At 40.0% G+C, this 144,179-nt stretch overlaps 4 protein-coding genes across 4 annotated transcripts; 1 reads left to right on the forward strand and 3 right to left on the reverse strand.

Moving 5' to 3' along the window:
- Positions 1-31,694: 31,694 nt before the first annotated feature.
- exosc9 (exosome component 9) lies at positions 31,695-45,736 on the reverse strand. The gene is made up of 12 exons (XM_030148730.1): positions 45,567-45,736; positions 45,214-45,308; positions 43,912-44,031; positions 43,667-43,769; positions 42,929-43,066; positions 36,037-36,119; positions 35,349-35,481; positions 33,621-33,709; positions 33,355-33,501; positions 33,064-33,221; positions 32,135-32,213; positions 31,695-32,048 (listed from the first exon to the last, which is right to left on the reverse strand). Exons 1-12 carry the CDS (start codon positions 45,630-45,632, stop codon positions 31,994-31,996), a joined length of 1,266 nt encoding a protein of 421 aa, XP_030004590.1. The 5' UTR covers positions 45,633-45,736; the 3' UTR covers positions 31,695-31,993.
- Positions 45,737-46,229: 493 nt separating this feature from the next.
- Positions 46,230-72,369, forward strand: clgn (calmegin). Its single transcript, XM_030146972.1, is given in 16 exon segments — positions 46,230-46,450; positions 49,490-49,771; positions 51,047-51,120; positions 51,294-51,352; positions 51,756-51,897; positions 58,034-58,115; positions 58,200-58,392; positions 58,501-58,592; positions 58,595-58,692; positions 59,404-59,517; positions 60,082-60,238; positions 67,405-67,620; positions 67,769-67,885; positions 68,614-68,758; positions 68,845-68,984; positions 71,008-72,369. Coding segments are annotated over 15 exon segments (1,986 nt in total). The 5' UTR covers positions 46,230-46,450; the 3' UTR covers positions 71,083-72,369.
- Positions 72,370-73,423: 1,054 nt separating this feature from the next.
- On the reverse strand, positions 73,424-86,333 carry LOC115430401 (short coiled-coil protein B-like). The gene is given in 5 exon segments (XM_030150430.1): positions 73,424-75,104; positions 75,107-75,130; positions 76,519-76,599; positions 76,689-76,760; positions 86,115-86,333. Coding segments are annotated over 5 exon segments (357 nt in total). The 5' UTR covers positions 86,179-86,333; the 3' UTR covers positions 73,424-74,988.
- Positions 86,334-140,256: 53,923 nt separating this feature from the next.
- Positions 140,257-141,342, reverse strand: LOC115421082 (uncharacterized). The gene is made up of 2 exons (XM_030136833.1): positions 140,618-141,342; positions 140,257-140,452 (listed from the first exon to the last, which is right to left on the reverse strand). The coding sequence occupies exons 1-2, from the start codon at positions 141,199-141,201 to the stop codon at positions 140,257-140,259; spliced, it is 780 nt and encodes a 259-aa protein (XP_029992693.1). The 5' UTR covers positions 141,202-141,342.
- Between the last annotated feature and the right edge of the window lie 2,837 nt (positions 141,343-144,179).

Raw genomic sequence — 144,179 nt, forward strand, 5'->3', positions numbered from 1 at the left:
TGGCGGGGTGGTGGACCGCGGTGGGGTTCCTGGCAGCTGGTGTTGCCGCTTTGGGCTCCAGTTGGTGCTGGGGTTGTGCTCCGGTGCCACACCTTGGGGGGACTCATGGCGGTGCTGCTCGCTGCCAGGGGGTGACGGCGCTCCAGATACGCATGTTTGGTGCATGCAGGTGTGTGTGCAGGTGGGTGGGAGGGGCTGTTGATGGGTGTGGGGTTTATGTGTGGGTGTGTGTGTACGTGTAGATGTGTGATTGTGGGCATGCATGTGGGTAGGTGGGTGTATGGGCACGGGTGGAAGTGTGTGTATGCGTGTGTGTGTTTGAATGGTCGAACATGTGGGATGGGTGGTGTGTGTGTCTGGGTGTCAGTGGATGTGTGTGCATATGCTTGTGTGGGTGAGTGGGGGACTGGAGGGCGTGTGGTGTTTGGGGGTTGGGCTTGGTGGGACGGGGGGCAGGGATGGGGGGCTGGGCCTCCAGGTCCCCGGGGCGCTTGGCTGTGTGTGTGTAGCTATACAGTCCAACTGTGAAAGGTTGTTATAGATACTAGAAACCGCTCCTTTCTTTCGTGGGTCTTCTAGAAGCATATTATCCAAAACATATTCTGGTGGTTGATTGGGAAAGGATGGAAAGGTCTCCTTAATAAAAGTATGAATTTGCAAGTACTAAAAACAAAATTTTATGATCTATGTTAAATTTGTCTTGAAGTTGCTGAAACGTGGGAAAGATCTGGTTGATAAATAAATCCTTAATTGTGTGTATTCCCTTGAGGGTCCATTTCCATAGTTTGTGTGCCTGGTTGTTTATCAATGGTGTCCGAGTCGAGCTCTGACTCCATTTGAAATGCCTCCTGATCTGGGACCAAATTTTGAGTGAGTGAGATACCACTGGGTTCTTATATTTAATTTTGGCAAGTTCTAAGGTTATATATACTAAGGACTTCAGCGAATTAGGAGAAAAGGTATGATTTTCCAACTGTTCCCAAAAAGGCCCATGTATGTTGTCCCAGAAGGACAGGTAGCGTATGTTACAGGATCAGTAATTGAACCGAAAACAGGGCAATCCCATTCCTCCCATTGATTTGGGTCTTTGTGGGAATGATTTTTAATTCTTGGTGTCTTTCCATTCCAAATAAAATGAGACACTAATGAGTCTAGTGTCTTGAAGAAAGTTTTGTTAATTAAAATAGGAATGCATTGGAATAGAAACAAGAATTTTGGTAGGATGTTCATTTTAATAATGTTGATTTGATCAGCCAATGAGATTGACAGATTTTTCCACTTACTAAAGCATTGCTCACTCCGTTAGTAAAGGCTATTGAAATTCTGCTTAAAAAGGCCAGAGATCTCTTGTGTGATGTTTACACCAAGATACTTGAATTGGTTTGAGATGGTGAAGCATGTTTATGTTTTTTTCACATTAGGACTAATTGGAAATAATATACTTTTAGACAGATTAAGTTTGTATCCTGAAATCTTCCCAAAATCTTTTGGAATAGTCATTATACTTGGTAGTGATAAGGCAGGATTTGAAATATGTAATAATAAATCATCTGCGTACAGAGAAACTTTGTGTTACATTCCCCCCCTATTAATTCCTCTCTATTCCTTTAGGGAGCGCAGTGAGATAGCAAGAGGCTCTATAGCCAGTGCAAACAGTAGTGGTGACAAGGGGCATCCCTGTCTAGTAGAACAATAGAGGGGAAAAGGGCTGGAGCTTACATTATTTGTTTGTAGTGTTACCTGGGGCAGAGCAAAAAGTAGTTTAATTAAAGAGATGTAGTTATGTCCAAATCCAAACTTTTACAGGGCTGAGAAGAGATAATCCCACTCAACCCTGTCAAAGGCCTTTTCAGCGTCTAATGAAAGCAGTACCTCCAATTCTTGTTTGTTTGTGCCATGTGTATAAATAATATTAAGTAGTCTCCTGATGTTAAAAAATAATTGCCTATCTTCAATAAATCCTGTTTGATTCTGAGACACTACTGTTGGAAGGACCCCCTCCAAATGCATTGTCAATATCTTTGCCAATATTTTGTTATCCACATTCAATAAGCTTATTGGTCTGTATGATCTTGGCTCTAATGGGTCTTTTCCTGTTCTATGAATTAGGGAAATACTTGCCTCATATAAAGTTGGTGGTAGGCATCCACCAGATAAAGCCTCTTTAAATATATCTGGAACAGGTGAGATCTGTGCTACAAAGGTTTTATAGAACTTGGCACTGTGTCAGGGTCTGAGATTAATGGAACCCAAGTACGCAAATGAAAAGAATAAAAAGTAATGACTCTTCTTCATCACCATCCTCTGCCTTATGTCAAAACTGTTTCATTTTCTTTTCTTTAATCCTACAAATACAAGTAGATAATTGATTTTATTGATTGTAGTAACAAAGTACAGTCCAAGTTAGACGTATATGAAATCCTAATACACCCACATATATTTTCATAATATTAATGGTGCAGACAACTAGCTTAAGACCTTGTGTCTGTAAAACCACTGGAGTTAAAAGTGAACTTGCATGCACACTTAAAATGTTTTAGCAAGCAAGGACTCATTAATCCTAGGTGACCTAAAACCTCAGTTAGAAACTAGATGACCATGTCAGAATGACATTATTTATGTACTGTTCAAACTTAAATAAAATCTACAGACTTACTTCAGTGCTGTCTCTGCTTCTTTTTTAATATTCTCTTTCATTTGCTTCTAAACTGTTCATATCTCTAGAAGCACTAGATATTATGATTTCCTCTTTGAGGATGCTATCATCTCTATTTTCACACAAATAAAAACAGCACAGGGTGAGCATTACCCACAGCTTTAAATGCATGGACACTGCTGTGACCATTTTGGCTGTACTACTGACACTGAATATTCACCAAGTCATCAAATAACAAGTTCACTCCCATTGCTGTGTGTAATGTAATACAATGGGGGGGGGGCAGCCATGCCGTTGTGCATTGCTCCGATGATGGCAGTACTGAGGGTTGGTGTGCAGTTTTGTTCAGTACTTTTCCACTGACTGCGCTCCCAGGCTGCATGTGTGTGTCAGTATGAGTGTGTGAGTGTGTTTACTTGCTTGCATGAAGAGAGGAAAAAACCTTTGAAGAAGTCCTGGGGCCTCATGTATAAAGGGTGTGCATGCACAAAAACTTGGCCTTTTCCATGCTCATTTTCAGATGTATAAACAGTGAAATGATCGTGGAAATGTGTGGTGCTCCAAGCCAACTTCATGTCTGGTGTATGCACGTTTGTAGAACTTTTGAACCGTTGGCAACACAACCTGATTTACTAAAGATTTGCGCGTGTAAAAACATGCGCAAACTTGACTGCACACGCAAAAACACATTGAAGCTTATCTACTAACAGGGCGCACCAAGGTTTGCGCCTCTCAAATGGGCAAAATAGCTTGCGCAACCCATTTAGTGTGTTTGTCTTGATGAATATACAATATGGGCATTTCTGCCAGAATGCACAAAATTATTGGGAGGAGTAAATGCAAATATTTATTTAGCGTGTGCAATGTGATTTACCAAACCTGAAACTGATTGCGGTGGCTGATTTTGCGTCTATATTTAGCTCATCTGAAAGGCAGGTTCTAACTGGCAAGGCTTTGCGCAAAACTGGCTGCAGGTGTTACAGCGAAGAGGCACATAGGCATAACCAAAGGGAACACACAGAAGCAATCTGTTCTTTTCACATCAACATTTTTGGAATGACGGGAGAAAAAAATAATAATTTGAGATATATGGCCCCCCACTTTATGGGCCTGCCCCCCATGCCCGGTTCCACCAGTGGCACATCACCAATAGACCAGGACCCGACTCCTGAGAGACCTCTCTCTCTCTCTCTCTCTCGCACACGCAAGGGAGACCGAACAGGATGGGTTCTAGTGCTGCACAAGACACACACATACACACATACACACACACACACACAAACAGTGCTGTCCACAGTGTTGTGACTTGACTCCTGAACTGGCTATATAAGCGGATGTTTTGTTTTGTTTTTTTTTTATCAAGCCCACGGACTTAAAAGTTTTCATTCACCATACAGAGCGACATAAAGAGAGAAGGTATTTATTTCGCTAATAACACACTTCACCACTGATAAACAACAACAGAGAAATACCTATTCACCCCTTGGTGTGGAAAAAGAACAACTTCATATTTATGAGTGCTGGGATATCCCAGAGCAATTGATACAGTGCACTGTCTCCATGATGACAACCAGTAGCGCACACAAAATCCTCATTTAATTAGGGTAGTCTCCAAGACTTTGCGCCTGATGTCATTTGCACAGGCAATCTTAGTTGATAAGCCTTGACACACAAATCAATAACACACACATTTTTTAGCGCAAGCAAGCACATTTGCACCTGTTATTTGCGATCTTAGTAAACCAGGCCCTTAGAGGTGAAGCTGGGAAACTGGTATTAATATGAAAAGGGTAATTCCTCAGAGTGATATACACACCAGAGATACAGAGATGAACAGTTAATACATCGGCATGCTATCCCACTGCCAGAGCAGCACATCCCCCCACCAGACCAACCAGATGCTGGACCCATCAATGCCAATCCTGCCTGGGAGGCCATTCGGGCCTGGCAACATGAAATTTCAACCATATAAAGAGACAAGGATACAAACTTCACCTGTTGATAAATGCATTTAATGTAGTAATAATGTCTGTGAGAACTTTTTTAAGTTGGTCCAGGTGCTCATTGATGCTGCTGATTGCCCTCACAAAGTTCTTTTGTGACTCGGGTGAGCACAGGTGAGGACACAGCCTGGACAGGCATCAGCAGCTGGGTGTTGTGGTGGACCGGAGGATCAGCTGATGCCAAGGAGGCTGGAGGAATTCCACGGGTCTGTGAGACAAGGCTGGAACTGCGTCTTACCGTCTTAATTAAACATGAGTCAAAGTCTTTGATTTCCTCTTTGACATCCTGGCATGATTACGTATGAACCTTTATTTTGTTTGGCTGTGAGCAGACTATTGTATGACCCATAGAATGAACAAATGTGTGAGTTACACAAACACAAAATCTATATTTACCTTGGGGGTGATCCGAGTCACCCACGTGCTCCCTCTACCCCTATGAGAGCAGTGTCACCCACAATAGCGGTGACTCTCTGCTCAAACGGGGTGAGTTCATCGTCTTCTGTCCCCCCGCCTGTTTTGGCCTCCACATTACGTCCACCTTGACGTCATCTGATCATGCAGAGAGGAATCCCACCTGCAGGCCCTGATCATTCTAATTTGTATATTTAAATCAGGACGTGGAGAGGGAGGAGTCTGGCACTCTTAACATATGTGGTCAATTCTACACTGATTGTGATGTATAAAGGAAATGTGCTTGGATTCAGGCGTATGCTCAGTTTTATTCATTTGGATTTTTTTTTTTGTGCATATGGAGTTTTCTGGATTTAAGCGTAGGCCAGGTTTCAGTATGTAATCCATGTAACTCTTTATGCATGAGGCCCCTGATCTTTTCTGGAAGACAAGGAGTTGAAGGCAGGATTGCACAATCACACAGGACTGTGGAGAGACAGATTTGATCTTGTTTAATAGCAGTTAGTCATAGATATCTGTCAAAATTAGACAGGTCTGTTACTTATAATGCACTTGACTTTGGTCCCATTAAAATTTTTCAACATGCCAAGCAGAAGGATAGCTGAGGGGTGGAATTTTGTTCACTCACTATGTCCTGAGGCATGGTCAGAATTTTTTACATGGGTATAACGATGAACATGTGAAAGAGCTGGATCTCTGGGTTGTCAGCCACAAATGATGAGAAATTACTACGCGAAAGAGGAATCTGTTAGCAGTGGTGGCACCAAGGGGGGGCATGGGGGGGCAAATGCCCCCCCCAGTCACAACCTTTGCCCCCCCAGTTGCCCCCCCACCCAGATTTGGGCAAATCTTTGGGAAAATTCAGGCAACGAAGAAATCTGAAAAATATGTTAATGAAAGCATACATAACACATTTTGATACACTTATAATACAACCAGGCAGACAGTCTGGCATAAACATGGAAAAGCGAAAATAATGGAAGGCCTGACAGACCTTGCTGAATATAAAGCTACAGTTTTGAACCCATTTAAATGCCACTGGTACTTCCATGATATCAAAGGTTTTTTTTAAAATCCTCTTTTATATGTATTAATTTATCGCATCCATTTTTCTGTTTGAAAATGGGATGATAAATTATACTTGTATCTTGTGATATTGGAAACCTATTTCCTTTTAAATACACCTCATATTATTACTGTATTCTCTTCAAGAAGAGACTGAAGAGCAGGTCTAACATGCAGAGGCTGTTTCTTATGAATAATATAGTTATAGGTTCATAATGATATGTGCGCCTTCACTTCTGGAATGGATTAATACCTCCGCTTGTATTGCATTCATCTTTCTTCTACATAAGAAATGTAAAGCAAAGAATTGGCACGAGTAGCATAAGGACTATTTTTTTATGTTTTGAACCCACCTATTAATTACAAATAGTTTTGTTAACTGTTCAGGTCTGTTTTATCACTCAATTTAAATTTCTGCTAGAAGATTATAGCGGTCAGTATGAAAGTGTACCTTAGCCTACAGATGTTGTCAGTGATTATATGCATGTGCATGTAGTGGCAGCCATTATTACATATGTTTGGTTTGATGAGTTGGTTAGGCTATTAGTTTTATTTTGTTTTCAACATTTATTAACTTGCATACATTGGCATTGCTGTTTGTTTGCTGCATGTTTTTCTGATGTGTTTAGAGAAGTATGTGAAAGTAGATTGTACCTATTAAATAATCATAACAGAAAGTCTGAGTTGTTCATGCTATAGTTTTTAACAAATACCTTTGAATACATTAAGTATTGCCTGATTTTACCTAAACTTGCCCTCTATATAAAGTGTAATGGATAGGATATACATTAATATATATGTATATATATATATATATATATATATATATATATATATATATAGAGAGAGAGAGAGAGAGAGAGAGAGAGAGAGAGAGAGAGATAGATAGATAGATAGATAGATAGATAGATAGATAGATAGATAGATAGATAGATAGATAGATAGATAGATAGATAGATAGATAGATAGATAGATAGATAGATAGATAGATAGATAGATAGATAGATAGATAGACCATATCATATTTACCCATATGAGCTATCAGGAAAGCAAACGTCAAAGAGTGTGTGATTTGCTGAATGCACTCATCACACCAAAGGAGATTTCAAAAATAGTTGGAGTGTCCATAAAGGCTGTCTTCAATGTAAAGAAGAGAATGACTGTGAGCAAAACTATTACGAGAAAGTCTGAAAGATACTATTAAAGAAGAATGTGAGAAGTTGTCACCTGAATATTTGAGGAACACTTGCGCAAGTTTCAGGAAGCGTGTGAAGGCAGTTATTGAGAAAGAAGGAGGACACATAGAATAAAAACATTTTCTATTATGTACATTTTCTTGTGGCAAATAAATTCTCATGACTTTCAATAAACTAATTGGTCATACACTGTCTTTCAATCCCTGCCTCAAAATATTGTAAATTTTGCTTCCCCACCCTGTATGTATGTATACATATACATATACATATATATATATATATATATATATATATATATAGATATAGATATATATAGATATATATATAGATATATATATAGATATATATATATGTATATTGCAGCCACTAAACTGCAAAGCGTTAATTTCGCACTATGCCCCCCCCCTCACATTTTCTTTGCCCTCCAGTTGCCCCCCCACTTTTAAAATCCTGGTGCCGCCACTGTCTGTTTGTTTGTCATTTCAACAGGTTACAACAACCATATGTAGGTGACATTACTAGTGTCAGCTCCCTTTGAACTGAGCATGTCTTGGACTTGTTCGGCCGTACAGTAGTTGGATATCAAATCTTTATCAAATTTTCAGAAAATCAATCCATCCATTGTGTCATGTTATTAAGACCTGGTGTCTCTCATCATCGTGTAGTAAAAATGTATCCATCAGATGTAGGTTTTTTTTCTTTTTTCACAATGACAACATATTACTTGACCTGTTGATCAAGGAGCTGAGAGAAATTTACAGCTTTTGCAATCCAAAGTGAACTGAACATACTGACACATGTAGATATTCACTGAATCTGTTTCTGTTTCCATCTATCTTTTATCAATATGGCATTCATTTCCACTTCTTCCAAGCATAAGCATGAAACTTTTATTTTATTTTTTCAAAGTTTTTGTCTTTTCAACTCAGATTAGTGTCTTGGCATTGCCTGTTTTCCTGGGACCCAAATTTATTTCTTCTCATATACTTTGTTCTTATTTTCACTGATAATAAATTCTTCTTGTGCCCTTCAAAATTAATGCATTTTTGTGTGTATTTAATGTTGTGCAAATACTTGTGTTCTTTTGTATTGTAATAAAAATGACAAGTAAATTATTATATATTCTCATTACATCCCTGCAATAACAACAAAGACCTAAGTCTTTTGCACAGTACTGGACAGTTGCTGGATGAGTCAAGTAGTAAATGCCTCTCACTAGAATTTGGATAGTATTTACACTGTCCTCATGAAAATATAAAACTGGATGTCAAACTTATACAAGGGGGACCCTAGTCATCAAGCAGGAACATTTCTAGCAACTCCTGGTCCCCTGTTGGATCATATCAAGCTTGTTAACTGGAGAGAAACTTGGCACCTGATTTGACAGCTTCAGCAGCACACTATGTAACTTGTGCAATCATGTTTTCAGATAGGTTTCATCTCAGAGATATGTAAAGAATGAAATGTATTTCAATGTAGAAAGAGACACACCTATATGCATCACCTTTGTTATTTCTCTCTCTCTCTCTCTCTCTCTCTCTCTCTCTCTCTCTCTCTATCTATCTATCTATCTATTGTAGAGGAAGTTACATGTATTCTATATATATTTGCATGCATTCTATTTGTCACATAGGCTTTTACATGTATTTCCTTTGTCTTCGCATAGACCACATAAGAGTGGATGACTTTCTTTGTAGTTTATAGCACCTGTAAATTCTTAACCTTTTATGACCTGTCCTATCTGTTGTGTTTAGGCCACAGACCAGTATGACACTTGGGGGGCGGGGGGCGGGGTAAAATTGAGATCTCACAGACTCTCAGAGAGGCCTTATCTCTGAGTTCTGGGTCTCTCTGGCTCTGATATAAGACACAGAAACTCAGATGATTCTTGGGACTCTCAGACAGACAGCCTCAGCCTCTTTCTGATCTGTACCCCTTTACTGGAGCTCCAATAAAGTTTCTTCCTTGAAGACACTGATCACTTGAACTGACCCTTTTTTAATTTTAGACGAATTAGTAGAGTATTATTTTTTTCCATAACCCTATCTATCTACCTACCTATCTATCTATGAAAAAAAAGTGGTTCTTTATGAGCTGCTGTAAAGATATAACAGGAAAACTTGCCAGACTCCATGAAAGATACTCCTTCTGTATTCTAAGGTCATAAAAACAGGACAGTTTCTATTTTTGCAAGACTAGACACTAACACATTCAAAAACATTTTCAGCTCAAGACACAAAATGCAAATTGCATGTCCCCTTCAGGTGTAGACTCAAAAACATAGGTCATGAATGCCATATGTCTAAATTTTTACATACTTTTCTATTTTCAAAAAGTCTTTATCTGGTTTCCTAGGGTGTAGTCACACCTACTTCGTTTGGTCCATTTAAAATGGACCAGAGTTCGTTTCCCCAGAAAGTCCAGCCTTTTTTTTTGAGGTGTGAATACAAACATGCAAACTCTGATTTGAATCAAACAAGTGGACTGAGAGCACTTCTTCTTGGTGGTCTCGGTCCACTTTCATACGGACTCTGGGCTGATTCACTTCTGGTGTGAATATAACTGGCCCCGAGCCAAAACAAACCAAGGAACCATGCGTCTTTTTGAGCTTGATGAGCCACCGTAGCCGCTGGAAGTAGCTGAGCTGCACAGGTCGTCAATGCTGATAGCAGCAGCCATGAGCCATGGACAGACATGGAGCAATGAGGAGATTGATGGTCTCATTGACATTTGGTCAGATGCATGTATTACAAAACTGGCTCCGAATGAGCTGTTCTTGACAGTTAACATTATTTTTGTAAATTTGTGTCTTTAAAAATAGAATACATATTACGAAAATGATAACCAGTGGCGGCACCAGGATTTTAAAAGTGGGGGGGCAACTGGAGGGCAAAGAAAATGTTGGGGGGGCAGACAAAAAAACTTTCGCGCATAGCGCGAAATTAACACTTTGCATTTTAGCGGCTGCAATATATATATATATATATATATATATATATATATATATATATATATATATATATACATATATATATATATATATATATATATATATATATATATATATATATATGTGGCCTGTAACGGTACACAAAATTTTCAGTTCGGTACGTTTTCAGTTTTGAAAACCACGGTTTGTTTTTTTTCGGTTCGGTACGGGAAGCAAGAAAACCCCTCAAAATGTCTTTAATGCATTTATGAATTTTAGAACATTCTTCCACATATTTTTGGAGACAATAGAATATAGAAAAACAGGAATAATATAATTCTGCTGCTATAAATCAAAAAGAAAATAAAATATTACTAAATGTATTTTAAACATTAGTATTGCACTTTTCCCTGAAAGGGAGTTTTGAACAAACAACAAAAATCAAATCACAGTTCTGTCAGTTTACATTCTGCATAAAAATAACAACAAAAAAATTCCATATGAAGTTCAACACTAAGAAGAGGGCAAACTGGTATTCTGTTTTAACAAACTGAAGAGCAACATTGACAAATAAATTAACCTAATTATAAATTTTAGGTCAGCAAAAAAACTGTTAGGGACACTTTGTGTACGTGTGTGTGTGTGTGTGCATGCGTGTGTGTGACTTGTCAAAAACACAGAGGTTTTTTTTTTTTTTTTGTCGGAGGCGCGTGGGGGGGGGGGGGGGGTGGAGGATACGTGGGGGTTTGGTCCATAACTAATGTAACTAACGCTGGCGTGAAACGAAAGTGAAACTTTACATCCTTTCAACTCCTTTCCAACTTCCAACTCCCGGGTTCTATTCATCTATTATACAGTGTGTGTGTGTGTGTGTGAGAGAGAGAGAGAGACAGAGCTAGTGTCAGTGTTTTAGAACTACCGTAGTTCACAGGCGGCAAACAACGTTCGTCTTCTCTTTCCCCGTTGTTGTCTTTCACCTGAACCCGTACTGATCCCAAACGGTACTGTAATGATCGTGGAGGGTCATCAGTCTCTTCCCTTCAGGTTGACATCATATTTGTTGTTTTTTGTTTAACCTTATGGCAGCAGCTATTTCATATTTCGGGTCATTGTGCGCTGGTTCCATATGTCCGTGTGGAACTTGCGCAGATTTAAAGTTCCGCATCGAACGTCTTCCATTCTGTGCTGTTTCGGAAATCGACAGCGACGTCTATCAATTCATGCTACCCCATCAAATCATGCTACCTCCACTGCAGAAAAACACCATTCATTATTCATTCATTCATTATCCTCTACTTTATCCGGGGCCAGGTCGCGGGAGTAACAGTCTAATCAGGGATGCCCAGACTTCCCTCTCCCCAGACACCTCCTCCAGCTCTTCCGGGGGGACCCCGAGGCGTTCCCAGGCCAGCCAAGAGACATAGCCTCTCCAGCGTGTCCTGGGTCTTCCCCGAGGTCTCCTCCCAGCGGGACATGCCCGGAACACCTCCCCAGGGAGGCGTCCGGGAGGCGTCCAGGAGGCATCCGAAACAGATGCCCGAGCCACCTCAGCTGGCCCCTCTCGATGTGGAGGAGCAGCGGCTCTACTCCGAGCTCCTCCCTGGTGGCTGATCTCCTCACCCTATCCCTAAGGGTGCACCCAGCCACCCTATGGAGGAAGCTCTTTTCGACTGCTTGTATCCGGGATCTTGTCCTTTCAGTCATGACCCAAAGCTCATGACCATAGGTGAGGGTAGGAACGTAGATTGACTGGTAAATTGAGAGCTTTGCCTCTTGGCTCAGCTTCTTCTTCACCACAACAGACCAGTACAACAATCGCATCACTGCAGACGTCTGTCAATCTCACGCTCCATCCTTCCCTCACTCGTGAACAAGACCCCGAGATACTTAAACTCCTCCACTTGGGGCAAGGACTCCCCACCAACCCGGAGAGGGCAGACCACCTTTTTCCAGTTGAGAACCATGGCCTCGGATTTGGAGGTGCTGATCTTCATCCCGCTCACTTCACACTCGGCTGCAAACCACCCCAGGGCACGCTGGAGGTCCAGGCTCGATGAAACCAACAGGACAACATCATCTGCAAAAAGCAGAGATGAAATCCTGTGGTTCCCAAACTGGACCCCCTCCGGCTCCTGGCTGCGCCTAGAAATTCTGTCCATAAAAATTATGAACAGAACCGGTGACAAAGGGCAGCCCTGCCAGAGTCCCACATGCACCTGGAACAGGTCTGACTTACTGCCGGCAATGCGAACCAGGCTCTCCTGCTTCGGTCATACAAGGACTGGACTGCCCTTAACAGAGGGCCCCAGACCCCATACTCCCGAAGCACCCCCGACAGGATATCACGAGGGACACGGTCAAATGCCTTCTCCAAATCCACAAAACACATGTGGACTGGTCTGGTGAACTCCCATGAACCCTTGAGCACCCTATGGAGGGTATAAGAGCTGGTCCAGTGTTCCGCGACGAGGACGAAAACTGCATTGTTCCTCCTGGATCCGAGGTTCAACTATTGGTTGGATCCTCCTCTCCAGTACCCTGGAATAGACTTTCCCCGCGAGGCTGAGGAGTGTGAGGCCCCTGTAGTTGGAGCACATCCTCCGGTCCCCCTTCTTAAAAAGGGGGACTACTACCCCGGTCTGCCAATCCAGAGGTACTGTCCCCGGCTGCCGCACGGTGTGACAGAGACGTGTCAGCCAAGACAGTCCCTGCACATCCAGAGACTTAAGGTACTCTGGGCGAATCTCATCCACCCCCCCATTGGATGAGATGTTCCTACCCTTTATTTGATATATACACTCCATACACTATTTTGATCTCTTGAGGGAAATTTGGTCTCCGTATTAATCCCATCCATGATGGCTTCATGTTTCTTTCCACAGACCTCCAACCTGTAGGAGGGCACAGGCTACTTCCCATTGAGCCTTTATAGTCCGGGTGCCAGGATAGCCTACCATGTCCCCCCCCCCCCCCCCCCCCCCCCAACAAAATGTCACCTGATTTTTTTTAACCTTTTGATGTCCTAAATGAGAAATTGAGTGGTAACACTAAAGCAACTCATTCCCAGTGTACTTTTTGATGTCAAGTTTTAGGGTACTCTGAAGTGCAATATTTTCCACTGCTCTTGTGGTTTGTTTTTGCCACAAATTGACATAGGTATTGTAGCCATTTATCCCATGCTACAAATACAATAAAAATGACATATGATATAAGAACAGCATGTCTTAAAGTTAACCTTTTCACAAAAAAAATTCATAGCAGCAAATAAACTTTTAAGAAATATATATCTCTGACAACTGTTCTAGTGATATTTTACATATTCCTGATAGAACACAGTATATATTGCATATTAATGCTAGAATTACATGCATTACGATGTTTTGATGCCTACATGTTTAGATGTTAGACATCTTGACACAGTCTATAATCTGTAGTTACAAGTAAAATAATTTGATTCTTGTAATTATAACATATTAAAATTATAAAATAATGACATGATCAAACATCGCTCTTCCAAATCTTCAGTATTTATAAACGCATTTGACTTGAAATGACTCAAAATATCATACAGATTCCTGTCAATATACAAAACGTAAACCACCAAACTTCCTGTTTAAATCATTAAGTAAATCCTAAAGTGCATATTATTTGTGTGTCTTTACTATAACATATTAAGATTACAAAATAATGACATGATTAAACACTACTCTTCCAAATCTTCAGTATTTATAAACACGTTACTTGAAATGACTCAAAATGTCACACAGATTCCAGTCAATATACAAAATGTAAACTACCAAACTTACTGTTTGAATTATTTATCTTTAAACCTAAAGAGTAAATGTTGCTTATGTACACATTCAGGTCACAATATACAGCTGTATCAGTATTTGTATACTTCATATCATACATGCAGCACTGTCGCAACAAAGTTCATTCATAGTCAATGTCTGTGTCACTGTCTGTGACATGTTTGGCTAACTTCCAAGATCCATGTGTTGATGCCCTGCATTTGTCCTGTCCAATTGATGATACCAGTCGATGAACATGTGATGAAGTAGGAACTTTCTTTCCACAAATGGCAAAAAACAGTAGTGTGATCAGCTCATCAGGCAGGTTTATCACTTCAAGGTCTTGTGGAGTCGGTGGCCACTTCAGAGGTGGAGATTTCTAATATGATTCCTTTATCAAAGTATGCAGTGTTAAGCCAACACTTTCAATGGTATCTTTTGAACCAAGCATGTAAGCATATTTGACAGCTATACTGATGTCCAGGGAAGAACTGAATAGGATTGCAGATTGATATTGTCCAGAGATTCCCATGTCACAAAACGTTATTTGCTTTCCAAACTGCTTGATCAATTTGCTCTTCAGGTTTTCGCTTCGATAGTTCTGGTTGCTGTGAGCTGTTTGTTCCAGAGATGTGATGTAAAGCTGCTGTAGATGAGACAACCTCAAGACTTTCTTCTGATGGAATATTTCTGTGTTTACAACTTGACATACATCTTGGAAAGCTTTTGTTTGTGCTTCTGAAAGGCTCTCCTGTGTTCTTTTTGCCTCTTCATCATGACTCCTCCATTTTTCAGGGGCTTGCATGAAATCTATCATACACTTTTGATTAAACTTTGCTTCACAAGCACACAAGTCATGCTCTCTGATCTGTGTCAAAAGCTTCTCATCATTTTTCTTTTCTGCCATTTCAACTACAGATTTCCAGCCATCACTTTGGAACTGTGACAAGGGTTGAGTAGTCCAGGAACCTTTCACTTTGATGGCCTTTTTTGTGTTAGACCCACAAAAGATACAGTCCGGATTAAAGAGAACATGATCTTTTTCACGAGACAACCGACGTGATGTTCTTTGCCCAGATTCTTGAGAAGCTTCAGGTTTCAGTCTCAGACGATCCAAATTCCCTTTAAATCTGTTGTAACAATTCCAATGGAAACCATGAATGTCGCTGATCTGTTTAGGAATTAGGCTGCATTGTTCTTCCATACGATGGCTAGATGTTATCAGCTCTGCTTCCCACTGCTGCTTGATGTCCCTAAGTTTTTCAATCTTGGCTACTGCATTTTTGTCCTCGTGAAATAATTTCCAAGGCCCATGAGCAATTCCCTCAAAGTGAATCACACAGTAAGGACTGGTCTTTTCTTGTAGTTTTTCCTATTTCCTTTTTGGCAGAGGGCCACTGTCACCTTCTGGATGATCCATATTAGAGATTCATACATTAATCTACACTACTCTGTTGGTTTCTGAAATCACATCAAAAACATAAATATAAATATGTATATTATTGTTACAAGTGTACATACCAAACTAAGTGTAAGCTGTACATCATTTCATTTACCATAATATTAAAATGTAAAACTTATTCATTCATAATCATTAATCATTAGCATAGGTCTGTGGTCATTGTAGTAATGGTGAGACAGTAGCTCCTTGTTCTGTATCTAACACACCTATTTAATGATCCAGCTCTCATTGCTAATTGTATTAATAAGTCAACAGCTCAAATTTGAATTCAAAACAGAAAGTGAAATATAAATGCCAAAGATAACTTACCAAAAATACGAAAAATGTTAATACAAAAAATTCTGTGTTGCAATGTACGTTGTAGTCCTGTTAGAACTCTGAAAACTTGTGAAATCTCTGGGGTCCACCAATAATTGATCCTATCCTTCACTTAAAAGCCTTTGAATCAACATCAGCTCTGTTAGAACATGTTAGAACTTGTAACAGAACAAAGTAACAAGAACAGCAAGAAAACGAAAAGGCACAGAAAATTGTCCCAAAGACAATACAGTATGTCAATATTTGTAATCAACAAAACATCAAAATACATGTAATTCTCGCATGAATATGCAATATATACTGTGTTCTATCAGGAACATATATATCACTTGAATAATTGTCAGAGATATATATTTCTATATAGTCATTGACAGACAAGGATTTTTTCAAAAATTTGATCTATAATTTGTTGCTTAAATCCCAGCAATGTGAGAGTTATGAAGAGTTGTTTGTAGAATTTCTAACATGGCTCCTTATTGAGGAGACGTGGGTGTCTGTGTTAAATTCACTAAGAAACCACCTCTCAAACAAATTGCTGCCAATCTATAACCGTACATGCTATCTTGAAAATCCTTGCAGATGAGACTTGTGGTGAGTCTTCTGAAGGTATCGATGTATAATACGTAAAAATAAGTCAGAACTTAATAAGCAGTCAATGTGGGAACTTGGAGTTTGTCCTTAAAGACCCTTCATCTAATCCAGAATGCTGCTGCTGGTGTACTGACCAGAACCAGTAGAAGAGTCCATATTTCTCCCGTGTTGGTTTCTCTGCACTGGCTCCCTATAAAAGCTAGGATAGACTTTAAAATACTCCTCCTCACTTACAAAGCCCTTCATGGCCAGGCACCTACGTATTTGAATGAGCTTTTAGTTCCATACAATCCATCTAGAGTAATACTGTACACTCTCAACATGCACATGGATGGACGGGGGCTAGAGCCTTCAGGTATCAAGCTCCATGATTGTGGAACCACCACCCTGCCTCAGTCCGGGAGGCAGACACCATTCCTATGTTTAAAAGTAGGTTAAAAACTTTCCTTTATGATGAATCCTATGGCTCAGTCTGCTCTTAGTTATGCTGCTATAGGCTTAGACTGCTGGGAGACTCATCATGATACACTGAGCTTTTCTCTGCTCCTCCTCCTCTCTGACCTTTTCTCTCCTAATTTTTTCTTCTATTTACGCCCCAGCGAATACATGTTACTGACTTGACTTCTTTCCCGGAGTCTCTGTGATTTATCGCCTCACAGGTTTTCCCAGGATCATCACAGGTTTTCCATGGCCCAATTCTGAACCTGCTGCTGTGGTCCTGCCCCTCTCCTGCCTTCATCGTCATCACTCACTTATCCATATAGATGTGACAGAGTTTATCATGTCGTTCCCTAGATGGTAGAGGTTTTTATTATATGTACTAACTGTTGTAGTAGTAGTACATCCACTGTTATACTTGTTATGTAGTAGTGGTATTAACAGTCATGGACCTTTGTTCTGGTTTTTAGTAATTATACTACCACCAGCTGATCTACTTTTTACAGCTCTAGTTCAGTTATCTGTGCATCAATTGTATCCATGTGTTTCCCCCTACTTCCCCCCTTCTCCCCCAGCCTCCCTCTGTCTCTCTTTATTTTTCTCCTCCTTTACCCTCTATCTCTAACCCCAACTGGTCAGGGCAGACAGCCATCCTCCAGGAGTCAGGGTCTGCTCGAGGTCTCTGCCTGTTAAAACAAAGTTTTTCCTTGCCACTGTCAACAGTCACAAGTGTTTGCTCCTGGGGGATTCTGTTGGGTTTCTGTAAATTGGCTTGAGAGTCTGGTTTCAACCAGCTCGATATGTAAAGTGTCATGGGATAACTTTTGTTATGATTTGGCACTATATGAATAAAATTTGATTCAGAAATTTGATTGAGAAATTTAACATGGGAATGAATGAGAGACAAATCGTCACTCTTTGTGCTTGGAGGCCTGTAGATCAAAAAGGAAGCTTTTAAAGATTAACATGTGAATAGTCCTTGAAAGAAAATAGTTTTTCCAACATTTTGTTGCTGAATTCCCAGAAATGTGAGAGTTATGAAGCGTTGTTTGTATAGCCTGTGTAAGTCTTAAGAGCCAGAGCAGATCTAGAGCAGTGTTGGGCAAGCTACTTGGAAAATGTAGTGAGCTAAGCTACCAGTTACTCTGCCATGAATGAAGCTTCACTACACAGAAGCTGCCACCCAGTCAAATGTACCAAGCTAAGTTACACAAATACCACAGAAGTAGCTCACTACATGTGAAGCTACTTTAAGCTGCGCCAACTTAACATGGCGATAAACATAAGAAACTACATGTTTAAATTACCAAATACATGCAAAGTCAATTCCATTGGGTTATCAATATGCCAGAGTAACTATAATTACAGACCAAAGAACAAAAATTACTGGCCAATTACTGACATCTGCAGACCAGGATGTAGTTAACAATGCTCACTACGGTCCAATTGGAGTTCAAAGTCACGTGAAACTCGAGGGCAGTAAACAGAATCCTTTGGATGGCTTTGCAGGCAGGGGACTCACTAAAAACCAGGCGTTTAACCCAGGGGTGGGGCTCTACGTCCTGCCCCACACACATAGTGGACATCATGGACAGTGCACTTTTGAGTTTATCTGATTGGTTTTGATGTGTAGAAGAGAATTATTTATTTAAGGTGAAATATGTACAAGGATGCATTGTCAGATTCAGATTTAAGAATTTTATTTAAACAAATGTTCAAAAATAACTGTAACCCTATGTTTGCCTCATGTTGAACAGATTTACATTCATGCAGCTGCTTGTGTGACCAGTAAAACCTACAAACTGCTCCTGATTGAGTCAGGATCATTTTGTAATAGTGAACAAATATCACAGATGGATTTCTGGGTAAACTAAACGTAGTCTGACATGTCACTCTTTCTAAAAGAGGGTGTAGACTATTTGAAAAAAAGATGGCAAAAATTGAGAGTATACCCACTTCTCCAGGGACCACTCCACCACTGACAAACTGGTTCCTTTAGTGCAGTGTTTGTCAAACTGGGGGTGTGAAGTATTTCCAAGGGGGTCATGTGATCACTCCTGGGTGTTTTTTTGTTCTTCAGGGTAGAACATGTATCAGGTGGAACTAATGTTTTAACATTGGAGCACCCTGGACTCATTTTAGGGATGTACACCAAACCAATCTACTGCCATGGTGATCTGTCACTAGACTTGACAAATAATTTAGGTTTGGAGAATGGACAAGGATTGGACTGGAAAAGAAACATGGGACGTGTTTGTGCAGGTTTGGTCTTCCATGGCATCTGCTGGTGTTGGTCTACTGTGTTTTCTGAAGTCCACAGTCAACACACCCATCTACTAGGACATTTTACAACACTTCATGCTTCCTTCTGCTGACAAACTTTATGAGGATGCTGATTTCATTTTCCAGCAGGACTTGGCACCTGCCCACACTGCCGAAGGTACCCAAAACTGGTTCAATGACCATGGTGTTACTGTGACTGATGGACCACCAAACTCACCTGACCTGAACCCCATAGAGAATCTATGGAGTATTGTCCAGAGGAAGATGAGAGATACCAGATCCAACAATGCAAATGACCTGAAGGACACTATCAAACCAACCTGGGCTTCCATTCCACCTGAGCAGTGCCACAGGCTGATTACCTCCATGGCACGACACACTGATGCAGTTATTCATGTAAAAGTAGAACCAACCAAGTATTGAGTTCATACAAATGAACAGACTTTTAAGAAGAGTGACATTTATGTCTAAAATATCCTTTTTTTTTTAATTGATTTTATGCAGTATTCTAATTCTCTGAGACACGGAATTTTAGGTTTTCATTATCTGTAAGCCATAATCATCAAAATTTAAAGAAAAAAGGCTTGAAATATTTCACTCAATGTCTAATCAGTCTATATAATATATGGGTTTCACTTTCTGAAATGAGTGACAAATAATATTGAACTTTTTCATGATATTCAAATTTTTTGAGATGTACCTGTATTTGCAAATTTCAATTTGTGATCTGCATGATCTGCTCTAGTTTCAGTCATACGTAAAGCTGTCTGAAAAGGTATATTTCACTCAATGTCTAATCAGTCTATATAATATATGGGTTTCACTTTCTGAAATGAGTGACAAATAATATTGAACTTTTTCATGATATTCAAATTTTTTGAGATGTACCTGTATTTGCAAATTTCAATTTGTGATCTGCATGATCTGCTCTAGTTTCAGTCATACGTAAAGCTGTCTGAAAAGGTTTTAGTGATACAGATTACTTGTATCAGTCCCCCAGGGAAATGTCATGAGTTCTGAGCTCTGAAACAAGTGATGCTTTTAGAAATATGTGGTTCTCTCAGGAAAGTAGACAAAATATAACTAGTTAAAATGACCTCAGTCTTCCACATGTACAGCACTAAAATGGATAATAAACATCAATTTGTCAGTATTACAAATTCAGAAAAAGAATTATGAGGGACCGTTTTAAACAGCAGGATTATTTTTAGGGACCGAGCTGAAAGGTAAGGCCCTCTCACACAGTGAGAGGCCTTGCCTGCAAGCAAGGCTCTATTGTTATTTGTTCGCTATGATATTATTATTATTCAGACACCACTTTCACCTGGATTTTGACCCCCTAAACATGCTTGAAAACTCACCAAATTTGGCACACATGTCAGGTCTGGTGAAAAATTTTATAAACTGTAAAAATTAACCCCATAGGTGCCAAAATGAGCTCTCTAGCGCCCCCTAGATACACATAAACGGCCCTAGCGGCCAGTAGGAATGTTGTAGAAACATGAAACCAACGCCAAAATTTTCCTCTCATCAAGCCCGAAAAATCATACACTGATCATCATGACCTAACTCCAACAGGAAGTTCAGAATTTGCCTTTCAAAAATAAATGCTCAAATTGCTAACTTCCAGTAGGAATGTCGTAGACACACGAAACCAACGCCAAAACTTTCGTTTAATCAAGCCCAACAAATGACGCACTGACACCTATGAGCTAGCTCCAACAGGAAGTTCGCAATATGTCTTTCAAAATAAAATTTTAAAAACCAACTCCGATGACACCATTTGTCGTATTGACTTCTAAATAGCACCAAAAGATAGAGTGAACCCTCCTCAAAAAACGGATCTTGTACTTTTTCCATAACTGTCTTAGTTTTTTTTTTTTTAGAAGTCCACAAAGTTGCAATGTGTGGAACTTATTTTTCACTTTGGAGTTTTTCCCCACATGTGACATATCTATCCATTCATGGGACTCAGCACAACTCTCACATGCAAAAATTTTTGAGATACGATGTACAGTTATTGATTTATAACAATTTGTTTATTTTCAAACTTTTTCCACTTTAGACTGCCATTTGACCCCCTTAACATGCTCCAAAACTCACCAAATTTGCCATGTATATCATGGCTGGTGAACACTCTCATTCAATATCAAAATTAACCCCTTGGGTGCCAAAATGGACTCTGTAGCACCACCTTTGTACTAAAAAACACACAAAATCTGCCCTAGCGGCCAGTAGGAATGTCACAGAAACATGAAACAAATGCCAAAATGTTGGTCTGACTGAGCCCGACAAATCATACACTGAAACTCATGAGCTAACTCCAACAGGAAGTTGGCAATCTGCCTTTGAAAGTTACTCTATGTTTCTGCAATTACTGCAGAAATTAATATACCTCATTAAATTCCTACAAGTCTGCAGAATCCAAAAGTGAAAGAATTTTTCAGATCCGACCTACGGTTATGGAATAATCGCGATTTTTTGAAGAGTATGTTTAGTTTCACTTTTCACAATGACAAAATCCCTATATAAGAATTACCAGTGCATTGCATTTTGTCTGACAATAGACCAGTGGTTAGAGCAGTGACCTACTATGTGGGAGGTGTGGGTTCAAACCCAGGACAGTGACTTCTTTTTTTTTTTTTTTTTTTTCTTCTTCTTCTTTCCCCCTTGCATTTTAAAACAGGTTTTGCTGCGTTGTATTGTGGATATTGGACATTTTGTACGCATTACAAAGTACACAGAGTACATTTTTTCAAAATAAAACCCCTATTCAAAATAATACATGATGTCTATTACATAACTTCTTTTCATTTTTATGACCAAACGCTCAACTGTTTGTACAATGTTTCTTCATTCAAAAGTACTCTTTCTCACAGACACACATGCTCACACAATAGGGTTTTTCCAAAATAATAGCCTTAAATTTGATAAATCATCACTTTTATGCTCAGTTATTCATACAATTTCAATTTATTTTTCAAACTGATTCTTTCTATCACATACAAAACAAATGCACATACACACAGTAGGGTTTCCAAAATAAAAGTCTCATTTAAAGGTGATGGTGGTTTCAGCAGAGGGTCGCTGGTGTTCTGTAGAGATGTAAGGAGGACAGACACTAAAGGGTGGGAACTGGTATTGGGATGGAGAGGTGTGAGTGGAGCTGAGGTGTCGACAGTCACGGGAGGCGGATCGCGCAGGAGGCGGATCGCGCAGGAGGCGGAACGCCTGGTGCGAGGTCACGCCCAATGCTGCTTGCAGCTTTAATTTCTTTTTATATTTCAAGTACATTTTTCTGACAATATTACACACTTTTACTGAACCGACAGAACTTCTACTCATAGTGGAGGATTCTCACCATATGGAATTAGTCGTTTTACTTTTACTTTTATTTGTCAATAACCAAAGACAGACTATAAATCTTTGTGGAGCTGCAGGATTGTAATTTGGCTTAAAAATGTCTGATGTTGGCACCAGAAGCACATAAAACAGTTTGAAGCTTCATGGCTGCCAAACCTTAATAAAGCAGCTAGAACTTATTGTGCTTGCGCATGTGTTTTGCCAGTTTTCCACACGTAGTTTTAAGGTAACCAATGAACACAACAATGAATTACATAAGATAGTCAAACACTAACATCATTAGTATTGCATAACATCATGTATTGTTTGTTTCGTTTCTTAATCTATCTGTACCATTTTATTGGGGAAAGGATGTCCTTTGGGAGTTTCCTTTGGGGATTCTCATTGAAATATAGGACAAAAATTGCATGTGTAACACTGCTGAAAGACACATACATGTCAGGGTATGAGACAGGAGTGTGGGAATGTGCTGGCACTTTGTTTTATAAATGTTTTGTAGTCTCACCCATTAATTTCTAATGTGTACTTGTTTTTGACCAGGAACAATACAGGATCACATAAGTTCAAAAAAACATACAAAATGTATTTAATAAATTCTCAAAATGTAGCAAAATGTAATTTAATGGTGGTTTTTTTTTTTTGTTTTTTGTTTTTTTTGAGAGAAAATTTGTTAATCAGATTAAATAAATGCCATACAGTGAAATCTGTTTGTGAGTTTCTGGAGAGCAGTGGATGTGGGACCACAAAACTCCTGACTGCTTTGCCTGGTTCTCCAGGAATGGCTGCTGTGTACCAGGGACGTGCACAGGATTATAGAGGGGCAGGGGCTCAAAGTCACAAAAGGGCAGTATGTGTGCGCCAAATTTTTTTCAGGCCTTAATAACACAATATGTGGCCTAATGTAAAATTAATAAAGTAGCCATAGATAACAACAACAACATAGCTGTGTGCATTGTGTAGCTGCGAGTGATGCAATTGCTGTTTCTCTTGTGTCATCAAATTATTGTCAAAATGTATCATAATACTGAGGTCTGGAGGACACACGATTCAGCTGCAATTCTAAAAAGCAATAAAACATTGGCTTTTTATCAGGCTATATATTGTTGAAGATAAAGATTGTAACACATGAACATTCAACTGTGAAACATTGAACATTGACAAAAATATAGAAATAAGTACTAGAAAAACAGTCCTGTTTAGTCTGTAGTTCAGCCTGCATGCCTACAGGACTGCAGTCAACATGTTGATCTCAGTGATTTGTTGTTGATGTAGCATAGCTAACATAGTCTGAGACCTGAGATTAGCTACACAATAAACTACAACAATTTCCCGACTCCCCAAAACCGAGTCATAACTTCCAAACTGGTAAGCTAAGGCTAATATGATATTTTTCCCAAGGTGCACATTAACGCAGCTTTCATTTAAAAAAAAAAAAAAAAAAAAAGTCCAGGCTCCACATAAAACAGTCCTACTGTCCTGCTGTTGAAGTTTCCTGTTCCTACTGGAGCCACAGCAGCAAAGGCACAAGAAACTCAAGATCTGGAAACAAATGTAAATTGTCAGTAAAATTAAGTGTAGTGAATGATTCCTCCTGTTTCTGCTGTGATTCAATACATTCAAGTAATTTTAGGGGGTGGGGGCTTGATAAGCCACAAAGGTTGAAGTCAATCCACTGTCCTGTCTCATCTGTGCAGGAACTACACAGTGGAGATGTGACCACGGGTTGTACTACTCTCTCTCTCTCTCTCCCTCTCTCTCTCTCTTTCTCCGTACATGCATGTGCGCGTGCAGCATAGGGAAGCCCCGCCCCTCAGTCAGAGACAGCGGACAGAGAAGCGTCATCAGACTCAACACACGTACGCGCTATAACAAGGAAATGCGTACGGTAGATAACCGTGGCGTTTTCATACAGCCGTTTTCTTTTAAAAGTAAAAAAGGGCACTTTTTCTACAATGTAAAAAGGGCAGGGGCTCAAGCCCCCTTTGGGCCCTATGTATGCACGTGCCTGCTGTGTATTATAACATATACCTGTCAGTTTATTTCAATTATAAATGCAAGTTGTTGTTTGCCAGGGGTGTCAAACATATGGCCCAGGGGCCAACACCAGCCTGCAAAAGGGTCTAATCTAGCCCAGGGATGAATTTGGAAAATGCAAAACTTACATTGAAGATATTAACAATCAAGTCATTTTAGTTCAGGTTCCACATACATAGATCAATTTGATCTAAAGTGGATCAGACCAGTGAAATACTATCATAATTAAAGCTGCAAGCAGCATTGGGCGGGACCTCGCAATGGGCGGTCCGCCTCCCCCGCGATCTGCCTCCTGCGCGATCCGCCTCCCGTGACCGTTGACACCTCAGCTCCACTCACACCTCTCCATCCCGATACCAGTTCCCACCCTTTAGTGTCTGTCCTCCTTACATCTCTACAGAACACCAGCGACCCTCTGCTGAAACCACCATCACCTTTAAATGAGACTTTTATTTTGGAAACCCTACTGTGTGTATGTGCATTTGTTTTGTATGTGAGAGAAAGAATCAGTTTGAAAAATAAATTGAAATTGTATGAATAACTGAGCATAAAAGTGATGATTTATCACATTTAAGGCTATTGTTTTGGAAAAACCCTATTGTGTGAGCATGTGTGTCTGTGAGAAAGAGTACTTTTGAATGCAGAAACATTGTACAAACAGTTGAGCGTTTGGTCATAAAAATGAAAAGAAGTTATGTAATAGACATCATGTATTATTTTGAATAGGGGTTTTATTTTGAAAAAATGTACTCTGTGTACTTTGTAATGCGTACAAAATGTCCAATATCCACAATACAACGCAGCAAAACCTGTTTTAAAATGCAAGGGGGAAAGAAGAAGAAGAAAAAAAAAAAAGAAGTCACTTCCCTGGGTTTGAACCCACACCTCCCACATAGTAGGTCACTGCTCTAACCACTGGTCTATTGTCAGACAAAATGCAATGCACTGGTAATTCTTATATAGGGATTTTGTCATTGTGAAAAGTGAAACTAAACATACTCTTCAAAAAATCGCGATTATTCCATAACCGTAGGTCAGATCTGAAAAATTCTTTCACTTTTGGATTCTGCAGACTTGTGGGAACTTAATGAGGTATAACTTTTTTGTCAAATGCCTGAAATGAATAAGCAGTAATTGCAGAAACGTAGAGTAACTTTCAAAGGCAGATTGCCAACTTCCTGTTGGAGTTAGCTCATGAGTGTCAGTGTATGATTTGTCGAGCTCAATCAGACCAACATTTTGGCATTTGTTTCATGTTTCTGTGACATTCCTACTGGCCGCTAGGGCAGATTTTGTGTGTTTTTTGTACAAAGGTGGTGCTACAGAGTCCATTTTGGCACCCAAGGGGTTAATTTTGATATTGAATCAAAGTGTTCACCAGCCATGATATACATGGCAAATTTGGTGAGTTTTGGAGCATGTTAAGGGGGTCAAATGGCAGTCTAAAGTGGAAAAAGTTTGAAAATAAACAAATTGTTATAAATCAATAACCGTACATCGTATCTCAAAAATTTTTGCATGTGAGAGTTGTGCTGAGTCCCATGAATGGATAGATATGTCACATGTGGGGAAAAACTCCAAAGTGAAAAATAAGTTCCACACATCGCAACTTTGTGGACTTCTAAAAAAAAAAAAAACTAAGACAGTTATGGAAAAAGTACAAGATCAGTTTTTTGAGGAGGGTTCACTCTATCTTTTGGTGCTATTTAGAAGTCAATACAACAAACGGTGTCATCTGAGTTAGTTTTTAAAATTTTATTTTGAAAGGCATATTGCGAACTTCCTGTTGGAGCTAGCTCATAGGTGTCAGTGTGTGATTTGTTGGGCTTGATTAAATGAAAGTTTTGGCGATGGTTTCGTGTGTCTACGACATTCCTACTGGAAGTTAGCAATTTGAGCATTTTATTTTGAAAGGCAAATTCTGAACTTCCTGTTGGAGTTAGGTCATGATGATCAGTGTATGATTTTTCAGGCTTGATGAGAGGAAAATTTTGGCGTTGGTTTCATGTTTCTACAACATTCCTACTGGCCGCTAGGGCCGTTTTTGTGTGTCTAGGGGGCGCTAGAGAGCTCATTTTGGCACCTATGGGGTTACTTTTTACATTTTATAAAATTTTTCGCCAGACCTGACATGTGTGCCAAATTTGGTGAGTTTTCGAGCATGTTTAGGGGGTCAAAATCCAGGTGAAAGTGGTGTCTGAATAATAATAATATCATAACGAACAAATAACAATAGGGCCTTGCTTGCAGGCAAGGCCTCTCAACTGTGTGAGAGGGCCTTACCTTTCGGCTCGGTCCCTAATAACATATAATAATGGCAACTCCAAATTATTCTCTTTGTTTTACTGTTAAAAAGGTAAATCACATGAAAATGTTTACATTTACAAACTAACCTTTCACAAAAATGTGAACAATGGCGGAGTGGCTATTTGGAAGATTCAGGAGGATTCCCGATGGGCTGACCCATGTCAATCTGGACTTTGGGCTGGTTGGATGGGAAAAATAATTTTGACACTTCTCTGTGAGTTTTCTAATCTTCTTCTTGCATTCATTCTCCATTCAACTATGCATTCATTCTCCATTCATCTGACAGCACAGCCCCTACATCGCAGTAGATCTGATGGGTTCCACCATCTAATGGAATTCTTCCCTCCCAAATGTTTCAGTTGGTTTGGCCCTCGAGTTGTCTTGTCTGTAGCGGTAGCATACGTAGTTGGTGATGATAGAGGACAGGAAGAGGCCAGGTAGAGTCAAAAAGGCTAGGTTAAAGAAAATGAAGCTACTGAAGAGTTTAGTGTAAACCTGGCGGATTTACCTAGCGGCGTTCTTGGTGCCGCACCCCCCCGTTCAAACCCTGGCCTTCCGTGTTGTAGTCTGAACCTGCTACCTTTTGAGCTAAATCTCCATTGGCCTAAAGCTGACCTGTCTAATTGTCTTGGTACTTTTTGGGCACTGACGTGTATATTTAAGCTTCAGGGTTAATTAAGATTAAAGTGTATATTGTGTTGTGAAATGTGACCGTAGTGCACAGTATGTTCTGTAAACAAAGCAAGCAGTCCAGGAATATGAGGAATATGACAAGTCAGAGAAGGATATCATACATGTATGTATACATTATTGCTCCTGTAAAAAGGGAAATACGTTTTCATCTTTATCATATTTTTTTTTTTACTTTATAAATCTTTATCTGATTTCAATTTGAATTAAACACATTGTTAAAGTGAAGTGTTTTTTGTGTGTGTATGTTTCTGTACCAACATATGCCTGAACTTATAACCAATAAAAAGGCTGCTGTTTCATTTATTGAAATTCCTCCTCAATAGAAAAAGTGGGCCGGTTTTACCATGAAACTCCCAGGCTGAAAAAGGGGCCCACTCTGCCCCTGAATGTGAATAACCTGAACAACAAGAAATATATTAAGTAACGGCAATTTTAACAATAATCTGCCTGTTAATAAATGTTTTGTATATTTGTGGATCCACTGTTATCTTTTAAGTTGTAATGCAAATGTGTGAATGATAAACTGAGGCATAATATTGTTAAAATTATACTTATTTTGAGGTTGTTCTTGTTGTGCACATTTCTTAAGGGATAGTTCATAGATGCAAAAATGTTATTAATGTAATTTCACTTTTTTTTCACTCTAAAGTATAGCAGAAAATTTGGAGTTGACGTTATTTATAAGTTATTATGTTATTTTAGTGTTCCAGCCCACTGGAGATCAGACTGTACTGAAGGTGACCCCTGAACTAAAACAGGGCTCTCAAGTCTGACACATTAGGCGTGAGACACATGCATTTCAACCCGCTTACATGCCACACCTTGTATTTCTCACGTAGAGAAATTACTAGGACAACGCCTAAGTAAACAATATAATAATTATATAACAAATATTTAACAACACAAAGTTGATTCATCAATCAGTAGAAGAGGACTAGAGTCCTATAAAGAGAGTTACGACATGCTTTGACGTCACCGCTCTGGTGATCACGTGGTTCATGTAAGCCTGAATTGTTCCAAACAAACCAAGCGCTTTCATGTTATTCTATGGGACAAACAGCAGTGAGCATGGTAAATCTCAAAATAAACCACACACAACCATTGTGTCACTACTGCATGTATTGTTGTGTGTGTTATACTTTTGAGTAGTGGGGCTGAGCACTGAAAGAAGTGCATTTATTACTTTGAAAACTTACATACTGGGGAGAAAGCTTTGTGTTAGCTTGGGTAGGTATGTGAGTGGAGCTAATTTTACAAGTTCATTCATTATGCAATAGAAGGTATGCACGTGACGTCACCGCTAGCGGAAGTCACCGCAGTTACGCCCACTGAGTGACAGAAAGAGGGAGATGAGAAGCAGTGTTGGCTTCAATACCGTCTAAACTTAAGAACAATATTTAATAAAAAATGGGGAAGAGCTGTTGTGAGATTGATTGTATGAACAGGTTTGAAAAGCAGTTGGAGCTATTGTTTTACAGGCACTGAAAGACAAAGAAATTCGATGGATCCACAAATCCATAAAACCAAACGTAGATTTGAGGATCCCGTTTTGTGTCAGGGAACATTCACTTATGCTGTATTTTTGGGTAAAATCAGACCTTAAATGATGTATTGTTTTGGCTAACGTTACTTCTTATGGTGTATTCACACCAGGAAAGTCCGATAGTCCACTTTGCTTTGGCCCAGACCAAATGTGTTTTTTCTTTTTTTTTTTTTTTTTTTGGTGCGGTTCGCTTTCACATTGTACTAAGTGGACCAAAATCTGTAAACAAAACCACGTGTGCTAAGGTCGTTCAGCCATTGGACAGAAATGAGCAGTGTCGATTAAAGTGCAAGTCCAAAGTGAAAGGAGAGAATCATGGAAATTTTGCATGCTGTTTTTGTTATCGTCATAGCGATATGGTTTTTACAGACGCAGACGTTTGAACAAATGTTTGAGCAGCAAGAGCGTTTGATGCAACGTCAGGTTTACAATTTTGTAGAATTCATTTCTCAACAATGAAGACACAGGGGAAGACGGCTACGCAGGACAGCGCTCATGTGTGCACATCATGTTGTGACTGTTGCTCTTATTCACGCAAGACGTAACAGGTATGTAGTATATCAAAAGACTGTTATCCAAAAGCATTAGTTCTACATACTGCTTACCTATGTGTAGTTATTAGGGTTGGGAATCTTAGTTGTAAGGCCAATACAATACGAATCTCGATACAGCATCTCCGATCTGATATATTAAAGATACGTGTGTGGCATCTCACGATGCGATGCGATACAATACGATTCCCACCCAAATCATGATACAGAGCAGTTAAGCACATTCTGATTGAACACATTCATTCTGGTTAAAAAAAAAAAAAAAAAATATATATATATATATATATATATATATATATATATATATGTGTGTGTGCAGTCTAGTTCAATGAGCTTGATTATTTATTTATCAAATAAGACCATGACTTTTTACAAAGTGGCTTTGGTTACATTTCCAAACACATGCCTCACATTCAGTCAGGTGAAAAAGTTAGGTCTCTGTTTCCAAAGTCGTTTCTCTGGATGTTTCTAACACGCAACTTCTTGCTCCCTCACCGAATCAATTTGTAATGTAATGTATTTGTAATGTAGGTAATACACAAAAAGGTTCTGACACTTTAAGAGACACCTGCGCAGGTATTCTGGGATGCGCTGTTGGATATGTATGACACTGTTTAAGGAAATATCTCCAGTATGTACTGCAGTATCCAGTACAGCTGATATAGTAAGAAGTACACGTTCATAAACCACATGTCATCACCTTCCTTCTAAGTCTGTCAGATTCAGATACAGATGTTACAGTATTCATCCGTGGCGCTTGTGCCACAGTCCATCCAAGGAGCTTAGACTGTGAATCCGCGGCACACGTTAACATGGGTCTGAAGGAAAGAAGAACTTTACCCAAATAAATTGTAACACTTGGAAATGCTGGTAAAAAAAATGTATTCTATTGAACGGATCGAATTTTATCGATACAAACATTCAATAACCAATGCATCGCGATATCATTCCAAACTTTTCATTCACTCGCAGCTTCTCTACCGGTGCACTCGGATCGTGCACGCGCATGTCAGCGTATCGAATAATCTTCCCATCCCCAGTAGCTATCCTATATCACCGTTAAGTTTAGCCAGGGGCAGAATTCCTTAACGCAGGTAAAGCTTGCTGGGGGTGATGAAGTCGTTTATTATTTTTCTTTTCAAGCACAACAGACAAATATAACTGGAGTTCTGAAAACGCATGTTACTGTTTTGCATAAGCACTGAATCCAACCCATACCCACACTGCAGCTCAATTACCGGGAACATTGACATGCATAAAATGCATAAATTTTGCTTCCCCACCCTGTATGTGTGTGTGTGTGTATATATATATATATATATATATATATATATATATATATATATATATATATATATATATAAGTAGGTATATACTATAAGTATATCACTAATTAGCAAAATAAACCCAATATATGCTGATCCACAAGAATGTTATCTGTCAAGTTGTTCTATCTGTAATTACAGCTGCTTAAAATCTGTTAGTATTTATGGATTATGCTAACCTGTGTAATGAATAGATTTATAGCAGTTAGATAAACCTCTGATTTTACAGTTCCACAGTCATTCATGCATTATTTTGACAAAGTAAAAAATATATAAAGAAGCACCATATTTATCATCAGCATACAATAATTGTATTTTACATTTACTGAAAAATTAAAATGATGTAGTTTAGATGGTTCTATGATATAATGGTTAGCACTCTGGACTCTCAATCCAGCAATCAGAGTTCAAATCTCGGTGGAACCTACTTATCATCCGCTGAGGGTTGTGTCACGGAGTGTAATGACATGTGGTTAGTTGTAATACAATTTATGTAGATCCAAAATTGCAGTAAGTGCAATGGTTCGTTTCACATGTGTGCAACTTTATTAGCCTAATTTATGGGCTCATTGCATTTACGGAGAGCTGTCTTATATCCAGTTGTGCAGATAAGAACTGTGTGAAATTCTGGAATGTGTAATAAGATAATAACATACTAGGTATTAGAAACTAATTTACAAAATAATGTTTGCAATAATGCCTGCTAGATTGTCAAGTAACATGTAATAATAAACCGTTTACATGTCTTTCTTTATATTTCACTTGCAGTACATGTCAAGAGATAGTATCTTATCTTACACAACATTCAACAGTGAAATATTTTCTTTAATCACACCATCAATGTTCACATACATATACAATATTTTGCCATTGTAATCGACATAGTAATAAAAGACCCCATTCTTTAAGATCCCAGCTCTCAGCATTAGCAGCTACAAATCCTTTGAGCCGGTCTTTACAATGAGACGACAGGATCTTAGATTTCCAGGGGTGATTATTTCCCTCAAGTCTCTGCCTACAAGTTTATGTCGTCATTTCTTGTGCTTTTTCTTGGACGTTGCTGACCCCTGCTGGTGACAACTGGATCTGGCAAGAAAATGGAATCAAAGGTAGATTTTTCTTTGTTTTCACTTCGAATCAGATTCTACATGTAAGATGACAAATACACTTACTTATGAAGTGTGTCTGGAGTCTCTGGATGAAGTATGATGACTTCCTCCTCTTCACTGTCAGATATCTCAACAATATTTCCTTGAAAAGTAAAACAGCCACTGTAATTATCCTATACATCAGTTTTTCAACTTATCCTGCACTTGTCATTGTTTGCATATTCATATGTATTTTTGTGTCTATGTCTGCAACTATTCATCAGTAAGGTATTTAATAATTGAGCAAATGAGTCATTTCTAAGAAAAAAAAAAATCCCTTTTTCCTGTATGAAAAATTAACATTTTTCACTATTCTCTGATAACAACTAATCGACAGTGATACAAATTATTAATTGCAGTGTTTACTAGTTTTGGGTTCTGTGTATTTTTTTTTCCTATTCTGTGATGGACTGTTGTCATATCTGACCAGAACTTTAAATAGTTTAGTTTCCGGATTCTCTAGTATCAGTCAGCATCAGATATCAAACATCATTTGATTCAAGATCAAGATTAATCTGGTTCATTCAATGTTACAATTTCACACATTTACCAGAAATGTTTTCAAAAACTTGTGCCACAAGTACTGAACCTTTAGGGAGTTTTTTTTGTATTTTTCATTTCCTATTTAAAAAGCCATATGTGGATGTTTTAGGCTTCATTTAGGCTGCGTTTTTGTACACATCTAACCTTCCCTAAGCAAGTTAGAGGAATTTATTGGCTAAAATTAAGAAATTATGATGGATCAATTATTAGTATTTGTACTTGAATGTATAAAGAGGATATAATTGTTAGCACTGGCAAGGTGAAAAACTCCATTTTACCTGACTTTTTAAAGATTATGGGCAGAATAAATACTTAGGAAGTTATTAAACATTTTGGAGAAAAAGCCATTTTAGCCACAGATGGTTCTCAGATCTTGGAGGGTTAAATGATGTTGAAATATCTTTGTGCACCTTTGCTCTCCTCCTCCTTCTGTTGTTCCACTTCCATCACTGCCTCCTCTTCAACACCATCTTCCCTCTCTTCCTCCTCCTCTTCCAGTCCCCAGGTGTTCTGTTGGCCCTGATCTACCTGGCCAACACCTGGAGCCGGTACCAATGGGGATGGCACACTGACATTAACCGGTTAAGGTCCCACAGTGGATATTAAGTACCAGAAAGAAATGAAGACTGTATGTCCTGTCTTATTAGACAAAAAAAAGACATTGTATGGGTTTACATTTGCAGATTCTGTTTGTTGGATACGTCTGAGGGGGTTCTTTGGTTTTTTGGATGATGTCATAGGCTTGTTCTGTCACATCAGTCACCTCCACCGGCATCTCATCCATTTTCAGGGCTGTGATTCTCTCCTGAGGCAAAGACTCCGCAAAACCACATCTGCCACCTGCTTTCCTGGAAAATACAAAAAATATACACCCACTAAAACATCTGACAGACCACGCCACAATGGAAAGTATTAAATACCTAGATTTTACAGTTTATCTGGGAGATAAAGTGATGTCCCTGCTCACCTGGCCTTCTTGTCGTTCTCTAGGGCTTTGCTGATGAGCTCAGTGATTTCAGACACTTTGACGCTAGCTATTTTACTGCACCTCAAAACCTACAACACAACATCAGAACACTGGTGATTAGAGATACACTGGACCCGTTAACTCTAGGAAAATCCAATGACTACTATCGGGCTTCTCAACTGGAAATTATAGTATTTAGTTTTACCAGACTTTTCTCTGGTGTGAACACTCCTTCGACATTAAAATACTTTAATAGAATTAGTAGTAGAATTTACCGAAAAGGTGCAATGAAAAGCGCTGAAAAGTGTTAAAACAGGTATTTTTGCACTTGTTTTAAAGCATATCTGTATTTAAATGATCCAAGGCAATATGATTCACTGAGGTTAGCGGTAGATGTTACTATAATTTATTTAAATTAAAAAATTTCTGCTTCTGCATTAAATTAAGGCAATGGCTACTGCCACAGTACTGTGGCACAAAATATTGGTATGTCTATTGCCACAGACCAATCAAATGTTAGCATTTGTACTAGAGCCAATCAGGGATACTGTTACATGAATTCATTATCCTCTTATTGCCACAGTACTGTGGTAATATATGGTGTATACTTCAGTGCATTCTTTTTTGCATTTTGTTGCCACAGTACTATGGCAATTGATGGAGGAAACGACAAATTGGTGATGGTATATAGTATAGAATAGGAATTATTATTCTAAATACTCTTTATGTTGTTTCATGGTGTTCTTTGCTCTGGAGGCTGGAGAAGGTGGGTGGAGCTACATGTTAGATGTAGCAGTGGGCTGTGTGACTTCTCAGTTCTGTGTTGGCTGAGTGCTGTAATCCTGAGGAATTCTGCATGTTGTCTGATTGGCCCAGTGGCCACCAGAAAGGGAATTTGAGAGCGAATGAATAATAGGTCAATAATGTAAAGCGCTTTAGGTGCCTAGAAAAGCACTGTAGAAATCTAATCCATTATTATTATTATAACAGCTACAGGTCTTGTTGGGTGTTCCTGGTCTGCAGTGGTTAGTACAGACCAAAAATGGACTAAGGAAGGACATCCTAACCTTAAACCACTTAAACAAATTGGGTTTGAGTTTGATCACCTTGAAGTGATTTAATGTGCATATTATTTCAAAGTTTTTAGTTTCATGCTCAGTGTTTATATGTTTATTTTCTGATGCATGGCTGATTCTACATAAATTCATATCAACTTAACCTTTTTTTAAAGGTATATAGAGTTTATATGATTATAGAATTTTTATTACATTTTGTATTTATTTTATACAAGAGAAACAACTGCTGGCAGACTTCCTTATATGTGTTTATGTACTTGGCAAATAAAGCTGATCCTAATAGTACATTTACTGCTATTGTTTCAGACAAAGCTGGATGCTTCTAAATTGGAAACACTGACTTTGAGGGAGAATAAAATCGCCAACTAGAATTTTATTCCAGTTAACTTGATGTTCTTTCCTACATGTACTGCTTAATTGCTTTGAGCCTGGTGTTCATGAATTTGGATTTATTTAGCTGTTTCTTATTCAGACATTGTGCTCAGATTCACCCTGCTTTTAATACCACGAAACTTGTCTATTTCAGACATGCATAATGTGTTTTATCAGATTCTTTGGGGGTGGGATGATATCAAACATCACCAATAATTGTATTGTTATGACGTTGCCCATTTAAAACCCCACTATTAGTCGACTGCAAGACTCCAGTCACCTGCTCTTTCAACAGCATGATCCCTCCGCTGGACTGGACAGAGCAGATTTCTCTGTGTTTGTTCATGGCAATCATCAGCAGGCCGTCCATCACTCGCTCCTCCCGCTCACAGGGGTCCACCAGCAGATAGGTCCTGCATAGCAAACAGGAAGTGTTGAAGAAGACCAGGGTAAATCACAGACCTCTTGTTTTATTTTTTAATCATGCTTCATTTTCTGTTTCTTGAGCTAATGTACATTGAATGTCATCCTGGCAATTAATAAAGCTATCTGGATTTATAGAGGTGATGCTCAATTTAGAACCATAATCCCTTATTTCATATCAAAAGCCTTGTGCAGATTTATGTGATGTGACTTCATAACATTTCATTCCTGCAGAGGCAACATGTATACAGAAACTCTGAAAATTAGGCTCGAGTCAAATATTTGTAAAAGAAAATAGCGATAGATGGACTTTACTCAGTAGTCAGTAGGGTGATTCAGTCATATTGAAAATGACTATTTAATTTTATACTATATAGTTTGTCTTTATGGTGAATTTTGTTTACACTGTCAATAAAATATAGTTGTTTTTTTTAAAATAATGATTCGACATTGATGATCATGATAACTGTCAGTACTGACATCTACATCAATCGCATTTTTGCTCATCCATACAGCAGGCTGTGCTTCTGGAAAGTTCTGCTCACCCTTGTTGGAAGAAGGAGAAGCTGACGCTGATGGGCATGTGGTAGATGCTCAGAGCAATAGGGTCTCTCTCCTCTGGACTGTACTGAGGAAGTACAAGAAAAATACAATTAATGCAGCTTCTGAGAAAGGAAAATTGTTTTCACGGGCTGCCGTATTAGATGTATTTTTCAGGGCATTTATTGCAACATGAAAATATATAGTGATACATATCATCATGATATTCCATTGTTACATTTCAGGTGTCTGCTAAAACAAGCGTTTTCTTGGTTCGTTTAGTTTTTTTTCATAATGTTGATGTTAACTGTGTCTTTTATCATGTTGTCATCTTGCCATCTCTTCGGAACCATTATACCTGGTTTAATGTTTTATGTCATGTTTGTCTTGTTATATCATTTAAGACATTTTCATTTTGCTGTGTTTTTTACATAGCTGTTGCCTTTTAGTCCCCTTTCACATTGCATCTTTTCTGTAATTTCTGAACCTTTTTGTAATACTTTAAAACCACACACAACTGGCTCCTTCAGGTTTCTTCATCTTTCACCAAAAATCTGTCTTTCACCTGGAAAGCAATGTGATGATACGCCATTTAGTGTGTTAATACACTCTGTCTGTGTGTCTGTCTGTGTGTCTGTGTGTCTGTGTGTCTGTGTGTCTGTCTGTGTGTCTGTGTGTCTGTGTGTCTGTGTGTGTGTCTGTGTGTCTGTGTGTCTGTCTGTCTGTCTGTCTGTCTGTCTGGCTGGCTGGCTGGCTGGCTGGCTGGCTGGCTGGCTGGCTGGGCCCAAAACGGAATCTGGCCCGATTCAGAATCGGCCCGGCCCAGAATGGAATTCTATTCTAGGCCGGCCTAGAATGGAATCCTGCTGCTATAATGTTATTTTCATACCATGTTTAATGCAAATGCTCTCAATTATTACAAAAATCAATACATGGAATTTGCAAATATGTGAAAAAAATGAAACAAACAACATTTTAATTGTAAACTATAACACACTTTATTTACAAATACAACCTAGTGGTACTCCCCACCAATATATGTTACAGTGAAATCGACTGAAATTGACAATAGTTACTCAAGGTATGTAAGACTGAAAATGTAAAATTATGACAAATTATGGAATTACGGATCATTTGCATTAAACATGGTATAAAAATAACATTATAGCAGCAGGATTCCATTCTAGGCCGGCCTAGAATAGAATTCAATTCTGGGCCGGCCCGATTCTGAATCGGGCCAGATTCCGTTTTGGGCCTCGACATATATATACATACACTATATTGCCAAAAATATTCACTCACCTGCCTTGACTCACATACGAACTTAAGTGACATCCCATTCTAATCCATAGGGTTTAAAATGACATTGATCCACCCTTTACAGCTATAACAGGTTCAACTCTTCTGGGAAGGCTTTCCTCAAGGTTTAGGAGTGTGTTTATGGGAATTTTTGACCATTCCTCCGGAAGCGCATTTGTGAGATCACACACTGATGTTGGATGAGAAGGCCTGGCTCTCAGTCTCCACTCTTAATTCATCCCAAAGGTGTTCTATCAGGTTGAGGTCTGGACTCTGTGCAGGCCAGTCAAGTTCATCCACACCAAACTCTGCCAACCATGTCTTTATGGACCTTGCTTTGTGCACTGACACATGTTGGAACAGGAGGGGCCATCCCCAAACTGTTCCCACAAAGTTGGGAGCATGGAATTGTCCAAAATCTCTTGCTTCAGCATACCAAGACATTTGGTATTGCTTCAGACCAAGGTTATTATCGTGAACAAAAACTAACGAAATGACGAAAACTAGAATTGTAAAAACATTTTCGTTAATTGAAATAAATAAAAACTATAATTAAAACAAAAAAAACAATAACTAATTGAAACTGTATTTTGTGCTTATTAAACTAACTAAAACGTATAAAAATTATGGATAAAATTCCCTTTGTTTTCGTCTTTGTCAAAGTTAGATTGATATGAAATCAATTTATTTTGCTCTAGCAATTTTAACTGCTGGCACTATACAGAACTTCACGGTCCGTCACTTGTGGTTTAGAGTCATCTTCTGGTCCCCACTCTACCTGGAAACATGGAGACTAAAGTTGGGAGAAAGCAGCAGAGTCCTGCCTGGGATTTATTTGAATATGATGGAGAAGAAGATAAAAAATATGAAAAAAACTAAAACTAAACTAAAACTAAGCATTTAGAAAACAACAAAAACTAAGAAAAACTAGCAAACCTGCTCTAAAAACTAATTAAAACTAACTGAATTAGAGAAAATAAGTCAAAACTAAATAAAACTAAATTATAATGAAAAATCCAGAACTATTATGACCTTGCTTCAGACTTGGTATTGCTTCAGCATACCAAGAGATTTTGGACAATTCCATGCTCCCAACTTTGTGGGAACAGTTTGGGGATGGCCCCTTCCTGTTCCAACATGACTGTGCGTCAGTGCACAAAGCAAGGTCCATAAAGACATGGATGACAGAGTTTGGTGTGGATGAACTTGACTGGCCTGCACAGAGTCCTGACCTCAACCCCATAGAACACCTTTGTGATGAATTAGAGTGGAAACTGAGAGCCAGGCCTTCTCGTCCAACATCAGTGTGTGATCTCACAAATGCGCTTCCGGAGGAATGGTCAAAAATTCCCATAAACACACTCCTAAACCTTGAGGAAAGCCTTCCCAGAAGAGTTGAACCTGTTATAGCTGTAAAGGGTGGATCAATGTCATTTTAAACCCTATGGATTAGAATGGGATGTCACTTCAGTTCGTATGTGAGTCAAGGCAGGTGAGTGAATATTTTTGGCAATATAGAGTGTGTGTGTGTGTGTGTGTGTGTGTGTGTGTGTGTGTGTGTATATATATATATATATATATATATATATATATATATGTATGTTTAATCAGTCCATAACACCTTCCTCCAGTCTTCAGTAGTCCACTGGTGGTGTTTCACGGCCCAGGCAAGCCTCCTTTCCTTATTCTGAAGTCTCAGCAATGGCTTTTTTGCTGCAACTCGACCCATCAAATCTACAACTGGAAGTCTTCTCTTCACAGCTGAAACTGAGACTTGCTTACTACGACTACTACTGAGCTGTGCTTGAAGCTGCTGTCCTGTCAGTCGCCTATCACACAAGCTGTTGACTCTCAGAAACTTGTCTTCTGATTCTGTTGTGGCTTTGGGTCTGCCAGACCTCTTCCTGTCAGCATTTCCCCCAGTTTCTGAACGCCGTTGGATGGTGAAGGAAACTGTACTTACTGACACCTTGACTTTCTTGGCAACTTCTCTGTAGGAAAGACCTACATTTTTAAGTGTTATGATGGTCTGTCTCTCTTCTATCATTAATTGCCTTTTCCTCGCCATTTTTGTAGTAACACACTACTTTCTGCAGTACAATACTGTTCAGATAATGCTCACAGCGGTATGGTACCAAAGTGTGTTCCATCACTACTTTTATGCAGACAGAGGGGGTTGTAAGTAATTGAGAAATGTTGGGATACCTGTAGGAATTGGTCGCACCAACTTTCAAGGTTTGATCAACCTCCATTGCTGCAGAACTGCTTTAAGTTGTTAACCCATTTCTTGTTCGCCTTTTGTGTAATTCTGAAATGTACATTATTTTTCAGCTTTGTTTAACCTTACCTTTTTTTTTTTTTTTTTTACCTCTAGCAGTTCACTGCTTACCTTTGTACCATTTCAAGCTGTTCACTGGACTTGAACTGCTTGAATTTCAATACAAAAAAGGAAAAATTGGGGTGTTCTAAAAGTTTTGACTGGTAGTGTATATATATATATATATATGTACAGTACAGGCCAAAAGTTTGGACACACCTTCTCATTCTTCGCATTTTCTTTATTTTCATGACTATTTACATTGTAGATTCTCACTGAAGGCATCAAAACTATGAATGAACACATGTGGAATTATGTACTTAACAAAAAAGTGTGAAATAACTGAAAACATCTCTTATATTCTAGTTTCTTCAAAGTAGCCACCCTTAGCTCTGATGACTGCCTTGCACACCCTTGGCATTCTCTTGATGAGCATCAAGAGGTAGTCACCTGAAATGGTTTTCACTTCACAGCTGTGCCTTGTCAGGGTTACTTAGTGGAATTTCTTGCCTTATTGATGGGGTTGGGACCATCAGTTGTGTTGTGCAGAAGTCAGGTTGATGCACAGCTGACAGCCCTATTGGACAACTGTTAGAATGCATATTATGGCGAGAACCAGTCAGCTAAGTAAAGACAAACGAGTGGCCATCATTACTTTAAGAAATGAAGGTCAGTCAGTCTAGAAAATTTCAAAAACTTTGAATGTGTCCCCAAGTGCAGTCGCAAAAACCATCAAGCGCTCCAACGAAACTGCCTCACATGAGGACCGCCCCAGGAAAGGAAGACCAAGAGTTACCTCTGATGCTGAAGATAAGTTCATCTGAGTCACCAGCCTCAGAAATCACAAATTAACAGCAGCTCAGATTAGAGACCAGATGAATACCACACAGAGCTCTAGCAGCAGACACATCTCTACAACAACTGTTAAGAGGAGACTGCGTGAATCAGGCCTTCATGGTCAAATAGCTGCTAGGAAACCACTGCTCAGGAGAGGCAACAAACAGAAGAGATTTATTTGGGCCAAGAAACCCAAGGAATGGACATTAGACCAGTGGAAATCTGTGCTTTGGTCTGATGAGTCCAAATCTAAGATCTTTGGATCCAACCGCCGTGTCTTTGTGCGACGCAGAAAAGGTGAACGGATGGATGCTACATGCCTGGTTCCCACCGTGAAGCATGGAGGGGGAAGTGTGATGGTGTGGGGGTGCTTTGCTGGTGATGCTGTTGGGGATTTATTCAAGATTGAAGGCAACCTGAATCAGCATGGCTACCACAGCATCCTGAAGTGACATGCCATTCCATCCGGTTTGCGTTTAGTTGGACCATCATTTATGTTTCAACAGGACAATGACCCCAAACACACCTCCAGGCTGTGAGGGATATTTGACCAAGAAGGAGTGATGGAGTGCTGCGCCAGATGACCTGGCCTCCACAGTCACCGGACCTGAACCCAATCGAGATGGTTTGGGGTGAGCTGGACCGCAGAGTGAAGGCAAAAGGGCCAACAAGTGCTAAGCATCTCTGGGAACTTCTTCAAGACTGTTAGGAAACCATTTCAGGTGACTACCTCTTGAAGCTCATCAAGAGAATGCCAAGAGTGTGCAAAACAGTCATCAGACCTAAGGGTGGCTACTTTGAAGAAACTAGAATATAAGATATGTTTTCAGTTATTTCACACTTTTTTGTTAAGTACATAATTCCACATGTGTTCATTCATAGTTTTGATGCCTTCAGTGAGAATCTACAATGTAAATAGTCATCAAAATAAAGAAAATGCAAAGAATGAGAAGGTGTGTCCAAACTTTTGGCCTGTACTGTATATATATATACACACACACACACACACACACACACACACACACACACACACATATACATATATATGTCACAGTAGAGATTGAAATCTAGTGGGATTCCTAATCCTACTAGGACAGCTAGGAATTGTAGTTTGTCCTAGGACAAACTGAAATCCTACAAGAAATTAGGATCTGAAGATTGGAATTCCAATCTGTCCTAGGAGAATTTACAATCCTACTAGGACAGATTGTAATTTGCAACTATTGTACACTAGTGAGTAGTGTACAACATTTTCTTACATTTCAGTGTAAAGAAAAACCTTTGTAGTATTACTTGTTTGAAATTTTGAAGTTAGCTGTAGACTAACGTTAGTGTCACTATTGAGTAGTATGTAGCACATTTAAGTATTAGAAAAATAACTGACAAAACCTCTGTAGTATTACTTGTTTGAAATTTTGAAGTTAGTACTATAGACTAAGTTCATTGTCACTATTGAGTAGTATGCAGCACATTTAAGTCTTAGAAAAAGTCTTTGAAGCTTAGCTATAGAATATTAGATTCAAAGTCTGTGTAAATTCTGAATAAAATCATGGTTTGTAAGAATATTGTTGTTTCTTTTACTTTTAACCCTACCATCTAGACCAGGGGGCAGCAAAATGCCAATGCCAACTTTAACATCTTACATTTTCTCAATGGCTTGGCAACAATTAGATAATAATAAAATTGTATGTTGCCATGGCAATGGGTTGTTTACAGGTACGTTTTTCAAATTCTACCGATTTCTGAATACAAATGTGTCTCATTTACATACCAATGACAGTTACAAACGGCCATTGAATAAGGTTGGACCAGATAGGACGGCTGGCATCCTGGTTACAATGTATATTGACCTAAGGGCCATATACTGTATCTAAGATATGAAAATAATTCAGCTGGAATAGTGATGGCGAAATCGTAGGACAGACTGAAATTCCAATCTTCAGATCCCACTTCCAAATAGAATTACAATCTGTCCTAGTAGGATTGTAAATTCTCCTAGGACAGATTGGAATTCCAATCTTCAGGTCCTAATTTCTTGTAGAATTTCAGTTTATCCTAGGACCAACTACAATTTCAATCTGTCCTAGTAGGATTAGGAATCCTACTGGATTTCAGTCTCTACTGTGACATATATATATATATATATATATATATATATATATATATATATATATATATTCATTCTATCATTTTTCACATTTAGATAGTTGCAATCTGCAACTCTCACCAGTAGATTATCACTAAATACAACACACCACACCTTCAACACAAAATTAATCTGTATAAATTAATCACCTAATGATAAGGTGATTGTAGACCAAATGCCCTTTCATAGTGTTATGACACAATCCAATCAACAGAACACTTTAGAGTTTAGAGCATCAGATAATTTCCAGTGAGGTGAAAACACCAGCTGCTGCCATTATCTGTTCACGTGAACTCACCACAGTGACCTCCTCTCCTTGGACAGCAATGTCAGGCCGTCTGAAGTGGCACAGAGCGGTGATAGCAGCGATACTGGCAGCATCCATCAGGTTCCCATCATGGTTCAGCATATGGACATCCACTCTGATCTGCCACACCTGATCACACATGGACATATACCATCATCATCATACTAGATGAAGTCCTTCTCTGAGCTTTTCCTTTCTAGTCTCTCAGATTTTCCCAGGATCATCTCTGAACCTGCTGCTGTGGTCCTGCCTCTCTCCTGCCTTCATCGTCATCACTCACTTATCCTCAGCTGCATCCATATGTCTCCCCCTACTCCCCCTCTCCCCCAGTCTCTATCTCTATCGCTCTCTCTTTTTCTCTTTCTTTACCCTCTCTCTTTAACCCCAGCTGGTCAAAGCAGACGGCCATCTTCCAGGAGTCTGGGTCTGCTCGAGGTTTCTGCCTGTTAAAGGGAAGTTCTTCCTCTCCACTGTCACCAGTCACAAGTGTTTGCTCCTGGATGACTCTGTTGGGTTTCTGTAAATTGGCTTAGAGTCTGGTTTTGACCAACTTTACATATAAGTGTCATGAGATAACTTTTGTTGTGATCTGGTGCTAAATAAATAAAATTTGATTGATTGATTGATTGATTTGATTGGTTTCCCCCTGTAAGTTGCTTTGGAAAAAAGCATCTGCCAAATGCATAAATGTAAATGTAAATGTAAATGTAGTCTGTGTGTTTGTTGTACCTTTTCTCCAGACACCACACACAGAGACTCGGTATCAATGCACTTGGAGTTCCTCAAGCATCTCTCCAGCTGCCTATTTAACTTAACGGACAATTCAGACTGTCTGGAGGGAAAGACAAGCCACAGCTAACTTACATTATCCACACACAAAAACTACACATTGACTAAATAGAGAAGAGGAGGACAACGACATTAGAGTGTACAATGTATCCAAATAGTGAGTACAGATGATGATTTACTCTCACCTTCCTTGTTCAAATATTGGTGAGGCCAATGGTGATAGCTCAATGTTGAAGAACATGATCCCCTCGTTTGGTCGATTCTCTTTTGGAGCCACCAGCTCACAGGACACCTGGGCCATGACCCTGTACGGTGCAGAACAAGGATAGCTTACTGACACACACAGCTTACCAAGTAGGTAGAATCAAAAAAGTGGGTGTGCAGTGGTAAAAATGTAAATGGTAAATAATACAGTCATTCTTAAGTAGCAGCAAGGTAGGACGGAAAAGACCTTTTTGTTATATCTTTTCCTGTTATAGAAGTTGGTTATCTTTGTTTTGCTTTAATTGTCGATAAGAGTTTTTTTTTAGTAAATGTGTTTATTTTTGGCTCATCTGTGAAGAAAATTAATCTCTCAAAGCTTTCTTGGAGGGCAAACAGAGTAGAGCATTCCCTTGGTTTCTAAGGCTAGGTTTCCCCTAAACAGGGGACATAACATGTCCCAGAAAGTATTCTAGCTTTACATTATAGAATGTATTATTATTATTATTATTATTATTATTATTATTATTATTATTACTGCTATTATCATTTGCAATGAGCCAGAAGGATATTAAAGAATTAAATGAATAAGAGGGTGGAATAGCTCCTGTCTAAACAAAGGAAGTTATGACAAAAAAAGGAACAGGTTCTTCTTCTTCTTCTTCTTCTTCTTCTTCTTCTTATTATTATTATTATTATTATTATTATTATTATTATGATTAATAATTATTATTATTATTAATAATAATAATAATAATAATAATCTTCATTTGCAATATAACTATGAAATGAATGATGATAAAAATAATGAACTCAGGAAACAGTGAAACCTCAAGAATATAATAATTAAAAATCACAAAAAGGGTTAACAGTAGATCTAGAAAAATACAGTGCCATTGATCTTCGATTAGATCATTTGATTAACAATGTAGAGTTGCTATTCACCGCTGATATATTAGAGATGATATATGACTTTTTCATCATTAAGTGTTTCAAGTTTTGAACATAGCCTACATTTATTCGGTGTCTGCCATGTAACTGGTTGATTAGATGTTTGTGGGAGTGGAACCTGTGATCACCACACATACCAAGAATCACAACAATCATTTAATATGAAAACTAAAAAAGGGCTTGAAGTAGTAAGGACTTTGCAAGTTTTCATTTATACAATACAAGTTCACGTGCATTTTGTAAGAAAATCTAAATGAATTGAAAACTTCTGAATTTTGACTGAGTTGGCGTGTTAAAGCAGCTATTGTAAAAAGAACTTCTGGCATTAAGTTTACCTGGTTTTCCCCAAATCCACATAGCAGCATCCATAGTCAGTTCCAAATGTGATCTTAATCTTTCTGTAGTCATAAGTCTGGCGTCCATCGAGGCGCTGTGGAAAGAGGACACAATGAAAAATACTAAGAGTAAAAGTACAATGTCTTCTGAGGTTTAATAAAACTTCCATTACATTTGCATTGCATTGCATTGTATATAATTTAATAAATTAAGAGCCCGAAATAATAAACACAATGATAATTCTAGGAATTCACGAAATAAACATATTTTCGTAAACTTTCAGAATGTTGGCTGAGGTAAATATGCGTGCTGTGGTCAGTCAGTATGTAAAGACGAACAATCACCAGCTCACCTTTTTCTCCTCGATGGCTTTAAGTAAGAAATCCCGCTCACAGTTGGATAACAGTGTGTCCTTCATTCTGTTGGACGTGATCTAAAATATATATCAGTGATAGGACTGTTTTCTGCGTAGCCACTCATCCGTCAGACATGTGGCCGCCATCAATATTTTGTGAACTCTAACCCGGAAGTGCATTATGTGTTGAAAAAGAGCGGATGCGAGCTATATGGGTTTTTTTCCCCATCGCGTTAGTCGCTACTGTACAGTAGTATTTGTGCTACTTTAACTTTGTTAGTGATTAACAAAACGACAAATTGTTCTACTCCATTTGAACATTCTGTAGTACAATTTACTGAAAATAAACTTCTACTTTGAAGTCCCGATGCAGATCAATTTCTGTAACATTAACGGACCTCTAGAAAGAAGAGAGATAGCGATAAAATGCCGTTTTTCTCAGTTGATTTTTAATAAATATGGTAGCTGCTGTTCATTTGTCATTATATTATTGTGTATGATATATTTGTTATTACAATGGCAACAGAAATTAATCTTAAACTAAATTACTCTTTTACATTTGTGGTTTAGGTCATTTCATAGATTATTTTCTTCTATGCAATTATCAGTGAAGGCACCATACACGGCCCTCGTATTATCGATGTGCGCATGCGCCTTTTGCCGACTTTCACTCGCCATCAACCGCGTCGCTCACCGTTATCCGGGCCGGACTGTCATCTACGGTCAGTCTGGTGCAGCCAACTGTCTTGTTTTTTCAACCGTGTTCGGCTGTTTTCTGCGATATCCGGCGAATCACTCTTTGGTGTGTTTTTCTTTTTCTCAGTTTGGACAAGCTGCATACGTCAAGCGTTTTTGTGCAATACACAGAAGGCAGCAAGAAGGTTTGTTTGCATGGGCTCATTCATTCTCTCCATCCCTCCCTGTGCGACATCTCCGCTAATTTTACAAGCTAACACTTGCTATCTATTAAATTTCTCAGTCTGTTAAGACATTTTCATTCCACTTTATTTTCAGTGTATTCAGGTTTGTTATTACCAAGACATTTTGCATAATATCCTCTTCACAAGACCGTTAGTTTATTAGCTATTAGTTTATTATGGTAAGCTAGCATTGGTTGCTTGTGATTGGCGCGCCGTCCAGCTAGCTAGCAGTAGCTAACGGAGCAGGTGCAGCCAGAGCCGTTCATCTAATAGAGTTTGGACATTGCAGTGTTCGGTGGCAGCCATATTAGCCTTGTCTTGTGACCTTTTCTTTGCAATTCCTACTAATTGGAAATTTCAAGTCTTCCTCCACCATGTAAATGACACAAAAGCTTGCTAGACGACTGTATGAGCCTTATACAGTGACTGTAACACCTGCTTTGTTGAGGACCAGGGGGAAGTTAGACCCTGAGAGGAGTTTGTGGGGTTTTTTTTGTTTTTTTTTTACTGTAGACGTCAAAAGAAGAAAACTTGTATTGAATCCAAACAGAAGAGCTAGTTCTTATAGATTTAGTCGAAGAAAGTGACTTAGATGCACTTCAAATGAGTTCCATAATTTGACCAGTGATGATGTGGGGGGGATGTGGGAGATGAATGCCAGGACTTCATTTTATTAAACACAGGTAAACATTTGACAACCAACCAGCTTTTAACCTTTCACTGATGCTATTATGCTACTCAGTGCTATTAAGTATTATGTATAGTATTAGGTAGTGTGTTACCCTTGAGTTGGACACCTGATATTCCTTAGAAGATGAATCGTGTGTCTTGGACATAGATGATGTAACCACCTAAGGTTTTGACTGCCTTCTGTGCACTGTGCATAGCAGTACCTGGGAAAAATATGTGATTAGTTTTATTGATTTTTATTCTGTCATTGATTTTACCAGCTGCTTAAACAGTCTAACCCCTAACCTACAATATTCAGTGATATTTTTACTCCCGCAAGTGAAATGATCATCTCTTCATTCTCATCCTATGTCAATGGAGAATCCCTTTTATCCCCTCATGTTGTCATGTTAGTGAAGAGAACAGCCCTCGAGTGGGACTCGGAGTTAATTAGTAACTAAGAGAAGTGTGCTGCACCCATGCTTTTCATTTCCTGCTGCTCTGAGCAAGAGTGAGCAGGTGTGCCCTAATCAATAGAAGGTCACTGAGTCTGTTGTTTGATGTAACACACATCTGGGAATGTATCACTATTCAGCTGATTATGTCTAAGGAGGGTGTATTGTGTATTCAAATATGCTGCTTGTGTGAGATGTTTCTGTTTACCATAGAGAGCATGTCTGGATGTGGTGAATACAACAGAAATGTGATCTAGAGTCTAGGAATGTCTGATATTGATACTTGGGTTGATATTTCATAAATAGTTTCTAAATAATTCCAATTAATGACATTACTCCAACTTTGTGCCACTTCTATAATATAATAACAATAATAGTGGAATATTGCTTACTGTTCGACCCATGTAATAACAATAGTTTGGAGCACAACTGACTAATCAGCCAGCCATGTCAATATCACTGACATGTCTAAAATAAGCAATGTTTATTACTGAAATATCCAAACAAGTTACAAAAACAAAATAAAACAGTGTGTTGCTAATTTTTCATAGAACTTGTAGCAGAAAAAGAATAAGGTGTCACATGATGGTGTCATTAAAAGAGTCCTCGTTGGACATTTGACAGTGACAGGAAATGCTGATGAAGACAAGGCAGATGGCAAGGCAAACTTATTTGTAAAGCACAATTCATACACAGGGCAATTCACAGTGCCTTATAAAAATGAAAAAAAGACGAGTTAAAAACACACAATTTAAACATAATCAATAAAACATAAATAATAATCAATTAAAATAATGTAAAAGAGAAGAGTGCAAATAGAACACTTTCATATGAATCGTGGAACAAAGCCATTTTCAGCCTGGACTTAATCATTGTCAGAGCAGAGGCCTGTCTTACATCATCAGGAAGACTATTCCAGAGTTTAGCTGCATGGAACTGAAACGCAGCTTCACCATGTTTAGTCCTGTCTCTGAGCATCAGCAAAAGACCTGTCCCTGAGGTTCTCAGGGTTCAAGATGGTTCATATGGGACCAACATGTCACAGATGTACTTTGGTGCTAGACCATGGAGAGACTTATAGACCAGCAGAGCTGTTTAAAAGTCTGTTCTCTGAGCAACAGGAAGACAGTGCGGAGACCTGAGCACAGGACTAACATGGTCGTACTTCCTGGTTCTAGTCAGGACCCAAGCAGTAGCATTCTGAATGTACTGTAGCTACAGCTCATTTAGAGAGTCCAGTGAGAAGGCCGGTACAACAGTATATTATGCTAGATAAAAAAAATGCATGGATATGCATGGATGAAATGTTATCTTGGTTTCACTCCACTGTTTTTAAACATGTAAATAGAAACAATCATCAATATCACGCAGAATGATTGCAATTATCTGAAATAGTTGTAATTTTACCATTATGTAATAATCGTGACAGGCCTATTCATGTTGGAAGAAGAATGAGATACATTGAGATGCCATTGAAAGAGTCAAATGCTAGTGAAATGATGTGAAAATTACAATTACAAAATATGTGTGACCTAACTATTTAACTACCAGTGAACAGAAATGACTCACAATTATGCAAAATAATCATGATGAGGTGATAATGTAACAACTGTGACAGGGCTACTGAGGTCATATAGCCTTGCATCATCCCTCCATCCTTTTATGCACTCGTTTGCCCTATTTATAACGTTGACACCCCCTGCATGCTCACACCCCATTGCTCTCCATAAATAAAATTTTTCTCACTCACACCTGCTCCACCCTCCCATCCCCCTCTTTCATCTTCATCCTCCCATATCACACCCTCCTCTGCTGCTCAGTCTGGGCCCTCACTGTTATCACCCTCTGTTCATGCATTCCCCCTCCTCTTTTCCAGATGAAGTTGGACAGGGGTTGGATGTGGTGGGTGCTGCTCCTATCCTCCCTGGTTGTGGCAGCAGTGGCAGCCCATGAAAAGCAGCTAGAGGCAGACATATCAGATGTTGAGGAGGATATGGGCTTAGACGAAGAGGAAATGAAGGTTCTGATGGAGGAGGAGGAGGAAGAGGAAGCAACAGTGATGGATGAAGAGCAGTCTGATGACACAGAGGACAAGGTTGCAGCGAGTGGAAAGGGAGCCTCTGGCAAGACTGGCACTGATGCCAACATCTCTTTCCAGGTCAGACCTGGTGCATAGGGCAAGTTAAGGCCATAGGATTTTTAAGAGACTTGTTTGTACTTTAGAACTAGAACAAATAAATGCAAAATCTCTTCTTTTTAATTGGTAGTAAATAGGGCTGGGAATCTCAGGGTACCTCATGATATGATACGATACACAATACATGGCTCATGATAACAGTAATTTCTCAATATGACAACTGTGATTATCAATATATTGCTCTTAATAACCTACGATATATTCGAGTGTTTATGGGGGTGAAACGAAAACAAACAAAAATTAATTTCATAGTTTATATTTTGCAGCATAATTTAAACAGAGTACAAACAGCAATAGTGCAAAATGATCACACTGTTTTAGTGCAACATAACTGTAAACAGGATTTTTTAGGTGTCTGACAAACAGTGACACTATTTTAAACAACATCATGACTCACGTAAATATACATGCCACTTTTAATATGCGTATTATCTGTACACATTATAAGCTTTGCGCGTGTATGTTCTCACCGTTACTAGCCCCCTGTCCAACCTGAATCAATGTATCAAATACCATGCACTAAGGGGTTAGGGATTACGGTTATGTGAACCATAGATCTTGGCGTAGATTGACACATCATCAAATGGCGCTGAATAAAATGCAAAAGGTCGAGAATGCATAGTATAGCACACCAAATGCCGTAAGAATTGGTGTGACATACAATGCCGTTTCATGAGCTCAGTTTCATATTAAAGTCATTCAGAAAACATGACATCTCATGTCTCTCAAGGGTGCATGTTTGTTGTGCTGCCCATGTATCGTATTTTTGTGAGACAGTTCTTACTTACCTACTGCAAAGTCCTTATCCAGCTTTGGCCCATCCGCACTATAAAAACCAAAGCAAGTCCACACTTGATTTAAACGATGCATCTTTCAGTTTAACTTCACGGCTCGAGTCCGCCATATTAGTGCCATTGTTTGTTATTCTTCTTCTGTGACTTCGGCCCAATTTTCAGCCACTTGCATGAGGCGCGCCCCCTGGATGACATGTAAAATGGTGACTCGACTGAGGAGGATGTGAAGTGAAAGTGAAAGTAGTTTATAGAAGCTATATTTTACTAATAATAATAATTAAAAAAAAACGATATGCAGCGAGAGCGGATTGATAATCCATTGTAAGATTAAATATCGTGATAGTTTGCCATATCGATATTTTGTCACACTCCTACTAGTGAACATTTGCATTATGTGAAAATGGCTTTTAAAACAGTTTTGTTTATGTGTTTTGACCCCCAGGTAACATACAAGACTCCTGTCCCCACTGGTGATGTCTATTTTGCAGAGACTTTTGATGATGGATCTCTGGACAGGTACAGCAGATTTACCACCTGATGCCGCCAAAAATCAAGCATCAGTTTTTGGTGCATGCAGGGTTACTTCATCCCCCAATGGTATTGAGTGACACGGGTGACTTACAGAATCAGCTGTGTGTGTCTTCACACATGTATGCAAGCTGAGCACTTTATATTGTTAATCTTCACAGATGGCAGCTGTCAAAGACGGTGAAAGGGGATGCAGATGATGACATTGCTAAATATGATGGTATGTTGCCTTTCTCACACTCCTCTAATCCAGACATACTATTATTAATTTAAACATGAAGAAGTGCTGTGTGTTTGTAGTTTTGGCTGCTGTTCATACTGGTTCTAACACTTTATTTGGCAGTGTGATTCCAGAGGTCGCAGCTCCTCATCTCCAGACACTTGTGCAATGTCATGTTGACTTCAGTGTGACAGCTGTCTTGAAAAACAGTGTGCAATCACATGCACAAGCTGTTAAGGCAAATATTATCAAGACTTATAGAAATGACTATGACAGGATGGCACAGATTGTAACTGAAGAACATAATTGTCCATAATAAGTGCTGTCTGTGCTTCTATTTGATACGTTAAATATTGTCTTTAGTGTGTGTTTTTCTTCCTCTCTCTCCCGTGCCTGGCTGTAGGGAAGTGGTCTGTGGAGCAGCTGAAGGAGAATAAGGTTCCAGGGGATCAGGGGCTAGTGCTCAAGTCCAGAGCCAAACATCATGCCATCGCTGCTATGTTAAATAAACCTTTCATCTTCCAGGATGAGCCTCTGGTCATACAGTGAGTTTACAGTTTTTATTATCCTGTCTTTGGTCTTTATTGAGTGGATATGCAGGGGCCTGTATCACAAAGTATGTTTATCAGACCCAGGATAACTATCCTTTGATTTAGCAGTCAATCTACGTTCCTACCCTCACCTATGGTCATGAGCTTTGGGTCATGACCGAAAGCACAAGATCCCAGATACAAGCGGCCAAAATGAGTTTCTTCTGTAGGGTTGCTGGGCGTACCCTTAGGGATAGGGTGAGGAGCTTAGTCACCAGGGAGGAGCTCAGAGTAGAGCCGCTGTTCCTCCACATTGAGAGGGGCAAGCTGAGGTGGCTCGGGCATCTGTTTCAGTTGCCTCCTGGACGCCTCCTTGGGGAGGTGTTCCAGGCACGTCCCACCAGGAGGAGGCCTCGGGGAATACTGAGGACATACTGGAGAGACTATGTTTCTCGGCTGGCCTGGAAATGCCTTGGGTCCCCCCGGAAGAGCTGGAGGAGGTGTCTGGGCATCCCTGCTAGATTGTTGCCTCTGCGATCTGGTCCCGGATAAGTGGTAGAAAATGGATGGATGGATATCTATCCTGTTTGACAAAACCAATCATTTGCAACCATGTTAAGTGGTATCACCAAGATGGTTATTAATCCTCCAACCCTGGTTATGAACCTGTTCACATATAGGGGGCTGTGTTAACTCCAGATGACCAATCACATACATGGTTCAGTGTTGATTAGCTGTATATACTGTATCTCGCAAGAAAAGTAAACTGTAATATTAAACCGTTTTTAAAGGATTTTATGTAATATTGATATTCCAAACTCTCAACAGTAAGGGTAAAGGATTACCACTATGTATCCACAGAGTGCATCACTCACTGAATAAGGTTTTATGTGTTGCATCATTTGATAGTTTACATCAGGGGTATTCAAATCTGGTCCTCGAGGGCTGGTATCCTGCACGTTTTAGATATTTCCCTCTTCCCCTCACCACTGAAGACCAGCAGAGTGAGTCATCATGGATTGAGGGTTTATTAGTCAATCCACCAGAGTCTGCCCGTTGTGGCTGGCCCTTTCATATTGTCATGTTCCCAGGTCTCCTCTATGCATGCACATTGCATATGTCAGAATGGCGGCTAGTATGGAGCAAAAGAAACAGGCTGGAATATATTCATACAAACAATAGCAGTAAGTGCACATTCATTGATTTCTTTCACATTATAACTTTTGTCATTGGAACCAAGCAAGCAAGCCTGTCATATAAGCATTCAGTGCAAGTCAAGTCCAGTCAGGGAATCCCTGGGCTTTCCCGATTCCAACCGGCATCTGTAACTGCAGCACTGAATTGGTGAAGCAGGTTATTTAGCATTGATTAACAAATATTCCAAAATGTCTAATATGCATGGCTTCCTTTAATAGAAGAACCTATGTTTGTAATAATTCTGTAAGTTTGAAGTTTCGTTTAGCCTAGTGGGTAAAAAAAAAAATACACAATGTACTTGCAAATGGATTGTTGGCCAAAACTTGATTATTAAGCATAGACTGTATTAAAGCAAGCTATTAATTTTAATGAATTTAAAGTAATTTCTGTTAAGAAAAGTTCTTATAACACCTCTGTGTTGGATGTATGAACATTTTATCTACAAGTTGTTAGTTAATATAGCAATGTTGACATATGGAAAGACCCTGTAACCTGTGGGGGTTGATTTCATACGAGTGGCAATTAAAAGGTCAGCAGCTGCAAAAACTCGGGTTTGTCTGACCTACCACAGGGATTAACGTTCTCCGTCACCACGACGGATTTCCGTCAAATGGAAAATTGAGGGGGGAAAAAGTCATATTGAGGTAACTTCCCCACGTGACTCTGCGATCTGTCCTGGGTCTACTGTCCTGGGTCTGCAGTGTTTAACACAGGCACGCCACGCACAGGGTGCTGATAGGTTTAACAGTGATGATAATAAGATGACTTCTTTATTTTTATGTCGGGAGGAGAGGATTGATGACTATCTTTGGGATGGAAACGCTGCTCATTTCTGTGCCTCAGAAACACATGGACAAGTTCAGCTTTACCGAAGTTCAGCCTCCAGACTAACTTTAGTTAGTGCTAACAAGTAGCTTTCATTATGAAAGAACCACAGCGAAAAGGGAAGAAGACAGAACTGATCTACATGGACCTTCATGTTTGGGTTCATAGCTTATCTCCTCTTGCCGGTATATGACTAGTGTGTGTGTTTGTGTGTATGTGCCTTTCCCGTGCGTGCGGCTGTGCGCGCCGCGGCCTTACGCGGTTACGCGCCCGACTGCATAAAGTGCTTTATTTGACCCGTTTAGCATCTTATTTCTATCTGTGTGGTACAGTACGAAGATAAAACTGAATGAATGAGTAACACCCTTGGTATTTGCAAAGCCCACTGTATTTTAAATACCCTCAGAGAGTATCTGTAACGGAATAGAATTTCTGTTTCAGTTGACGTAATTTCTTCCAATCAAAAGAGAACATGATATTGGCGGGGGGGGGGGTGGACGCAGGGTTTGACGACGTACAGATTATTTTGGCTAGCATAAACGACATCATGGACACGTTTGTAGAGGAAGGTGCTGAAGTGGTAACTATTGAGAGATGCGTGAAAAATAGATGGAGGTGGGCATGGCTTGATGAGAAGGGAGACGAAGGAACTCCAATTAGATCATGGTGCAAAAAAATGAAACATCCTGGTGCGTGCATGTACGTAGTTTACCACAAGAAAATTCTGTATGAGTTGGTTAGGGTTACATTTACACAGACATTTTCCCCAAAATTCATGTGCTGTTGGAGTTGGAGTTATGTTTTAGGAATTCCTAAATTGTTAAATAAAAAGTTTTTCACTCATTTTTTGCAGTAAGACAGGGGTGACCAACCCTGGTCCTCGAGAGCTACTATCCTGCATGTGTTAGATGTTTCTTTTGTTTCTATGTTTCTATTTCCCTCTTCCAACACACCTGACGGTTGTTATCAGGCTTCTGCAGAGCTCGATGATAAGCTTATCATTTGAATCAGGTGTGTTGGAAGAGGGATACATCTAAAACATGCAGGATAGTAGCTCTCGAGGACCAGGGTTGGTCACCCCAGCAGTAAGGTTTTCTTCTAGTTATTATTTTCACTGCTTCAAGGTTTTCCATACCCTTTAAAAATTACCCAGAGAGCACCAAAATTTACCTGAAGCTTTAAAAATTTCTGGGGGAGGACCCCCAGACCCCCCACCAATACCACTCATGACATTTTTTCTATCCATGTTACCAGTCTTCTACACCTGTACACTCTCCCATTCAGTGTGTTTTACAGTATTGCCAATTTTGACAATATAAACTTGTACGTTATAGTGGGTATTGTATATGCATCATTTTTAATAGGGCCAATGATTTTGACCAGAAGAAAATTTTCAGTCAGATGAAAAATTTTTGCTTTAATCCTGACCTACCATCAAAATGCCTTGTTGATGATTATTTTTTCTCCTCCATCCATATAGTTAGGGTTAGGTGTGTATCATTACATTATCTCTGTTCTCTCTTTCTCTCCCTCTCGTCATTACACTGTTTTAAATTAAAAGGCAGCTTTAAAGGGTTTAAGATTCATTATAACAGTGAATAATGAAATTTCAGCGTAACGCATAAAATTAGTACATATTTTGTACTTTGTATACCTTTTTTAAATATTTATAATCCAAATAATATTTGTTAATTGATGCTAAATGACCTGCTTCACCAACCCCGTGCTGCAGAGTTACAGATGCTGATTGAATCGAGAAATCTCAGGGAACTCCTTGACTGACAACTACCCACCCCTTCTCTGCTGACTTGCACTTAATGCTTCTATTACAGCTATATGATTGTGATTGCTTGGTTCAAAATATTACAATGATAAAAGTTACAATGTGAAAGAATACAAAGAATGTGCACTTACCGCTACTGTTTGTATGAATATATTCCAGCCTGTTTGTTTCTTTTGGTTTATCTTAGCTGCCAGTCTGACAGATACGCAAATGTGCATCCATAGATGAGACAGATTCTGACAGGTGCAATGCACATGTGTAGATGAGACCTGGGAAAACGACAACTGTACACGAAAGGGTCAACCGCAGTGCCATTCTTAATTACCATACTGTATGAATACCACTAAGAGGAGTAAAGTTTTTTGAGAGAAGAAGAAGGAATTCAATAATAACAAACATGGCGATGACAGACTATGTATTACCAGGTGGCGATTTGTCAAAAGAAACGGGGGGATGTTTTTTGTTTATTTGTTTTTTTTTTATCATGAAAAAACAAGCAATCGACAGGCCTAATTCTTTTTTAAGTTAGCGGTAGGCCCTATTACATGTTGAACAGTTAAACATTCATCTTTAATGCAAACTAAAAATACATGAAACTAGGGATGCACCAATACGAGTATCGAGCTTCGGCTCCGATTCTCAGTGTGTGTACTCGTACTCATAAAATATATCCAATACAAATGCACTGATACCACTTATGGCCGTGTGACATTCACAGTTCAGTGCAGCAGGTACGAGGAGGAGGAATAATGTGTTGAGATTTTTCAAAATAAATGACGGTCATAAAAGTAACGCTGACTGTAAGTAACGTTAAAGACACAGACAGGTACGGACAGAGCGTTCTGTCCGTCCTCTGCTACATTCCGTCCGTTTTCCAGGTGCTGGTGGATGCGTACCAAAACACAGAATACCACCAGGAGTACAGAGCGGTGCGGACTGCTGCCAGCGGAAGTGAAAACGAAACTTATCACTTATCTTTTCTCTTACCAGCTGAAGCTTTGCTTTTAACCTTACTAGCAAAAACGCTGCACTATTAGTATCACATTAGTGTTGCCTCTGTCGTCTCCCTGTTGTTATTACTGACTTTCTTCTTCTTTCTTCTCAAAAAAACTTTACTCTTCTTCGTGGTATTTGTCCAGTATGGTTAGTTCAGAGCCGCGCCCCCTGGTGGATTAATTGAGAAATGTTCATTCCAACACATTAAATGTCAGTAGCAGCACTTTTTTCCAGTCAGACTAATGACAACGACAATAAAGCACATTTACTAAAGGAACCAACAACTGGAATGGGATTATTAAGTACTCGTATTGGTACTCGGTATCGGCAAGTACTCAAATGTAAGTCCTTGTACTCGGTCTGGAAAAAAGTGGTATCGGTGCATCCCTACATGAAACATTTAATTTTTCTGCGACCGCCACACCTGCAATTTGGAGATGGCCTAAATAAGTTTCAGGACCATGGATAAGGCTGATCACCCCAACATGGTAGAGGATTTATGGTGAATGGGGCAACTCAGTCAGACTGTAAAACATAGCATAAACCTAATCGATTTAACATCTATGTCTAAAATAATTCAGCTAATTAGACTAAGTAAACAGTTTGCTCTGATGTCGGACTTCATGTGTGACCTTATACATGTTCTCATGTACTGTACTGCAGACATACGTCCGTACGGCCTGCTGTGTGTACCTTGTGCATACTGAGTGGCATTTGAGAGAGAGGGAGAGACACAAAGAGAGAGACATTGATATATACAGAGAGAGATAGGTAAGGTATACAATGTATTTAACGCACCCTGGGTATTACTACTGTTGATATTGAGATTATTAGTTTTCCTTAAATATGTCAGTAGTTTTTCACTAACTCACAAAGTTCCGCCATTTCTGGAAATTATTTTCTTCAAAACTCAACACTGCCTTGATGGTTCCCAGTGGTACTGCTCTGTTTCTTCATTTGGGTATGCATCCACACGCTCCAGGAGGACAGAATATGGATGTAATGAATGCAGAGGACGGGGAGAACACCCCATCATATATGTTCTCTTTAACGTAGAGTATAAAGGAAGAAGAGCTGACAATACCATTGTGTGTTAATGTGAGTTTGTATTCTGATCAACACCACTCCTTAAAGCCACAGTCGATCTGACTTTAATAACAGTTTATATGTAATAATTGTAATTGTAATAAAAAAAAACAATATGCTTACGTGGTTAGACGCCATACCTTCAGCACCTAAAACAATTTTAGCCACAGTCTTGTAACTTTGGCACATTTAAGCAGTCTGAGTAAGCAACAACATAGCTGTTTAAAATAAGGGTATTTTTGTGTGTTTGTAATCTGGTTGCAGGTATGAAGTAAATTTCCAGGATGGGATTGACTGTGGTGGCGCATACATCAAACTTCTCTCAGACACCGGAAGTCTCAATCTGGTTTAGTGCTCTGTTATTCAGTGGCCGCTCACTAGGGTTTTTTGGGACCTTCTAAGTTGAACTCGGGTGTGTCTTACACTACAGGAACAGTTCCACGACCGCACACCTTATACCATCATGTTTGGGCCTGACAAGTGTGGAGAGGACTACAAACTGCACTTCATATTCCGCCACCAGAATCCTCTAAACAAAGACGTGGAGGAGAAACACGCGAAGAGGGCTGACGTGGACCTCAAGAAGTTCTACACTGATAAAAAGACTCACCTTTACACCTTAGGTTTGCAGATCATTTTGGCAGAATGTACAGGACTGAAGTATCGTACCTTTATCTGGCTGTTTGTAAATTTCTAATTTTTATTTCACACTCTCTCTTTCACACTGTCAGTCTTGAATCCAGACAACAGCTATGAGATGTTCATTGACCAGTCTAGTGTGAGCCGCGGCAGCCTGCTGCATGATGTAGTGCCTCCAGTCAACACCCACCCAAAGAAATTGATGACCCAAATGACTCGAAACCTGAGGACTGGGACGAGAGGGCCAAGATCCCTGACCCTGAAGCTGTGAAGCCTGACGACTGGTGAATACAAACCCCTGAACACAAAAAATGTGGAGAGAGCACATTTGCTAAAACATTTAGCCGCTCAGTGTACCCACAATGCTGCTCTGTGGTCAGCCACATGAAGAGCTCATCAACGATATCTGTAGTTTTTCCCTCTTGCACCAGACTATAAATACTGTTGATTAGAAACCAAACATTTTCTTATTATCATTTTACAAATGTTTTGATGTCAAAAGTTTTACAACACTTATAATTATGGGTTATAATGGTTTGTCTATTCATTTTGTCTATTTCCTTTAGCAATTGTCTTTTTCTATTTCAACACTATTTCAACAGTTATTTTTTAGTTATGCAGTTTACTACTTACCTTGTGTTTTGGAACTGCTAGAAATTTTAAAAGCTAAACAAAAACTGAAAAGGAACATAAATGTGATGTTGTTTTAGGTGTGTGTAGGTCTCTACATACATGTGGTCTCTTCAGCTTAAAAGTGAGGAAAAAAAACTAAGCTCAGTCACAACCTTTAGCGTGGGTCTTTCTTTTAAAGAAACTGGAGATTTTCTAAAGTTTTGAAAGCAGTATATGACAGGGCAGCAGGTTCCACCTGGATTAGACTGGAGCAGTGTATTCAGTTCTATGTTTGGAGCCATCTGTAGGTCTTTCTGTACCTTGAGGCTTGTAGACCTTTTACATTCTTAACAAATACTTCTGTGTGAATATACGTGTCACAGGGATGAGGATGCCCCTGCAAAGATTGAAGACCCAGATGCACTGAAGCCAGAGGGATGGCTAGATGATGAACCAGAATTTGTTCCAGACCCTAATGCAGAGAAGCCAGAAGACTGGTAAACAACCCCCACACAACTCCACCTGTGTTATTAAACCTTTTTACTAGTAACCAGTTTAAGGATTTATGTACTCATAACTGAAGTGATGTAGTTTAGGTTGATTCAGTCATTCATCCTCTGAAATGCGTTATCCTGGAGAGCATCTCCACATAGAAAGCCCCCACCTCCCTAGCAGGTGTTTGAATTGAACCCAGGACCTTCTTGCTGTGAGGCAACAGTCCAGTGCATCACCGTGTCGTGTAGCTAAATGGAAAACACACACTAGAAGTTGTTCCTTTTCTAATACATACGGCGGTACACGTCTGCTGTTATAACTGCAAGCCAAGCGGCCATGAAAAGGAAGTTTTTCCTCACCACTGTCACCAAGTGTTTACTCCTGGAGGATTCTGTTGGTTGTCTGTGAATTGGCTGTAGAGTTTGGTTCGACCAGTTCTAAATGTAGTGTCATGAGATAACTTTTGTTATCATGTGGCACTTTATAAATAAAATTTGACCAATGTATGGTTGGTTGTTAACATTTTTAAGCAATGGTCTTACCCGATTGCTCTGCTCTGATCATAGGGATGAGGAGATGGACGGTGAGTGGGAAGCCCCACAGATTCCCAACCCAGCTTGTGAAACAGCCACTGGCTGTGGTGAGTGGAAGCGTCCCATGATAAACAACCCTCAGTACAAGGGCAAGTGGAAAGCCCCACTGGTGGACAACCCCAACTATCAGGTAGTAACTGCTTTCACAGATACCCTTTTTTCCACTGAGGTGGTTTCAGAGCCAGGGCCTTGTCTGGAACCATTTTTTTCCCTGCTTGTATTGCCACAGACCTGGCTCAGGGGCAGAAAAAGTGGTTCCTGAGTAGATCCAACTCTTTTCTGGGTTACAACAGGGTGAATGAAAGACCAAATAAAACTTGGCAATCACTATATTTAAACAAACAGGATTAACATAGTGTCTGGTCTATGTAATCTAGCTAAACAAGAAGAAGACAACAGGTTAATTACAGACATGAAGCAACAAATGCCCATCCAGAACTGTCTTTCCTAACACCATGTACATTTCAAAAGGACCTGTCATGATAATCCTCTTTCCAGCATTGTACCAACTCTGCTGATTATCCACTTACATTGACAAGTGCAGCATACAGGTGAGGCTAGCTGCTAATATTAGTTGCTGGCTAATTGAAAACCCAACATACCTCACCGGCTGTCAAAACACTCTTCTTTTACCACAGTAAGAAAAGGGTTATCTGAGTAAATCCTTCTGATATATATGCAGCTGGTTCTGATGTGTCTTTAGTGGTTAAACAGTTGAGATAGGTAATTATATATTTTATAATAATATCTCTATTTTTTAACATTTAGGGCCAAATCTATTAAAGGCTTGTGTGTATAAAAATGTGTGCAAACTCATTGCACATGCAAAAAAATATACAAACTGATCTACTAACAGTGCTCACTAAGGGTTGCGTCTTTCAAAGGTGCAAAATAGCACGTCTGCATCCAGTTAGTATGTTTGCCTCAATTAATATGCAGTATGGGGCATTTCCACACAATTGTGTGTGTGCTGGGAGGAGAAAATGTAAATATATTAATGTAACACGCAAAGTGATTCATAAAACCCGAAAGCAGTTTTGCTAATGGAAACTGTGTCTATATTTAACACGTCTCAAAGAGAGGTGCAAACAGTTTGTATGCCTAATTGCACACACATGGCTGTGGTTATTGTCACAAAAAGGAGACATTGAAACAATGAAACAAGATGCAGAGAACGCATTTTTCACCCTTGTGTGAACATTTTTGGAATGAATGAGGAAACACTCATTAAAACATATCGCCTATCCAGCCTTGTCATTTTGGAGCTCAAAGTCAGAGCAGATTTGGAGCCAGCCACAAAAAGGAGTCATGCAATACCTGCAATGAGAAAACTCTGGCAGGTTTACATTTTTTTGCATCTGGGTAATTCCAGTGTACAGTAGCTATTAAAGCTGGGATCTCCCAATCCTGTTTTTCAGATGTGCTGTCTGAAGTTCTAAATGCCATGTCCCGCCAGATGACCCAGTTTATTAGGTTTCCACACACTCGGGACTTGTTGAATGAGACCAAACAAGGCTTCTTGGCTGTAGCTCATTTAATTTTTATTTGCTTCATCTACCAACACCTCTAATTCTATAGGGTCGAATTTAGCTTTGCGCTTTTGTGTCTCCAAACTCATCATGCTTCAAACCAACAAAAAACATGCAAACCCTCATTTAAACAGGCGTGTGTCCAACATGTTTGCACCTGTTGTCATTTACGCATTCACTGTTATCTCCATCTGCAAACCGTGGTTCAACCCCACACGCAAAATTCTTGATTGCGCACGCAAATTAGTACAGGCAAATTGGGATCTTATTAGATCAGGCCCTTAATGTTTCAGCTATAAAAATACTTTTTTATGTAGTCTTGACAGTTAAATTCATTCACCCGAACAAACTAATTCACTTACTGTATAAAGACTTCAACATTCACATATCAGTCCCTCCAGAAAAATGTGGGCAAAAATCCTTGATTATGTGATGGAATATGCAGGGTTTTTACGTGATTTTATGCAGTGAATTTGCAGGAATTTGCAAAAAATATGCAAAGAACTGGAGAAACATGCTTTTCGATGAGAAAAAAAAAAGATCCTTCGCCCACATCCTGTTCTAACTAGGCTACAACTAAAATAAAAATGTCTAATTACATCCTATGATAAGTAAACATACAAGAAGTGAGCATACACTCATGGATGATAGGATTCTGGCACCATGCTGGACTTCCAGCGTGCAGCGATCAGCAAGGGGGGGAAATTCAGGATATACATCATGTGTGCAAAAAGATCGGAGCCAGTACAATATCAAGGGCTCCGACCTGGGCTTTGATAAGCCTCTCACTCTGAAACTAATGGCTCCCAAGAAGTTCAACTACGGCTACTAGCCAATCAGTAGTAGCGAGGGGGCGGGTCTTGAGTGACAAACTGGTTCTGAGCCAACAACTTCAGAGTAGCCAACTGTACGTGGTGACGCTCATAGAGATGGAAGGCAAGCAGACGAAGAGTGGTGAGGACGTCCGACAGGTTCACAGTGGACAAAAAATAAGTGGTGTTGGGGTGGATAGAGGAGGTGGGAATGGATGGAAAGCCTTACAGCAGTTGGTGCCAAAACTTAAGACAACCAGGTGTTTGTTTTTGTAAATTATGCTTGTGCACATTGAAATATGCAATGAGCGGTAAAAAAAAAAGTACTTTTGGGGACCCGACGGGGTAACCCACAAAAACATGTGAGGATGGGTAAAAAAAAAAGAATTTTTGCGGGTACAGGCTTGGGTAAAATAAAATGAAATGCGGGTGGGTAGTGGGCAAGGAAGTGAAAAAATAAAAGAAGATTCATTAATGACAGTAATTAATGATCATCTAATTTCACCATGGTTGATCCACAGCCAGTTTGTTTTATTGTGAAGTGAGCTTTGAATCTGTTTACTCCCGGCCACAGACGTCATTGAGCAGCACATACTAGAGATTTATTGATGGCATACGGATTAGGCAAAAATAAAGCCCTTAAAAGTGAGTTACTGTGTAGACAGTGTGTTTAAATCACAGGTCGGGTTGGGTTGCGGGTCTAATGTACGCAGGTAAGGGCGGTCCTGTGTGGGACTCTGGCATGCATCACATGTTACCGGTAGCAACAGTCACCATATCATATAGCCCATCTTCAATGACCAGTCGTGTTGTCGAACCAAAAAATTTGCGTGTGTTCATTCTTGGCAGAACGCGATTTGGTATTCACTCTGTCCTAGCCCATTGTGAGTATCTGCAAAAAATTAGCAGAAGACAAAAATGTGCTTTCTCATCTGTCACTCTCCCGACAGGCATCCAGTTGTTTTATTAGACATGGCATCGCACCCCAGTTTAAGAAACAGGTGGCAGACAAGCTGCACAATTGCCCCTTCTTATTAAATATTGATGAGGCCACATGAAGCTGGTCTTGCGTATTTTAAAAATGTGTTAAGTTTGTTCAGAATTATTCTAAATATAGTTAGTTGTCCAATGTGAATTCAACAGCAGTAAAAAAAAAAAAAAAAAAAAAAAAAAAAAAAAAAAGATTATATGTATTAAGGTTGTTTTGGCCCCGACCTGTTATTTATAGGGAAGTAAAGCCGAAACCAAGTGTTATTACATCACTGTTGAAAGCTCAGCTCATACTTCCTGTGAGGGCTGATGGTTCACTGAGCGAAGTTTTCTTTACTCGTGCTGTAGACTATGTTCTGAAGGAAAAATCTCCACGGTAGTCCAATGTAAAAGGATGACAACATTTATTTTCTTCCACACGCGAAATCCTTGTACAGAAGTGTTCAAAATATATTTCCTTATTATAACTAAGAACTCTTACAGGTAAGTTACAGCTACGGTACAAAAACTGTGTAGCTTCAGTCCTCCTCTTCACTGCCAGCACGACACTGACTCCTCCACTTATGCTCCAGCACGAACATGTGATCTCTTCAAGGGACAGCTGTACCTCAAAGCAAATTCTAAACCGATCAAAACCTTTTATAAGCTTATCCATAACACAATATCACTCCTAAAGTTAACTCCATTCTACAGTTATGAATATAAACATGAATGTAAGCATATTAAACATTAGTTGGAATAAACAAGAATATAATTATCCTATCACTAAATACAGCTAGTGTTCTTTGGCTCCTATATCCCCTAATGCAGATCCAGTGGTGGATTAATGAGCAGAATTGCATTGTATTTGTGCAATACTCAAACAAGTAGTTTCCATCTGAAATTGCATGAAAAGGCACTATAACTTTGAACATTTTCTCCATGGGGCAAACCCCCCTTACTTGATGTGTATTCAGTGTGAGTTGGGTGGTTGAGGGGCCACAAGACCCTATTGTTCAGGGGCCTATGATTTCTTAATTTGCTCCTATGCAGACCTGTGAATTGCTGGATGTAGGCCCACCAACAACCCATTTCAAGACCCGACCTGAAGACAAATTTTCAGGCTTGAGATTTATTTTTTGTAATCACCCCTGTACATTACAATCACTATCGCATCTCAAGTAACTTTATGACTAATGCTTTGTTTAGACCAACATTACATAAATAATTTTTTTCCTGTATTGTGAAATGTTAGAATATCAAATTTAATACAGAAGTCTGTTATGAGGGGTGGAATGCTCTTTTTTGTGTCTAACCCTCTCCTTTTTCTGGGATTGGGGCAGGGCCCTATTCAGGCTCATTGGTTTTTTTTAGATCCCCCCTCCTTAAAAGCAGCAATTATTTTAAGCCTCAGTCACAAAGCTTCTTATGAATGATGGGTTGTACGAATCTCCTGGTTTGTACGAGATCTGGATGTTCGTTTGACATCTGGATGGGAGCAGTAGTTTCTTACGGCCGTCTCATGAAGTCAATATGGCTGCCGTTCAAAATGCAAGGGCAACTTGAGGCCTCTGTGAAAAAACGACATGATTTTTTGTCATACGAAGACCGCACAGTTGTAACGTTCTTTGTAAGGGTGCCTTGGGATCTTCCTACATCAGACCTATGGCCACTTAATGAATTATTTTGTCGTAAAGTTGCTGTATGGCACCCCTATGTGCTACTCACGGCACTCTCAAGTCAATAGTAGGAAGAGCTTATGGTTTTTCAGAATATTTAGATCAGTATATAAACAGTGGCTGTGCACTGAAAGTCTTGTGTCGTGATCATGGCATTCAACAGGTAATAATCCCCACAACAATGAAACTTCTACAGCTACAAGACAAAGAACCAGGAAGATGAAAGCGGTTTGTGGCCACTGTTGGTCCAGCAGCAGCAGAAGAGGAGGGAGATTCTGAGACGCTTAACGTAGTTTAATGCCCCAGAACAGTAATCATCACCAAAGTTCATGTGGACACCTCTAGTCATGTCCACTTTACCTCTGCAAAAATCAAACAAAACCACCCCATACTATGGATGCTGTCCACGTTCACCCTTTTCCTCTCCATATGAGCAAATTAAGAAAAGAGCATAGTTTAATCTGAGAGTATTGTTTTCATTCATTCATTCATTCATCTTCTGAACTGCTTTATCCTCGAGAGGGTCAAGGGGGTGCTGGAGCCTATCCCAGCATTAGAGATGTCCACGCATAATTTGGTGATGATTGATCGCTCTTTTTAGACATTAAGCTACATTAGGTTTTTACATTAAGCATTTTAGAATGTCCCGAAGAGATGCAGAGAAGACAAAGATGTTGGTGGGTGTGGCCATGGATACAGAGGCGGCACCTCTATTGACAGTATGAGACTGTGTGCATTACTACCCTCCTGTTATTTTTCCATATATAACAGAAGGGTAGAAGTTTGAGGAACATTGATATATGAACTAATGTGATTAAAGTTTGACCCAGCATGTATTTAATGTTTGGGATCATGCGCTGTCCATGGTATTGAAATTCACACTCCTGTATAAAGTGTTGAGGAAAACATGTACCTGCATCGTTTAACATAATAAAAATTAGGAGTCATAATAAGACATCAAATGAAGAAATTTGATTTAGAGGGTATAAGAATAAAACAAAGATACACAAGAATCACGTTAAAAACACTAACCGTCTATCACAGTGCCTAACTGTAACTGTCCATCACACACATTTTTCCATCACCTTGGTCCTTGTCACCCAGTGGACTGTGCATTATCTCCCTCCAGGTTTTGTGCTGTTTCTTCATGTTTATTTTTTTGTTAATAAAACACTTTCCCTCCAGCACTGTGCATTTGAGTCCAGTCATTCACTCCGGGACATTTTTTATACGACCCTCTCTAAGAATGCCACGAATCCCACAATAATGACGTACTACTGCCTATCAGGAACACCTGACGTCCACCTTAAGAATGCCGTGTGAATCTCTGCACGTTCATTCATGTAAACGCTGTAAGGGGCCCCTAATAACAATGAAATGTGTTCTTGTGATCTGCTCGTGGCCACCGCAGGAACATGGAGTTCTGAAATGGCTTCCTAATCCACAAACGTCATGCATTGTTCTTAGGTTGCTCCTAAGGCATTCATTAGGGTGCCCTACAAAAGGGGATTTCTTAGGGTGTTCGTGGAAAATCTTGCACAAAGTCCTCCACCTGGCTACAAACTTAGGAACCTTATACCTTATAATGTCACCTTGAGAAGGTCATACAAAATAGTCCATAAATTGGTGGCACGGTGTTTGTAGCCATTTGTAACAGCATTTGTGACTGAGCCTTTGGTGTGACAGTGAAAAAAACATTTACATTTACATCCCGCCCTGTAAGTGAGAGCGAGATCAGCCGCAGCTTTCCACACACATTATTCATTAGCAGTGTGGATAGGGAGTGGTGGGTCTCCTCTGCTCTGACTGCAGCTCGGACTGCAGCATGAGGCTACTGTGAGACTGACCGCCTGTGAGTGCTGTGAAATGGGGAAGGGCTCACGGAAGCACCCGGGGCTCATTGACGATCATAAGTGCAGATTGATGCGTGCTTTCACATCGTGTATTACATCACTACCCATGTCAGTTACAGTGCATATTTTCTTTTACTTCATGCGGAAAAAATGGCGGGGATGATAAGTCATGCAAGCCCCGCATATTTTGCGTGGAAATATGCCTTTTATGTAGCGAATATGCACCCTTTTTGAAAAAATAAGGACCCCCGCATAATGGGCCCTATTTGGTTGATTATGCATTGAATTATGCAATCGCATAATCCCGTTTTTCTGGAGGGACTGATATATCATCATATAACATCAACATGTTTGAAAGAAAGAAGTTGTATAACTGCCTGCAGGTAAATTGGATGAATATGCATCCATTTTACAATTCATAGTAAATAATCTTTGTTCTTTGCCTTCTCCATAGGGAGTGTGGAAGCCCCGTAAGATTGACAACCCAGAATTTTTTGAGGACCTGCAGCCGTTCAGGATGATATCCTTCAAGGCTCTGGGTTTGGAGTTGTGGTCGATGACCTCAGATATCTACTTCGACAACTTCATCATCACATCTCACAAAGAGGTGGCCGACCGCTGGGCCTCTGACAGTTGGGGGCTCAAGAAGCTGGTGGCCAGTGCCAACGAGGTCAGTGTGACCATGTCTTCTAAGGGCAAAAGCTACTTTTAGCAGCTATTTTTCATGCAGTTTAGCAGTATCAGTGAACCCTGAGGTCTGTGTTTTACTTTAGGGATGGGTGTTTCCTAAAATACTTTCTTGTGTCTTGTCACACCAGCCGGGAATTTTCTCTCAGCTGATGATAGCAGCCGAGGAGCGACCGTGGCTCTGGGTAATCTACATACTTACAGTAGCCCTGCCCATCGGACTGGCTGTGCTCTTCTGTTGGCCAAAGGTATGATAAAACCTCTGTGGAAAATTATTTACAGTTTATCAATTTTACATTATTTGATAGCAGAAATCCATCTCAACCTTCCTCTCTGAAAATGGGCCAAGTAGCTGTATTTATTGGGTTGCCAGTTAACAATAAATTTGTGAATTAATTTTCCGTATTGATGTAGAATAAGTGTGTGTTCTCTGGAAAAGTTTATAAATGTGGGCCTCAACAAAGTTGCATGAAGTGCAGAAGAAAGGTCTTAGTCACAAATTATGTACTATGATGAAAAAATTGTAAAAGACAAAAAAATTATGTTAAAATATCAGAGATGGATGTGACAAGATGAAACACCTCAAAAGTTTAAAATTTCAAAATTTAAGACATAAAAATGCCTTAAAGATGCAATAAGATTACAATTCTGTTCAAAGTTGAAATGGCTGAAGTTGAAAAATGACAAAACAGCTTAGACAGATGGAAACTATGTAAAAGAATACCTGAAACAGTGTTTCAACAACACAGAAAAGTCAGTTATGCGTTTGTGTATGTTAGATCGTAATCAGTTAGTGATGGCATTACTAGTTAACTGCTTGACAGAGGCTTGTTGTTCACGATCAACTCCCTGACATTCCAGCGAAGTTCATTTATTCTCCACATGTTGGAAAATACAGACGCACAATCTAATCTAATCTACAGGATCCTGGTGAGAGACCTAAAGCTAACTATGATCTGCCCTCTGTCCGTCCCAGAAATCAGATGATGATTATGTATACAAGAAGGTGGACCTGCCCCGGGGAGATGTAGAAGAGGAGGAGGAGGAGGAGGAAGACGAGGCAGCAGTGGTAGATGACGAAGACAAAGTGGCCGAGGCTGCAGAAAGTGCACAAGCAGCAGGTGAGGAAACCGAACATCAAACATCGGGGTGATTTTGCTGAAATTTTTATATCCTCTATTGTCATCCTTTGCTCTGCCTTGCTTAGAGGCAACAGAAGAAGCTGAAGAGGAGGAGGAGGAGGAGGATGGGGTGGGGATGGACAATGTAGAGGGAGATAATGAAGAGGACAAAGAGGAAGAAGGAGAGGACGAAAGCAAAGCTCCTGAGAGAACGTCAGAAGATGCAGTGAGTATCATTTTGGATTTGATGGTGGCGTGGGTGGATCCTGTGAACTGAGGAATAACCACATTCTCACATTTCACCTTTACAGACAGCGATGTATGCATGTGATGTACATATCACAGATCCATATTCTGGTATTCTCACACCAACCTTCAGGAGCTTCAGACAGCTGCAGACAGCAGTTATGAGCCACTTGAATGTCAGCACTCATTCTTAAAAACTTCTGTCAGTTATTTTGCATTAATGGGAGTTAGTTTGTCATTTAACAGCTTGTTACTACTCCAGACTATTTTATGTTGGCCCTTATAAATCTGCTACCAGTTCACCTCTGCTTCGTATGTGTATGTTATGATTTCAGTTTTAATGCACACATTAATGTAGGTAAAGACATCATTGGTGTTCACAACATAAAACTTTACTGTCTGAGACGTTATAGATTTTTTTAATTTACGTGATGCACTTCACTGCACCATTTCATCTTTTGAGATGCAATGAAGACTTTCCTTTTTCTTTCAGTACAGTACATTGTTACTGTAAAATCAAATTTTTCTCTGTTTTTCTACACTCTTCAGTTTTTCTACCCAACAGAGAGCAGAAGCCTTGCCCCTTCCAGCATGCCTTCAGAAAAAAATTCAATGGCGATCAATGGCAAGACATAATTGTTATCCCATGTGAATTATGTCACCATTTACACATATGATGTTTGACTGTTTAAAACAGGTTTGTGGTACAGATGCACGGTAAAGATGAAAATATGGGTGGCATGGTGGTGCAATGGTTGGCACCCTCACTTCACAGCAAAAAGGTTCAATGTTTGCTTCCCAGATGAACTATACTCGGCAGGTTTACTCGGGGTCCTCTGGTTTGTATGCTAGGTCAATTCTCTTGTCAGTGCAACCAAAGGCTGGAGTTGGTCCCAGGTTCTCTTTGGTGACAGTGTACTAGGATTGGCTAAAAGGTTGAAAAGTGAACTTTTAATTTACTATCTTAAAAGCCAAATAACAGCTGGTTTTGAGTGAAACAGGTCTCATCTCATGATACACGTCACCAACACCAAGAAGACTGTTACCTCCTATGGTTTTTTGCATATTTATCGTACTTGATTAACCTGTTTCTGTCTTATAATTTAATCATGCTTTTAGATGTAAAGCACTTTGGGCTTCTTTATGTTGTTGTAAAGTGCTATATAAATAAACTTTGATTTGATTTGACCTCAACATATTTCATCTCATTTCATGAGAGTTAGGTGGACTAGTATTTAAAAATGTGAAAATAACTACAAGTCCAGTCATTTTGTAGACACACCTTCAACAGCTCTGAACAGATCACGGGGAGAGAAGATTACAATGATGTTACCTCCACAACTTTTGGGTGTGTAGTTTTTACACATTTATGTTATCGGGCTTTTTTGACTTGCAAGCATTGTAAATGATTCAAAGAATGAGTCGAAAAATGATGTGCATCTCTCTTTTCATTTGATTAGCTGAAAATGGCGGAAAGGTTTCTGTCTAGCTTAAAAAGTTGTTCTACTCTACAACTCCGAACGCTGTTTGGAGTTTTCGACCAGCTGAGAATTGGGCAGCTGTGGTGGAGGTAGAGCGTATCATCCAATAACTAGAGGGTTGGCAGGTCAAATCCCACTCTGGGCACTTAGTCATGTGCCATTGTGTCCTTGAGCAAGGCACTTACCCACCCAGGGTAACTCACTGGTGTATGTATGAATGTTTGGTGGTCGGAGGGGCTGTTTGGCACAAAGTGGCAGCCATACTTCCATCAGTTTGGATGTGCTGTGGATACAGATGTTGTTCACCACCACCAGTGTGTGAATGAATAATGGCTTCAGTTTCAGCCCTTTGAGTTCAGACAAAAGAAAAGCACTATATAAATCCAATCCATTATAACTAACCAAAATAAAACCAAAGAAGAAAAATGCATGCATTATTTTTTTTTCTTGAGTGGCCAGCCTCTATTCATTAAATTAATTAAATTGTGTTTTTTGTCATTTCTTTCCTCACATAATCCACAGCCCAAGGAGGTAGAAGACTCAACTGAAGAGAGTCACAAACAAGCTGTGAGAAAGAGGAGGGTACGGAAAGACTGAAGAGGTTGGGTCCACCTAGTCTGCTGTCTCCCGTCCTGTCTATGGAAAGGTCCACGTCTCTGCTGCTTCCTCTCCCCCCCCTCTCCTCTTCCTTTCTGAATGAAGCAGCATGTCTTTCCTCCAACAACCACCTGGTAGCCTGCAGTCACCCCGGCTGCCCCATCCACATCTCCATCACCTTGGCTACACTCATTACACATCTGAAGGAAAAAAAAACATCCTCTCGTTGACATCACTTCCTCCTCCTCTATCAGCCTAAAAAGCCCCACCCCCTCTGTTTCTCCCACCCCTCTGTTCCACTTCACCTCATCACAGCTGTCAGTCTGAATAGAAGCCATTGAGGCTCTTCCCAGGTTCAGCTTCCAACCTTTTCCAGTGTTAGTATCTCCTCAGAGCTGAAGACCCTTGTCTTGGCCATCGACTCCGGCTCTTCATCCCATTTCTCAACATATCACAGGGGCTGCATCTCCAAAGTTGTTCTCATGTTCTTTTTTGGTCTCAACAACATGTTTAAGGATGTAATTGAGTTGGGGTTTTTTTCTTTCTTTCTTCAAAATGGTTTGGCTCTCCAGACAAGGCTGGGGGGAGGGTTAATGCCAGGCTGTGAGGACAAGGCTGGGGACATTTCAGCTGAAAAGTTGCCTCAGCTTAGTTTTTAAAAGATTACCTCTTTTAAAAAAAAATTGGATGATTTTGTTCAGATTTTAGCTAGTTTTTAAGAAGCATCATGTGTTTTTTTACTAAGTTATAGCAGGATTTAGCACTGACAGCTATATTGGTTTTCTTTTCTGCCAGTATGAATAAGCATTTAATACATGCAGTGTTTTGAGTGACTTGAGGCAGTTTTCTTAAATTCCACCAATGTGCTTACTCTGAGCCTAGGTCTATTTGAAATGTGTTGAATGATGAAATAATGTATTTGTGATGGAAAAAAATACTGATATTATTGGTGGTTGGGGCAAAGCAACAACATTTGACTGCCTCAGTCTTTGCTTGTCAAAAAGAAATAATAAATCTGCAGATATAAATAAATCTGCAGATATGAAATGTGTGAAGACCTGTCTCTTTCAGTCAGTACACAGCGGTGCTTTCCCAGACTTTCCACTAGATGCAGGGCTGATCCTAGATCGCTACCTGGGGAAGGTGTTGATGCTAATTTATTTTTTTTATATTATTGTCGGAAGCTTTTGTAGTTCACATCGCCAGACACTGGCAGAGATCCCTGTTTACATTTGTTTGCAAATTGTACATTGCTCTGAAAAAATAAAATTATTTAATACAAAAACCTGAATGTATTCTGTTACTTTTATTATGTTGGGGATGTGGATGAATTTCGCTTTCACTGGTAATTACTGTGTGGCAGGGTTATAGCTAACTAAGACTATCAGTTAAATATTTTCTGAACTAAACTGTCACTGTTAAAATCATCATAACTAAAACGAACTAGAATGATCCATGTTAATGGTTCAGAAATTTGGCTTGAAACAGCTCTGACAGAAAAAAAGCCACATTTGATTGGATCGTAGATGACAGGACACATTCACCTTCATTGAGCCTGATTAATCCTGAATTGTTAAAGAAATAAGAGTCTGAAATTAGTTGCAGTGGAAACAATCACTGCATAATTATCCAATGCACCGATCTGAACTGATGAATTAAATAAAGATTAGGGTTTTTTTTGTATTTGGCAAGGCTGTGTAGTAAAAATGCACATCCTGGAGTTGAGTCACTGAATATTAACTATTCCAAAACAGCTCAGTTTACTGTTCAGTTTGTCAACCTGGACATGTACTTCATCAGAGGACCTCGGTACATTGCTGAATTTTTTTTTTCCATAAGGCTGAGAAAATATCCTAAAATGCAGATTATAAATTAAGTTATATTTACTGAAGTATTTACTTCCATTTATGTCACTTCATTTTCTACTTTGCTGTTTTATATTTGTGATATTTATACTGTATCCTACAGTAACAAAATGAAAATTTATGAGTTGTTCCCAGGCATGACCATTGATAGAGAATGTCAAAATGTAATCATCTGTACTTGTGACATCCGGAACATCAGAGAAAATTCATGATGTAAAATTCATTGTTTACCAGACAAAGCTGGTAAACATATCAATTTCAGTGGCAGAAGCAATAATACTTGAACAAGTAAATAAGCACTAAAACTAAATAAAAGTTAAATGAAAACAAGTCAGTTCAAAATTAAGCAAAGAACTATTTTAACATTCATTAAAACTAAGACTAAATCCAAGCTGAAAGACTAAGTAAAAAAAAAACAAACTTGTAAACTATAATACTACCTGGTGTGTAGATTACAAAAAAAGCACATCACAGAATAATCTTAGGTTTTTATTCAAACAAAAATGGTTAAAGGCAAAGATTCTACACACAAAACGGTTGGTAGGGCACATTCAGCATGCCATAATGAACAAAAAAACAGTAGTTACTACTGTACAGCTGTTAAAAATATCAAAATAACATCAATAAATTACAGAATATACAGTGACGTTTAGAGCCCCCAGTCTGAACATGAGTGACTTTACCTACACATCAGTTCAAAAGGGAAAAAAAGTTCTCATTTAGATTAGTTACATCACATGATTTCCCTTTTTCGCATCCTGCTCTGATGGTGGAGGACAGGAAACGCCCTGCTCCCTTCTCCCATCATCATTTTACCATCATCTCCACCACTCCAACAGGCACAGCTGATCAATAACACTCAAGACCTCTTGATGCTTTTGCTCTCCCAGGACAGATGGAAAAACAGCTCTTTCTACTTTTTCATCTTCTCTTTGTCTCACCACCTCATCCTCCTCATCTTCCTCATGTCATTTGGCCTGATCTGTACCCCCACCCCCACACTATATAACTGTCTGCAACAATGAGGATTATACATTTCCCATCTACCACATTAACCTCTACCAATTCCTCTGGTTTTAGGTCAGATGATGTATTAGATGAAACATTGAAATGGTGGAAAATATCAAGAAAAGCTTGTGCCAGGTGTCATGTAAGTGTAAAATCAGTTACTTAAAATTAAACAATCACATTAAATGTACAATTTTATGCACAAACTTAGTTTCTGTGCTTTTTACATACAGTATATTGTTTGTAAAACTCCTGCCTGTGTTCACTTTCAAATAAAAAGGACTTGTCAGTCCGTTCATGGTTCGAAAATCTAGTTCATTAGATTTGACAATATACAAACATATCAAACTAAAAGAAAAAAAAAACAAAAAAAAAACACGAGTACACTGCTCATGCATGCGATTGCAGCACATTTTTAGTTTCCAGTAATACTGTCCAGTTTGCCAGTTTTGAAGAAAAGGAACACATGATGACACCCAGAACTACAAAACTCAGGCCCTGCTCACATACAAAATACTTTACAAAATAAATAAAACAATAACCCAGTGTTAAACAGAAGATCCATGGTTAAATAGTTTGTTTTTCGCTCACTTACATGGTTGGGATTCAGAGGAAACTTTGGGAAACCACAGAAAACCTGATAACACTAAGATTTATTTTCAAGATCCTATTTTGACACAGGATTAAGACAAAACCTGATGTAAAAAAAGACCCCTAAGGACTTTATGCATATTATGGTTTTTCTGATTGTATCTGTGTGGTTAAGGTGAGGTGTACCTGCTCTGTTAGAGTGGAGAGGAAGCTGCTGCAAAACAGACCTAGACCACAATATATAGATTAAGCTGATATTTCTGGATTCAACTGGGTTGAGAAGAAGTCTGGTTAAGTGATGATAAGTTGTTCATGTTGACTCAGACAGGTGAGCTCAAATGATTTACAGAAACACCAGGTCTGCTGAGACAAACAGCTGCCTCTCCAACCATGTGGCTGTGGCCGCTGGCCCAGAATGCGGGGGTTTCGTCAGACGGTTAGCTCACTTCCGTTTGCCTTTAGTGTCAGTGGTCTGGAAGACACTGGAGGCCGACATGAGGTTCTCAATGTACTGGCCAAGGACCTGATTTTCGGACTTTAACTTCAGGTTCTCCTCTTGACCGCATCCACTCGTGCTGATAGATCTGCCAGGAAAAGTAATAGTAGATTTAAGAAAATAGAAAGAATACAAAAATACAGAATAGTATTTTCTCAGACATCACTCAAGGACTGAACATGGCCACTGGAAGCAACACATGAATAGAAGATGTTTGAGACCGGTCATCATTATTCGATATTTTCCATTGCCAACTCTTCAGTCCTTTGACCTATCGAATTGTTTTGACATAGTGATGATATACGTTTCATTCACCAATATAAAAACAGTGAAAGTAAGAGATAACATATTTGACTGCCACTCTTTTTAAAAAGACATCATTTTGTTGTTGTCCATGCTTGTGCCATGCAAAGCAGAACTAGTGATATAAATTTATTTTGAATGCTGTACCATTGTCCAATATTTCCATTAAGAGCTTTGTACATATATTTGGTAGTCTAGCGTATCAAGGTCTATCTCCACAGTTGGATTAGCTCTGTGACAGTGCTAGGTCTAAACCTCCACTTTCATTCTGGAATTGGGGTAACAGCGGTCTGAATTGTTTGGTTTGTTCTTGGACGGAAGAGGCTGCAACAGTACATTTACAACACAGTGTCAGGATTGAAGATGTTTGGTGGAAAGCGGACGTATGAGGAAATACCCTGTGGAATTGAAATGGCTAAATTCCTTCTGAAGAAAAGAACACATACAAAGACACCCAACTTGGTCAAAAGCTGACATTTTCAAGCAACTTAGAAGTTGTTGTTCATTGACATATCAAAGTGATGGCACATAGATATTGCTAGGAACAATCCTGACATTGCATATTAGAAATATTCACCCATGCTCTAGCAGAATTCTTCCATGGAGCCAGACTAGATTTACGTTTCATCATATATGCCCAAATTACTTCTTTACTTCTGACTTTTTTTGGCTAGAGTAGATAATCTATTAACAGTTAACAGAAAGAAAATACTAGCAATTTCCATTTTTTTGTGTGATGATAATTGTTAAGTCAGCATTGTAAAAGCCCTCATTGACATTATTGTAGACCCAGTAAAAGCTATTATCAATCAAGAAGACAATAATCATTATCTGAAGATGCAACAAAAATGTCAACCTTGAGAATAAATTAGTTTATGTTACACCTGTTAAATAAGTCAAAGCTGGCAGTCAGGTCAAAGAAAATGTACTTTTGTCATCTCAGCATTGACAGCTATTATGCAGTCAAACACTGTTCCAGAAAGAGAGGCAGATCAGAAGTACCTCAGAACAAACAAGAACATCTGCTGATTTTACTGGTTAGAAAAACATAAAAATACACATTAAAAATAGATATGATGATGATAACCAGTGAAAGCAGATAATCTATTCCCAAATGCTGTAAATATGCAAAATGTAGATGTACTGTAATATCTCAGAATGTCACTTTATTACCTTCAAGTGTGTGTTGCAGCTCCAAGACCTGATTTATTAATCTAGTTTTTTCCTCCATTTCCACCTGGTTCTCCATGTCTCCTGAAACACAAGACACACACTGAGGTGAAGGTGCCAAAAACAAACTTTCTGCAGCCCTCTCATACACTGTTTAGTATAATAAGTTGTACCATCTATGTCACAGTTCATGATGAAGAGCTCGTCCTCCTGTTTAGTATACAGGGCTGCAGATCCACTGTCCCCTGAAAGAGAAGAGCCACATTGTGAGCCTCGGACAGCTGACAACAGGCCTCTGTGCAGACTTCACTAAAAGAATGTAACCCAGATATTTTCCCTGTGCCTTTCCATTTTATGTGACTCACCTACTCCACTACATTTCACAGGTCAAATATGAGGCTAGACTTTTTACTACATTAGTCTGTCCGCTTCAGTTACTATTATTTTTCTGAATTACAGTTTTTCATCCTCATCATCAGTAAAAATCACATATCTTCAGATAAGCTGAATGGGAATGTTTGTGACAAAACAAAGTATTACATTCCTTTATGGGTTGAGAAAAAAAAAAAAAAGTTTAAAACTCTTCTTGGTTTTGGTGGGAAATGCATCATCACAAAACAGGTCTGTTTCTTGGACTTCATGAAAAGACAAGATGTGGTTTTCACAGGACAGAGATGCTACAAACGTGATGATGTTATTAAATATGACGCCTCAGCTTTCCCTAGGTTTCTGGAGGGTAATGTGACTACAAATATGCATTTACGTTTGTATACTTATAGACTAAAAGCTGCAGGAGCCAAATCAGTGGGGAAAACTTCAAAATTGGAAAATAGACACACTTCCTCGCAATCAAAATTAAAAGATTAAATATAAATACAGACGACCTTACATGGTCTCATGCTGTCTCCTGCAAGTGAGGTTACTTTTCCAAGATACAGTGTTGAGACACAGAGCAGAGCAGCAGAATCATGGCCAGTTCACTTCTGACTGTATCTAATCCAGCCATCTGACTTAGCCTATGCTTACAGAAAATCTGTGTGTGATATAAGTAGATTTTCAACAGCGTGAAAACACAGGAAAGAAGTAGATGCCGAAGTCTCCTGTACTCTCAGACCATACCATAACTTACAATATGCTGATTGGAAACTATAGAATTTTTGCACAGCGAAGCTAAAAGTTACTGCAAGCAGTAAGTAATGTGAGGAAATGTAAGAAAATGTGAACTTTTTCAATAAAACACACATGCATGCACACACACACAGATAGATAGATAGATAGATAGATAGATAGATAGATAGATAGATAGATAGATAGATAGATAGATAGATAGATGCATACATACATACATACATACATACACACACACACACAGGATGTCACATCATTGTATCACAAATTTTAAAAAGTATCATTTGTATTATTACCATATCGATGTACAAAAGTTACCACACAGGATAGCATATCCAAAGCTAAAATGAAAACCCACTAAAGAAGAACACTGATGGAGAAATGCTTGCTTTTCAGAAGTGCATTTTGCAGACTGCTTTTACTTACAATGTCTTGAATGTACGACTTTTACTTATCCGTATATTCTCTGTGAGCTATTTGTACTTTTACTTCAGTAAAGATAGCTGTCTTTGACTGCTGCATAAAATAACTAGAAGCACTCGGAGAGCGCAGACCTCCGCCAAGGCAGATCAGTGGGCCCCCGTGCCCCCACCCCCGATCACCACCAAAATTTAATCATTTGTTTCCTTGTGCCAGTATCAACATTTCTGAAATTTTCACTCCAAATCCGTCCATAACTTTTTGAGATATCTGCACACAAACAGACAAACCAACGCCGACAAAAACATAACCTCCTTGGCGGAGGTAACAACACTGGTATGATATTAGGAGGCTAGATGTTGCTGTTCTGTTGCGTCGAAGCTAGACTCTTTTAACTGCTGTTATGCATGACTGGAAGATGTATTAAGGCATCTTGGGAGTGGGGAGGCGGGTCATCTCTGTCAAAGTCTGGGAGGGATGGGACACCGCACCCACACTGTGGACTGGTGATTTGCTGATGGTGACCGCTGGTGTCTGTCCATTTTCCGTCAAACAGTCCGGTGATTCCTGTCACCAAAGCCATTTACTAACGACCCTCACGAAGCATCGATTGCTCAGTTTCAAAATACCATAGAAACTTAACATCCAAAGGTATGAAGGGTCCTTTCATAGCCGTCCTCGTAGACATTTTAGAGTCTTCGGTTACCGTCAAGCTTCCATTAAGGCTCAGTCCTAATAGCAGCTAGCACAATAATAGCGAAACACTAACGCGACCTAAGTATATTAGTTATCCGTAAAGCTTGGGCCACTCAGTCCCACAACCCTAAAACAGCGTGCGTGTCTTTACGAGAGTGTTAATGGCTTGTCTGTACAAAGGTGAACTTTTCATTAAAAAAAATACGCACAATAATATGAAACATATTACAATGGCGTGTCCGAATATTGACGCACTACTGTTAGTGTTAGCTATGTTAGCCATCTAGCTTCTGGTTATTTACACCATGACTATCACGTAACCTACGATGGCAACGTCAATGCTAAATCAAAAGGCTAATGTATACGCAAAAAGAAACACCCAAAATATAATAATGACCACGGACCTTATAGTAACCTAGATAAATAATAATTTATGATCTCTTTCGGTGCAATACTGCTACAAGCTAACCCTAAATGGCTGCAGCTAGCATTAGCTTCAGATGGGCTTGAAATAAATCACTGTCTTGTATTTTAAAGCTATACCAAACGACAAAACAAGCAGCACAGGTCGCCTTTTGATCTCACCCAATGCAGAAACTCTCTTCTCCTTTACCGGAATGTCCGGATGCAACAGGCACGCAGGCTCTTAGATAAGAGGATGAGGATGATTCTACCTGTACTTCTGTATCTGACTACACCGTCATCACGACCTCGGACGTGATGGTGTAGGCCAACAGGGGGCGCTACCACTGCCTACAAACCACCAACCACTACAATGCGACCTATCCTCAGGCTTTGCAGTTATCTCCTTGACAGTATATTACACACGCATGCCCACAGGCAGAGCAGCAGTTGGCAGTGACGCCCTGACCAGCTGCGTCATCCACACCACAGCCTTTTGGGGTGTGTTTGTTTAGTGCATGGAGTTCTCTGACTGTCCATCTGTCTCTATGCCTGCATTAAGTGGTTGGAGGCTGGTGTGGACGCCTATAAATGTATATAGGCTACACGTGAGGTATTCTCAAGACTCTCTTTGTTGCATCTGTGCTCAATCTGAGGGGTTCATACACAATAGCAGTAGAAACTGCTGCCCTACTACCATGATTAAAACTGTTGGCGTTGAAACTTAATCTTCATTTGGGTTTTCTTCAGGGAAAGCCCTATTTTTATTAGCTTACCGGCCAACAGGCCGTAAGCTATTGTCGTCATGCGGTGTCTGTCGTCATCGTCTGTCTGTCGTTGTCGTCTGTCGTCCGTTACAAAAATTTCAATCATCTTCTTCTCCTAAACTACAATTTCGATTGACTTCAAACTCGGTATACAACTTTTATGATAATGTCAACAAAAGTTAGTGAAATTATTTCGATCCGGATCTGATTCTGGATTTGGTGCCACTTTGAAAAATTTCCCCATCATAGGAGATAGGAAGTGGATCAATGCAATAACTCAGTAAATATGAATGATATCCAGTTGAAATTTCTACAGTCCAGCCCTGATGGGGAGATGACCAAAACATAATGGCCACATGCTGATCTTCGGATCCGGGAACTTACAGAAATTTTACATGGCTCTTATAGGGAAAAAATTTCAATCGTCTTCTTCTCCGAAACTACAGTTCTGATTGACTTCAAACTTGGTATACAGCTTCTTTATGATGATGTCAGCACAATGTATTGAAATTATTTCCATCCGGATCTGATTCTGGATTTGGTGCCACTTTGAAAAATGTTCCCATTATAAGAGATAGGAAGTTGATTGATACAATAAATCAGTAAGTATCAATGATATCAAGTTGGAATTTGAATTTTTTACAGATCTGATTGGAATATGACCAAAACATGGGCTATTTCTGTAATATAATGAATACAAATAACTGGGTGATAATAAATGGCATCTGGATACATTTCCCTAAGCTTTTAATTTGGCCGGTAAGCTACAGGGCTATTGGTCCTATTTTTATTCACAAGACAGGAAGTCTAATTTCTGCAACACTCCCCAGCCAGCATGTCCTTGTGTGCCCCAGAAGGGTTACAACTGGGCTGCATATAAGGGTCCCATGTGGGTTTGTCTGCAGTTTCCATGGTGGCCCTCACGTGTTTGCCCATATCAGAATCAAAATCAGAATCTCTTTACTGTCATTGTACCAAGTACAACAAAATTGAGGCTCTCAGGTTCAGTGCAAGAATTTACAGACAGACAACAAATATCAGTAAAACAACAACAAATATCAGTAAAGGCACAGTTATTTACATTAAAAAATAAAAAAAGTATTGCAAACTAACAAATTTGTAAAACATAGAATTTAAGTCTTGCAAATAGCATGAGAAGTAATGCAAATGATATGAAAGATAAATATCATGGGACAAATAGTGTGAAGAATAAATAATATGATATATTCAGATCTCTGATTCTGATATTGGCAAACACATGTGGGGCCACCATGCAAACTGCAGACAAACCAAATGAGACCCTTATATGCAGCCCAAATGTAACCCTTCTGGGCCCACATGGACATGCTGGCTGGGTCTTACTTACAAAAGGAGCTGAAAATGTCAAAACAGATTACTTAGGGGGAATTTATTTTGGACTGAAATCATATAAAGGATTTAAATGAAGGATTCCTGTCTGACCTCCTCTCTTTTCCTCCTCTTCTTCCCTATTCACGCCTGAACAAATACATGTTACTGACTTGACTTCTTCCCTGGAGTCTCTGTGCTTTATGTCCTCACAGGTTTTCCCTGGATCATCTCTGGACCTGCTGCTGTGCTCCTGATTCTCTCCTGCCCCTATCATTATTATTCATTTATCCATATAGTTGTGATAGTGTGTATCATATAGTTACTGGTAAGGTAGAATTTTCCATTGTTGGTACTAACAGGTGCAGTAGTAGTATGTCCACAGTCAGTACTTGGGGCATTTTCAAACTGCTACCATTCCAACATGATTAAACCTACAATCACATACAAAACTAGAGAAGCACTCAGAGAGCACAGACCTCCACCAAGGCAGATCAGTGCCACCCCACCCCCCCGCCGTCACCACCAAAATTTAATCATTTGTTCCTTATAAACATTTCCTAAAATTTTCATCCAAATCCATCCATAACTTTTTGGAGTTATCTTGCACCACGGACAGACAGACCAACGCCGGCAAAAACATAACCTCCTTGGCAGAGGTAAAAGTGAATAGCAGAAGAAGAATATATATGTGACTTCTGGTACCGATATCATGTACGGTTTTCACACACATTGCAAATAACCAAACCACATACACACTGGGAACAGAATGCTGACAGTTGATTGGCTGGATCCCTCTGGCGATCTACCTCTTAGAGTTAAGACAGGTTTTTTGAAAGTCTACAAACAACTCATTACTGCTTTCACATTTCTGGGAATTCAGCAACAATTTATACATCAAATGTTGGAAAAACTTGTTTCTTTCAAAGGTTAATTCCCATGTTAATCTTAAAACTTACTGTTTCAATCTACAGGCCTCTAAGCGCACAATGTGCTTATTTTTCATTCCATTCACTCTCATGTTAATTTCAGCTACTAACATGTTTGACAAAATTCCATGTTCCCACAATCACTGCTTCCTCAATTCTTTTTTTTCCACATAGAGGGGTGGTCAAGAGATAGGAACCCTTTTTCACTGTACACATTGACACTATTGAATATTCTTTCAAGGATTTTGTGAATTCACATCTTCACATCTTTTCATAGTCATTTGTTCCAGACAGATACCACAGTTGGTTTCTTTCTTGGTTGGATCTTGTCCACAGGTCATTAGTGGTTATTGGGTGCACCTGCCATGTTGCTTTATCCTCACTAAGGTCACGGGGGATGCTGGAGCCTATCTACCCGCTGAAAGCATGGCACACCCTAACAAGTCACCAGTTCATCGCAGAGCTGCCATATAGAGACAAACAACCAATCACACTTACATTCACACCTATAGGCAATTTTAGGTTGGCAAATGAACCTATCAGTGCATGTCTTTGGATGGTAGGAGGAAGCCAGAGTACCCAGAAAGAGCCCACGCAAACATGGGAAGAACATGCAAACTCTACACAGAAAGGTCCCGGTTGGAACATTGCATAAACCTTTTAAAAATGTTTCATGCAAATTACAACTTCTGCTATTTATCTTATGTGAATTGTAAAACAGCGTCAATAAACATTTGTTAAAACAGTGTTAATAATCCAGTTGATCCATATTTTTTTCTCTTTCCTGTTGTGCTGTTGCACCCTTATAGCAAATGTTTTTTGTAATAAATAACTTGTACATACAAATGCAATGTGGAGCAACATAACTTTAATCAAAATATATGCAGTAATTTATTTATACACAGTCCTTCTTTGGTACCACTTCTTGTGTTTACATCGCAAATCCGGCAAGAACACACACACATGGATTACATTGCCTTCAGGAAATGTGCTCATGTCTAGTTCACTTTGCAGTGCATCCATGTGTCTTCCCTTATTTCTTCCCTTCCACCCCCTCCCCCAACCTCTCTCGCTCTTTCTCTTCCTCTACCCCTCTTTAACCCCAACTGGCCAAGGCAGACGACCATCCAAGAGCTGGGGTCTGTTCCAAGCTTCTGCCTTTTAAAAAGAAGTTTTTCCTTGCCACTGTCACCAAGTGTGTGCTCCTGGAGGATTCTGTTGGGTGTCTGTGAATTGGCTTAAGAGTATGCTTAAGACCAGCTCCAAATGTAAAGTGTCATGAGATAAATTTTGTTATGATGTGGCCCTATATTAACACAATTTGATTGATTGATTGATTGATTGATGCTCGCAAAGTTGGAATAAAATATTTGTAATAACTGTACATCTTCTGAAATGATTGTGACAATGTGATTTGTTTTTGGTACATAAAGTGTAACTGGGACTCCAGTATAATCATTGCACCTGGCCAAAGGTGATTACTGATATGTATAAATAATAAAAATAAATAAGAATAAAAGAATCAGTAAGATTAAAATAGGAATGTGTCTGAAACACAATTACAACTTTACAGGCAACAGTGTACATAATGCCACCCAGAAAATACTCCACTCCATAAAATTTATACATTCTAAGCATACTTTCAATTTTCCTCATCATCATTTTACTATTCCACAGTATGCAATGTTTTGGATTCATAATATACATGAAGAGAATATCTAATTGTAAATAAAGCTTGTCAGACAAACATACTGGAGTAAAAAGTACAGTATTTGTCTCTGAGGTAAATTACATAATGTTTACTGTACTTCAGTAAGCATTATGTAATTTATACACACGCACGCACACTGACTCATTCAGATGGGTCATTGCTAACATTTACAAACCATTCATTTCAAATGTCGTGATATAATTTTGTCAGTTGTATAAATATCATGTAATAACCATGGTTCTTTAGTTTTGTAATTTCATTGCCTCATAGTTTGTTTTAACTCAGTTATGACACAATTATTTTTTTTTTCCCATTATAACTGTTTTCAATACTCCACCTCTACATTTCAGAAATATTTGTTATGTTCTGACAAATGCATAATCATTTTCATCCACAAGTAACTGTCTGGGTTCTTCAACTCTCATTCATGATGAAAAATCAGCCTTTTCATTCAAAAGAGATCATAATTTGACATTTATGGTGGCAAATATTTACAACATCTCACACAAACATTTTTACCATTGTAACATTTCAGATTAACAGGAATGCAAATTCCTACAAGATGCAATGTGTCCCAATGTTTTCGTCCATATGCTGTATGTTGATATGCAAATAACTAAACACAAGCCTGAGGAGAGTTGCAATGAAAAGGTTTTGTGCAATTAGTCCTATACAGAGGTGTCAAAAGTATTCACATTCATTACATTCATCGTATAGAAGTGTAGATACTAGGGTTTAAAAAAAATTCTGTAGAAGTTGAAGTACCAACTCAAGCTTTTTACTCAAGTAAAAGTGTAAAAGTACTGGTTTCAAAACTACTTAAAGTGTAGAAGTAAATATAAGGGGGAAAATGCTATTAGGACAAAAGCTTAGAGATAAAGGTCAAGGTACAATGCAGGTTTTCCACTTTCTGCTGTCATATCTGGCTCTCTCAGCCGACTGAGGAAGTCACATGAGGCAGACTGTGAAAAGTCAAATCAAGAATTGACAGTGAAGTTTTACATCTAAAAGAAATGTTTTCAGAGAGAAGATGTTATTAAAATAAATCAGACCAGGCTCAGGCAATTTAGTGACATCTCTGCAGCTGTCTTGATTTGGCTGACTTGAATTTGTGTCCTTTGCCCAAGGAGACAAGACTCAATGAAAAGTTGGTTTACCATCAACAGCCAACCAAGAGTATCTACTGTTTAATAAATTTTGAACCACTAATATATTACATAATTCAGGTGAAATGAAGTTTCTCAGCCTTTCAGTAGCATCAAATATGTCTTTTTTGGACTTTCAGAGGTTCCATAGTGAACATGGAACCACCATCTTGTTATGGAACTTTTTATTCTCTAATAAAACTCATGTTGTTTGACAAATAACTGGTTATAGACACTTGCCTTTACTTTCAGTTAATGATATATTTTGCTGATTATATCACTTTTTCTTTAGATACTCTGTTTTGATATAATACCCTTTGAAGTTGTTGTGAGGTTTTCGATCATCTGCATGAACAGTAAATTACATATAGGAAAATATCTGTTTTTCACAGAAAAATACAAAATGCAGTGGCTAAAATTACATTAAATCAGTTAGGAAAGGTTAAATGTAGAGGAAATTTGCCACAAACATAGTTCTAGGTCTAAAAAAGATCTTCAATACAGTAACACTTGCTCATATTGCGCATTTTAGCAGAATATAAGGTATCTCTTACTATTATCTCAGAAAAATTTAAATCGCTTAGCATTAATAATGCAGGGTTGTTTAAGCTTGTGTTAGGGTAGCATACTGTAGCTTCTAGATTTTGAAAATACTCAGCTTACCAAAAGAAAGCCTCAGTTATTTGGTGCCGTGAACATATAAATGTTTATCAAATGCACTTCACAGAAGACAATGTGGTGTTGCTTCAGCAGGAGCCACACCTCAGTCCTATCACAGTACAACACTCCCCGTGTGACTACATTATTATAATTGTTTCCTCATTGCCCTTTGTTCTGTCACTTGAACGTTGTACCATGTGAACAGGCATTTCAGTCAGGATAAAATAAAAAAAATTACAGACTTTCCTTTGATCACAGTGTGTGTCTGTAATAAGCACTGGTAATTTATGACTTCATTATGGATATTACATTCACACTCAAACACAACACTTAACTACTTAAGTGATTATATTAAGATATGAATTAAATCTATATTTCTATAGTGTGTAATTACCTGTATCGTCTGTCAGAGAGATGTTGGTGAACGTGCCATCATCCTCATCGACCTCTGCCTCCATGGCCTGACTGTCCTTCACCTCCTCCAGGTTGGATTCTTTTATATTTTTATACTTATATCACAGTCTTTTTCACTCAGTAAGGTCCAAGTTCCTTGAGTCTGTGCATCCCTTTTCTTCTGTTTAATATTTCTTCTTGTCTTACTCTTTTCTCCCTCTTTCTCATGGTCCTTTGACTCCTCCTCTTCCTCCTCTACACACACCTGTTCTCTGAATCATTCATGTCAGAGTGGTTACCTGCTCTACCTGACTGGCAGCTCAAATTACAGCTTAGTCATGAGAGTGCACAGGTTACCATAGCGACCACTGGACCTAAACATGAGACATGACTGCCCCTGCAGGAAAAAAAAAACATTCAGCGGGGGCTCGAGTTCACAGCTGGAGTAATGAGTATAAATATTAATTTGGAACATGTTTTTAAGCATGACAAGGAGGGCCTTGTTGAAACACTGTAAAACACATGATTTGTATAAACTTTGAAATTGTTCTATACTTGAGTGCTGTCTTAACCTGGAAAAATAAGTGCAGATGATATGAGTTAACTGCTTGGCCTGGAGATGTGGGTGCAGCCTGCTCTCTTGTGGTTAATATTGAATACTGCAGATGTGAACCAGATAATAAAACACAGGAGAGCAGCAGGCGAGCCCCACAGCTTCTTCTCAATTCCCACCATTTTTGCAGATTGCATAGGCCTAGCTACTTGATCAGTATTTGGATTATTGCATTAAACCTCTACACACAAACTCTGTAAGACAATTGCAGGTAAGTGCCACCCTTCTGTGTTAAATTGAAACTCTTCTGTCAAAATCTAACAATGTTTGAATGAGTCTTTCAAAGCAGCAAAAGCACCATGGTGTACTTTATTCTAAACACTGTCATCTATGGAACTTTGTATACATTTTAATTACATCATGTAGGTATCTGTAAGGTAAGGTAAGGTAAGATAAGATAAAGTAAAGGTTTGCTCCACTTCAGCACATTTATACACATGGCATTGAACATATAGAATATGATCGAAACACTTCAGAAAAATAAAAGCCTAGATTTCCACTTCCAGAATTTCAGGTTTTACAGCAACTATCAAACCCAAAGTAAACAACTTGAATTACAACGTAGTAATCAATACAATACATTACAGAAAACTTCAAAATCATTGTAATAGTAAGCATGGATGTAAGCGTGGATGGTTCAGCCACATCACAATGGTAATTTTATAACACACTTTACTTTTCATATTCATTTTTGTTTTTGTTTTTTTTTTATTTTGATAATTTTGTACATTTTGGTGACTACATTGCTCTTATTGTGAGATCATTTTTTGTTTAATTTGTTGTTCATTTAGATTTTTTTCTTTTTGTTTGTTGGCTTGGTGCTTATTCACAGCAAGAGGCAGATTGATTGACTTAATTTAGCTTAGTCAGCAGAAAAGAACTACTCATACAGTTTAATTATAGCAGCACGATGCATTAGCACCTGTTTTGTTCTGTATTTGAGTGTAGAGTATGTCTGGGTGCCTGTAGTCATGTATTTCTTTTTAGGTGTTCTTGTCTAAAGCGGTTCATTATTACTTCTGTATGTTCTTTGGTAGGCCTCTGTTTGGCATGACACTGTGTTAACATGCGCGTGTGTTTATACAGACATCATCTAACCAAAGTGTTCCAGAAACTGATATTTATGGGATCAGCTTCACTTGGAAGAGGCGTTTCAAAGCTCACATTAAGGCTACACTGATCAGATCTATCACTCACACATTGTACCAGATCACACTGCCAACTGAACCTGGCTGGAGAGAATATCGCAGCACTTTTACCTAAATTACACAGTAAATATTCAGTGGTGGTTGCAGGTAAACTCATAGCTGTGTGCCTATTATGCTATGTTCACACTGCAGGAAAAGTGGCCCAAATCTGACTTTTTGCCCATATGTGACTCATATCTGATTTTTTTGACAGTGTGAACAGTGCAAATCTGATTTTGGCAAATCAGACCCAGGCCTAACCCTAACCCTAACCCAAACCCAAACCCTAACCCAAACCCTTTCATATCTACTCCTAAATTGGATATATATATATCTGATGTTTTGCAATGTGACTTCAGTCTGAACGATCATGTTAAGTTACATCTGGCTTTTAAATGCTGATAAATTAAAATGCAACAGACACAACAGTCAAAATTCTGTGCTCAAGGAGGTGGGACCTGGCAAGGTCCATATTTACTTCCGTAACCACAGTGTGCCGCATGTGACATCATGACTACGTTCAGACTGCAGGCAAATGTGGCCCAAATCCAAATTTTTTGCCCATATGTGACCTGTACCCAATCTGTTAAAGACAGTTTGAATAGCACAAATCTGATTTTTTCAAATCTGACCCAGGCCACTTCCATGTGGGATCCTAAATTCAATACGTATCTGATATTTTTGCAATGTGACTTCAGTCTGAACGGTCGCATTTATCCAACCGTTACGTCATTGAAATGTGATAAATGTCACAATTCTGTGTCCCTGGAGGAGGAAAAACATATTTACTTCCATAAACACAGTGTGTGACGTGTTACGTCAGGACCTCTTTTGTGCGTGCAGGTCACTTCAGGGTCGCATTCCGCTCATACTCAAAAGAAGTCGCAGTTAATGTGTAATATGAACAAGCACACAAAAAAATCGGATTTCACCCAAAAATCCAAATTGTGCATTAAGACCTGCTGTCTTAACGTAGCCCAAGTTGTCTTCTGCACATGCAGGTCACTTCAAGCCTGTAGACTGTTCATACATGCATCTGATGGCAGTCACAACTGAATTATAAAGTGAACAACCACCCAAAAAAATTATATTTAAAAAAAAATTGCAACTGCAGACCTGCAGTGTGAATTTAACATTTGTGTGCATATACATGTGTGATAGTGTTCTGCATTGTTCTGTTAGGCTCAATAAGCAGCAGGTACAGCAACCAGCACATATGTACTGTAGTCAGTTGTCAGTTGGTTTTCAAGAAAAACTGACATCAGGTTATACTTGTCAAAGTTGAAAAAGACCATCCAGACTGCTATCGGTAAAAGGAACAAAAGCAGCATCTGTGATGGTCTGGAGCTGCGTCACTCTCCACATGGCTGACCTCCATATGTGAAAAGGGACCTATGGTGTGAAGACATAAACTGAATGTTACAGACATATGCTGACATCTTTTCCCTTAACTCTGTGGTTATTTCAGCAGGATGATGCCAGACCTCATTCTGTACCAGGTCCAACAGCATGGCTGTTGTCACAGAGTGCTGCTGTCTACAGTCTACATCGTGTCCTTTTAACAATATATGGACATGATGATAAAGACAGCGGCCACCACAGACTGTTGAGCAGCTTAAGTCCTGGAAATAATGAATGGACATAAATTAGACAATACCCGATTAGTTCTTAGAGTGCCATAAAAAGGAAGGGCCATGTTAAACAGTGGTAAGCATGTCTCCATTACAACTTTTTTTGAGTGTGTTACAGGTATCAAACTCAAAAGTTGTTGGTATTTCCAAAATACATTCATATTGGTCAGTGAAAACAATGAAAATCTTGATTTTAGTTTTTATGGCGTTTTACAAAACATGCCAACGTGCCAAATGTGGTTTGTACATCACACTACACACACATCAGAGCTTACTTTTGGCAGAAAACAAAGCCCCAAAAGTGTCTACATATGTGTTTACACTTCCATCTGCCTTTCTATACTTGCATACTGAATGCACATCTGCTTGTTTGAAATATATGCAACCAGTGGGATTTTTTGCCTTGTTCTTGTTTGTATATTCATGTATGTGTAATTATTACTGCTGATTAATGAACTCCACAAACCCTGTGGTACCACTCATCTTTATAATCAGCATCCCTTACTTTAGAGATAGAGAGAGAAAAGAAAAGAAAGGATGTATATTCATGCAATTGTTCTGTCTTTTCCCCCTCTTCCTCTATCTCCTGTGATAGTCCACAGACCAGATGCCCACTTTGGCACCAGCGCTCTGCAAAGGCGATGCTAGGCATGGGGTACTCACACAGACACACATAGAGACATGCATGGGGAGAAGAGGCTGTAAAAGAACACTCATCCATCTGTCGATTTCCAGAGTACTCTGTACATTGAACACATCAGTATGTTTGTGTCTCCCTTCATTGTCCTCAGTGTGTGTGTGTGTGTGTGTGTGTGTGTGTGTGTGTGTGTGTGTGCTGGTGCTCTTTGTGCATTGTGCATAAAGTTCACCACAGACTGTGTGTAAGAAGTGGGTGATGCCACCATGACATCTCCTGTTAGTTTTTTAACTGACAATTTCACAGCCAGGAATTTGTGTTTCTAGCTGTATTTACTTAGTTTCTATAAATATGAGCAGTGCCTGTGTGCAGGGTACCAGCTAAATGAGTGTTTATGTGTGTCCTTAAACATTTGGTGAGCAGGTGACCTAAGGCTGTGCTCTCATTGGAGCCTTCAAGATTTGTCACTCCCATTTTTACAGGAATTGATTTTATTGTTTTGTGTTCTTATGATCAGGGAATTTTAACTGCTGCCATCTTGCCTTTTAGAAACAGATGTTTTCAGGAGTTCAGTGAGAGCATAAAGCAGTCCTGTTCAGCCTGTTACATATCTGTTTACCACTCTCCACTTACTTTCTGTTAAAGTGATCTTTACAGAAATAGTCATACATCTATTTAACCCTAAAACAATGCTTTTTATTAGAGGTGAGGTGAGGCATTAATAAAATGTTTACACCACAGGTGAATTGATCTGTCCCAGAATTTTTCACCTGGGAAAAGGATTTTTGTGATTAATCATGCCCCAAATATATAATAGAATTGATAGATTTGCATTTTTCATTTTGAGTACACGCAGAGAAAAGAAGTGGACTTTGGTAAATTAAATACACATACAATATCAGCTGACTGACATATCAAAACTTGACTCTTAAGACAAATGTGTCGGTATTGTTCATATTCTCTTGTACCTTCGATTTGCCACTGGTCATCCTCATCTTTGCTCTTTGGTGTCAGGAATGACTGCATCTCATCAAATGCTTGATTCACTAAATCATTTGACAGTGTTCTTAGTGCAGCTTATTAATAATAACTACTGTGGAACTATCAGAAAAAAAGTTTTACTCGATAAACCAAAGCTCTGAAAGGCAACTACAACTGTCAGTCAGCAGCAGACACAGCAGACTTTAATGTCCCTTTTCCACTGACAGTATCAGCTGGATGTGCTTAGACTCAGCATGGTTTTTACTAGCATTTCCACATAAAATTTTGAATGTGGATTGATCAATACATCAAACAAATCATTGCTGCTTCAGCGTAAATGTGTGTTATATCACAATGTGGGATACCAAGCCAAGCTAGTGGGAAACCTAAAGTACGGTCTACCTTGATAAATAGACCCCATTTGAAGTGTAAACAATAGTCTTGCCTGTATAAATCTTAATGTAACGTTTCAATTCAGAAATGATCACAGTTTTAAGTTTTATCCTGCATAATTGTATCCCTAGTTGCTGCACTTGTGCTGAAGACAGTGCAACAATATATTATGTCACTATGACATGTTAAGGGAGAGCTAGGCTTTATCTGCAGTCGAATTGCTACCTGTTAATAGGCAAACTGAGCCAAGCAGAGGCCAAGTTGGGGTGAGTCCAGCAGATATTGGTGATGGAAATGCAGAAAAAGTCCTCTCTTTCCCCACAAATCTTATTAACAGAGCAATAATTTGAAGACCACTGCAAAATTATCACAAGTCAATAGGAGTCAAGCGTGAACTGACATCTAGTGGCCATTAGTGGTATTACACTTCATACTTCCACAATGGCTTCACTCTGGAGCTCCTGCCCCTGCTCCCAGGTGTATAGACACACTGTGTAACATCAACTATTCAATCTTATATTCAAGCAATTTCATATCTTTATGTGAAAGCTGGAATTTATCCTCGACAGCTCAGAAATATGCAATAGTTTTTTTTCTTTTCATTAAAATGAAAAAAAAAAAAGCTCAATGTGAAGCATTTTTATTGAATGCTTTTCCTCAGTGTAAGATGCCTTACACCTTTTCACCCATCATTATATTTTACATCCTTTACTCTTTTATTAAGATTAAGATTAAGTTTAAGATTCAGATATTGCTCTATTGGTTGACAGAAACAATAGTGTTACCTGGATGATATCTGGAAAGAAGATGAGCTGGTTAGCTGTGATACAATTTATGGGAAATGAAGAAAGCTACATCCGATTAAGGTGGGACTCAGGTGTACGTTGATGCAGTATGAAGTCAGTCTCATGTTATTGTGATGTATATAAAAGATGTGCAGGGATGGAATAACCAAAAGGTTGAAAAAAGTGAAAGTATGCATGATGATGAGCAAAATGTACTTATAAATGGAAAGTGCTTATTCTACAGAAAAATGGTCCCTGCCAATTTTTAACTGTGATTAAAAAAAAAAAGAATTCTGATGTTGCATTATTGCATTGTTCTATGCTGTTTGACCTGAAGCAATGCAGATTAAATCAGATTTACTTGATATCCTTGAGTTCTGTAAGTATCTGTAAATGTCTGTTTAACTTCACAAAGAAGCAGAAAATGTATCCCAAAGTTGTTAAGAAATGCAAGAACACTCTGTCACCCATAACTGCAAAAACACATGCTAAAAATACTAATAACCCTAACAATGTAACAAACAAATTGACAAATCAACACATATATAGCACAAAGTGTTACAGCAAACTTCCCACATGAACCCCAAAAATTGCATTTTTTGCAAGCAAGTGTCAATGTTGCATCCAAAGAAAAGCAGAGACCTGTTTTGAGGATTTATTAAAGTCAGTTCAAGTGTCACATTTCCATCCAAGAAAAAGAAATCCCTAAAAGAGTTTCTCAAAAGAACAGATAAAAACCTAAATTGTCACTATGACAGATATTATACTTCATGCAGTAAATAATATGTTTCAGGTCAGGACCAAGGGGCAAGAACAGCATCCCCAAAATTGAGTGGAAGAATCATAAAGTTGTAAAACAGCTGATGGACACTAGGGTGACTCCAAAAAGCACTGGATCCCATTTCCCTAAAAACAAAACAAAGTCAGTATTTTTTCCAGGGGTCATTCTGGTCACATCTGTTTTATTTTGACCTTCTAATGAGTGATCTGGTGATCCATCATTACATTTTTCTTTCATTACACAGTTCTGATCAGACTGAAGCTGTGATGTCCACTATGTCAGGCTCTGATTGACAGGTCTGTACAATAGCTTGCTCAGCTGTCAAATATGACCCTCACTTTTGGTTTGTTGACTTTTTGTTTATTGAAGAAAATACATTTTTTCATGACAGCTCCACTGTAGTTATGGTAAATAGGTTCAACTGACATGACTGTAAAAGACTTGTGGTGCTTTATGAAGTTTACTGTCCTACTTAGTTAGCATACTCTACTCACTAAGTAGAACAGTTAGCATACTCTGACCTCACAGGCTCCAGTCATTCCACCCCTGTTATCTAAACACCCAACACAAATTGCAAACTACCCGTGAAAATGGCAGCTCAGAAAGCTATGGGAGATGTCTCTGTCCAGTCATTATATACAGCCTATGGTTGGGACCCATTTTTGTTGCATTGCTGTCAGTGATGTGTTTGTAATTTCTTTGTTGTGTATGTTAGCTCTGTTTGTTTCTGTTAGTTGGTTTGTGCTTATAACTAGCTAGCATTACCTGTCACTGTTGTAAGTGCTGTCTTGCTGTTATTGACATTCTAACATTCCCTCACGCTTGTCCTCAATATAGATTCGGCAGAAATTGTGAAATTTAAGGGAAAAATCAATATGGATCAATATGGATTTGATGGTGGAAGAATTAGTAAAAAGAAAAAAACCAAGGAATTTCATTGTGTATTTCTGTAACATCAGGTTCCAGGGAAACATCAAACTTCTCTGTCTTAAGTCTTGAGCTGAAAACGTTTGGTAAATCCTAGTTCTGTGTGATTTTAAAAAATAAATAAATGAATAAACACAGGTCCTACACAAAAAAATAAATAAATAAAAAATACACACTTCCCTCCATCACCATTTGCATACTATTTGTAGTTTAATGATACCACTATGAGTCAGTAGACCATCCAGAAGCACAGACAGACCATTAGACTTCGGCTATTAGAGATGCAAGCCATTTTAGGCAATGTCCATTTGTGATGCTAAAAGTGTGTGCATGTATGCATGTGTGCGAGTGTGTGTGTGTGTGTGTGTGTGTGTGTTTGCCTTCTAGCTTTATCTATTGACTAATTTAATCATTCTAAAATATTCAACAGCTTGCAGGTGAATAAAGCATGTGAATGAGGATAAGGGTTTGTCTCATCCTATCATTCAGTCTGTCTCAGCTTTACTGCTCCACGCATTAAGTCTGTCTATCCATCATCAAATTGTGTACTGTGTTTCACATTTTGGATGTAAAGGTGTAATAAATATATATCATTGGTCTACAAATAAAATGCATCCAGAATCAAAGTAGTGCAACTTCATCAAGTTTGAGTCACAAATAAAGAAAAATTAACTCAAAAAAGCTGGTTGGCTGTAGTTTCCAAGAATGCAGTCTTGAGTCAAATCTGAAATTCTGAGAATTAATGAGAAAATGAGTTTTACTCAAAAAGGTCTTGCCTCACAGCTACTTCAAAACCCTGCACGTTACAATACTTTCCAGGTTCTTTCTACTGGAAGATTTATAAATCTACTGTGTACATGTAAATAAAACTGTAATGGTGTGCCCCTGCGTTGCCGCTGACCCCTCCCTAAGACTCATCATTTTCACCTGCTGGCACCGCAATCTCCATCATCTCCATCAGGGGCTCATATGAGGGGGTTCCTCTGCTCCAGTGCGGTGCCAGATCATTGCTTCACAGATCTCTATACACTCACCTGGACTTACACCTCATACCTCTCCATAACATGGACTCTCACCACCCTGATCCAGATTCCCTGCAGACTCTGCAGTTTCCAGTCCCAGGTTTTGTGTTTTCCTCCTCACATTTCTGTTAATAAAACCCATCAATCCCTTCAGCACCATGCATGTGAGTCCATTCATTCAGTCCATCAAGACAAAACCAATATGTATGTGTAATAACACTTGGTCATATACATTGAAAACATCAGCTAACCAGTACTTTTGTCATTTGTTTCCCATTGTCTTGCAGAGGTGAGAGTGTGGTAACTATATAACTATACCTATCTATCTATCTATCTATCTATCTATCTATCTATCTATCTATCTATCTATCTATCTATCTATCTATCTATCTATCTATCTATCTATCTATCTATCTATCTATCTATCTATCTATCTATCTATCTATGTCCATTCAGAAGTCCAGTCCGGGGTTTGCAGACAGCCATGCAAGGCTACGCTGTTAATTTACATCTCCAGCATACATGCTCCCCTCTCCCTGCTCCTTTCCCCCACTCTATTCTTCCTGCCTCAATTTCATCCCATTCACACATTACTCTGCAGGGTAAGCCAACGCTCACACTCACACACTCACACCCTCAGACACACACTTCTGTAAGAATACTTGAACGAATGGAGAAGTTGCATTGCACCCTGAGCTGAACTTGCTGTTTCTTTTGAATCGCTGTATGCCAAAGCTGTAGATATTCCTCACTGTGGAGGATGAGAGCAGCCATCAGCTCCACCTGTGTTTACTACACAAACACGTTCATTGCCAGTTGCCTTACAGTTTCAACTTAGCGGCATGTTTCTTGATCTACAAGCAAATATGTAGGATTGACATACACATAAGTCTCTTGTCTCTATAGAAATGTCTTACAAAGTTAACACTTGACCTGTTATTCATTAGTGACCCCAGATTATGTTTTCTGATTTTCCTTTTTCTCTATCAACAGTATGTATACCCGTCATCCGATATCTAAAATAAGTTGCTACCAAGTCTTAATGATCAAGAAGTTTTGTTGAGTACATCAAATGAAAAAACGTAAGCCATTTTACTCCAGAACCATAGCAGTTTGCAGACCGGATGAATGATCATTTCCTTGCCAGCTGTTAAATTGCTTTGTTGTAGTTTGATAAGTGACAATGAATCTGCCTCATATGAGGAGCTATGATTGCAATTTTGAATTATATGCACAGTTCGATTTGGTCTGAGCTTTTTTTACGTCTGTTAGTGATTATCACTCTGATGAGTAGCACTAGTGTGTTACCTAGAAGAATGAAATGTATATAAAAAAAAGCAATAAGAATGTTCTATATAAACTGGGTGAAATTTGATTTATTTGACCAGTTTGGACCAGTTTGATCCTGTAAGCCATTCATTTATGCTTGCAATGCATTATAATAAGGCAATTGCCTCAGCACCAAAATTAAGCCAACCTGCTAAACCCTGGGCCATTTGTTTCCAGTCCGAATCATCCCTTCATAATACAACTTTTATTTTTGTATTTCTGTGGCTCCGTCACTGAGTTTTAGCTGTAGAGAAATATTACTCATAGTGTTGGATCTGCTTGGTGTTAGCTTCATGGTACAGTTTGTCGCATTGGTCTATTTTATGAAATTATTCATGACATATGCTGGTCTCTGTCTGTGAACTTGTTTTATTTGCTCATTTAAGTGCTTGTTGTTTGGATTGTGTTTTGTTTTACAAAAACTGAATTTGTTTAGCTTTTAGCTGACATTCTTCTGGTTATGTGGCTCTATAGAATGTGGGGTTTTTGGCTTTTTTTTTTTTGTGACAGACAGCTCCAGTGTAGTAAAAGGTTCCACTAAACTGTAAAGTAACAAAACTGTAAAATGGCTTTATTACACAGCGTTTGATGATGTTACTTAGTCAGTAAACTAGCACTTAGATCCAAATGTTTCTTACCCTTACGCTCCTGTAGCCTAACCCCTTTTGTCTAAATGTGATCGCTTCTGGCTACAAAAAAAAAAGAAGAAAATCGGCCTCAAGGCATCAGTTTAGAAACCCATGGGTGATGTTATGATTCCCCCATTCAGTTTAGAATTCAGCTGAAGAAGTTTGATGCTTTACATATACCTTCAAAGTATACAATTGTTATAGCCTTACTATCTGTTAATTGAGTGTTTATTAATGAATTATAATGTGTTAACACTTTATCATTTTTATTATTATCATTCCTTACAAGGATACATTTTATTGTAAAGTGGTATCAATAGATGTACTCCTCTCTAAAACTACGGAGTAAATATTTTTCCAGAATACATTTTCGTCTTATTCATTTTATTTAGACTCTCTAATAAGTATTCTGGTCAACCATTAAATTATTGCTCTGTTCATAAAATTTTCAGGTGAATTGACACCTTTGATGTCAGCTGTCTTGACAGGTGTGGTAGCCCTCGTGCCTGCAAAGTCTGACAAGTCAGAGCTTCTGCTTATTGAATAAAACATTTTCTTTTCCTGACCATCACATTGACTTTAGCTGTGGTTACTAGAGCCGTACACTTTTACACAGAGATCCCGGAAAAAAGGCAAGGTGATGATCCCACCTTTTTTCCATCACTGACTGATTTACACAGCCAAGCCAAAGGAGTAACAGAGGTGAGACAGGCTGGAATTTTATACTTATGGACCTGCATTCTGGAATCAAAGGGGCGGTGATGCAACGCACCGTATAGTGTGACGTATAACTTGTGCGTTGGAAATACCCAAAGCATAGCGGTCTTTCACCATTCCTCAAATGTTAGCATGGATAGAGTCCTCTGCCTGAAGTGCCAGCAGCTCATGGATCTTGACGTCTCCCCAGTTCTACATGTATCTGGTCACGTTGATGTTTGTTTATTGTACACGGCCCTCGCTCATTTTTAAATCCCCCAAACTAGGGACAAATTTTATTTTTTGAGTGAACAAATCTTATATGAAAAACATTATAGTACTGTGTTAGATTTGATTTGAAAAATCATCTGACCATGAAGGTGTAAAATACACTTCAAAACTAACAGAAATATCTCTGAAATTGTTTAGGTTGCAGTTAAGAGCCACTTTAGTTTAGGCTTCATTTTTCAGTGTTATTCACACTGCCACCGTCAGATGGCACCAAAGCAAGCTTTCTGCCTGTCCTCAGTGAATAATTGTTCCTCTTCAGCAATTCACATATTCACATACTCTCCTGATCTCACAGTGATGCATGTTTGAGCTTAGCCTGAGTCTTTAAGGAAATAGGAAATCACAGAGGCAATCTGTCAAGCCTCAGCATCTCCAGTGTCTTTTGTCACTAAATATCTGAATCAGCTCTTTCAAGTGCTCAAATGCAGATCTTTATCAACAGCATTAATAAAATGTACCTGAATCTAAAATGTGAGCTATAATATTGTAAAAATGTCTCTTGACAATATTTTGCATTGCATGGTTTAGACCATGTTTCTGTTTTCCTGGTTATGCATAGACATAACATTGTTCTTTTGCCTTGCGTCACCATGACATAGCAAGAAACTGGCAAATAACAGTCATTAAAGGATATTCAGTCAGTTAGTGTGTCTGTGTGTGTGTGTGCAGCCATGGTATCAGTGGTCAGCCCTCTTAACTCATGTGTCTATGTGGACATGAACATGTCTCAGTAGTGTCATGAAGCCCAAAATGCACCCATGAAGTCATAAACATATATTATTCTCTATATTTAGAAGGCAGGCTGTGTGCATATTGTTTATACCTGCAAATTTCTTTTCAAAATGAGAGGTGGCTGGCAAAAGAAAACTGACAGTTATTTAATAACTTTTAGTTCTTAACTTGCACTACAAGGGTGTGTGCCTTTGGGTATGGGCATGACAAATTAAAGCAAAAACCTGAATAAACAACTGGGGAAATGTAATGAATCCAGATACTCCTACACTCTTACTGCATGGTACTGAGACTGAAACATTTATAGAATCTACAAGTAAATGTTCCGTTTGATTCTTTAATATGCTACTTGGTAACAGATGAGTAGAAGTGGATTGGACCTAAAAGGAACATCTTATGCCTTGTCCACCCTAATTAGGATACTTTTCTAAATGGGTAGTTTCCTTCTGTCTACACAACCTTTGTTTTAGAAAATGTATGTGTACACACTAGAATGCAAAATGACTACAAATTGGTACAAGCACTCAGACAAACCATTGTTACTGATGGACATTAAACAGCAAACAAAACACAGACTTTAAACAATAATGTTGGACACAGCATTTGCAGAGGCTTTAGTATGTCTGTTGAGCAGTGATGACAAGTTAAGTTCCAAAATTAGCAGTAATTTAACTTGGTTGCTGAAGAATATTTTTATTCTATAGATTTCACCACAACACTAGTATGGGAGTTTCCCAAATGCATTGGTGCTTCACCTTGATCATCTGCAGGTAATACAAGGACTTACATGACCTATATTTGATGTCTCAGGTGCATGTCATTACACAAAGTAACAATAGGAATGCACAAATTTGTGTATGACCACATTGTTTTCTAATGTTTGTTTTCCCTCTTCATATGGAAAAGCAAAAACTCTACCTTGAAAATCTTACCTAAAAAACAGTAATGTTAGTGTGGACAACGCATTAGTCTTAGAGTTCCACGAAATCTTAGTATGTTGAAGCCATGGGTGGAAAACAACCACTGTTGAATGAATGTAATCTTTGTGCCTCAGTCAGCTTTGCATGAAAGAACATCACGCTTTTATGTAGAATGTTGACATATGGACATAGGAGGACTTTGGAAAACCATTCACTTAACAGAAATACCACCTGACTTTGTATTCCACATTGAGGATGAACTATATCAATTCTGTGCAGAAATGTTGTTGAGTCCAAAGAAAAACAGACATCAGGAAAAACAACCTTTAGGTTCAAACATGGTAATGATGACAAAGACCATCCAAACTGTTATCAGCCAAAGGTGCAGAAGCAACATCTGTAAAATGTAAAGCAATTATTTTGGAATTTTAGAGATGTAGCTGCCATCAAGTCAACATCTTCTCCCTGAAATCTGTGATTAATTGTGTATTAGTATCAGTTCACAAAAGACTAATTGAGTAATAAAAGACCATGAAAAACAGTGGTAAACATGTCTTCAATCCCTATCCAAAATATGTTTATATTCACAAAATACAATTAAGTTTGCCCCTAACCCCTTGTACTTTTATAACTTAAACTAGAAGCACTCGGACCTCCGCCAAGGCTGATCAGTGGGCCCCCCCGTGGGCCCCCCCACCCCTGATCACCCCCAAAAGTTAATCATTTCTTCCTTATCCCATTTCCAACAAACCCTGAAAATTTCATCAAAATCTGTCCTTAACTTTTTGAGTTATGTTGCACACTAAAGGACAGACAAACAGACAGACAAACAAACCCTGGCAAAAACATAACCTCCTTGGCGGAGGTAACTAGAAGCACTCGGAGAGCGCAGACCTCCGCCAAGGCTGATCAGTGGGCCCCCCCGTGGGCCCCCCCACCCCCGATCATCACCAAAATTTAATCATTTCTTCCTTATCCCATTTCCAACAAACCCTGAAAATTTCATCCAAATCTGTCCATAACTTTTTGAGTTATGTTGCACACTAACGATCAGTGGCCCCCCCCCGTGGGCCCCCCCCACCCCCCAATCACCACCAAAATTTAATCATTTCTTCCTTATCCCATTTCCAACAAACCCTGAAAATTTCATCCAAATCTGTCCATAACTTTTTCAGTTATGTTGCACACTAACGATCAGTGGCCCCCCCCGTGGGCCCCCCCACCCCCGATCAATACCAAAATTTAATCATTTCTTCCTTATCCCATTTCCAACAAACCCTGAAAATTTCATCCAAATCTGTCCATAACTTTTTGAGTTATGTTGCACACTAACGGACAGACAAACAAACAGACAGACAAACAAACAAACAAACCCTGGCAAAAACATAACCTCCTTGGCGGAGGTAATAATAAGGGTTCAGACAGAAAATCCCCAATCTAATTTTTATTGCATTTTTGAAAGTGGAGGCAAGAAGATGATAAGCTGCGGTGGCAACAGTTTCAGTCACAAAGACTGTAACCGAACTAGTGTTTCAAAAATTGCAACCAAATAATTACCAGCCAGATATTCTCATATATAACCAACTAGAAGCACTCGGAGAGCGCAGACCTCCGCCAAGGCTGATCAGTGGGCCCCCCCACGCCAAGGAGGTTATGTTTTTGCCAGGGTTTGTTTGTCTGTTTGTCTGTCTGTCTGTCTGTTTGTCTGTCCGTTAGTGTGCAACATAACTCAAAAAGTTATGGACAGATTTTGATGAAATTTTCAGGGTTTGTTGGAAATGGGCCCCCCCACCTCCGATCACCACCAAAATTTAATCATTTCTTCCTTATCCCATTTCCAACAAACCCTGAAAATTTCATCAAAATCTGTCCATAACTTTTTGAGTTATGTTGCACACTAACGGACAGACAAACAGACAGACAGACAAACAAACAAACCCTGGCAAAAACATAACCTCCTTGGCGGAGGTAATAATAAGGGTTCAGACAGAAAATCCCCAATCTAATTTTTATTGCATTTTTGAAAGTGGAGGCAAGAAGATGATAAGCTGCGGTGGCAACAGTTTCAGTCACAAAGACTGTAACCGAACTAGTGTTTCAAAAATTGCAACCAAATAATTACCAGCCAGATATTCTCATATATAACCAACTAGAAGCACTCGGAGAGCGCAGACCTCCGCCAAGGCTGATCAGTGGGCCCCCCCACGCCAAGGAGGTTATGTTTTTGCCAGGGTTTGTTTGTCTGTTTGTCTGTCTGTCTGTCTGTTTGTCTGTCCGTTAGTGTGCAACATAACTCAAAAAGTTATGGACAGATTTTGATGAAATTTTCAGGGTTTGTTGGAAATGGGCCCCCCCACCTCCGATCACCACCAAAATTTAATCATTTCTTCCTTATCCCATTTCCAACAAACCCTGAAAATTTCATCAAAATCTGTCCATAACTTTTTGAGTTATGTTGCACACTAACGGACAGACAAACAGACAGACAGACAAACAAACAAACCCTGGCAAAAACATAACCTCCTTGGCGGAGGTAATTAAGAGTACATGGTAAGCACATGGATAAAAATCAACATATACGTAAGAATACTAAAGGTAGTTTTAGTCGGTACTCTGTTTCTGTTAACCATTTAAATCATTTATGGATTGAAACAAATTTCAGGGGGACAAATTCTAACTGTGTAACATGGTGAGTGATCAGATGTACAGGGTGGGGAAGCAAAATTTACAATAAACATTTAGGTGTTTTTTCTCAGCAGGCACTACATCAATTGTTTTGAAACCAAACATATATTGATGTCATAATCATACCTAACACTATTATCCATACCTTTTCAGAAACTTTTGCCCATATGAGTAATCAGGAAAGCAAACGTCAAAGAGTGTGTGATTTGCTGAATGCACTCGTCACACCAAAGGAGATTTCAAAAATAGTTGGAGTGTCCATAAAGACTGTTTATAATGGAAAGAAGAGAATGACTATGAGCAAAAGTATTACGAGAAAGTCTGGAAGATACTATTAAAGAAGAATGGGAGAAGTTGTCACCCGAATATTTGAGGAACACTTGCGCAAGTTTTAGGAAGCGTATGAAGGCAGTTATTGAGAAAGAAGGACACATAGAATAAAAACATTTTCTATTATGTACATTTTGTTGTGGCAAATAAATTCTCATGACTTTCAATAAACTAATTGGTCATACACTGTCTTTCAATCCCTGCCTCAAAATATTGTAAATTTTGCTTCCCCACCCTGTAAACATTATGTTCATTATACACAGCCTGACAAAAACAAAAAGCCCTTCATAATTCAAAGCACTTTTTCATACAAGGCAAGAAGAGACAACCAACAGTTACATAGCAGGATATATTCTAGTAAGGCTGCAATGTACAGTACATAACTGTCATTACATTGGTGAATGTACAGTATATATGACTTATCAGTGGTACAAATTAATGCACACTGGTGAATATAGAAAAATGTGGCAGACCTGTTATGTGTGGCTATTTTTCTGCTGTGATTTTTGTCCCCCTAGATGGATGGATCAGTGTAAAATTGTTCAGAGATCAGAGATCACTTTCATCTGATGATTGTGTTGTTGTAGCAAAGATTGGGCTCTAGTCTCATTAGAATCAATGGTATTTTTATTTGGTCTTGTTGAGGACTGAGGAAGAACTACAGAGATATTGCTCAGTTGTCTATGTGTAACCGGTGGTGTCGGACTCTGGGTTGTGTTCTTTTTAATGACCAGACCTGCACACACGTCTTTGGAGGCAGTCTCCGTTTATTTTTCTTTGGCTGACAAAAGTGACAAAACACAAAAACCTCCGGTCAGCGACCCCCGTGAAAACATACTCCTGCACAAACCAAATGATAAAGAAATGTGTTTAAGCACATTATAAGCACCTGATACAGCTTGAATCATGTAAAAAAAATTAAATTAACAGAGGCTAAACCAAAAATTTTCACAAACTGCACGGCTGCTTACCTCTCCCACAGAAATCCAAAACAAAAGGGAAGAGGCAAAGGCGCAAGAACTCCAGTTATACATGCAGTGTCACACTGTAAATCGCTCGCTGGGGAACAGACCCAAACCAAAAGTTCCACACCCTAACCTGTAGGCCCACAATGTCAGGTACCAACCAAAAGAAATGAAAATAAAATGAACAGATTTTGTGTAATTATAACAATACACAATATCACATTGCTGCAAAATAACTTACGGCGTTACATATATCTGATTTTTTTGTTAATACTGTAAATGTGTAATACAGACATGTCCAAAGTCCGGCCCGGGGGCCAATCATGGCCCGCGGTCAGATTTTATACGGCCCACAGCTTGGGTTTTATATTATATTATTTATGGCCCGCTTGGACTGTTGATCCGAGTCCATGAATCATAAAAGGTTCCAAATGCAGTTTCTCCTTTCACCTCATGGTGGCAGCACCACTCTAACTCTATCTGGCTCTGTGACCTCACCGTGAACCCTTTTTGCTGATTTCTATCCATGGCGCCTGTAAATAAAAAAAGGAAAGTGGACAGTGAGGGCCGCCGCTTCCAGGAGAGATGGGAATTACAATTTTTTTTCCCTGAAAATCGAGGCGATTGTGTTTGCCTAATTTGTCAACAGACTGTTGCCTTGTTTAAGGAATTCAATGTAAAGAGATACTAGCAGACAAAACATGCTAACGCATTTGACAAGCTAGCAGGGAGGTTCACGGCGAGGTCACAGAGCCAGATAGAGTTAGAGTGGTGCTGCCACCATGAGGTGAAAGGAGAAACTGCATTTGGAACCTTTTATGATTCATGTACTCAGTTCAACAGTCCAAGCGGGCCATAAATAATATAATATAAAACCCAAGCTGTGGGCCGTATAAAATCTGACCGCGGGCCTTGATTGGCCCCCGGGCTGGACTTTGGACATGCCTGGCTTAATTTGTCAAGAGACTGTTGCCTTGTTTAAGGAATTTAATGTAAAGAGACACTAGCAGACAAAACATGCTAACGCATACGACAAGCTAGCAGGGAGTGAGCGCTCCGAAAAAGTGAAGCAAATTCAAGCTGCTTTAAACTCAAAACAGTGACTCTTCATGTGAACCTGGGAGTTCAATGAATTCACCACCAAGGCAGGCTACCAAGTTGCCAGGTTAGTTGCCTCTAACTGCTGGTGTTATGTACTTGTAGATGTGACACAAAATATTACTTTCTGAATGATTTTGTGAAAGACAAGAGTAAGAGTCATATGTTTTCATCTTAAACGTTAACAGACTTTGCATTACTGAGTAATATATGAGTAATGATTACTCATATAAGTCATGTTTAAAATGAATGTGGGGTTAAGATTTTTATCAACTTGGAAGTTTAAGATACTCTATACAGTTTGTTCTGTTATCTGACTCCAGATGTGAAAGGAAGGCAGATTTTTTTTTTTTTTTTTTTTTTAATTTGTTCACACCTGAGTGGCTCAGATTTGGTTACATTGCCATTTAAAAAAATGATATTGTGACAATGAAAATAAAATTGTTGTAGAACAGCGCATTTAGAGGTCATTTTTACTGTTTAAAAAATCTCTGAAGGGACCACTGGCCCCTGGCAATGTCCACATTATCAGATCTGGCCCTCTTGAAAAAAAGTTTGGACACCCCTGGTGTAATACATGTATAGATATGTGTAATATGAAATTTTTTTAGCAAAAGAAGCTCTGTCTGTGTGGAGGGGATTTCAGCCAAATGTTTTGTAATAAAATGTGTCGATCTAAACCACAAAGAGTTCATCTGTACCAACAGAACCAAAGAAAATACACAGCAGTGTGTACATTCTGCAGAAATAATTAGTGAAACAGCCAGGGTCATGACAGACTTTCATCTGCACAAAGGGGTTATTAAGGAAGATGGAGGAAGTGAGCAAGCAAGGTAGCTAACTAAGATTATAAATTTTTGAGCTTTGCGAGAGACAGAGGAGACAAGACATTAGCCCCTTTTCCACTGACCTTTTATTTACAGGGATTTATGTACTGGGGCAAAAGCATTCGTGGTAATCTGTGTGGTTTGTGTTTTCACCGCACCTCAAAGTTCTGGAAAATTTATTCAAATCAGGCTGATGACATAGGGGGAAGTGGTACAAGAAATGGCACTACAATTAAAGTCCAGTTGGTGGCAGTAAGAAGCGTAATGTCAAACAAGTACAACGTCAGCATAAATGGCCACCGACAAGCCCGCATCATCATTTTTATGACACAATACACCAGGCTGGAGGACGCTCAAGTTGTTCTGTTGTTCCTTGTGTTGTCTATATCACAAGTAAAATCATGCCATCTGTGCGGAAAAGGCGCAGACACACACTCGCTTAAACATTGTGGGTGAACATAAGTGTCTAACACCACAAGTCTGTTCCACCAATCAGTGTTCTTTAACACACAGCTGTGACCCTCAAGAATTCTGGGGAACCTAAAAAGTCTTACCCCCCTACTATGTACTTCTTTCAGCGAAAGTTTGGGATTGGGGGAAAGTTTATTCCCTGGGTAATTTTTGTTAGAAACACAACAGAGGTTTTTCAAAATCCCAGGTAAACACTAAAGGTTCCTGGGAAAAGAGGCTTTAAGGTGACAAATTCACACTCTTAAGGTAAATGACATGAAGGTTATAATGGGCTAAGAGTTGATTGTCAAAAAGCAGCACAGGTTGGTTTTCTTCATCTAATTTCTTTATCTAAACAACTTGTTTCTGCCAAACAGCTTATATTGATCAGAAGTGTAGGCTAATTGTTTGTTCCATGGCAATGTAGGTGCAGCCAGGGGCGCAGATAGGATTTTAGAACTGGGGGGGGACCAAGCTGTAAATTTTTATTTGTGTGTGTGTGTGTGTGTGTGTGTGTGCGCGTGCGCCTTTTGGTGCTCAACAAATTTGCTTTGCCAAGGGAAACTTCATAAAGTGAAGGTCCCCTTGATATTCTACTGTCTTTATTATGAGTTTTGTTAAACCAGATTTCGATGCTGGACCTGACATGGGGGGGGGGGGGGGGCAAGAAAGAAGAAGGTGGCAAAGACCCTCACAAGAAAGTATCAACAATACAAACAGTAACAACCACGGTGATAATTATAATAGTAACAATAACTACAACCAGAACTGAGTGAAATGGGCAGAAGAAAAAACAAACTAACTAACAAACAAACTAACTAACAAACAAACAAACAAACAAACAAAACTACAATAAAATAAAATAAAATAAATAAGACCTAATAAATGATGAGTATAAGAAAAGAAAGCTTAAACAGAATATCATACACCTCCCAAATATTCACCCAAATAATGCCAGTGACAAATCCACACAACATCAGTTCACATTAATTTGCTGTGACAGAGTGACTGCATAAGAGTAAAGAAAGAGAAGAAGACAAAGAGACTGAGGTGAAGAACATAGACATGCAACCACACCCCCTCCAAGGACCAGGGGTCAACAAAGAGGGCCCCAAGGCCTGGCCAACCAGCAGAAACCACAGAGAGGGGGGATCCAGCCTGCCCCCCTGAGAGGCGACAGTGCGCCCGCCCTGAAGATGGTCAAATGAGGCCCTTGCCAGAGGCCCCACAGCAGCTGAGCACAGGCCCCAGGGGGCCAGGGACGCCAGCTGCCACACCCCCACTGGGGACTGGTCACCCAGGGTCAAGCAAGGCACTGGTCCCCAAGCCCCACAAGCCCAGGAGCCACCTGTCCCCCTGGGCAGGGGTCCCACCCAGCACACCGGGCGGCCAGGCCAGCCCAGACAGCCACCTGCTGTGAGCCAGTGCGCAGTCCGATGCCACGGCCAAGCGCCCCGGAGGCCCAGAGGCCCTCCCCCCATCCCTGCCCCACCAAGCTCTACCCCCAAACCCCACACGCCCTCCAGTACCCCACTCACCTACACAAGCATATGCACACACACACACTGACACCCAGACACACACACCATCCATCCCACATGTTCAGCCATTCACACACACCCAAATGCACAAACACCTCCACCCATGCCCATACACCCACCTACCCACCTACACGCCCACATGCATACACCTACATGTACACACACCCCTACACATGTACCCACACCCATCCACAGTCCCCCATACCCACACTGTAAAAACAATAACTAGTAATTGTTGATTTCATTAAAGTTTTCAAATTAAACTGACTCAGAAATAAAGCTTTCCATTTACAACCTACAAAAATTTGTCTGCCCAGCAAATTTCTCTCATTGTTGTCCTAACTAAGATTTTCTAAACAGCACAATAAAGATTATCAACTTTTGAGAAGATTTTTTGAGTGAAGCTGGGAACCAGTGGGAAACCCCGTAGATGACTGACGTGCCCATGCACACATGGTCTGAACAAGTTTGAACTAGACCAGGGGTCACCAACCCTGGTCCCGGACAGCCACTGCATGTTTTAGAAGTATCCCTTTTCCAACACACCTGATTCAAATGATAATCAAGCTCTGCAGAAGCCTGATAATGACTGTCAGGTGTGGTGGAAGAGGTGCTTTACAGTGTGCTGAAACTGTACCAGTCGGAGAAGGGAGCTCTTGGCACAAAATAAATAAGATTTCAGATAACATCCAGTTGTGCTTTGTTTTATTCAATATCTATTTATTGAGCATTTTCAAATATAATTACAGCAACATACATTTTCCTTTATTTATATACGCTGCAAAATGTTACAACCCCATTTAGTTATGTCCACTTAGTTTTGCTCTTCAACTCAAAAAAGAGCTGGTCAGTTGGACCAGGCAGGGGGGGTCATCGCAACTGTCTTACCCATTCCCCTCTGTCATGGTACCTACTTATGTTTATGTTTTTGCATTTGGCAGATGCTTTTTTCCAAAGAGACTTACTGGGGAAAACCAATCAATCACTCAATCAATCAAATTTTATTTATATAGCGCCAGATCACAACAAAAAAGTTATCTCATGACATGTTATACAGTTGGTCAAAACCAGACTCTAAGCCAATTTACAGAAACCCAACAGAATCCTCCAGGAGCAAACACTTGTGACTGGTGACAGTGGTGAGGAAAAACTTCCCTTTAACAGGCAGAAACCTTGAGCAGACCCAGACTCCTAAAAGGATCTGCCATCTGCCTTGACCAGTTGGGGTTAAAGAGAGAGGGTAAAGAAAGAGAAAAAGAGAGAGCAGTAGAGATAGAAACTGGGGGAGAGGGGGAGAAGGGGGGAGTAGGGGGAGACACATGGAGGCAGGCAGGACCACCGCAGCAGGTCCAGAGATAATACTGGGAAAGTCTGTGATAATCCTGGGAAAAACCTTATTAGAATATTTAAAATGGAATGTCGGACAGTGCTAGGACAGGAGGTGCTCTCGGAAGAGCTGGGTCTTCAGGAGCTTCTTGAAGACAGGCAGGGACGCCTCTGTTCTCGTAGTGCTCAGTAGAGCGTTCCACCAACATGGAACGACCCATGAAAAGAGCCTGGATTGTCTTGTACAAGGTCTGGGGACCCCCAGACAACGTTCCCCAGATGAGCGGAGTGGTCGTGGGGTAACATAAGCTTTTATCAGTGCACCTAAGTAGGTAGGAGCAGACCCATAGAGAATTTTGTAGGCTAGGATTAACAATTTGAATTTGATGCGGGCAGCTATGGGTAGCCAGTGTAACTCGACAAGTAATGGGGTGACATGTGCCCTTTTAGGCTGATTGAAGACCAGACGTGCTGCTGCATTCTGGACCATCTGTAGTGGTTTGACAACACAAGCTGGGAGGCCTGTTAGAACAGCTTTGCAGTAGTCAAGGCAGGAAATAACCATAGTCTGCACCAGGAGCTGGGTGGCCTGTTGGGTTAGGTATGGCCTGATCTTTCTTAGGTTGAACAGAGTGAGACGACATGATCGGGTGACAGAGGCAATGTGATCTGTGATGGTCAACTGATTATCAATCATGACTCCCAAGTTTCTGTGCTACATTGGTAGGAGCCAGAGATAAGGAGTCAGTATTGATGGAGATGTCATGCTGTATGGTTGGCTTAGCTGGGAAGACCAGCAGTTCAGTTTTGGACAGGTTCAGCTGAAGGTGATGGGCTTTCATCCATGCAGATATGTCTGAGAGACAGTCTGAGATTCACGCTGAGCCTGTGGAGTCATCAGGTGGGAATGCCAGATAGAGCTGGGTATCATCAGCATAGCAGTTATATGAGAAGCCGTGTGAGTGGATGATCTGACCTAGTGAGGTGGTGTATATGGCTAAAAGGAGGGGGCCCAACACAGAGCCTTGGGGGACCCCCGTGGTAAGGCGGTGAACTACAGATGTGTGCCCTAGCCAGGACACTTTGAAGGACCGACCAGTGGGGTAAGATTGAAACCAGGAGTGTGCATGGCCTGTGATGCCCATGTTCAAGAGTATGGATAATAGGATATCGTGATTGACAGTGTCAAATGCTGCTGACGAGTTGAGTAGAATGAGTACTGAGGACTTAGCTGCTGCTCTAGCCTCTTTCAAGGCCTCTCTCACAGACAACAGAGCCGTTTCAGTGGAGTGGCTGATTTTGAAGCCAGATTGGTTGATGTCAAGGAGGTTATTTTGGGAGAGGAATTCTGTGACCTGTTTGAAAACCACCCTTTCGATGGTCTTAGAAAGGTATGGGAGGAGTGAGATTGGTCGATAATTCTCCACTTGAGTGGGGGTGAGGGAAGGTTTTTTGAGTAGTGGTGTTACCTGCACTTGTTTAAATACTGTAGGAAATGTTCCTGATGTCAGTGAAGCATTAATCACATGTGCAATTGGTGCTCTGATAGTAGGGGCTACAGCCTGTAAGAGGTTGGATGGAATAGGGTCCAGCAGGCATGTCGTAGGACGGCTAGGGGAAAGGAGTTTAGACACCTTGTTCTCTGTGAGGGGAGTAAATGAAGGGAATGATGCAGTAGGGCTTTTGTCTGTTGAGTTAGTAGTACTCATAGTCAGGAGAGAGGAAGCAGTGTGTGTGATAATGATGATGTTGATGAAGGAGGCGTGCAGTCTACGGGTGGATCGGGGAACTGACTGCTGATAGTAGACACTTTATTTGTGAAAAATGAAGCAAAATTGTCTGCTGTCAGGTTGGTGGTGGGTGGTGGGTGGTGGAGGCAGAGGGTTGAGTAGTGTTTTAAAGGTTGAGAATAGTTTCTTGGTGTCGGTGGCAGAATGAATTTTGTTATTATAGTAAGCCTTCTTCGCAGCAGTGAAATTGGATGAGAAGGATACTAATAGTGACTGGAATGTGATCAGGTCGGGAGGGCTTTTTGTTTTCTGCCATTTTCTCTCTGCGGCTCTGAGATTGGTACGCAGTGACCGGAGGGTATCATTGAGCCATGGGTGGGGCTGGGAGGATCAAGCGGGTCTGGTGGATAGAGGACACAGGCTATCCAGACAGGAGCTGAGTGTAGAGCACAGAGACTCAGTGGCATCATTAACCTCTAGGGAGGAAAAAGTGCTGGGCGGAGGGAGAGCGGAGGCTACAAGGGTGGAGAAGTGAGTGGGGGACAGGTTGCGGAGGTTGTGGCGGAAGGAGACCATGGGGGAGGGAGCAGAGTGTTTTTCAGGGAGAGACACACTGAACTGAATGAAATAGTGGTCAGACAGGTGTAAAGGTCTGTGATGCAGTTTCGGGTGAAAATGAGCTCGAGCTCTTTACCAGCTTTGTGGGTTGGAGGACTGCAAACCCACTGTAGCTCAAAAGAGAGTATTAGTGACATGAAATCTGAGAAGCTAGGATTGTCTAAGTGGATGTTCATATCACCAAGGACTAGCATGGGGCAGTCATGCTCTGGGATGGAGGAAAGCAGAGTGTCAAGCTCATCAGGAAAATCACCCAGTTGCCCTGGTGGACGATAAATGACAATTATGTAAAGTTTGACTGGTGCTGTCACTAGGATGGCATGGTATTCATAGGAGTTGTATTTGACTGAAGGTAGTAGTTGATTGTATTTCCATTTGTTGGAAATTAACAGACCCATGCCACCTTCTTGCCCAGATGGACGAGAGGTGTGGGAGAATGTGTGGTTGGTAGAAAGTGCGGCTGGGGTTGCATTGTTTTCAGGCTTAATCCAGGTTTCAGTGAGAGCCAGGATGTCCAGTGTGTGGTGGCAGGCATAGGCAGCAATAAAATCTGCTTTGTTCACTGCAGATTGGCAGTTCCATAACCCTACAGAGAAGGACGCACCAATGACTGAGGTGTACATTAATGGGCGAAGACTGGTGATATTACGATGCCTTTTAGCAGTGTGAAACCCTATACACGAACCAAAAATAACAGGAATGGGATAGTGACCAGTGGAGAGATCATTCCTCAGAGGTGAGCTGGTGTGAGTGAGGGATGTAACTGTCTTTAGTGAGGGCCTGGGAGAGGAGGAGAGATAAGCTGGGGTGGTATTCAGTCTCACTACAGGCTGTACAGGAGACTCTGAACGTGGTGATATTTGATGTGACCAGCAGGGGGAGCAGGTGACTGCAGCAGAAGAGGGAGAGCATAGTCACATAGGCGTGGGTGTGGTTTAAGTCTGGACAGCGTGTTGAATGTTTTGTGCCAAGACCCTGCTGCCCAGTCTAGAGGGGTGGACATCATCGGACTTGTAAAAGGAGTGGCTCCAGAACAAATTAAAATTATCAATAAAACTGAAGCCATTGAGAGTGCAAGCGGACTGGAGCCAGGTGTTCAAGCTGAGGAGGCGGCTGAAACGCCCCACACCACAGGCAAAGGAGGGGAGGGGCCCAGAAATGAAAACAGCCTTCCCGGATCCTTTCAGTTTAACAAAGAGGTTTTTAAAATTTACCTTTGTCACTTCGGACTGTTGAAGAGTAGTATCACTGAAGCCCACGTGAACTATGATACAGGTAACGGTGGACGGCAGTGAGACCAGCAGCTGAGGCAGTTCATGGAGGATAGTAGTAACGGTTGAACCAGGGAAACACTTGGTTATTGCATTAAAGAAACAGATGTTACAAATGATGGAGTCCCCGAGGATAGCGGTGGTCAGAGGGAAAAGTGGTCGAGGAGACGGTGTTGAGGGTGAAAGGTTATAGTCCATGGGCCAATAGGGGTCAACGTGCACCCCCCCCCCCCCATAACATTACTAGACCATGAGTTTTTATTCCCTTGGACCTTCCTGAGGAAGAAAATATGATGCCAACATCAAAATTTTGGGATGGACTACCCATCAGCAGACATTTTCAAAGTGGCCGCCAACGCGACTCAAAAAATCCTGTTCGGGCTCATAACTTTGCAAATATGACAGATAGAGACGTGATTTTGGTGTCTATACCTATGTTTTTGAGTACCAGCAATCCAATAAACCACATTATAACAACCTATGACCATCTCTTCAACTTTAGAATTGAAAAAAAATATTTTATACCAGAAATTTGAGGGGTTTTTTTCTGAGACAAGTCGTGAAGCAATCGCCATGTTTATTTTACAATTTCAGATTACATGCATAAAGACTGAAACTTATTCTGGAGTAATTATTGCACCATTTTAATCAAATAAAATACTTTTATGTATCATTTTAAATTGTCCCAAAATATCGTAGCCTGACATATTGCACAGAACATCAATTGCCAGAGACTACAGTCCATCAAATTTAATCACAATCACTGTCTTCGTTGTCACTTGAAGAGATATAATCACTGGCATCACTCAGTTCCTCATCAGAACTTGGGTCCCCCCCCCGGGCCCTCCCCCGGCATCCAGGAAACAGGGGTGTGGGAAGACCCCCCACCCTCGCCTCCCCACCTATCAGTGTTGTGAAGTGTGAGGTGTGTATGCAAGCAGGTAAAACTGAGGGGCAGAAACTTGCAAACCGCTGAGGGCAATGCCACACGGGCAGCCTCACCCATCCAAACGGCATCGCCCACCAGGTACCATGCAGCCCGCCCCCCAAAAAGTGAATGTTTGGTGCTAGTGTTTCTGTGTGTTGTGTTGTGGGTGGGTGTAATTGAAATTGAGGAGTTAGCCGCCCCCAGGGTACCACAGAGGGGAGCTGTTTTAGTGACCCCCCCCTGCCATACCCCCTTGGGATGCGCACACTCCCCAAGACCCTACGTGCTTTGTGTGAGGTGGGTGGGGAGGTGAGGGGGAGGGGGACAGTATAACTGGGAGGAAGGTTCCTCCCAGAAGATGAGCCAGTCAATATTAGGCACCTCTATTCCCCAGTGCCCATCCCCAGGCAGGGGCCCCCAAGGAGCGGAGTGGTCCAGAGACACCAGGCACCCAGCAACTGTAGCCAGAAGGCTGCCGCCCTCCAAGAGGCCACTCACACAATCCTCTTATGTGGTCAAGGAGGCATGGACCAGGACCAGCCACCCAAAGCCCCCAAAACAGGTGCCGGGACCCACCACACTCCATACCTCCCCAGTCTTGCATGCACTAGGGGTGCAGCTATCACCGGTGCAGTGCCACCCCGCCGCAAGAGACCCAGTGACCAGCACCCCAGCCTCAGGTCCCAACCACCACCACAGCTGCAACCCGCCACCGCACCCCAAGAAAACTTCCGGCAACACCCCTCACTCCCCGTAGAGGCAGCAGCCCCCCAGGTGCACCTGCACAGCCCCCCCACCCCCACTGCTGCCACCACCACCATGACAACACAGCCATCCCTTATTCACCAAACATACATGTACACCCACCCAGACACCTGCTCCATCAGCCCCCCCCCCCCCCCCCCCCACCCCACACACACACACACACACACACACACACACACACCAGCACACACAGACACAAACACACACAGTCCCTCAGTCATACTCTTATGCACACACCCACACATGAGCACCCATTCACACACATCGACACACAGACACGCGCACAAATGCACACACACGCACATTCCCCCACCCCAGGACTCCCAGACACTAGCCAGACATCAGGGCATGCACTCGCCCACCCCCGCAATGGCAAGCCCAGGTCAGCCCAGACACCCCAGTGCATGCTGCTCCCCCCCTCTCGGGAGGGGCAGCACCCGGACCCTAGGACCCAGGAACCCAGGTACCTCTGAAATCCAGAACATGGATGAGCAGGAGATAAATGACCTGAAGAATAGTGTGTAAGTGTACCTCGGTTTGGCTGTATAGTGTGCAACAAGATGTGCTGATGTGTATTATAGTTATTATAAAACAACATTTTTTTCTATCAAATTTGACAGAATTGATTGGGGTGATGGTGGAGGTGTAAATAATGATGAAGACATTGAAGCAGATGACAGTCAGTATGAGGACTATGTCCCTCATATTAGTAATCGGTAAGTTACCATTTCATTCCCATAGTTACTACTTAACAGATTATTTACAATACTTCATCAGACATTCATTCAATTAAAATACGTACACACACACACACACAAAAAAAAAAAATATCCACAGAGAACAGCCACTGAAGGCATCTACATAGGTAAACTACTATTTACTTATGACTGCTGCAGCACCATGCGGGCATAAGTTTTGTATTAATAGGTAATGTATAAATAGAAAATATATTTTTCATTTCTTTAGGATGGGTGGAGCATTGCAGGTACCACCATGCCTAGAAAGTTTGCCTTTGATAGATGCAAGTGAGACAGTACATGGCATTCCGGATATACAGCCTCCATCAGTTGACCTACCTCCACCTCATCAACCTAATTTCCCTGATACACTGGATGTCATGACTGAAGACGACCTAATTCAGGGGTGTCAAACTCAGATCCTCAAGGGCCGGTATCCTGCATGTTTTAGATGTTTCCCTCTTCCAACACACCTGATTCAAATGATAAGCCTATCATCCAACTCTGCAGAAGCCTGATAACTGTAATGCTGATAGTACAGACCCAGAACCCAAATGCAGAACTAGGAGGCGGATGTAAAAGTTTACAGAGTTTATTATATTCAGGGAGTACAAAAATAAAGGTTGTGATAATGAACAGGATCTCGAGGACAGCAGCCAAGGAAGTCCTCGAGGGATTCATCCTCCGGGCGAGGGACACGAACCCACGGTTAGGCTCCGGGTTTTGAGTCAGCACGCCGACTAGGGAGAAGCAGAGGGAGGTCAGGGACGGAAACAGGTCAAACACGGGAGAGCAAACAGACAGGCAACAGGACATAGGGGTAAAGCTAGCTCACGTACCAAAAACCAGGCGAAGAAGTCAAAATCCAGGAAGGCAGATGGAGGCAGACAAAACCGACAGGGAGCAGGCAAAAACAGGCAAAAACAGGATGACAAAACGGGTCGAAACACAGGTAGGCAAACGAACAGACAGGATCAAAATGCTGGTAAGTAGACTGCGAGAGAATACGAACTGGCGTCTGACCAGGGGAAAGGACAGGGTATAAATACACAAAAGGGAGGGAAGACAATGAGACACAGGTGGAACACATCAGGGCGGAGTCAGGTAATCAGGGAAAAGGTGAACACGAACCAGGAAGGGAAGTAAAGACAACAGACAAGACACATGAGGAAAACTTAACAAAATAAAACAGGAAGTGACAGACAAACATAAAAGACAGACAAAACCAGACTAACGTCCGGTAGCAGGCTTCACAATAATGACCGTCAGGTGTGCTGGAAGAGGGAAAGATCTTAAACATGCAGGATACCGGCCCTCGAGGACTGGAGTTTGACACCGATGACCTAATTGGTAAACAAGCCTCCATCACATATGAGGATTGTTTGAAGCAGCTAGCAACAACCCTTGTGCTTCCAGTCCAAAAGTGCCCATATAGATGTGGTGTAAGCCAAGTGGAGTGTCAGTACCATCCTCCCTTTGAAGTTATCATTACTCGCAGGGGTACTGCAAGCATCATGGAATGGGTAGGTGTTGTAATCACACTACATTGCAAATAACTTTAGATCTGTGTTGGAGGCAATGCTAATGCATTGACAATGGTTTTGTGACATTCTATTAAGATTCCAAAGTTTTTGATGTACTTATTTGAAGCCATTCAATTTTTGTATTTATTAATGCAACTTGAAGTATGTCCCCTTTTTTGTCAGACCTGTCCTGTTGGGCATGCTGTGTGGAGATGGAGTTCACAGCCTACTGTGAAATACAGGATGCTGGCAGGGGACTTCACGTTGGCCAGCAATATCCTGCTCTCAGGGAACAACTATGCCAAAATCTCTCTTCTGTTTCGGTTCATGAACATGGGGATGGTGGACCACAGTTCCTTCTTCAGTATTCAGGACACATATTGTGTAGATACTGTAAAGGAATAGTGGGAGGAGAGGAGGGCTGAGGCTATACATCGCCTAAAAGACAGAGATGTGGTGATAGTAGATAATGTACACATTTTTTGTTCTTTTAGGCTAAAATAGTATGTTGATATGTGAATTTGATGTTCTGTGAAAATCACTGATTATTGTTAACTGTTTCAGAAGCGGATGGAAGAATGGACAGCCCTGGACATTGTGCCTAGAACTGTACATACACTGCCATGGAGAATGAATCAAGGGAAATAATCTCTGTCATCACTGTGGACAAAAGAGAGACGGGGCGAAATTCCGTAATCATGGAGAGAGAGGCATTTATGCGGACAGTTGACAGTCTTCTGAATGAGGTGAAGCTAGTGGAAGTCTGCACTGAGGCCCATGTGCAGATCTCCACCCTAATTAGTAAGTTGGCACCGAAATTGTCTGTTAGTACTGTTACTTTAAGAATCAATTTGAACAACTACTGGTATTTTGGGGTGGGTTGTATTTACTGTACTTAATTTACATTTTATTTTTCTGAATCAGACAAAGGAAAGTACAAAGACCTTGGGCTGCAGCACAGCCTGGATATGTGGCATGGGCCTAAGAATTTGGCAAAAAGGATCCATGCTGTAAGTTCTGCTGTCATTATTATGGTTTGATTTTATGCACGACAACCTACCCCAATTGGGGGTATGTAATGATGACTGTTATGTCTATTCCAGGCTGCACAGGTCAAGGGTCAGTCCAGTTTGAGCTGTTGCCTGAAAGATGTTGTCAACCACTTTTGGTGGTGCTGCAAAACAGCAGATTCTTACGATAACTTCCTTGTAAGTTGTCATTTTTTTGGAAAATATTTGTTATGCTTTATGGCAACTCCATCAAAAAAGAATAATGTCTGTAACTAACATACAGTGTAATTACACATAGCTTGTTGGCAAAGGGAAGAATAAGTACACATGGCTCCTTGACTTTGTATACTACCTTAAAGATTAAAGGTTACCACAGGTAGCTACCGAGATGTCCTTGTGGTCAATGAGGTGACCCACTTGTTTGTTTGTGTTTGTTTTTGAACAGAAGAAGAAACAAAACTTTTTTGTGTACAAGGCAGTAATAGCAAATCAAATAAATTAATAAATAAAGGTGATCAAGACAATATAGCAATTGCCATGTACACTTACAATATAAAAAAATAAATAATTATATATATATATATATATATATATATATATATATATATATATATATATATATGTATATATATATATATATATATATATATATATATATATATATATATATATACATATATATATATATTGCTTGAAAAGGAGTGGGAAGAAGAAAACTTATAGTCCTACTCCCTCCTCTCATTTATACCATATTACACATTACTTTACTTCCTTAATGATAAAGTTAAATCTTATTCGAGTCCTAATAATGTAACTAACAGATAGTAAACAGGTTAAGAAAAATTAGTAACTATGTAATTGATAGTCTGCATTACTCATAATACAATATATTTCAGCAGTACCTACATACCAACAATGGTAAACACCAACTAACACATACCAACAAAAGTAAAAAAGAGCCACAAAATTTCATTGCTCAGTAATTAACAATAAGCCCCTCCCTCCTTGTACTGTGACCAGACCATATGTTTGTAAAGTGCTTTTAAACTGTGGACATTTTGGCATTGCTCGTAATGAAGATGCAGACTGTTCCACAGTTACATCCTACATACAGACAAAAGTTCTTCCTGGTAGTTCGAACCTTATATAGTGTAAAATTTCAAAAGCCTCTTATGCCATAAGTATTGTCTGTAAGTGTAAAAAATCTTTGTATGTTATGTGGTACTGATTTGGTAAATGCTTTAAATAAGATTAACAAGGTATAACCCTTCACAAGGTAATTCATTTTAAATGATCTTAAATAAAAAGATTATTACTATGTTCTGGAAAGTCATCGATTTCCTATACTCATTTTTGAGAGGCTTTTTGACATTTTTGTTCTTATATGTTTGATATGGGCATTCCATGAAAACTTATCAATTATTACTCCAAAGAATTAATTTTCTGTTACACTTGGTAATTGCACACTGTCTATTTTTCTTTGTAATTCTGGGTTACTTTTATGATTACCAAATGTCAATACTGTAATGGCTTGAGTACGAAAACTGAACCCACATGCAAGACCCAGAGACAGACGTAAAAGTATTCAGTGTTTATTAAACACGAAGTTAACTGACAGATCTCTGATAGAGTTAATAAACAGAATCTTGAAGACACAGAGTCCTGGGTTCTTCACAGGGTTCGTGAAGTGGACCGGAGACGGAACCCCACAGTTCGGATTGGTAAAACACGTCGGGAATCTGACTAGGGGAGAGCAGAGGGAAGTCAGTAACAGAACCAGGTCATACACGGAAAGGCAGACGGAAGGGCAACAGGACATATGGAAGAGGCAAGCTCACGTACCGGTAAAACAGGCAAAAAGTAGTGATGGGTCCGGCAACACCGATGCGTCGGCGCATGTGTCGAGCAAAACCCCATGTCGGTGCATGTATCGCTTCAATAAAGTCACATGACCGATACAGGCCCTGTTTGGAACTGACACTGAGGCCAAACTGTGTTTATAAGGAAGCGCATCTGCCAACAGGATGCATCTGCCAGAAGAATCTCTGATCTTTTGCGGTTCATCATCAAAGTCATCAAGAATTCTGGAGCAGCCTCAAGCCAAAAGAAAGGTTTCCACCGTGTGGGACCATGTTGATCTCATATCAGAAAATAAGGGATTTGTTTGATTTCCTTGTTGTTTCATCCTGTTCCTCTCAGAGTTTCCACTTGATCTATGTCTGAATTCAAATTCATTTCAAAGTGACTCTTAGTTTACTATTCATATTATTTTCTGCAGGTTAAATATCGCATTTTTTGGACAGAACTTTCCTATTTAAAAAAAAGCACCTCCTCAGTGCGGAGGCATTCCAGGGCCAGGCATGAGAATGAAGTCCAGATCCACCAGGACAAACTCAGATAGACAGCTATTCTACAACTGACTCACAGTTGCATTATTGATAATTAATTCCTATTAATTTATTCTTTACTTCATGTTTAACCATCAAGCTCAAAACGGTGGAAAAACTTTTTTTTTTTTAAATAAAAATTTGTAAAAAAAAAAATAAATAAATAAAAAAAAATCCCAGTCCGCAAGCATCCTCATTCACAACACATTCACTTAGATTTTCACGTTATGATGCATGTTCACATTATTTATTGACTGTATCAAAAAATATCAAAGATATTTTAAATTTAAATGAAGATATGAAATACAAAATATAATATAATAATATAATATAAAATACAATGACTTAAATTATATTATTGTATATACAAGGTCATCAAATCAGTGTCAGTTGAGTCTGTCAACTAGGCTGCCTGTAGGGATTTTGAAGGTCCAGCAGGTGTCAGTATTCAGTGACACAGTATCGACACAGTATCAATACAGTTTGGCAATGTGTCGAAACGCTTAATGATGCCTCATCAACCCATCACTAGCAAAAAGGTTGAACACACGTTGATTCGTTGGAGGCAGAGGCACAGACAAGGGTCAGGCAAAAGGGCAGAAGTCAGAGAAGGCAAAATGAACAGAACCGGTGAAAAAGGGCAGCCCTGCTGGAGTCCAACATGCACCTGGAACAGGTCTGACTTACTTGCAATGTGAACCAGGCTCCTGCTTCGGTCATACAAGGACCGGACTGCCCTTAGCAAAGGGCCCCGGACCCCATACTCCCGAAGCACCCCCCACAGGATACCACGAGGGACACGGTCAAACGCCTTCTCCAGATCCACAAAACACATGTGGACTGGTTGGGCGAACTCCCATGAACCCTCGAGCACCCGATGGAGAGTATAGAGCTGGTCCAGCGTTCCACGACCGGGACGAAAACTGCATTGTTCCTCCTGGAGCCGAGGTTCGACTATCGGTTGGATCTTCCTCTCCAGTACCCTGGAATAGACTTTCCCCAGGAGGCTGAGGAGTGTGATCCCCCTATAGTTGGAGCACATCCTCTGGTCCCCCTTCTTAAAAAGGGGAACCACCACCCCGGTCTGCCAATCCAGAGGTACTGTCCCTGACCGCCACACGATGTTACAGAGATGTGTCAACCAAGACAGTCCCTGCACATCCAGAGACTTAAGGTACTCAGGGCGAATCTCATCCACCCCCGGTGCCCTGCCACCGAGGAGCTTGCCAACCACCTTGGTGACTTCAGCTTGGGTGATGGATGAGTCCACCTCTGGGACCTCAGCCTCTGCTTCCTCTATGGAAGATGTGGCAGTGGGATTGAGGAGATCCTCGAAGTATTCCTTCCAAAGTCCGACAACATCCCCAGTCAAGGTCAGCAGCTCCCCACTTCCACTGTAAACAGTGTTGGTGGTGCACTGCTTTCCCCTCCTGAGGCGCCGGATGGTTTGCCAGAATTTCCTCAAGGCTGACCGATAGTCCTCCTCCATGGCCTCCCCAAACTCCACCCAGACCCGAGTTTTTGCCTCCACAACCGCCCGAGCTGCAGCACGCTTGGTCTTCCGGTACCCATCAGCTGCCTCGGGAGTCCCACGGGCCAACAAGGCCCAATAAGACTCCTTCTTCAGCTTGACGGCATCCCTTGCTTCCGGGGTCACTTTCTATTCTAGTCATCAACAAATCCAAATCAAAATGACAGAACTAATACATGCCAGTCTTCATGTTAACAAGATAGATTTAAGTCAAGTCATTGGATTTGCCAACAGGAATACCTATAGAAAGTCACCCCTTTACCTCACACTACAGAACTCTCAAATATCTCAAACCATAAACTTCTTTGCAATGTTTAATTATGGCTAACATTTAAAAATTATACCTGCTAAAACATTTCTATAAAAGCATAAATTAAAATGTCACTTGATAGCATAAGAATATCAAAGTGTGTTGTAACAGTACAAAATTCCTGTCTGCAAAATGAAATCTTACAACCTGCAAAATGAAAGCCTTTGACACGAGCAGAAAATGACTAACAATTAACTTTGCTTTATCTATTTTAACCCTTGTGTGGTGTTCATATTTTTGTTACTCAGCCAGGGTTCATGGGTGTGGTGGACCCGCTGTAATTCTGGGTTTTCAATTCAACACAATCAAACAATTTTATATTAAAATACTCAGTAATAGTAAGTAAGTAATTTTATCAAGACATGAGAGGAAAAAAAAAAAAAAACGAATTTACAAATAAAGCCAAGTTTTTCATAAATGACTTTTATTTATTTGAACTTCAACAGAAATTTAAACCATTCAGGTCAGTTTACTCAACACAAGCTATGCGTACAGTAACCATGTCAGTCTAGACAACACAGCCCCACTGAACAGACTGCCTTGTCATACCAGCCTATACAACACACAAGGGGCAAAGTTTTACTGTGTTTGTGTTGCATATGTACTTCTTGCACTTGATACATGTATATTATGTTTTTCTGTCCATCTTGGGTCCACACACTTCGCAGTGCTTCTTTTCTTTGCAACTGGAAGCAACCTAAAAAAATTAAAAGCTCACCTCAATTTCTTGCAATGCATGAGTAATGTACATGTATTATAACAACATACTAGCTTAATATTAACGGTAAACCCCCGCCGCTACATTTTCTTCTAATATAGTTCAGGCCTCAGAACACAACTGCAACCACATCGACACAAGGCACAAAACTTAAGTGTGATATTGCATACATGATGCTACAAGATTACAATTATATTTCTGTTAACTGATATTAGTAGAAGGTCAATTGGATAGCTTGTTAGCTCGCTAACGTTTCCTACCATGTGGCCAAACAATGCTGTCATTCATGCAAGTCATATACAAATATTATCAATAACACTTACTAATCATATGTTGACATCCCAACATCTAAGTCAGCATGAGAAAAGGTGATTTACCAGGAAATTTAGAAGGATGCTGTTGGATGAAAATGGCTTCCCCAAGCACACCTGTCACTAACATCCGGCACACCCAACATTAATTCAGTGGAATGACTATCTGCGCAAACTCCTTCCTCTTCCTCGTCGTCTTCTTCTATGACAGACTGCATCAAGCTCACTGGTACTCTACTCTCACCTTCTGCTGCATGCACGGTATTTGCGCGGGCTTAGATTTACTCAGCATTGCAATGTTGTATGTACTCAGCTGGTTAATTTGACTTTAACAAGTCGAGTAAACAATAAAAATAAATAAAAATAACTCAAGTTAACTAAGTTTTAAAAGCTTACATAGAAAAGTTAATTAAATATCGTATAAGTTTGTATATTTTGTTCAGCAACTCATGGGGTTGACTTTTGAGTGTACTTCCACCCTTCTCCCCCCATCTCTCTCTTTTTTTCTGTCTTCTTTACCTTCTCTTTGTGGTTAAAACCCCAACTGTTCAAGGCAGACGACCATCCTCCAGGAGGCAGGGTCTGCTTGAGGTTTCTGCCTGTTAAAACTAAGTTTTTCCTTGCCACTGTCACCAAGTGCGTGCTTCTATAGGATTCTGTTGGGTTCTGAAAACTGGGTTGAGAGTCTGGTTTCAACCACCTCTATATGTAAACTGTCATAAGACAATTTTTGTTATGATTTGGTGCTCTATAAATCAAATCTGATTGATTGATTGATTGACAATGTCCCGTGGGAAATAGAGGGACAGATTTTGAGGAGAAAGAATTATAAATTCCTCACAAATCAACAGGACTAGAAACTTCACATGCAACTCAACCAGTACACAATATATGAGTATATACAGCATATGCACGTATATAACACATATACAGTACTTTTGCAGTCTGGGATTAGGCTCTAATGCTCTGCAATAAGTGTTGCTTTTCATACTTGGAGTGCTATTGTTACCCATACATACACACAGATTACCACAGTGTTTACGCCTTGCGCATGATGCTGCAACTGTCTAAAACCTCTGGCTGGGAAACAAGAAGCAGCGACCGCACTCACTGTAAAGACTGGAGTGAATGATTGTATTGTTTTCTGCCTGGGCAGCTGTTTCAGAAGAGTAAGAAGCGAAGTAGACCAGAGTCCCAGTTTGCTAACCAGACTTCATCTTAAAAAGATTATTTAGAGAAGAATAGAGTGACATCTATGTGCTGCTGCTGATCCTTGAATAAGACTAGTCTAGCTATATAAAAAAAAACCAACATAATTAAAGAAAACAAGTGTGAGAAAGGTAAGACACACAGAGAATGAGGGGGTGGACTGTTAATGATAAAAAGGCAGAGAAAAATAATCTCTTCTATAAACAATACATACACACACACACACACACAGAGGTGCACACCCATATGTGCGTGTTATGATCACAAAGGATGCTGGGTAATTATGGTAATGATGCCATAATGAGATGCATGTGCCCTCTCTCATTAAAGAACAACATCGTCTTTCCTTTCAAAATATGTTAATTTCTTAAGTACAGACATACAAGATGAACACACACAGTCACACACAAACACAGAACAGAATTATGAATGGCACATCCCATCCAAAAACACACACAGGCCTACATGTACACTGTCACACATGCATATGATCACAGTAACACACAGGCACACACTTAGGAGGCAGATAGAACAAATAAAACTTTTCCTCACATAGAGATCATGTTTAAAAAAAAAAAAAAAAATGGCCCGCAGAGCACAATGGCATATTGTGAGATGTGTAAAAATGTTGACTGACACCAACATTCACAAACAGGTTAGAAATCATTATGTTTATAATCTTTAGAACAGCGATGGTAGATATGATTTAAACCCTCCAAACACCCATAAAGTCGATTTTGAGACCTGTGACGTCACTACAGTGTACTGTCTGGTCACCAGTGGTGTCACTAGGCTTATTTTAGGGGGGCTGAAGCCCTGATTTACATTTTTTTGGATTGTTTTTTTTTTTTTTTTCCCTGCACACCTTTTTAATATGTACTGAATTTTATTTTAAAGATTGCTATTTGTATTAAAACATAATTTTATCTTCTTATTTGGAACCACGTCTTGACCCCCTCTTTTGTATAGACAAACCTGTGTGCCCACTGGGTTATATTTGTTAACTGAGGGTCAAGAAATTCTGTGGGAGAAATTCCCAGAGTGGCGTTGTCGGATCAGAGGTTATGTTAAAATGTATTCATTTGCATTTCTGTCTTAGTGTCACTTCTATTTACCCATACCGCTGTCGCCACATAATCACTGATTTTACTGAATATATTTTTAATTAATTGACATCTAAGGTGGTGAATACTTTGTAGGCACTGTATTTTCAATATAACATTTTTGACAACAAAGAGAATAGACACAGAGTTTAGTTTAGTGGTTTAGTAAGTTAGCTTTGTAGATTAGATATTCTGTTGTAAAGTAAAAACTTTGGCTTTCAGTTCTTGGTAAGTAAAGTTCTTTGAGCACCTCTCCCTCAACTAAAAAGCCCAGAATGGATAAAACAAACACTGGATCCATCAAAAGACTTCTGTCACTACAAGTCAGGGAAGGTGAAAGTAAATTAGTACAATTTGCAAATTCACACCTTTACAAATGTTGGAAATGCTTGACATTATATGAACACATGTTAAGTCAACATGTACAGCTAGACCTGTTTTAGATACTCAACCTCATCAAAAAAGTGTCCACCTGGATTTAACTAAGCAAATAGTCCAGGGGCCTCATGAATAGAGGTTGCGTACGCACAAAAATTGTGGCGTACACCCTTTTCCATGCTCACGTTCAGATGTACAGAGGGAAATGACCGTAGAAATGTGCGGTGCTTCACGCCAACTCCATAGCTGGTGTGTACGCACGTTTCTAGTGCTTTGGAACCATTGGCAACACTTAGAGGTGATACTTGGAAACTGTTAATAATGTGAAAAAGGTCATTCACACCAGAGCACATCAGAGATTCGCAAATGAACAATTAACACACCCGGGTGTTTGCAATCAGATGAGTGGCTATAAAAGCATGCATGTAATGATACAGAACATACCGGCAACAGCAATGGCAGCTTTGGCACTGTTAGAAGATATTGCCAATGGAGCAGTCTGAAGGGAAAGGGTCATCAGAGACCGACAGGATTTCCTAGCTGAAGATGACGACTGACTCATCAGCCTCTTCAGGTTCCTGAGGGCAATCCTCTTAGAACTGTGTGCGGAGCTGCAGCCATGCTTGGAGCATGACATAGCCAAGAGTCATGCCCTACCTGTGCCCATACAGGTGCTGACCACACTGGGCTTCCTAGCCATGGGGTTATTTCAGAGGGAGATGGCCAACCGATCAGGACTGTGCCAGTCGACACTGAGCCGAGCCATGCCAGCTGTGTGGGATGGCATCATCCGAATGTCCCCAAGGTATGTCAAATTCCCATACACTGCCGTTGAACAGGCCAACATTAAAGTGCAATTTGCGGCAAGACCCAGTTTCCCCAATGTAACTGGAGCTATCGATTGCATACACATTGCTATAAAGGCACCATCCCAAGATGAATTTGTGTATGCCAACAGGAAGCATTTCCATTCCATCAACGTACACATCATCTGTGATGCGCAAATGCAATTAATTAATATTGTTGCGAGGTGGCCTAGATCAACACATGATTCATTCATCCTAACCAAAAGCATGGTTGGGAACAGGCTACAAGTTGGCATGGTGCTGGATGGGTGGCTTCTTGGTGAGTAAATCATTTGTCCTAATATTAATCCCCCGATATGCGTTGAGCATATGCGGCCCCAAATGTCATCCTACTGTGACAGCACCATTACTCGTCAGTGGTCAAAGTTAATTACTTGCTGGTTTTTGCTGCTTAAACTACAGTCAGAGCCTTCCAACAAGCCCCTCATTATCTGTGTGTGGTGTACTCATGTCAAACACAGGCGTAAAGTTCCAGAGTGACTTGATCAGCCTCACATTGTCTCCGGCGCACAACTGCATTTACTTCCAATAATGTGAGCCATGTTACTGATGTGCCAAATTACCTAATGGAAACTAGAAAGTGATGTATAAACTATATAGATGTCAACTCTTTAATTGATCCCAGGTGACCGTGGCTACCCTCTGAAAACCTGGCTGATGACCCCTCTCACCAACCCCCAGACTGACCAAGAGCACAGGTACAATGATGCCCATTCACGCACTCGATCAGTCATGGAGAGGACAATGGGCATGCTGAAGGGCTGGTGGCGCTGCCTGGACCGGACCGGGGGGTGCTGCTCTACAGATCTGAAAAGGTGTGCCGTATTGTGATGGCATGTGGCGTCCTCCACAATGTGGCAACTTCTAATTTCAACCATATAACGAGGTAAGAACAAGGAATTCATTTGTTAAGAAATTTATTCAGTGTGTTATTGATATATGTGAGCGCATGGACCAGTCGGTCCATGCGCTCACTGATGCTGCCAGTTGCCATGACAATCTCCTCTTGGGACTCCAGCACAGCACGGGTGAGGACACGGCCTGTGGGTCAGGCATCCACAGCTGGTTGTTGCAGCAAACCGGAGGATCGGCTGACACTGAGGAGGCTGGAAGAACATCCCAGCTGTGTGACACCAGACTTGGCCTGCATCTCACAGTCTCCTCCTGCCTCATTGTCTGTTTAGAAATAATAAATTGAGAAATTACATGAGTCAACCTCTTTGATTTTCTCTGTGATATCCTGGCATGATTATGCATGAACCGTTACCTTGTTTGGCTGTGAACAGACTATTGTATGACCAGTATAATGAACGAATGTGTTACCTTGGGGGTGATCTGAATCACCCACATGTGCTCCCACCACCCCTGAGAGAGCAGTATCACCCACAATTGCAGCGACTCTCTGCTCAAACGGGGTGAGCTCATCCTCTCCTCTTTTCCCACCCGTTTTGGCCACGCTATGACGGTGGGTGACAGTCCTTCGCTTCACATCCACCTTGAGGTCCGACCACTTTTTCTTGACCTCTGGGACGGTGTGCTGCTCTGACCCCACAGCATTCACTGCCTCACACACACTCTCCCACTCACTCCTCTTTTGTTTTGTGTTGATGCCAGAGGACAGCGTACCAAAAATAATAGTTTGACGGGCCTTGACTTCATTAACCAGCATCTCCAGCTCACAATCAGTGAAATTTCTCTCCTTATGTCTTTTATCCATGGCTTTTTCTCATTATCTGATCATGCAGAGAGGAGAATCCCACCTGCGGGCCCTATTTATACTGATTTGCATATTTAAATGTGGGCGTGGAGAGGGAGGAGTCACATACTCCAACATATGCGGTCAATTCCACGCTGATTGGGATGTACAAAGGAAAAGTGCTTGGATTCGGGCGAACGCTCAGTTTTGTTCATCTGGATTTTTTTGTCCGTACAGACTTTTCTGGATTTGGGCGCACACCAGGTTTAAGTATGAAATTCATGCAAGTCTTTGTACATGAGGCCCCAGATCCTTCCATTGGATAATTACTGCAATGATTAATATGTTTCGGCTGCAGCAACTTCTTTATTCCTAACTGTTGCAGTGACTAGTGTCTCACTTTATGAACAACCATCACTTTGGTAGATGTCACATCCCTGTCTGTTCTGTTCTCTTTCTTTCTCTCTTTTTCTCTCTTTCAGCCACACCTCCTCATCACGCTCTCAGCCACACCTCCTCATCTCTCTCTCAGTCACACCTCCTCATCAGTCTAACTTCTTCTACCTGTGCCCTCAGCTGCAGTTCATTAGCTAGGGCCTATATAATCACTTCTTCTGCTCCTGTCTCTTGCCAGATTGTTTCTACCTCCATGTGTAACTCTCCAGTGTTTTCTTCTGTCTGAACCTCTGATCCTGACCCGCCTGCCTGCATTCCCTACCTACCTGCCTGCCTGTCCGACCAAGGCTGCCTGTCTTCAATCCCCAGCAACGACCAGCCTTCTCCTGACCACGTCTCTCAGTCTGTGCCCTGGGTGTTTGACCCACCTTCCATCCCCGACCACGTCTTCAGCCTTCGCCCTTCTGGTCCCGTTTGGATTCCTCGGCTCCTGACCCACTGCCTGCCTCTGACCCACCTGCTGTCTGTCCCCTGCTGGTTGCTTGTTTGCCTGTCAATAAAGACTGTTAAAAACTCTGGCTCTGTGGCTCTGCTCTTGGGTCCTCCATTGTACTTGTTTCAGTAGAGAGCATAAAGACTGGACTGTGTTTCAAAGGAAAAAGGTCATGTGGTCTGATGAGTCCAGACTGACCCTGTTCCAGAATGATGGGTGCATCAGGGTGAGAAAAGAGGTGGATGAAGTCATTACCCATCATACCTTGTGCCTACAGTTCAAGACTGTGGGGGCAGTGCTATGACCTGGAGTTGACTCAGTTGGTCAGGTCTAGGTTTGTGTGTCTAAATCAGGAGTCACAACCCTGGTCCTTGAGAGCTACTATCCTCCATATTTTAGATGTATCCCTCTTCCAACACACCTGATTCAAATGATAAGCCTATCATCAAGCTATGCAGAAGCTTAATAATGACCAGGTGTGCTGGAAGAGGGAAACATCTAAAACATGCAGGATAATAGCTCTCAAGGACCAGGGTTGGTGACTCCTCTAAAATAAATACTGTGATACTTCATTAGCTTATCACACCAATACCACAATGAATGTGTTTTGAAAGCAGTCCACCAAAATATTAGTATACAATTTGTTGTGGGCCACGCTTTTTTGATGAAAACAAAAAACTACATTTTTACTGTTGAAATGGTAGAGCAACTTCCTGCCATCATCGTCATTGTGCCCTTGGGGAAGGTTGTCATTCATTTTCTTGCGTCCTCCAACCTTGTCATTCCTCCATTTCTCATCCAATCCCTGACCCTCCCTCCAGCTCATCAATACATCATCCACTCTGATTCTCTCTTTATCTCCGTCTCAGAGGCAATGCAGTATAAATTAAATATTTAGTAAGGGTCTGGTGCAACAGCCTAGCAACCTCTCCATTGAAAGAAAGAGAGAATGATAGAATGAGGAGGTCCTTTCTCTCTCTCTCTTTATGCCACTCTGGGGAGGGGAGATTCCGGAAGAGCCTGAAGAGTAGGAGAGCCCCATTCAAGTCCCCATGGGTGCTACTGAGCGTGTGTCGGGGGTGTCATTTCTGGGTGAGTCGTGTGGTCTGAATATCAAAATTATGTGGAAGTTAATGTGGCAAGTGCAGCGGAAGACAGAACAGGCCACATGGAAAACTGAAAGGAAGAGGCCAGAAAGGGAAAAAGAACAGAGGAGATAGGTGGTTTCAGTGTGGGATGAAATTGCCAAATTCGGTTAAGCACATTTCTCTTTTTCTTTGCTTGTTTTGGCTGTGCATGGTTTATGATTTAACAAAAAATTTGCTCTGTTGTCATTGTCAAACCTCTAAATATTTACTCCTTATTCAATTCCATTCTCAACCCTTACAGTGTGCATCTGTACCTTTTGTGTAAACTCATTCTTTACCTCCCACACTCAGCACTGTGAGCAGACAAACTGGCATGACAGTGAGACAGAAAAGAAATGCGTTTCTCCCCATTTCAGAGCCAACAACAGATCTTTTGTGCTTTTGTGTAAGTGCGTGATGCTAAGGTACAGTAGATAAGATGAAAACAGCTATTAACATCTCTTGTAATAATCACCTCAAGTTCTCAAAAACAACTCCCTTCTTTTTAGCAGAGGTGACTGGTGATCTGCAAATGTAAAAGCTATGTGTGGCAGTCTTATCCAGTTGTAGAGCAAAGTGCAGTGTGCGTCTTTTTTCACAGATACTGGTGGCATATAAAGTCTATGATTCTAATGCATCAAAGAGTGCAGGCTGTAGTTACTTAACCCGCTTTTTAACTTTACATTGACTGTTTCAGAGTCAAAATGTGGTTAGAAACTCCCCCATTCCAAAATCCTCCAACATCCTCAACCATTCCCAACTAAACAGCAACCCGCCCTCACTGTAGCAATAGTAAAAGAACACATACTGTATTTACTCAAGACAAAGCCACTTAAAACTAAAAATGAAATCTTTTAGTAAGCAGGGAAACAGAAAGTAAAAAAACATGCAAGTTTGATGAAGAATAGTTTAAAGCAAGAACATTTGTCCTGTGTGTGTGCGTGTGACTATGCGTAAAACAACATTCCATTCATTCCTAAAGCGCTAAGCCAGCCAGACTGGTCAGCAGCACTACAGCAACTTCACACACACACACACACACACACACACACACACATACACACACACACACACACACACACACAATGGGTTTCCATGTATCTTGGAGGACTGTACATTGACTTACATTCTTTTCCTGGAGACTTACCCTACAACTACATGTCAAACTCTAACCTTAAAAACATACAAAGATCTCATTTTAATGATTTACATTATGGAAAGCAGTTTTTCCCTGAGTGACTCCCTACATATGACTGCATAAACATAATTATATCCCTGTATTGTGAGTAATACTTGGCCACACACATGTCTATGACCACAGCTGAGTTTCTTGAAGAGCTAGCAGGTAAGTGTGATGTGAAGAACTGTTTATGGTTTGTGGTAGAAAGTTGAAGAGGAAGTTATAGTTCAATTTAGATTAGTTTTGGCCATTTTAAACATATTCAAAAACAATTCAATCATAAATAAGTAAACAACACAAACTAAAAACAAGACAGAAATCACAGGCCCTTAACTATCATTGATGTGGTGATCACATTCACTAATTGATTCTAGCAGGGTGTAAATAAAGAAACATAACTTTTTTTGACAGGGGCAAAGAGCCCCTTATTTCTTGTGAGGTTGATGGGGATGTCAGAGCCTACCCCAGCTACCAATGGGTGAAAGTGGGGCACTCCAGTTCATAACAAGGCTGACATATACAGACAAACAAACATTAAACCCATGGGTAATGTAGATTGACCAATTAACCCATCCTGACAAAGGGAGAACATACAGTTTCACACAGAAAGGACCATAGCTGCACTCACAGAAATATTTAACTCCAACTTTTAAGATTTTTGTAATTTTTTTACATGACAAATTCCCATTTACTTTTTTTTTTTTTTTTTTTTTACATAATTTTGACACAAACCTACCAAATAAACCTTACTTGATGCATATGCATAGTGTAATAAAGCCTATTTATTTGAAATGCATAATCCTCACATTTATGTATGTAGTATTAATAAAATATAATTATTCTAAATTCATAATAATGAGAGTATTTATTTAAAATACATAGAGTATATTGTTTGAATTGCATAATAATCAGGTTACCTATATGAGATAAATAGCATATATTTGTTTGAATTACATGTTATTTATGCTTATGTAATAAACCAAATTAATCAAAATGCATCACATCTATGTCATTATTTTCCATTCAGTACAAACAATCTTAATGATGCATAAGAACAATCAGACCACCTTGCTGATTCAACAGATTTATTAACATTAAAGCTTCATACTCCAAGACATGAAGCTGGACAGAACATATCCTTGTGGTCCACTTTGTACTCTGTTTCATTCTTCGTTTATGCATGTACAAAAACTTCCATCTTTCTAATCCATCTCACTCCTCTCCATCCTACACCCCCCATCCTACTTTTTTTTTCCATCCAGAGCTGGGATAACCACTGTTAACCTTTATAGTCCTTGCTGGTACCACATGGGAGTGACTAAACTATATATTTAAAAAAAAAAAAAAAAAAGTAAAAGGCTTGTAGAATTTTCAATTGTAAAAAAATTAATTTGCATATAAAGTATGACATGAGGCAAAAACCAAACGAGTCAGATAAATCTGTCTAAAATGTCAGAAATAATTCAGCTCAACAGAGCAAAGTGCAAAACTGCCAGTGCAATAACTTAATAACCCCCCCCCCCCCCCCATACATACTCTCAACTTGTGGTCTTTGGGTTTGTTTGGTTTTGTTTATCTGATGGTTTTGTTAAAGGGAAACTATGGCCAAAATGCAACATAGGGTCTTGCTGTGAATGTACACAAGTCAAACTTTTATTTAAATACATAATTATGATGGAAATGTCACTTTAAGATATAGCGTAATTTTGTTTCAAACGTCACTTTGAAACAAAATTATGCTATAGTTACATTAAACTTTATTTTTATTATATTTTTCTTATAAATATATTTAAATAAAAGTTTGACTTGTGTACTTTCACAACAAGACCCTAGGTTGCATTTTGGCCATAGCTTTCCTTCAATATTAGAAAAAAAAAAACTTTACTTGATTGACGACAGGCTTTGGCAGGAACTGAAACACCTTTTTAGAACAAATGTTTTAAATACTTAACTAGCTCCCATTGAATCTGGAAACAATTCAAGAAAAATCTGGTTTGAGCTGAGCCACTACAACACTGCCAGCTAACACACTTTAGAAACTACCCATCTATGAACCCACCTACACAGCCACACTCATACATCATATTACATCCCTCTCCTGTTAGATGCTTGGACACCAAAAGAAAAAAAAAAACTTTACAGATTCACAATTATCAAACAGGTATTTCCTTGAAGCACCCTTCAAGAACTAAGGACTGGTTAAAAAAAGAAGAAAAATCAGGTAGGGGCTGTGTAAGTGCATTATTACCAGTCACTGGAGCAATTTGAGTTTCAGTGCCTGTACTTTTGGTGAAAGCTTGGTTGAGTCCAGGTCCATAAGGATTTTCTGATACACCTCGAATGTACGCTTCAGGCTTTTTTGATAGCTCAAGTTGAGTGTGTAGATCAGTCCATAAAGCATCACGCATGCATGGCTAACACTCTGCAGGTTATGGAGAACTTCCACACCCTCCAGCACAACACAGACATCAGCAAAGCGTCAATCAGAACCATGGCCCTCTGCTCGGACTGTATAGATGCCCATGGTCTTCTCTGCAATGTCCTCTCTGGATTCAATGTCCTGGAATATAAAGAGAACAGAACAATGGGCTGTGTGACCCCAACTTTGATCACCAAAATCTAAGTAGCTCATCCTTAGGCCAACAGAGTGTTAATTTGAATATACTTCTTTAAGGCACTGTATATATGCATTCATGAGAAAGAGATGGATGCAAGTTCAAAGTAACAATGACCTTAAGACCTTTGATCACCTCCTAAAGAAAAAGACAAGGATGCATTTTGTGTTCTTGTTAACATGAGATTATACACAGCCTACTCTAAAATTGTGCACTATTCTATCAAGGTGACAACAATTAAAAATCTGACAACTATCCTTTAAAGTAGTAGTCTTGTTCTCACATGTTTATTGGTTGATCCTCCACTGAGGGTAAGGTTCTATACTTCTTTAAGATGGAGGGATTTCCGGAGAGACTGCTCTTTTCCCAATGAAGCCTTTGACCTGCCATAAAAAAAATGCAGTTAACAAAACACAAACTAAAAATACATAGATATATAAAAATACAGAACCAGGAACCCCCCACCGATTTTGTTCAGAGATCAGTGATGTAAATACGTAGCCAGTAGCTGTAAGAGTCAAATAAGAAACTGTTCATTGATGCAGGGAAAATGGATTGAAGGAAAGGAGGCAAACCTCTCCAACACCCTCTCTCTCTCTTCTACCCTCCGCCATCTCTACTCACCCCCTCTCTCTCTCTCCAGGCCTTCTCACTCATGCCATCCTCTCGCTCTCTCGCCTTCTTACCCTCCTCACTGGGATAATAGACTTGATGCACAAGCTTCACTACTTCCTGACAGGAAGATCTTTATTTCCTGTATATACTTTAAGTTTAAGTGATTAATCAGGTGTGCAGTACTACTCTTGCATATTGTGCACTTTTCTGCCAAGGTGACAACAACTAAAAATCTGACAATTATCCTTTAAAGTTGTAGTCTTGTTCTCACATGTTTGAGTTGAGCCTGGGCACACCCAGCATGCACCTGATAAATCACTTAATACAATAGTATGGAACAGGAAATAAAGATACAGTCTTCCAGTCAGGAAGTAGTGGAGTGTCTGCATCAATCCTGTTCAGTCTAAAGCTGACTCACATTGTGTTTTGCCCAGTTTTTTGCTACCTAGTGACAAAACTTGACCTTGTGATGTAATCAACAAGGGAGGTGCTGGGCAGCACTGAAAAGTTGAAATGATTCAACTTTTCAGCACCTGTAAAAAAAAGTAAGCTGTCTTACATTGGCCTAAGAGGGGACAGTAAGAGTAAGAGGAGGGTTGGAGGGAGGATGACAGGAAAGAGAAAGGACCAACCTTTCCCTACCCTAACCTTCCCTCTGCCTTTACCCCTCACCTGTTGGAAACAACCCCTTCTAGTCAGTAGATTCAGCCCCAATAGCAAAAACAATTCATGCTTCCAACAACACTGCTTTATGACTTACCTCTTGATACCCGGCTTTGGCTTTACTGACTGCCACAGATCCTCAGCTGCCTTTTAATAGAGAAAAACAATAATCATCCCATTGTTTCTCTCCTACGGAGCCCGGGAAGGGACATGAAGAGAAAAAAAAATATTGCGTTATAACGCAATAGTTCAAAAGTATTGCGTTATAATGCAATAGTTTTTGCGTTATAACGCAAAAATATTGCGTTATAACGCAAAAGTATTGCGTTATAATGCAATAGTTTTTGCGTTATAATGCAAAAGTATTGCGTTTAAACGCAAAAGTATTGCGTTATAACGCAATAGTTTTTGCATTGGGATCTGCATTCGGGATCGGACAGGTCGTCAGGTCAGACACACCTGTACCTGCAGTCCTGTGCCCTATGCATGTGTACTTCAGATGACCGTAACTCTGTCATTATTTGTCCGATCAGAAAAATTCCAACGGTTTCTGAAACCTGAGACTCTGTGCTTTATGGACATTCTCGGGTCAGTGCGAAAATTTCACGGGCACCTGTCCTAGAAGACGCAAAATAAGCCATTCGGTGACTGGGGACGCACACAGCAGAGCGGATTCATGGAGCGAAGAACCGGAGCGCATAACGGAGTGGATAACGGATTAGATCTAGTTTTGGAAAATGTAGGCAAGACGGATATCCCAAGTCCCATGACCCCCCTGGAGGTTTACGGATGGATTTGTGACCGAAGGAGCGACTGATGGAGCAACATCTGAAGAAGAAAGGTAAAGTTCACCCAGTTCCATTTAGTGGATTTTCTACTTGACTGAAGCACTGTCTGTTTTTTTCTATGGAGTTTTTACTTGTTTCACTTTAGTATATGTGTAAACTGACGCTTATACTGCATCGTGGTTTTATAGAATAAAGTACGAACCGTGTAGAGTATGTGTTAGTTTGGAGTATGTTGGACTTTCTGTGCGTAAAAGTGCGCATGACGCTCTCCAAAATAAGAGCGCATACGCTGATGTTCGGTGACTTTTTTTCTTCAATAGTACAATTTGACCTTGTTTTGTTTGTCTAATACATTGTTCTATGTGTGTTATTTTTCCATGTGTCCACCGGTAGTTACATTCAAGGATGAAGAGAGATAAGTCACGGTGATGCGCAAAGGCTCTGGTGATGAGAGCAGAGACTGAAGACTGTCCACACACAGATGAAGGACGGAGGAAGAGACTGATGATGATCAGTCCAAATACCACAGACATTCAACACATCCACAGGAGGACGGACTTTTCGTTTCAACAGACTATTTTCCATGTTCAGACTGTGCCATAGGAGCACTGCCTGGATCAGAGCTGTGAACTGACACAACTGTTTCTGCAGAACCACGAACATGAAGGAACTCTGCAGACACAGAACGGACAAATGCCCTGTGTGTGTGTGTGTGTGTGTGTGTGTGTGTGTGTGTGTGTGTGTGTGTGGGGGGGGGGGGGGGGGGGGGACACACCTGTAGAGTTTGGATTTTTACCCTGTTTTTGCACAATAAAAGGCAAATACTCACACAGCTTGTTTTAAACAGTTTTTATACTTTTAAAGTTCATATTTAACTTTCAAATGTTGTATCCATGTCTAATTTCAGTGTTTTTCTGCTAAAACTAAAAAAAAAAAAAAAAAAAAACTAATTCCGTTTTTGTGTTTTTTGTCATTTTAATTTGTTATTACAGTATTAAAACAAATAGTGATTGCAATATTGAACGTTCGAAGTGGTCTGCAAAAATTGACAAAACGACTCAAAGCATATTTTCCGACCTTTTTATGATCAAAATAAGAAAACCAGTCCAGGTGGACCATCTGAGGCTCAGGAGTATAAAGGATTTTAATACAATGCGCACATCCTCCTTCTCATGCGCAGATCATTCACACTTGGCGCACATACATCTGTATCCATGAAGCTGCACACAGACGTGAAGCTGGGCAAATAGGAATTTAATTCAAAAACCGTTGGAATTTTTCCGATCGGACTAATAATGAAAGAGTTACGGTCATACTACACAGGACAGGGGGGCGTGTCAGACCTGGCACGGTCGGACCCGAACTGGATTACAATGTATTATGTACGGACCTCAATCAAGAGAGAGCATATATGATTGCGTTATAACGCAAAACTATTGCGTTATAACGATATACTTTTGCGTTATATCGCAATAGTTTTTGCTTTATAACGCAATAATTTTTATTTTTTGCATGTCCCTTCCCGGGCTCCGTACTCTCCATAGACAACAATCCTAAATGTACTACAAGGTATGCTAATAGAGGAAGACAGAAATGGCATTACCTTTGTAAACTACAATGTAGAAAAAAAATTGAGAATAACCCATTAAGACCAAATTTGACTCCTTTTTAAAATCCCATGCTCAATGTATGTGTGAAGTTTCACTGGTGGGAGATAACAAGTGAGTATGAGAGAAAGAAAGACAGAAAAGGAGAGGGAGAGGACAGTAGTGGACAACAGAGAAAAAGCAGGAGGGAGAGAAAAAGAGAGACCGAGGAGAGTAGGTGGAGACACACAAAGTGAGAGAGGGAGAGACAGTGAAATGGAGAACAGCTGATCAGTCTTGTATTGGTTAGAGTTCCAATTAACATGTCCACGTACTTGCCATATCTTCAAAGAAGACAAGAAGTTTTCCTTCTGTATGATGTTCTCAAGGTGCTGGAGTTCGTAAGCAGACAGTCCACAGCATGCATACTATTCAATTCAATTTTATTTGTATAGCCCAATATCACAACAAGGTTATCTCAAAGGGCTTAACAGAGTCAGTTGGGTGTAAACATCAGTCAGTTGGGTGTAAACATCCTTGAGACCCACCCCCCCCCCCCCCCACACACACACACACACACACACACACAAACAAACAGTAGAATCCAGCTGATCAGAACTGAGAATCAAAATGACCTGACATTATCAGAAAGGCATTTCTTACTAAACACTTAAGAAACATATGTCAATGAAGTAAAAACTGTTGGTTCATAAGAACTATGAAGTGTCTGTGTACTCACCTTGTTATTTGGGTGAGAAATGTCGTCCCTGGCATTGCAGGGGCGTTTAGGTGCCAGGACCTGGCCCACTTTATTCGCAAGCTCCTCTGGACCAAGTGGATTTACTTCCTACAAAGTGACAGCACTACCACAATTTGCCTTGTGGGAATTTCTCATTCTAAACAAACAACCCATTGGACTCAAGGATGAACTATTGGTGGTCAAGGTCAGTGTGTCCTCACGTCCATCCCATTCTCATGAATGCCACATCTGGATGGAAATTAATTATGTCTGGTACAAAGGACAGTAGGCTGACATACTTACCACATATTCTTTAACCAGTGTGTCTAGGTCTTCATTTAGGTAGATGCTCTTAACACCTCCTCTCCTTCCAGGCTCACCACAACATCCAGTGACCCCACCCTCAGAGTTACAGCAACAGACGTGAGGAGAGTCCTCCAGGAGGTGAACCCCCGGAAGATTGCAGGCCCGGACCAGGTACCAGGGAGAACCCTCAGAGCCTGTGCCCACCAACTGTCTGTGGTATTCCCAGACATATTCAACATGTCATTAAGTCAGCAGGTGGTGCCAAGATGCTTCAAGACTGCTACTATCATACCTGTCCCAAAGTGTTCTACAGTATCGTGCCTGAATGACTATCACCCTGTGGCTCTAACTTCAACCATCATGAAGTGCTTCGAAAGACTGGTAATGACAGAAATAAAGAAGTATATAGATATGGCTGTGGATATCCATCAGTACGCCTATCGGAAAAACCACTCCACCGCTGATGCCATATCCATATTGGTCCACATGGCCCTCACCCATTTAGAAAAAAAGGATTCTTACGTCCGTCTCCGGTTCCTGCATTTTAGCTCCGCCTTCAGTACAACAATCCCACAGACACTAATAGACAAACTTACTCTTCTTGGTTTAAGCAGAACACTGTGCAACTGGATTTTGGATTTCCTCGCCAACAGCCCACAAACAGTGAAGATCCACAACACCACATCTTCCTCCACCTGCCTCAATACTGGTTCCCCCCAGGGTTGTGTGTTAAGCCCCCTCTTGTACACCCTGCTCACTCATGACTGTGTTGCTCGCTTTGCATCAAATCTTATAGTGAAATTTGCAGACGACACTGCAGTGGTAGGACTCATCACCAACAGCGATGAGTCCGCATACAGGAGGGAGGTGAGCCAGCTGGAGGCTTGGTGCAAAACTAACAATCTGTGCATCAACATGAAGAAAACAAAGGAGATGATTGTGGATTTTCAAAGGAAAACCTGTGCCCCTACTCCTCTTCACATCAATGGGGATCCGGTTGAAATAGTCTCCTGTTTTAAATAACTGGGGGTTCATATCTCAAATAATCTTAAATGGACAAACAACATTAGCAGTCTGCTGAAAAAAGCCTACCAACGTCTATATTTTCTTAGGCGACTTAAGAAAGCAGGTTTGAGCCCCTCTGTCCTGACTGCTTTTTATAGATGTGCAGTGGAGAGCATCCTCACCTCCAACGTGACTGTGTGGTTCAACATCTGCACAGTGGCCGAGAGAAAAGCACTGCAGTGAGTGGTGAGAGCTGCGGAGCACATCTGTGACTGCTGTCTGCCCTGCATCCAAGACCTGTACACCAGCAGGTGCAGGAAGAAAGCCCAAAGCATCATGGATGATGCCACCCACCCTGCACATGGATTTTTTACCCTTCTCCCATCAAGCAGGAGACTACGGCACATCCAAGCCCGGACCACCAGACTCCAAAACAGTTTTTATCCAGAGGCAGTGAGAATGATGAACTCCTGCTGAACTTTGAGCCCAGAATGCACTTTTAAATTGGTACTTTACTGCTGTGCACTTTATAAATAATACTTTCTTTTTAGTTATTTATAAGTAATTTTTAGGGGGGGTGTTATCGTTATTGTTATTGCTATCTTTTTTATATCAGTATTTTATTGTTTTTATTATTTTATCAGTAACTTATACTATTTTTACTAAATGCTGCTGACAGTCGGGGACCTGAGTACAATATTTCGTTTCTGTGTATTTTTATATGCTGAAATGACAAACTTGAATCATCTTCTTGATCTCAGCCTCATCCTTCTTCTTTTTTACCTCTGTCAGTAGAGCCGCCCTTTCCGCCTTCATACTCTCTCGTTTCACCTCTGGGCATGTTTGGACAGAAATTCACTTCTGCCTTCCTGGGCTTTTTAATGTTGGCTGCTGGCTTCTCCTGGCCATTCCGTTTATTCTTCAGAGAGCTGACTGCAACCTCAGGATATCCAGCTTGGCTGAGAGGAATAATAATTTTATTTTTACATTAAATGCAAGTCTATGAATCTGTTGGACTGGCATTTAATATCTTGTACCACCTTGCGCCAGCACAAATGTGTTAAAACAAAAGACTTGGTGCTTAGGATGGGAACAAAATAGAGCCCATTAAATAAAAAACATACCTGAGCTTTGATCTGAAGTTCATCATCTTTATTTTCAAGTAGTGCTTCCAACCACAGCAGCCACTGCGAGTGCCTTTCTCCAGTAGACATGGGTGGGACTGTATCAGAGCCTTGGGCACTTCTTCTAACTGCTCATCCTTTGGATATGCTGTGTACTTCATGATTTCTTCAGCTAGGCCCTCAAGAATATCAGAACGTGTTTTTGGGGTAGGAGACAGCAAAGTCCCGTTTGCACTGAACTCATTATTTCCGGTGTGGAGCATCATCTCAGCACAGTATGAGAAGCGAGGAACAACAAAGAGTTTGGGCCAAGAACATGACCGGGTCTCGGGTGATGACAAGATGATGGTATCATTGATGCTGTAGGAGTCTGAATCATTTGCTTCATGTGATGAGGAGCTGACACTGGAAGGAGTACCTGGGATTGTGGTGCTGCCATCAGATATAGTACTAGGGCTTGTGGAGCTGGTATCTCTTGTGAGTGGATTAGAGCTGGTTGTCTCAGAAGGTATGTGCACAACTTTCACAGTAGCTTTATCTTCAAGTTCTGAAGTTGACGAGAGGTTCATGAACTGATCATCCATTTCTCTGTCTCTTTACTGAAGTCTGAATGGCTCAGTCACTTGGAACAAAGTCTTTATTTGAAGAGCGAATTCCTCCACAGTGTTTGGTATTCCAGATTCAATGGTAAGTTTTCTTGAATTGTCTTCACCTCCAAAGAGGACTCTGAAAGTTACTCGTCCTGCCATCCTGCTTTGCTAATCTAAAGGTGGAAACACAAACAAGCAGAGTGGACAGGTATTAGTCTGGTTATTTAAATTCTTAACCACCCAAGCAGAATGTACAGACAGGAGACAGTATTAGCCTATAACTCAGTGGTTCCCTAACCTTTTTTGGCTTGTGACCCCATTTTAACATCATAAATTTCTGGCGACCCCAGACATTCAAAATGGAGACTTTTTTTTGCTAAAAAAAATTTGTTTTTGATCATGTAATAGTTTGCTGTACTATGTTGCAAATAAACATTAATTAGAAATGACATTTAGTCTATATAATGTATATTCTTATGGACGGAGGCGGCCAGGTGTAAATTACTGCGCAAAGTGAGAATTTTATTTTCCTTGGTCAGGATATGTACAGTCAGTCCAGCTTGGATTTACAACGCTGAAAATTAATACTGAACAAACGATAACTCAAACTATGAATTATGAAAGAGCTGCAGGATCTTAAACCGGCCACAATGAACATTTGAAAGATAAACAGTACCACAGTACTTCAGTTTCAGATTCACAGTTTATCATGTCTTTATGGATTACAATTGTCTCTTAACTCACCATATAGTTTTTATTAGTATTTTTTTTTTTTTTTTTTTTTTTTTTTTTTTTTTTTTAAATCAATTACTAGAAATTTCAGGCGACCCCATTTGAATTCCAAGCGACTCCATGTGGGGTCCCGACTGTAAAAGGCTAAGTACAAAGGCTGAACCCAAAAGCAAGACCACAAGTAACCAATAAGGTTTAGTGTTTTTATTAAACACTTTCACAGGGAAAATGATACAACACAGAGAATATATAATTTCTGTGGAGCCTCTGGTTCCGGGGATAAACGTCTGGGCTGCGGGTGGAAACGACAGGTGACTGACTTGGCCGAGCCGGGAAAACCCCAACGGAATCCCCACTAGGGACAGACAGAGGGTGGTCAATAAACAAGCCAGGTCATACACGGAAAGACAGTCATACAAGCAACGGTACATGGGGGACAGGCTAACTCACGGTAGTAATCCAGGCGGAGGTTGAAGCACAGGTAATCGGTGGAGGCTGAGGTATTTAAAGGGAGCAGGCAGAGACAGAGTCGGGTACACGAACCAGGTCGAAAACGAGCAGGCAGGATAGGAACAGGCTGAATCGGTGGTCGAAGGACGAAAAACGGGTCAAACACGGCAGACAAACGAACAGGATCCAAAAACCGCTGGTAAGTGAACACAAACAAGTTGTAGAGCACAAACTGGCAACTAAATAGGGGAAGACTGAGGGTTTAAATACACAGGAGGGCGGGAAGACAATTGGACACAGGTGGAGATAATCAGGGAGGAGTCAGGTAATCAGGGAAAAGGTGAACACAATCAGGGAGCGGAAGTAAAGACAACAGACAAGACACATGAGGGAAACTTAACAAAATAAAACAGGAAATGACAAACAAAACAGAAAAGACAGACAAAGTCCAAAAGCCGACATGACACCGACCCCAAGGCTGAAAAGCACTGCATTAAAGAAAATGTCTAGATCATTGATGCAATTCAATGGACTCTAATGAATCCATGCTTCCATGTTTACACACACAAACAAACGAGCAGCACACTCCGTATCACGGACAGTGAGGTGGAAGAATTATGTCAAAGCCACCACAAGAAACCAAGAAATCAAGCTCACTGTAAAAGGCAGCATGGGAAGCGCGCATCACGATAAAAAGGCGGGAAAAGAGGCTTACGCATCGACCAAACTAGTAGTAGTTGCAGATTGGCAAGAATTACAGAAATGCCACATTTTGCATTCAAAACGCAGAATTTTGCCAAAAGGTTACGAGTTTGCACCTACCAAAACAACCCCATGGAGTTCTGAAGTTATCCTTTGAGCAAACTGATGTAAAATAATGCTAGACAGAGCTTAACTTGTTACTAAATGAATAGACTAAATGTTGTGGACAAAGGAAATGCTATCCGGCTAGCGTAGCTACTGATGTTACTAGTAGTCATTTTAACCAGCATGATAACCGACTGCAAGGGGTTAGTTAAGTCCAGTTTCAAGCTGTATTACCAAGCTAGTCAAGATACCGTGAAATAGCTAGCTTGTTAGCTATGAAGCTAGCGGGCGCTAGCATCATAGCTAACGCGACGTGACCAAGACAAAACTGCTTAAAATACTCACGAACTACGTAGATCATAAGTGAACTGATATTGATGTGATATAAACTGCACGATTAGGACACATTTGGGAGTAACTGAACATAGGATGTCTTGGATTACTTACCACCACATGGACAACTGCTTATTCCCATGAGGGGCTGAGTGCTGATGTCCAGCAGAAGTACAGGACGCCGTTTCCGGTTTCCCCATTTCAAACTTCTCATAACTTCGATGAAAACCAATCACATAAATTAAAAAACAAAAGAATCTTGTTTGTTTTACAGATTTTATTACTTAAACCATGTTGGTATGTATTAACTAATTACACTGAATAAATTTTAGAATTGATTGAATTATGCAGATTATAATTGATTTTAATGCATACATTTAAAAAATATGAGTTTTTAAATAAAATCAAATAGATGTAAATGCATAAAAATTAACTCTGCCATGAATCACTTATGTGAGTGTGCTGGCACTGGAATTGAACCCAAGACCTTGTTGCTATAAGGCAGAAGTGCTAACCACAAAACTACCTCTTGGTAGTTTTTGTTGGTTCAACTGGACTAGTTTAGCTCTTCCGAAAATGTTTTGTCTCTCATCAATCAATCAATCAATCAATCAATCAATCAATCAATCTTTCTTTATTTAGCACTTTTT

Source organism: Sphaeramia orbicularis, chromosome 1 (assembly GCF_902148855.1).
Source record: "Sphaeramia orbicularis chromosome 1, fSphaOr1.1, whole genome shotgun sequence".
Lineage (NCBI taxonomy): Eukaryota > Metazoa > Chordata > Actinopteri > Kurtiformes > Apogonidae > Sphaeramia > Sphaeramia orbicularis.

Excerpts from the sequence above, each read along its gene's own strand:
- exosc9 (XM_030148730.1), bottom strand. The coding sequence starts at position 45,632 with ATGAAGGACACACTGTTATCCAACTGTGAGCGGGATTTCTTACTTAAA. Across the intron at positions 45,309-45,566 it reads AAGCCATCGAGGAGAAAAAG|CGCCTCGATGGACGCCAGAC; the intron begins GTGAGCTGGTGA and ends CTCTTTCCACAG. Across the intron at positions 32,049-32,134 it reads ACTCCAGACACACTTCATAA|ATCCAGTTGTCACCAGCAGG; the intron begins GTAAGTGTATTT and ends TTTTCTTGCCAG.
- LOC115421082 (XM_030136833.1), bottom strand. The coding sequence starts at position 141,201 with ATGGATGATCAGTTCATGAACCTCTCGTCAACTTCAGAACTTGAAGAT. Across the intron at positions 140,453-140,617 it reads AACTTCAGATCAAAGCTCAG|CCAAGCTGGATATCCTGAGG; the intron begins GTATGTTTTTTA and ends TATTCCTCTCAG.